Raw genomic sequence first — 144,179 nt, forward strand, 5'->3', positions numbered from 1 at the left:
CAAGCCCGACTTTGTGAATAACCTTCACATGTTGCAAGAATCCCCATTGAATTAGGCCTAAGCTACCCATAAACTCACAACATCATGGAAAACCATCGAGCCATGAAATGTGGGAGAAGGGAAAGATAGAAAATCTTATGGAGACTCTTTTCACCTAAGGGGAATTAAAACTAGACCCAGAGATACCTAGGATTAACTAAGACACAAAATTTTCCACTTTTGCAAAATGGTTATAGGGTGAAAAGTGGGGCAACAACTAGCTCTAACTGGGGACTTGGGTAGACTATACCCAAGCAAGGAACTCAAAATCTCTAGCTTTGCAAAAATAAAAGGTGGCAACATAACAAAACTAAAACAGGGAAAAACAAGAAAGCAAAGGCATGGAAGGAAAACTAACTTGGAAAACATGGAAAGGAACTAAATGTAACTATAATACAATATAGGGGTTACCTATTCTCAGCATGAAATTTGATAAAGCTTTAGATCCTGACCATTATAGGTCAGAGGTAGTACTTTACCATCTTGATAAGCCAATTTGAAAGAATTATTCTCGAACGCTTGATGAATAATGAATGGACCTTTCCACAAGGTGTCAAACTTTTTATGCATACCCTTTGGAGCACTTCGCTTATCCCAGAGCAACACACTATCTCCTACCATGAATTTTTGTGGTCTTGCCTTCTTATTGAATAAATTCTTTACTCGCATTTGGTATTGTGTGATGTGATCCACAATTTCTTCTCTTTCTTCTTCAAGCTTGCTCAAGTACAAAATCCTCTTTTCTAAACCATCTTTATAGATATCATCTTCAATCACTGTTCTAAGTTTGTTCGTAGCCAATTCCAAAGGTAATGGGAGATTAGCCTTAGTTCCATAGACTAATTCAAAAGGAGATATGCCAATTGCCCTCTTAGGTGTTACTCTATCTGCCTATTGTGCCTCATGAATTTTCTTGTGCCAAGTCTTTTGATTATCTGATACCAATTTCTTGACAATATTTATCAAATTCTTGTTAGTGGACTCGGCTTGGCCATTTCCTTGTGGGCAATAATCAGAAAAATGACTGACTGTGATTCCATGCTCAAAGCAAAAATTGTTAATCTCAAGTGAAGAGAAATAGGTTGTGTTGTCCATCACTAATTTGATGGGAACACCAAACCTAACCATTATGTTTTCCTTAATGAATTCGCATACTACTTTAGAATGAGTTATTTTAGCTTCCACCCACTTAGTGAAGTAATCAGTCGTAGTTATCACATACTAGTGACCAACACTGCATGTTGGGTTAATTAGACCAATGAAATCAAGACCCCATTGTTGAAAAGGTCCCTCGATGATGACAGGTCTTAATGGTAGAGTAGCTAATTAAGGACGTCCGATGAACATCTTACATTTTTTTGCATCTTGCCCCTTAGGAATAGGCATCCTTGAACATTTCAGGCCAGTAATAGTATTGTCTTAATATTTTGAAAGCCATGATTGAGGATGAAAATACCCTCCACAAGCTTCATCATGAAATGTTTTCAACAACTTTTCTTGTTGTTGTTTGTCCACACATCTGAGGAAAGTGCCATCTATGGCTTGTTTAAAAAATTTGTCATCCCAAATTACATACTTAGTTGCTTTTAATTTAAGATCCCTCCTTTGTCTTGTAGTTAGGCCCTTTGGACATTCTCCATATGTTAGCAAATAAGTAATATTCTCAAACCATGAATCATGAAGACCTACAACCAAAACTAGTTTTTTTTCTCCCAATTCTTCTGATTCTTCAATGATCTTGTTTTCCACAATCACCTTGCACAAGGCATTACCCCTTACTAGCTTCGTAGGTTTAATTTGTATATCATACTCTTGTATCTTTGCTATCCATGTTCCTCTGACATTACACCATACATCCTACTATGCTAACACACTTTTTACTACTGCATCTGGGACATAAACGACATAATGTGAATGCAAGATGTAAAATCAAAAAAAATTAAGTGCTTTGACCACTGCAAAAGCATGTTTCTTAATTTTTGAGTATTTCAATTCATGATTTTTCAAGGGTATGCTCATGAAAGCTATTGGGGCTTGTATCCCTTCATTATTTTCTTGCATAAGTATTGCTGATAAAGTGTGTTCAAAAGCATGACAGTAGATAATGAAATCTCACTCATAATTTGGGTGACATAATACTGGAGCATTAGCAATAGCAGTTTTTATATTCTGAAAGACCTATTTTCCTGCCTCATTCCATTTGAAATTTGAATTTCGCTTCATCATGTCCATAATACACTTTGTGGTTTTTGCAAAATCTAGTACAAACCTTCGGAGGAAATTCACCTGCCTGAAGAATGATTTAATTCCTGTTTTATTTGATGGCAAGCTCAATCTTTGAATGTCTTCAACTCATTCAAGATCAATTCTAATACCCTCTTGAGAAACTATATGGGCAAGGGGCTTCCCCTCTGTCACATAGAAAATGGATTTTTTGGGATTGAGATTCCATGTTCCCAACACGTTTACAATACTTTCCTCAAATACTCTATGTGATCTTTTCTCTTCTTTGAAAACACAGTGAGATCATCCAGGTATATAACTATAATTTGGTCCTTTAGATTAGCAAACATTTTACTCATACACCTTTGAAATTTGGTGCCAACATTGATGAGCCCAAAGGGCATTGTGTGATATGAAAATGTACCACAAGGAGTGGTGAATGTTGTCTTATGTTGGTCCTTGTCTTCCACTTCAACTTGATTGTAACCTAAGAACCCATCAAGCATGGACATCATTTCAGATCCAACCACTATTTGTAGTAAGTAATCCATATTGGGGAGAGTGAAATTATCCTTCAGAGATGCCTGGTTCAAATTATGAAAACAAATGCAAATCCTTATTTCTCTATTTTTCTTTCTGACTAGTACTATATTAGCTATCCAGGTGGAGTGATAGATGGGATAGATGATTTTTTCCTTCAACATCTTGTCAACTTCACAAAATATGGCATCTGCTACCTTAGGATTGTAATTCCTCTATTTTTGCCAAAAAGGGACTACATCAGATTTAAGGGGAATCTAATGTTTTATCTTCCCACCTCGATAGCTTTTCAAATCTTCGTAACTCCAGGAAAACACATCTTGATATTCTATGAAGAGTTGTTTTGTAGCTTCTTTCTCTTTAGGTGAACAACATTTCCCAATATTAATCATTTTGGGATCATGAGTATCTCCAATATTTACCCTTTGTACTCACCAGTGGTAGGTCCCTTTTTCACCCTCTTTTGCTTTACGTAGGCATCATGTCTATTAAACAATTTTTCCAAAGACACAAAGTATGGGGAAATGATGTTGCCTCACAGTTGAACTTCATCATTTTGATTCTGTTTCCTCTCAACATAAGATTTTTCATGATTATCATCATTGAATTCATGTTCAGAACTAGATTTGTCATTTTCTAAGAATAGTTGTAAGCTCTTGTCATCTTCAAAGACTTGCCAGGATTCTATATTATCTATAATAGAGGCTCGATACATAATTTCAATCTGGTATTTCTTATCCTTGAATTTTGGATGAGGTAACAGTAGAGAAGCAAAAACCACTAAGGAATCAGCTTTGGTGTTCATCTCCCTTGGCATTGCTTCAATAGAAAAAGCATCTAGACCTTCTATTTCATCCCAAACTTTGTTTCTATAATTCTTCAACTTTTGATTCTTCATGGAGTATTGCCCTTTAATCTGTCTTATAATGATCTCTGCATCACCTCGAGCTTTTAGGATCTTTATTCCTCATTCTTTCATAGCCACTATCCCTAGAAGTAGGGCTTCATACTCTACAGTGTTATTTGTGTTCCCAAACTCCATTTTGAAAGCCATGGATTCAAGTTCTCCTTCAAGGGGTATTAACACTACACCTGCACTAGATCCTAAAGAGGAACAACTTCCATCAAACTCTAATGTCCATATAGATGATGACTCATGTTCTTCACTTAAGGCTCTCATTTTTGAACCTTTAGTTTCTTGCTTATTTAGAATTTTTTCAGTAAATAACATGTAATTTCTGAACTCCAACTCTTGGTAAAGGATCTGAACATTAAGGTCATATGATTTTAAGATAGTAAATTTTTCTTTTTCTTCAGTTTCTTATTTAACTTTCTTATTCCCTATGGGTATGACTGCTTGAGACTAGTCTAGTTTTATTTCTCCTCCTAGGTCTCGACAAAAAATCCTACTTAAGAGAAGCCCATAGTTTGCTGGAATATCTGCCACTGAAATGGTTAATAAGAGTTTCTTTTTTGGATGAGAAGCTAAGGCTACTTGAGCATATTTAATTTGTCTGAGCAAAGGAACCTGTTTAGCATCCATAGAATAACATCTTCCATGTACCTTAGTGAGGTTGAGACCTAGGGCCTTAGCTATAGAATATGGCATAACATTGTCTGACGCACCTGAATCTATTATGAAATTGCTTAGTTTGCATCCATTGATATATAGTGAAATATAGAACGGGTCAAGATTTTTCCCAAGGGAGGTTGCTAAAATAGTAGAATCCTCTTGATTAAATAGGTTAGATGTCAAGGTTTCACCCCCTTCTTCAACAGTCACATTGTGATTTAAATCTGTAGCATTTCCTTTACAATGATCTACCAACCTTTTCAACTCAAACATATGAGACTTCAAATAATCTATGGGGGAAATTTGGATTTTTTATTCTTCACAGAATTGAATGAAATCAAAGGGCATTTTGTCCTTATTTTTCTGAGATGCGGATACTCCTTGATCAACATGAACATTACTTGCTAAAGGACTAGGATCATTCTTCTGAGCATGACTGGAGGATTGAATCTTTTGCCTTTAACCTTGAGTCAATATTATGTATGAAGTTCCATCAATAGTTGTGTAGCATTCACCCTTTGGTTCAGAATTTGACTCATATTCCAAAAATAAATTTCCAAAGTTTCCATTTGAGTACGAATCAAGTTTTGAACAAGGAGTTAGCTCATTGGTGAATAATAACTACATCATATGAGTAGTTTTCAGATAGATTTCACTATCATGATCTATTGTCAAATGAAAGACACACATATTTCCTTTCTTTGGTGTTGCTTCAATTAGCAACCTGGGTTGTGAGCCAGTGAGCTATGAAAATTTTCCATCATTGTTCCTTCCTGGAAAATTTTGATAATTTCATCGGTAGGAATTATTGAATCTAGATAAATGCCTTTTTAATGCTACCAACTCATTTGACAATTTCTAAATCATTTCATTAGATGATGTGGTGTTACTAGAACTTCCTTTAGTTTCAAGTTCTCGCTTACATTTTCCTACGAAAATCAAGTCATCTTCAAATGCAATTGCCTTCTTTTGTGCATCTGTTAAATCTGTGGGATGTGTCCTTCTCAAGTCATAATTGATATATGGGGGCATCACAATTATGAAGAAGGTTTTTAGATTACTGGTTGTGGGCCTATTAGCAGTTGGAATTCTATTAATAATCTTATTGAAATTAGCAATGAAATCCCTCATACTCATGGTAGGTTGCTTTTTAATAGATGTCAACTATGTTAACAAGATATGTTCATCTTTCACAGTCTTAAATCATGTCTCAAAGGTCATTCTCATAGTATCCCAAATAGTGATCAGGCCATCATCTAGATGATAGAACTAGTTTGCTACATTTTCTATCAAGGTTTCCACAAATAATCTTACAACAACATCCTCATGTCCAACTCCTAAGATGTGAGTAGCTGTAAAGAAGGCCTTAATGCGTTCATCTGTAGTAACCTCCCATCACCTAAAAATTTAGGGAAATTCTTCTTTGAACCAGCTGGGAGTGGATGGTAAGCTATTAGTGCTAATGGTCCTTTTGCTGCAACCCATGGAGCAAACATGATTGTTCTAGCAAGGTATGGTGGGAAATTGACTATTGGGGGAGTAGTGATTTCGTGTAGGGCCAATACATGGAACTTAGTATGTGAAGCACTTTGATTCCTAACAAGGGAAGGTGGTCTACTTCGGCTTTTCTTTTCACCTTTTCATTTCAAAATGTCTAGGATGGGAAAACCAAGCTCTATAAGTTTATCCAAAATAGGGTCTTGCCCACCCTATTCCTTGGTACTTCTGAGGAACCTTGTTTGTTCTAGCATGATAGGTTAGTTTTGTCTTTGAGCTTCATGTCTCAATTGTCTTTCTGCTCTTCGGATGTCCCTCCTATGAATGGCTCTTTCTAAAGCTTCGACTCTTCTTTCTTCCTCTTCCAATACTTGGCTAGCGGTCCTATAATGTTAAGCGTTCCTCCTATGTCTCCAAACAAATGTATTAAGGGATGAAACTATGTCTTCTTGGTCATCTTGAAAACCAAGGTTAGGTTGGATCACTGGAAAAATGTCCTCATGAGGTAGTACCATTTTTCCTCATGATATAGGCTTATTAGTCAAGTGACTATTTGTATCCCTAGCAGAGTCGCCAAAAATATGTTGGTAAATAGATTTGTTCTTTTTTTATTATGACTCTTGAATGCCCAAATTATGAACAATATCTGATTACAAACACTTGAAAAGCCACTTCTAGATGGATTGACCTTTCTTTGAATTAATAGGTACAACTCCTTATGGTGGATTTGCAATGAATTATGTTTTATTCCTAAAACTAATATGGGGGTGTGTTCTTGACCCGAGAATAGAAGAGGTAAAACCAAGCTACACCTAAACATGATCTAATTCAGGTAGAAAATGATTTTAGAAGAATTGATTAAGTTTATGAACCCACACATCTTATGAACTCACAAAGCTTAATAGCACAAAAACTAATACTAAACCGAATTAATTAGGATCTGAACTACATAGAAGAAGAATTTAACTAAAGGGAAAAACATTTAGGGGATTCCTCTCTAAATGTGTAATGACAATGCTTATCACTGCTTCAAAACAGGGGAATGAAACTCCGTTCTTTCCTTACTTCAATCCAGACAAAAGAGAAAACATATAACTAACAACTAACAAAAAATGGAACATAAAATAGTTGATACAAAATACCATTCAATTGACTCTGCAACATCAAGTACTTCACACCAAAAATTCACTGAACTTTTATTGATCTTTCAATTTCATACATATAAGATTTTGAGATGACCATTACAATAGAATTTTGATTGGTTCATCTCCTCAAAGAATGGAAAATGGTAAGAAACCAGTTTGTTGTATTGCAATAATTACATAAGAAAGTGAAAAGGGGGCAGAATGTGAACCACTTCGTCTTCTTCCCCTTTTCTTCTTTTGTTCTATAGTCCTTAGCAACAACTATGATTGGGATTAGCTCTTCATGCCTAGGCATGTGTATGTTGGTGTATCTTAAGAGCCACTTAGAATTCTCCTTGACCAACTACTTCACAACATTCAATTGATTTGGTAATTCATCTACGGCCACATATATGCATCCATAGAGTTTCTGGAGTTTTGAAACTCTATTTTGATTACTAGAAGACACATCAATCAGACTATCTAAGAATTTAGAGAAATTCTCCTTCATGACATTTATCCCAATGAGTGCTTTCCCTTGGCTACTAGTTTGCGAATCTATATGTAGCCCCTTCATGAGTTCAGATCCTCTTTCTTGGGTCTTCTTCACTTTATCCTCTATTTTCTTGAGTCCTTTTTTAGCTAATAGGACCATTTCTAACTTGAACTACATGCTCTAAAGCCATTCAAATAGAGGTTCATCTCCCTTTGGAAAGATTTTTGCTTCAATGACTTCCTTTGCCTTCATTTGAATGATCATCTTTAGAAGTCAGATACAATCATCACACTTTACTCTTTCTTCGGCCAAAATACTGCTATTTGCTAAGATGTTATCCTTCTCTATTTCTAATCTTAAAACAACATTTCCAATTTGTTCTATAATAGCGACTCCCTCTAATTTGAGCTTCTCGATCCAGTCTTTACCAATTTGGCCAAAGTGCTTATCTTCCTGAAGTTGAGAGATAAGGGCTTGAGCTTCACTAGTAGTAAGATTTCTTATCCTTGATACTCTAGAGATAGTTGCCAATGGAGTGACCAATTGTTTGATGAATTTGTTCAACTCTTCTATCTTAGCCTTCATCCTAGCTTTTGACAACTTTAGGTTTTCCAATTGTCCCTCAATTACTTCATTGGTTGACTTCCACAAGCCAACCTTGGTGCCATGTTTGGCCTCTCCAAGGCCCACCGAGTGCAAAGTAAAATCATTAGCAGTCATATCTTCAATTCTTCCTTCTTTGTTGGGCTTGGCTATCTCCATTGTTAGGTGCCCTATTTCTGGATCTTGCCCAAGTATAGACAAAGTTTTTTGCTTCTTTACCTTGGTTAATGTAGATCCAGAATGAACTACAAGTGATATGGTATCCTTGGTGGGGGCATTTTCATCTTTCCTTTTTCTCTTTCTCTCCAGAGTTTCCTTTAACCAAGAATCAGTGCCTATCACTTTGGAGGTTGTCTCAAGTGATTTTATATTAAACATCTTCTTCTTAACTGGAGTGATTGTCATCACAGCTGAAGAGAAGGGATTCTTTGGGTCCTAAGAAATGAGCTTGGAAGAGCTCTAGCCTTTCTCCACTTTTGAGGTTTTCTTTATTGCCTCATTAGATTTAGTAGATTCACTACTACTGCTCTTTCCATCTCCCAAATCTACTATCTGTATTGGGGAGCCACTTGGTTGAAGAATTATAGCACTTATTGGTAGAACTGCACTATGATGAGAAGAGGAGATTGGTGTAACATGAGAAGAGGGAACTGGCGTAACATGAGGAGAGGGAACTGAGGTAACAACACTATCCTTTGGCTCCTCTATCTTCTTCTCTTCAGCACCAGTTTGGGTTCCAATAACTAGGAGGGAGCCATCATGACAAGTCTTAGCTATGTGAATGCTCTTTTTTGGAGGTTGGTCACCTCCTCCTGAAGGTTGAGCTGGTCCTTAAGTGATAGCTAGTGTTACACCTAGTGTAGCACTCTAGAAAGGAAGAGGGAGTTGTAGCTGCTAGAGAAGCTTGAGTGGTTGTACCTTTACTTCGACTTCTTTTGGCTGTCCATTCGACCCACTTCCTAGTTCTTTTGATAATTTGGGCCATCATAGTGTCTAAATCTTCCTCAACATTCTCATAAGGCTTTGAACTAGTAGGAGTGTTCCTTAACTTAGTCAAATATGTATCACTATACATATTTTGCCCATCATCCTCCAATCCTTCAACATTAAGATTGATATTATATGTTTTTATTTGCTCCACTATGAGCCTGGTGAAAGCACAATCTCAACTTTCAAATTCATCTTTACAATTTGCCCAATAGTCTTCAATAGTGGTAATGTGTTTGATCACACTCCTAATCTGCAACACATCCCTAGCATATCCATTCAGATCAAACATAGGTATCAAGACCTCATACATCTCCAATTTGTATTTCATCTCAAACACTTTGAGCATATTCTTTACATCAAAGTGGGACTCACAGCTGTAAGCTCCTACTTTCATAGGGAACTTATATCCCTTCTTCTTTAAGCTTTCGCTTAGCACATTCACTTGGATTGCCTACCTCATAATTTCTATCAGCATGATCATGTTGCTCAAATACCTAGGTAGCTTCAAGAGGAATCCATCAAAAGCTGCAAGACATAAATATGTGAAAGATGAGAACTAGATAAAGTAGATTCTCAATTGACTAATAGTCACCATTGCCTCTAGAATAAATCTCCTCTTTGGGCATCCTTGGAGTTCCCTGCAAATTCTCATTGTAAATGCGCCATTAACTTTGACATACTTTGCATAAATATTTTGCAGTTGCAAACATGGATAAAACTCATAACACTTCACATCATCAGGAAACTTTTCTATTCTTGGAAGGCTCGACCATAACTATAGAGATGATAACATGTAAATCAGAAAGGAAAACATATAGAAAGTGTTGTAGAACTTTGTGGTGCTGAGAGCCTTGGAAAGATTTTCACTTACCTCATGAGCCTAATCAATATATTGTGTATCTAAACAAATAACTTGTACCCAAAAGAAATATTGTTCAACGAAATTTAGAGCCTCTACTTCACCTTTCAGTATGTGGAGGAGAACCAGAATGTCTACAATCTTAGGTTTGAGGTTAGTACCTAATAGAGTTTTGGGGACCTTACTCTTGGCGCTTCACAGCTTTTGAAACTAGGATTGCATAATTTCCTTCCTCCACACCATCTTCTTCACTAAAAACTCAGAGACTAATCCTCCTACTATCAAGGCCAAAAACTCCTCCCGTTCTAGAACTCGAAGCAATTCACCATAGTTTGCTTATCAATGGAGATTAATACTGTATGATCAGGTAACACAATCTGTCTGGTATCTAGATTGTAGTGATTTATGCATTCATAAATCAATGTTGGAACTTGGACTACCACTGGGAAACCAGCTACCTCTACTAGTCCACTTCCTTAGAGCTTCTCAATTATGGGATGAATCAGCTCTGACTTCAGCCTCCTTTGGAAATCTTGCATATCATAAAAATAGAGTAAAGTATCCATGAAATTCTGCAATGTGGACTTGATTCCATTTAGCCCATCAAACCCCACAAATCTAGTTGCCATTCTGTCTGAGAATGAAATAAATTTAAATTTTAAATCTTGATGAAGAACAAGATATTGAATTCATAAATATAGACTATTTGAAATTGTTGTGCAATTTAACAGAATAATAGTTCAAGAAAAAGCATTAGTTTGATTAACTATTATGTTTCCATCTATGTAGGAGTCTCAATTCATCCGTTGATCTTCAGGATTCGTGCCACGTGAATGAATTAAAGGATAAATCTGTTGAAATAGTAAATATGGGAGCTTCTAATGGATATTTTGGTGTCTTTTCACTACTTCTCTTGACCCAATGGTAACTTTCCTTTCTTTCATACTTACTTTTCTATTTTCCATTAAGTTTCAGAGAATTATGAACAGAGTACCCCGTGAGGAAATACCCACATAATTGAATTATGCTCAGTATACCTTCCCCACAATGGTTAGATTGTTTCCATTATCATCTTAAGATGTTTTGTGTGTAATTTGTGGGTCCAATTCACTTACAAAGTTAATTTTCTCTTGAATGCGCAAAATCATCTTCATGGGTTGAAAACCCACCGAGGAGAAAACAATTCCCATTTTTCTGCCCAGGTTTTCCTTTAAACTTTATCCTTTGAGTTAATATTTCTTTTGGGTTAAAAAAATCTTGAAAGGACTGCAAAAGTCAAAAAGGGGCCCACTTCCTTATTTCTTTCCTTTATAATTGGTTTTGGCAGAAAACAGACTTCATGGGTCAAAAGCCCACCGAGGAGAAATCAATTTTTAGTTTTCTGCTTAAGATGATTCTGAGCATTGTGATGAATCCTAAATGTTTCCCAAGGTAGAAAATCGTAATGAAGATAGGGCTTTTCCATAAAATAGCTCATTATCTTCTTATATAGGCCTACCAACATCATTTATTGCTCTTTGCAAAAAATTGCCATCATGGGTTGAAAACCCACTAAGGAGAAGATGATGCTCAATTTTCCACAAGCTTCCTTCTTTCATTGAAAACATGATAAGCCTCAAACAAGCCCAACTTTGTGAATAACCTTCACATGTTGCAAGAATCCCCATTGAATTAGGTACTAAACTGCCCATAAACTCACAACATCAAGGGAAACCACCTAGCCATGAAATGTGGGAGAAGGGAAAGATGGAAAATTTGATGGAGATTCTTTTTACCTAAGGGGAATTGAAACTAGACCCAAACATACCTAGGCTTAACTAAGACACAAAATTTTCCACTTTTGCAAAATGGCTATAGGGTGAAAAGTGGGGCAACACTAGCAAATGGTAAATCCTAGGATATTGATAGTTTGTAGGAAGAACTTTCAAAATAGGGAGTGGATCTCCCAACTTTGCATATTAAGAACATCTTAAACAAGGTCACCCAAGGTACCTTTTTTTATTGAATGGACTACCAATGTTGTTATACCTTTACACAAGAGTGGCGACATAAAAAATCCTTCTAACTATCATACTATTATGGTGAGTACCCTTCTTGGAGAACTCCTTGGAATTATGTTAGAGTGTCTAATTGATGATTGATGTAAAAATAAGAGAGAAGAGAAAAGGAACATGCAATATTTAGACCAAAATATTCAATTGTTAATCATCGCACAACTCTAAGACATTTCATTGAAAAATTGTAGGAAAAACAAGGAGGAGATAATTTTTGTTGTTTCATGGAATTTAAGAAATATTTTGACACCTTTCTTAGAGGTAACATATGACATATAATGGAAGAGTTTAAGGTCTCGAAAGAGTAAATGGTTGTCATTTAGATAAGATGTACGAATAAGTCAAAACCAAAACAAAGGGGGGCATATTTGAATACCTTGGGAGTGATATTGGCATCAAGGGTTCCCTTTATCCCCAATTCTATTTGGTCTTTACATCAATAAATTGGAAGAGTGGTTAAAAAAGGCTAATGAAAAAGGTGTACATTTGGCAAGTAATGTGGTTAGACTGCTTTTGTATGTTGATGACTTTATTCTTATTGCTAAATATTGTCAAGGTTTTAGAGAACATTTAAAGAATTTAGAGATTTTTTATTAGGAGGTAGGGATGCAAGTTAATACCTCCAATAAAATATTCATGATCATTTCTTTGAAAAAGAAAAAGAAGCAATGTACTTTCATATTTGAGGGAAGCTCATTAGATATTGTGGATGAGTATAAATATCTAAGAATTGATTTCAACTATAGACTAAGTTGGGATACATGAAAAAGAAAAAGAATACAGGGGGGTGGAAGGTCTCTTACCTTCTCCGAAATAGATGCAAGAAAGTTGAGTTGTGGGATAAAGAGACTAATAAGACTCTCTTCGATCTTTTTGTGGTTATGATTATTGTTTACGAATCTAAAATTTAGTGGAGTAATGTATCAAATAAAAAATGACATCTACTTAGTAGTACTTGACCATCAATTTAATGATCTCTTAGGAGTCTCTCTTAGTGGAGGTTGGTATGTTTTTCGTCAAAGTGATGTAGGAGCCCCCTAGTGTAAGAGAAATCTTGTATCACCCAAAAATATTTACTTTCTACTTCTTGAATAAGAGTTGTCTCAGTGTAGAGTTGTTGTTTGTGGAGGCTTGCTACTTAGTAAGTTGGGTATATGAGCTTGGAATGTCCTAATTTCAGAGGTGGATGTTCATCTTGGATATATCAACCTACTAGTTGAGGCCTAATGCCATATCATGACTATTTGTGAAATTATTGCATATTTTTGGTGTCTAATTTTGGTGGAAAAACTTTGGGATCAATTTTGAAGGCCTTTGAGGCTTCAAATGGGCTTCAAAATGAGGTCGGCTAGAACTTACATGAGTTAAGCCCTATAGATTAGAAGTTGAGAATTCCAGAATGGGGTTATATTAGCCAATTAGGTCAATGGTTCACAAGTTATGGTCTTCCAAAGTCGGACCAACCAAAATTTCCAAAATAAATGTCATAATTGTTTTGAGCCAACTCTATATGTAATTCTAGGGTTGGTCAACATTGATGGATCAAGGGTTAGGGTTTGATATCTAGAAACTTCCTAGGAAGTGTAAAATTTCCTATATATAAGGAAGGCCTGTAGATTGTTTAGGACATCTTTGGGTGATAGTTTGTAGTTTTTCCTTGAAAATTATTGTAAGGAAGGCACCCATGTGGGTTTACATTTTGTATTTCAAAATTATGTAATTTTGCATTTGCGACGATAATAAGAAGCTCATATTTTGTTCTCACAAATTGATGTTATTTCTTTGTTTCTATTATGTGTTTATGGTATTAAGGGGAGCACCCTTCATCATGAAGCCTCAATGATCATTCACTTGGTAAGCTACTTAAATAAAGTGGAAAATATGGACAAACATCACTGGCTTAAAATGGTAGTAGAAGATGAGTTAGAATGTAGGGAAAAATGTGAAAGAAATAAAATAGAAAGTGTTTGGACAAGTGAAGCATAAATTTCCATTAGCGCCCAAACATAATATAGAGAGAAAAAAGGCAGGTGTGTGAGAAATTCAAGATTGACATAAGGATAAAACAATCAAGTAGAAAAAAAAGATTACTATGTCAAAGGACTTAACTCCATGTGGGAGCATGGTGTTAAACTCAATTAAGGATCAACTCTTATCATTTGAGACTTGAAATTGGTAGATGAAAGGTTCCCAAAGAGATGTGGGAGGAAAGAAATTGTACATTTTGCAGCAAAGGGGTGGTGGAAGCAAAGTGACATTTTATCAAAGAAGTGTGTAACTTATGAAGATATTTATAGTCGATACAGAGATAACTTACTGGTGAATAGTCTAAAAGAACTTTTTCAAGATGCAATATTACGTAAATGTCAACTTTGTTAATGTGGACCCACAACAAAATGGTCAACTTGGAGAAATTTCAACACACAAATTAACTGATTTTCTCTTGGTCCCTTAGACCACTAGTCTCATGGACATCATTAAAATTCCTTATTTCATTCATTTATTCCTTTGCATTCAACTTTGACAAAGGCATTGATTATGAGGTTGATGCAAATAATTTATTTATTGAAATAAATAGGTCATGTAAGTCTTCCCAAGCTAGTGCAAGCTTACCTATGTGTACACAAGGAATATCAATGCGCTCTAATGCCAAACGAGCGAGAGTAGATTGAATGCAAAATATAGTAGCAAATGTTCAATTGATATTACGCCAATAAATACATAGTACCCATTATAATGTAATATATTATAACTTATGTCAATATCTATCTATCTTGCGAGAAATAATACTAAATAAGAAAATAAAAGAAAAGTTACCATTATGGGGTGAGGGCCAATTTTTTATGGCAAGTCCTCTCAAATGGTTAGGAGACCATCTAATTATGATCCACTCTCTCCTCCTAATACTATAGTTTAAATACCTTTTCATTTTCCCTTTTATAAAAGAAAGGCAAGACACTTGCGAACTCCAAATCAACATAGTCACAAATATTTGACCTCATCCCAACATAATATTCAAAAATCATACCCCAATATAATTTAGACCTTATTAATGGAAAGAACACCACATTTAAACCATCAAACTATTCAAAATCAACTTTCTTAACAATTTTTCTACTTTATTGTTTTTTTCTTTAAAACTTCACTTTACCTATGCACTTCAAAATATCTTTTATTCCACTATATCATTTATAAATTATTTTAAATACTAAACATAAAAAATATCTATACAATATATTTTTTACTATTACAAAACTTAAAAAATTCTTTCATTTTCAAACAAATATTTCTTAAATATTATATTCTTACCTTCTTTAATCAACTTATTCTCTCTTTTATGATTTCTAATTCTAGTATATAACTCATATTATATAATATTCTACTTTATTCTATTCTTCCTTGGAATCTCGTAGAAATAAAGATGAAATTTGTCGTAAGTTGTGATTCTTTGAATTGGCAAAAACAACTCAGTCACCTTTATTAATCTTATTAGAGAAGGTTTGCAGTGGGAACCATTTCTTTCCGAAGTAATCGATGTTAAATAGGAAACTTATTTGACCAATTTTTAAAAATATATATAAAAGATTAATTTGTAAAATTAAAGGAAAAAATTGTGAACTTCTCAATATCATTCAAAAATGGGACCAAGAATATGAAACCTTTATTCAAATTCCAAGGGCGGTACTTGGAGACTCATGCATAAATTGCTAACCGCTTCAGGGTTCTGTCTGTAGAAAGTCCGATTGGCGAGGAGGTTGGTGAAGATTTTTATTGTTGTTGTTCTTAGTAATATGGGTAATTGTATCAGTGACTCGGCAAATGACCAGCGTGATGACAATCCAGGGCGAGCAGACGGGTATCAAAGACGACTTGCATGTAAGCAACCGGCTACGCAAAGTCCAGAGATACGCAAATATGCCCTTATTGGGGATAACTTTCAAACTCTTGATCAGGTACATCTTTATTTTTTGCTGCAAGAGGAGTTATAGGAAATCTTAGATGTCATATGGCCTACTACCGTAGTTGAGCTATGCCTTTCTCTGATAATAACTAATTGATACCAATTCATTATTGAATTGCACGCGCGGCAATGGATGTGATCTGCAACGCAGCATAGCAATCCCTTAAATTAAATGAGATATGTGGCAATTTTAATTTTACAAAGAATAGTTCAATTCCCCAAATCTGTTAGAAACTCAGCAGGCCTGGGCAGATTTCATCATTCTAGCTTAATGAAAAAATATGTTTACATAATGGAAACCCTGGTTTGGTAGTGGTGCATCATAAAGTTATTAGACATGTATGGTGAACTGGCGTTTTTGAGGGCGTTGAGAGCCTTAGTCTTTCCACTCCAAGTGGAAGAAGTCCAATGATTTTTGTATGGGGTAAGCGGTTTACATACTTTCAACAAATTATAATAATTGTTGTTTACCGACTTCCAACAAATTGTAATAATAGTTATATTTTTTAATTTTAGTTGTGTTTACTAGCTTCTAACAACTTATAACAATTGCAGACATATAATTTTTACAATTTATAATATTGACATGAATTGTTTCTCGATTTGACTGTGTGAAACGTTTCATAATATTGAAACAAGGGTAAATTGCCATGAATGTGTGAATGAAAGCAGGGTGTTTACATCAGTCACCATTTGGATCATTTGTTATTTGCAATGAGGCCTTGAAGAAAATCCTTCCTGAAACACTACCACGAAGCAGGATTTGACACTTCATAGAATCTCACACCCTACCAAAGTATAACTTTTGCGTGAACTATGTTCACATAAAGTAATAGACTTAGATGGAGTGTTCTTCCCATTACAAGTGTCAAAATCCCAAAATGTAATCAACTTCCCCAAAAGGGCAAAAATAGATGCTGACAAGTGTCACTATCCTACCAACTCACTTGTTGAACTATGCCTTTGAATGCAAAAATCTTACCAAGGTCAGCATAGCAGTGAGATAGCACCATTTTCACAATTCTTTTCGCTAGAGAATGTAGAGACAAGGCCATTATTTCCAAGAGGAAGCAAGATTGTGACAAGTGGCACAATGTGCTCCCTCTTAGAGAGACAGACCAAACTAAAGATGCGAGAGGAAACCTGTAAACCTAACAAATGCAAGAAATGGACGTGAATATCCATAGATTTTGTTTGGATTTTTGTAACCCGGGAACATAATTGAAGTATAAGAATGGATAAAGAAAAACACCAAGCACACTTTTGACCACAGGTGTTGAAGACTTCTCAGATTGGTTTTCATGATGGGGATAGTTAGGCCAAAATTATTAGGTGGGCACCATACCTGCAAATTCGGAACTGGTGGGGCAATTACCAACATGGCTCTTCTTAGGAGGCATGCTTCTTGTGGGCAATAGTGAGGATTGAGCTATCTCCGAGAGAAAACCAAGAACAATCTGGGGAAGAGGAGGGATGGGAAATAGAACAAATGGAAGATTATATGTACAAGACAAAAGACAAACATACTTAATGGGGCAACAACAAAAAGGGTTATATGTACAAGATACAAAAAGGGTATATGTACAAGATGCAAACAACATTTGCAACCAAGGACATGAAAGAACAAAGGGGCATTTATATTTATGACTGCAATTAAAACTCTAGAATATCTGCAAATTAGGTCCTGCAAGGAGACTCTGTGCCATAAAGCATGGATAAACCATTGGAATGTATTTACCTCTGTCAAACACAAGTTGGATTGAGTAAATATACCTCATATTGAAAATACATCCACCACCAAGCTGTCGTTAAATTTTAAACCAGATATATAGAAAAATATCAGATCACAACAATCAATACAAAGACATCAAGATTACCTGAAAAAACTAGCAACAAAGATCTTACTTTTATTGAATAGTAATAATAATGTGAAACAGTAATGTGTCCTTCCCTGTAAAACTGTATTCAGAATACACTCGATGATAAATACTCAGAACATATGCAAAGATCACTACTCAACACGTATACAAAGACTACTGCTCAGCACATGTACGATAATCACTGCCCAGAATGCATGCAAAAATCACTGCTCAGAACAATCTTTCTAACTGTTGTCTACAGCAAAATATGACGCCTTCACAAAAAAGGGTTCACACATGTGTTGTCTCCTGTAAGACTTATTCTGCCTTGAAACATGAAGCAGCAGCCATTAGACAAGAAAGAAGCTTCATTTCTGATTGGCGACATACATGAAGAAGTCTTTGTGACACTTCAAAGATGGAAGTGACTCTTAAAATGCTGCCGTGACTCTACAAAGATGTAACTCTACATCTTTCTTGGATCATTCATCTTTAAGTGTCCATCTTTAGTAGAAGAATAATTACATGACATAGAAACAACCATTGCAGGTATATTAGATAGCTCCTGCAGCTAACTGTAACGCCCCGCCAAGGGATCCAAAAGAATTAACCTAAAGTTTCACTAAGTTTGCTAAACATTTTTTTTTTTTAAAGTAAGAATGTATAACATACACATCAACACATAGTAGCGGAAGCAACAACATGTAATCATCGACAACATACATTGCAAGTTACATTTCCTAAGGATCCCAAGAGGTTGAGTCACGTTTAAATTTAATTAAATCTAAGTCTAACAACTATCACATACATATGAAAGAATAATTAGAAAATCCCATGTCCATAATATACATTTGTTCTGAATGCCTTTTGGCAAATTAATTCGGAATGCTCAATCATCCTCTGTACAAGTCACAGGGTATGAAAGGCTTAAAAGAATATACATATGTAAAGATAAAGATACAACATCCTCAAATCCATGATACAAGGTACAGTAAAAAAAATATGAATCTATTCACCATACATGATACATCCATACATCCATAATGATAAAACATCTATCATAAAATCTAACTATCCATCATAATAATCCAAGAACATAGTGAAGATAAATGCCAATCACGAAAACTCCAGCCACGGTGACCACGGAACGGATCTCAATGGTAAGAGTAAAAGCACTACCACCCGACCGCGTGGAACCTAAATGGTCCACTCCCACCGCGCTGAGGAGATAGCCTCAAGTCCCAAATAGGATAACAAAACCTATAATCATAAATACTCTCTAAGTCCAGGAAATCCTATAAGTATGCTAACTCAAGGGTTCCTAAAAAGATCGACATCTAAATCCCAGAGGTATCACAAGACACGTAGGAAACCTAATATGCAAGCGGGAAAGTGTCATCGCAAAAGTCATGTAGAAGTTACCCGAGCAATCCCTTAGGAATCCCGGGTCCCTACTGATCCCTGCGGCCACTAGTATCCTCTCGTACTGACGAGGCATACTATGGAATGCAAGGTCGTAACCAAGCGTTCTCTCTACCCCATCCTAGTCTGTACTAGCACTCAAGGCATGGGAGAGAACATACAATTATCTTGTTAGGTTCATTTTCTCCCATTTAGTGTAAATGTTTTCACTTATTAAATCAACTTACAATGGGTTACTCCAGGCAGCCTCTTAGGGCCCCGATCCCCATTGCAAGCCACTTCCCGACACTACACATAGATAACCTACCCTAGGCTCATGAAATCATAAATCAAAGAATCATAATAAAACCACTTCAGTCCTATACAAGCGACTGAAAACATCATAAAAGATAAGCCACAAAATTACATCAGTTCTTCATGAGCAACAGATAAGCTTCCAATAATAATCATATGATCACGACAGTTCTCTATCAGCAACTGAAGGCATCAATGATAAATCACAAAATCCAATGGTTCTCCAATGAGCAACCAGAAAGTATCCCAATAGTAAATTACAACACTGATCGAAGACTCTAAAATGGTTATCAAATATAACTGATCGAGACTCAAAAATGGTTAAGTCAGGTATCTCAAATACATACACTTTAGCTTCACACCAGGAAACTAGAAAGCAATAACAACCAGTAATCACAAACATGTCATAGAGCATATCAACACATCGCCAGGGTTGGTTTAAAAGATCAAGATCAAAACAACATAACATCACATTCACATAATCCCCGAACCTCTGGTAACAACCTAGGACTGGTCAATGCTAAAACAAAACCCAAAACACCCCATAATACAGATAACACATAGAAATATAGAATAGTCTCACAATTTGATTTAATCTTAATTATATAATGTTAATTCAAATGTACGGGTTTCTATTCTCGTTTCCAGTGTATAATTTAGGTACTTATGATTTACAATATATCCCTTAACCTATTCTTATATTATCCACTCTAGAATTATCAATTATTAATAATTAATATAATTACTAATAATTTCATTAATTAAAAATAAACTTATTTTAAATATATTATTATTTAAATAAACAATAATTAAAAAAAACTTTGTTAATACTTTCATTTAAATAATAATTAAGAATTATTAATAATCTTATTAATAATTTTATTTATTTAATAATAATTAACAATATCATTAAAACATTTTTTTTAATAAATATTATTAATTAAAATAATAATTAATAACAATTAATATTATTAAAAATAATAATAAAATATCAAAAAAAATAATAAAAACTTTATAACTTTAATATAGGCCGTCGGCCTTTTAAAGAGCCGGCACGGTAGGCCTGCTGACGCAGGGCCTACGCCAGCAGACTGCAGGCGGCAGCCTTTACAGGTACGGGGGGGTGTGGGTACTCCCGCCCCCCTCCCTTATTAATATAAGCACAATTTTTTTTTTGTTAAAAAACTTTATGATATATTTTTTTTTCATCATTTTTAAACGATTTTTTTTTTCCCAATATATATATATATATATATATATATATATATTTAATTAAATGATTGAAATTTAAATGTGATAGAACGAACCACTCAGATTTCTAAATTAAAAATATTCTTTAAAAGAATATCGTATAAATTTTATATATATATATATCAAATTTCTTCTCTCTCATTTTAATAGAATTTTCCAATCAAGATTATTCTTTTCTTTCAAAAGCTCCCCCTAGTTTAATTTGTAAAAATCTATCATCTAGAACGAGGGTTTCAAATTGATTTATTCTTCCAAATTCATTATGTAGATGAAATATGATATAGTATCAACAGTGAAAATCAGACAATTCGGATTGATAATCCACAAGCACGAAGAAGACAAGATTATTGAATTGCATAATTCAACCCAATCTGATGCTATTAAGCAATCTCAAAAAATTGTAAGAGAATTCGCTCCTCTTTAATAACCTTTTTCTGATAATCTTCTTTAGAATTCGCCTTCTGAAATTTGCTTCCAAAAGTTGTCTCCCAAAATTCCTTGTCCTTTTTCGTGTCCCAATTCCTGTCTCTTCAAGAATGAACCCCCAACGTTGTGATAAACAAATTTTTTTCTCAAACTGGGGCACTAATTGTGCGTTCACCCGAGAAGACTCTTTGCACAACTCAGTTAACTCCAATTAACCTTCCTTATCTTTTATTTTAATTTGCATTCATCTTTTATGCACATTAAGTTGATTTATTAAATAACTTTATTTAATAATCCACTTGACTTCTATTTTAAATTAATTTATTACTTTAATCTCATGTGCACTTCATGAAATTAAAATAACATTATTAATTTCTATAATTTAATCCTTTAATTTATTACTCAAATTTAAACTCATGCTTAGATCATGCGATCTAAAATCCTTAATAATTTAATATCTTTCAACTTTTAATTTATTTTAGAAACTTAATTGATAACATATTTAATTAATTTAAATAACAATAATATTTAGCATTTATTTAAAAATGAACTCCAAATATATTATTATTAAATTAAATAAATATTATCCTGTTCTAAATTTATCTTTGAACTTTTATCTCCAAATTTAGTTCTTTTATTTAATTAATTTCTCAATTAATTAAATATTAAAGATATCATATTAATTCTCTATTAAATTAAATCACTAATTAATCTTTTTTTAATTAGACTTAATTAATAGAAAATACATCAAGGACTCATATAACAACATACGAAAACCCTACATAGAAAAATACATACCAAATCAAACAAAAAGGGTTATAATCACGAAATTACATCCTTTGATGCATTCGAAGGGTACTAAGCTCAGATACTTGTCCTAATTATCAATTAGGACAATTGGCTAAAGGGTTTAGGATTTGGACTTAAGAGTTTATCTCCCCTCTCTTACTATTGAGACAATGCAATAGGGTACGCTCATCCTGGCAATTCAGGGAAGTCGATACCCGGTACCTGCAACCTGCATAAAATCCACGCATGTACAAACACAATATTCTAAGCTAAACAGACAATGGCAGGAAGTGGTGCATCCTGTAGATCCCGACTAGCAGGTGACTACGACTCCCTTCCTTAACCACATCAGAAACACCATACATAAAGAAAACAAACACGCACACCATACACATGCAGTATGGGGTAAGTATCCATAAGAAAGCACATGTGATAATAAACCATCTAACTAATCATCATCGATAACTGAAAACATTGAATAATCATCATACATGCATGAAATATAGAGTACCAAGTAATCTCATCATATAATAAACTGAGTGTAAACCAACATCTCATAATCTCTAACATAATAATACTAATCATCAAACATAAAATTGGCCTAAAAGAGTTTGGCAAGGATGACAGAAATGCGACTTAGGGGCAAGCACTACACTAACAATCTCCAACACTTCCTCTTGGCAAAGGTGATATCTTTACAAATGCTCATATCATGGAATCTCTCAACATGACACTCACAATGGCTACACCTATTTGTGAGAAAAACTGAAAATATATCACGGATTCTCTCAACGTGATAGTGTCATGGAGTCACTCAACATGACATTCACCATGGCTACTGCCATGTATGGAAGGAAATATGTGCACAAGTGCTCATCACAAAGTCACTCAATGTGATGTTGTCGTGGACTTATTCAACATGACATCCACCATGGCTACTCCCATGACTGGAAAGGTGAATACCTCTGTCTCAGAGGCAACCAAGGATCTTCACCTCATATTTCTCCATCTGAGAAAAATATAGATTGCAAGGGATTTCATCTCATATTTCTTTGTGTCAGAAAAATATGAGTTACAAGGAATTTCACCTCATATTTCTCTATCTCAGAGAAATATGCATTACAAAGGCTTTCACCTCATATTTCTTCATCTTAGAGAAATATGCATTACAAGGTCTTTCACCTCATAATTTTTCTCTCCTATAGAAATATACATTTTAGCACATAATAAGAGCAATTGATGTTGAGACTCCCTCTCACAGAAACTCCTCAACAAAGACAACATTCTTACAACTTTGATTAATAAATTACAGTTTCCCCTAATGTTTGACCAAACAAGGAGCTTTTGAAGCCACACTGCTTCATGAGCTTGCTAATCCTCTACAAAGCACTTTTCACTCACCATCTGCATCTCAAACTCCTTGTGAATCCCTAAATTAATATGAAGGAAGAATCACTACAGAGTATTTGCACACTCAAACTAGGCAATATACTCAACATGCTTTACCCAATGCATAGAAAGAACCCACAGATTGCAATCACATCTGTCTACAAGCCGACTGTCTGTAAATTCTTGCCTAGTTGTCCATGTGCAAATTCACTAACTTCTTGCCACAAATATTAAGAAGATGCCGATCCTCAGAATAGAGCTGCAAGCATCAATATTATCTTAGAAATTTTAACTTTCAATGGCTCTTTCTGAATATCTGTCCTGTTTATCAACAACAATGATTCCGCTTCACCTTCACATAAACACCTTGCAAATATATTTTGCTTTCTTTATAACCATAGCTTAGAATAGTCATTCTCCCAACAAATTGCAGTTTTAGAAAGCTGCTGCCCAACAATGTGAGTCAACAAAGAGAAACTCCCACTATTGACGGTGAAGGAATAAAATGTCTGTCCACAGTCTCTCATCGCAATGTAGATAATAAGGAGATCCAAAATTGCGGTCAATGTAATTTCCTCTATTAGGCTTAGACTTAGTCATTTCTAGTTTCGCACAATTCTAATGTTTCTGTCCAAGCCAAATGGGTAAAGATACAATAGTTTAATCAAAGTATAAAGGATTGTTCATTCATTTAATCCAACTAAGTTATTTATGTATATTTTTGGACATCTATATTGATCTTATTACTATTCCAACTTGTCGAGGGAAGGATTAGGTGTATAACCAAGGCATCTAGAGACCAACTACAATGGGCTCTTTTATAATCTATGATTCCATGATGTTGTTGAGTGAACATGAACTCACTCTTATACCTCAAGACCCAACAGTTGGCATCTCTTGAGTTTGAAGGTTTATGTCCTTCCTTGAGTGATCCTTCTATAACAAATATTTATTGTTGATTAAACTTCATTAGCCTCTACATTGACCTCTTTGGATATTAAATGTACCATCATACGTAATGGTTAATTGCCCTTAAATAAAATAGATTGCCAACACTTAATTATTATTGGGCCTTCAAAGTTCAGCCATAGTGTTGATATTTATGATTTGTCTTTTCTAATTGTCAATGCTTATTAGTAGGCCATAGATATTAACTAATAATGTCAATGATATTGATGCCTCCGTTATCTTCTAACATATGGATTGCTATTTTCTCATATGAAGATATCCCTACTATTATGAGCGATAATAAGCTCATGATGCTCTTTAGGACGCTGATGATATTTGCTTGTAGTCTCCTAAAAATAATATTTTCTGTCTTTTTCTTTTGACATACTCTGTTAATCATCATAAGTTGCTGTTCTTAAGTATTCCTTACATATTGTTCACAATACATTATTTGTCATTACTGTTGGCTAATTCTAGTCCACTTTTTATTCTTTATTACATTTGCATCAATTGCCACTGTTAATACTCAATGTCGATATATAAGTCACTCATTATATTGAACGCTGATCATTATACAAGTTGATGTCATGGCGACAGTGTTGCTGCCTTTGTAATCAAAATCTTAGCTTCCCATGTGACTAATAAAGCTATTGTATTCTCCATTGACGATGTATTTATTTAGTTTGTATTTTATTATCTATTCTTTTATTAAATTTGACTTCATTATTATTTATTGAATAAATTTATTATTTTATTATTCATCTATTATTAAATCTTATTTAGATAAGGACATCATAGTCCTAACCTCCTCAAAATTTCTTGTCCTCAGACAATTACACATTTTTCTCCTTTTAATTTGATAGTAATGTTTGGTGACTAGATAAGTTTTCTCTCATTTTTCAGAGGGATGATCTTAGACCATATAATAGTGGTGCCAATTGAGTTTTTCGAAAGCCAAGTTCTCAAATTCATTTGTCTAGTCATTCTAGTTATGTAAGCCAAAGTTGAACCCCACATGGGATATGTACGTGAAAATATGAAATGAATGAAAACAAGAAGCATACATGTTAATGCATGCAGACACATAGCATACACAAAGCATACATATAATACACATTGGTAGAATTATTTTTATTGAATAAAATTATTCTTTCCTTTATCCCTTTACCCTGGAAGATGACATGATCAAAGCTTTTATACCATTGTAATGTCCCTATTAGGCTTAGATTTGGTCATTTTCAGTTTAACTCAATACTAGTATATATTTCCAAGACAAATGAGCAATGATTCAGTAATTTAATCAAAGTATGAAGGATTATCCATTCATTTAATCCAACTAAGTTATTAATGTATATTTATAGACATCTATACAAACCTTATTACTATTCGAACTTGGTGAGGGGAGGATTAGGTGTCTAAGCAAGGTACCTAGAGGCCCATTGCAATGGGCTTCTTCAAAATTTACAGATCCAAGCTCTTAGCCTATCTTGGGACCATACCCGCAAGGCGTTCAGGGTCGCTGATCCCTACCTTGTCTCGGGACTGTAGTCATTGCTTGGATTTAGACAAGCCCCTCCTTGGACACACCTCTGTCTTCCCTTCCGAGATTAAAATAGCAATAGGACTGATTGTAATTATTGTTGTTCTATTATTATGAATTTATGATTCTATGTTCAATATGATTAACATATATATAATATCTATTAGATAATTCTTATAGTTTAGATATATTAGGCATTTATTACAGAGTGTTCATAAAGTTTGATTTTTCAATTATTTAATTCAGTTATATACTTCTGATATGTAATTTATATATATTTATTGTATATATATTTGACTATATACTAGTTTATTATACTAAGAAAATTTAGAAATAATATTCTGTGATGAGTGGTACTTCATTGCTGCTTGCCATTGATGTTATATTTTTATATCTTTTATTGAATGTCCAGTACTAATTCCCATTTATTCTTCCATCTGATTGGTAATCAATGTAATGTCCCATTTGATACAGATACCCAATTTGTGCTTGTACCATGCTAGGGAGGGATTAGATGGGGGGTTGTGTTCGTGCGATGAGTTGTGAGTTGCTAGAGCGTACAGTTGCAATCTTGTCCAAGGTGTATGGTATGTGTATAGGGTGTACGGTGGCAGTTTGTTGAGTGCATACGATGTGTGAGGATGGTGTACATTAGTAGGCCTGTCAAGTGCATGTGGCACTCTATGACTGTACGGTGGATTTAGGGAGTGGATGTGCAGTGAATGGATCATATCTTACGGTGGATGGGAGATTTCGTTCGGTGGATAGGATGGTCGATGTACAGTGGGTTGGAAGAATAGGGTGTACAATGAGTTGCTGGAGCATACGGTGGCAGTTTGTTAAGTGCATACGATGTGTGAGGATGGTGTACAATAGTAGGCCTGCTAAGTGCGTACGGTGTGTCTATGACCATACAGTGGATTTGGGGAGTGGACATATAGTGAACTGATGATGTCTTATGGTGGATGGGGGATTTTGTACAGTGGGCAGGGTGGTCGATGTATAGTGGGGATGAAAGAATGTTGGAGGGTGTACGACTCTTCAGGTTTTAGCGCTACACTTAAGACGTGCATTATGATGATATTGACAATGGAATTCCATAGAATTGTCAATGATAGGACATAGAACTTCAATGATGCCACAAACTTTATAATGTAATAGATCTCTCATATGTATAGGAAGATAGTGCTTCAAATTTCCCAGATCCGAAACCAAGAAGAGTAGAATAGGGTGAGGGATCACTCCACCAAAATTGTATTAGCCAAATATTGAAGGTCTTTCACTTCCGAAATGACGAAACAGAGAACTCCAATTGGAATTCCAAAACTATAAAATATTTTAACTCACATACCCAAAACATTCTACATGCCGATTATAACTACCCCATTGGATGAAAACTCTGAAGGTGCACAACAAGTGCCGACACAACAACAAACACTTACAACCAAAAAAAAAGGAAAAAGATAGGCCTGAGATATACTAAAATGGATCAGGACCCCAAAATAAAAATATGATTTACTTATTTTTTTAATGATGGGGACATTACAGTCCTCCCATTTTGAAAATTGCTAATCCTCAAGCAATCACAAAGTGGGGTGTTCTTAAATCTATTCATCTTTTTGGGTGGCGTCTTCCATTGACAAATCTTTCCAACACACGAGAAACTTTGTGACAGTGTGTGTCCTCAACTTTTTTTCCCAGGTGTTGATGATCTGGCTGGCTCTAGAACTAACTTTGCTTCTTCGTCAATAGGCGATAGATCCTTTGACACAATGACGTGTTGTCCCACAATCTTCTTTGGGCAAGATACATGGAATACATTGTGGATTCAACTTCGTTTGGTAGCTTCAATTCATAGGCAACTTTGCCCACCCTCCAGACCACACGGTAGGGCCTATAGAAATGTGGCCTCAACTTTTCTTTGCCACATGCCTTTAGAGATAATTGCCTATAAGGCTGAAGTCAAAGGTACACCAAATCATAGTTGGAAAACTCGCCGAGTTTCCTAGCTCGGCGAGTTTTTCACAAGTTAACTCGTCGATTCAAAAACTCGGCAGACTGGTAAAAACTCGTCGAATACTCGGTGAGTAATCGCGAAAAACTCGGTGAGTTTTTCAAAAAAACTCGCGATTTACTGGTGAGATTTTCGCCCGCGGCCTGTGACGGATTAAAGCAGCAGTGAATGTGTTTTTTTCTCATTTTTTCTTGTATTTGGATTGTTTAGAGCCTTGAGGAGTGAAGAGAAGAAGGTTTGGAGGCATTCTTGGCTGATTGCAAGTGATTCAAGGCGGATTTGAGTGGATTGTAGAGGATTCTAACCGATTTTAGAAGACAAATTTCTTTCCAGGTATGTTCATCTTATCATAGTTTGAAAACTTTTTATAGTTTTATAACAAATGTTCTTTTGTTTTTGTTGTTGTTAACTTGTTTGTAAATGTTTTCAAATCATTTAAAATCATTTTGAATCATTTTGATTTGAAACCCTAGCTTCTAAGGATATGGTTGAAGTTTGTTGTTTGCTAAGGATATGGTTGAAGTTTGAAGTTTGAAACTTTGAATCATTTGAAACCCTAGCTTCTAAGTTCTAACTTTGTTTATTCATTTTTCTATATATTTATGTGTAGGGCAGCGGTCAACCATTAAAAAAATGACAAACCCGCAAGAAGAGTGGCCACAGACACATGCCCATCTGGATATATAGGCACCCGACCTAAAAATGCAAGAGATAAGGCATGGCGGTATGCCTATGAAGCTCCAAATCCAAATGATATTGGGAAGGTGATATGCATTCCTTGTGAGAGAATTATTTTTGGAGGCATAAACCGCCTCAAATACCACCTTGCAGGCATAAAGAAACATGACTCAAATCCTTGTCTCAAGGTAACTGATGAAGAAAAAAGATTCATCCATGCCCTACTTGTAGCTGCTGAAGAGAAAAAATTGAATAGGGAGAGGGCAAAATTAGCTATGAGGGCAGCCATAGCTGAATCAGAAGGAGCTCCTTTTGATATGCAAGAGGAAGAAGAAGCACTTGAGAACATACCAGGATCTCTTAGTGGCCCACGGATCCGCAAACAAAATTTCTCATTTACCGGTTCCACTTCTTCTACATCTCCTACTTCTTCATCATCACCATCCGGATCCCCATTAGGGATAGGTGGTTATTTTGTGCCCAGGAACACACCTGGAGCACAGCCATCATTAGAGGGCACTGCATGGTTTAAGGAGGTGCATGAGCAAACTGATATTGCAGCAGCTGATTTTTGGTTTTTCAACAATATCTCAATGAATGCCGCTGATAGTCCCTATTGGGTCAATATGGTGAATGCAATGACAATATCAGGCAAAGGGTACAAGCCGCCTAATCGCAAGGATATGAGTGGAAGGTTAGTATTTTACTATTTAGTAATTGTAAATAATTGTGATTCACTTTAGTTCATTGTTATATTTTAAATCTTAATTGTTATAACTTATTTCCTAATTTTTTACTAACACTTACACTTTATTTAATATTACACCTAAATTTTGTAGGTTGCTTGACAAAGCAGTTGGTAGGGCAACATTGTTGATAGAAGACCAAAAGAAAGAGTGGAAGAAGTATGGCTGCACCATTTTATTTGATGGGTGGACAGATGGAAGAAGTAGAACCATTATTAACTTCTTGATTGCTTGCAAAGATGATGTGGTGTTTTGGAAATTTGTCGATGCCTCCAACAAAGTGAAAAATGCAGCCACATTGGCTTTAATGTTGGAGAATGTTGTCATGGAGGTGGGAATAGAGAATGTGGTGCAAATAATCACAGATAATGCAGCAACATATGTGGCAGCAGGTAGATTTAATTTTTTATATTTGAATCAATATGAATCATGAATGTAATGCTATGGATAATGGTATTATTCAATTTAGATTTGATGTAATTTGTAAATACTAAATATGGAAAGTTTGTTACTGATTATTGATTTTTTGCTAATCTTTTAGGTAGAATCCTCCAAGAGAGGCATCCCACACTTTTATGGTCACCTTGTGCAGCACACGTCCTTGACCTTCTTTTGGAGGACATAGGAAAACTTGATTGGGTGAGTCCAATTGTGGAAGATGCTAGGCGAGTCACGAAATATATCTATAATCACCCATGGGTTCTCAATTTGATGAGAAAAGCCACTAAAGGCAAAGATTTGATGAGACCTGCTATGATAAGGTTTGCAACGGTCTTCTTGACGTTGCAAAGTATTCTTGACCACATATTGGCTTTGAAGCAAATGTTTGTGTGTGCTGATTGGGTTGCTTCACCTTACTCAAAGAAGCTCGAAGGAGAGGCTATGGCACGAATAGTGTTTGATGATAGCTTTTTTGCAAAGGCTAAGGAGATTGTGGAGGTAACTTCATTATATTTTTAGTGTATTCAAGTTTCATTATCAATTCATAACTTACTATGTTATTAACTAATTTGTATTTTTCAAATTTCAAATGTAGATGTCTCTGCCCCTAGTTCTAGTCTTGTGCACATGTGATGGGCAGCAATCCCCAATGGGAGGTCTTTAGGAGGCCATGGATAGGGCGAAAGAGGCTGTTAGAAGTTACTATCACGGGGATAGTCTCAAATTTGACCCCATTTGGGAAATAATTGATAGGAGGTGGAACAATATGCTCCACCAACCTATTCATGCAGCAGGCTACTTCCTCAATCCCAAATTCAGGTACTATGATAATTGATTGTCCTTGAAGTTGGGATTTTAATAAGTCTTTATTTTACTTTACTTTTTAAGGTTGTGTAGTAAGACTTGATATCATTTTCTATTTGTTTTAGGGCTGATGATTCCTACTCAAATCCTAATGGAGAGGTCATGGAAGGTCTCTCTAAATGCATTGAGAGAATGATATCAAGTGAAGAGGAGAGAGACCTTATTGTGACCGAACAACAAATCTATGTGGAATCAAGGGGTCCTTTGTTCTCTTCTATGCTAGCAAAGAGAGCAAGATCTACTCAAGCACCAGGTAAAGCGTCAAACTTTAAAATTTTTGCTAATTGATAAGTTGTGCTTCTGATTTTTTTTTTATTGCTTTATAACTTTTTTAATTTTGTTTTGCAGATGCTTGGTGGGCAAGTTGGGGTGGCAATACCCCCAATTTAAGGAAATTTGCTCTCGGAGTCCTATCCCAACCTTGTAGCTCATCCCATTGTGAGCGCAATTGGAGCTTATTTGAGTCCATCCATACAAAGAAAAGAAACAGATTGACTCAAAAACGGCTTAATGACCTTGTTTATGTGCACTATAATCTTAAGTTGCGCATAAAAAAGGCACAACTCTTAGAACTACCTGGTCCGCTTGATCTAGATGAGATAGATCCTTATTCTGATTGGACAGCACAGGAGCCAAGTCCATTGTTTACACCAGATGAGATCGCTGATTTGGAGAGGTAGGCCATGGAGGGGGAGGCTAACACTGATTTTCAGTTCACTATGGATGACATTGAGGATGAGGACAAGGATGATGATGATTCAGGCGAGGATCAGACATTACCATTAGGAGGAGATGCATCCTCTTCTAGGACGCCGAGCCAGTCAGTAGGGACATCGAGTGAGGGGGCACAGCCACAGAGTTCACAGTCACGTAGCTCACGCCCTATCCCAATGCGGGGCACTTCTTCTAGGACTAGACCCCTTCGCTTTCCTGCTAGTGCAAGTGGAAAGAGGAAAATGTGATTGACATTGTCAAATTGTATTGATGTATTTAGACTTTTAGTATTTACTTCTAGTTTGACAGATTGAAACTATTTAGTAATTTACTATTTTGCTTCCTACCATGAGCATTTTGCATGAGAATGCAATTTTGTACGCATTATACATTTATATATATCTAAACTTCATTTCTTTCTTTTGTATTGTCTTTAATTAACTTATTAGATGCATCTTCTCATTAAATTTTGCAAAATAAATGTATTTTTAATTAAATTTCAGCAGTTTTTTAGGTTCTTGAGTTTTTCCCGAGTTTTTTTTTTAAATCGCCGAGTTTTTCCTGATTAAACTTTTGGGAGGCTTGGCGAGTTTTTGCATTTGGCGAGTTTTCCAACTATGCACCAAATCACCAACTTCAAAACTTCTCTTGATTTTGTGCCTGCTAGCATATATCTTTTGTTGGTTTTGGGCCCTCTAAAGGTTTTCCTTTAGAGGTCTCAAGATATCTAAACCCTCCTATAGCCAATCCTCAGCCTTTGGCACACGATTGTCACCTCGTGCGATATCTATGAGGTTTGTAATTATACAATGCCTTGGATGGTGCCATTTTGATCAACATGTGGCAAGTTTTATTGTAGCAATTCTTACCCAAATCCGACCCCTTAACCCATGCTTTTTGTTGTGCCAAAACGTAGTTCTAGAGGTAACCTTCCAACTACTTATTCACAATCTCCATCTGCCCAACAGTCTGTGGGTGATAGGTGGTGCTTGGCAACAACTCTGTATCTGCAAGCCAAAACAATTTTTTTCTGAAAAGTGCTGATGAAGCAACTGTTCTAGTGGCTTACTATGTTTTGTGGGAGACCATGAAAGCGGAATACTTTATGCAAGAATATGGCTGCCACTTGCGTAGACTGATATCCAACTGAAGTATCGAAGAAATGTGCGTACTTCGTCAACTGGTCGATCACCATGAAGACAAAATCATTCCCTTGTACCTTGAGAAGTCCAGAAATAAAATCCATTGAGATACTATACCACTTCTGCTTAGGGATTGACAATGGTCGAAGCTGCCCAACTGGTAGGGTATGCTTAAATTTCTTCTGTTTGTAGGTAGCACACTCTTGAACATACTGTAAGATATCATTCTTGAGTCCCTTCCATGAAAACCTTTCCCTAATTTGTCTATAGGTCTTCAAGTACCTCAGATGCCCCACTAAGAGGGAGTCATGCATCTCCTTTAAAATCTTCTCCTTAATCTTGGACTCGGGTACAAAATAAATTCTATTGTTGTGGTAAATGATGTCGTCAACTGCTTTGTACTTGTCATCCTGCACTTCATCGTCCAATAGTTGACACGTGAAGGTATTCTTGGAGTATTCAACCAACATGTGTCTTCCAATCTGCTGTAAACTAAGGAGAAGATGGCAGGCCTCCTTGATAAGGCGTCCACCACAACATAACATTTTCCCTTACACGTATTCAAAATCAAAGTCAAATGCTTGGATTTTTCTTACCCACTTTTGTTTTCTTTAGTTTAGCTCCTTCTGGTACAAAACATACCTTAGGTTGTTGTCGTCTTTACAAACGATGAACTTGGCTCTAACAAGGTATTGCCAAAACTTTGTGAAGGCATGCATGATGGTCAACATTTCCTTCTTGTGGATGGAATACAATTGCTTAACTCTTGAGAGCTTCTGACTCCCAAACGAATGATCCTACATTAATACGGCCCCAATGCCTTCTCCAAATGCATCACACTTTAAAATGAAAGGTTGAATACAATTTGGCAGTGCTATGACCAGATAGGAACTCATAGCTTTCTTTAGTTAGTTGAACATTTGTCGTGCCTATTCATTCCATTAGAAGGATCCTTTCTTTGTCAAATCTGTCAATGGTGCACTAAGTTGTGAGAATCCCTTTACAAATCTTCTATAATAGCTGCACAATTCATAGAATCCACCCATATCTGAGAGTCTTGGGAGGTAGCCAGTCCAAGATGGCTTGAATATTTTCTTGAACCCCTTGAGCACTGATGATGTGTCCTAGATACAATATCTCCATCATTTCAATTTCATGTTTGGATCTTTAAGCAAACAATGATTGTGACTCCATTATCTGAACACTTCATACAAATACCTCAGATGTTCTTCCCAGGTCTTACTATAAATATGTCATCAGAAAGCAACAATAAGAACTTACATAGTTGCTTGTTGAAGATGTGGTTCATGTAGGACTGGAAAGTGGCCAGAGCATTGGTCAACCCAAATGACATGACCAAGAACTCAATAAGACCTTAGTGACAACGAAAGGAGGTATTTTCCACATCTTGCTCCTTCATACGAATCTAATGGTAACTTGAGTGGAGATCTATTTTGGAGAAATAGACTGCTATGTTAATTCGTCGATCTTGGGGATGGGAGTATCTGTTTTTGGTAGTTTTCTTGTTCAATGCTTGGTAGTCCACACACATCCAAAGGGTTCCATCATTCTTCTTAACCAACATTACTGATGATGCAAAGGCGCTCTAACTGGGCTTGATCCATCCTTTGTCGAGGAGTTCCTAGATTGTCTTTTCTATCTCATCCTTGAACTTTTTGGGATGGTGGTAGGGTGTATTGATGACAGACTTGGCTCCTTCGTCCAACTTGATGGTGTGCTCAAAGCCCTGGTGTTGAGGTATGCTAGGTGGGATGTTGGCGAAGACCATATCATGCTTATCCAAAACGGCTCGAAGCTCATCATATTGGTAGTAAGTTTGTTGCCCTTATATAGGTTCTATTGAGATCAAGCAATGTGCTGCCCAAACAATGTCATCAAGTTGGAAGATGGCCTCCATCCGTCGTGCCGAGATATCCTTCAGGCCATCATTTGACATTCCTTTCAGAGCAACCTTTTTGCCATCATCTTTAAATGAGAACTCCATTCTTTTGAAACTCTGTGTGTACTTGTCAAGAGTCTACATCCACTGGATGCCTAGTACAACCTCCATGTCATCTAGATCTACTACAAAGAAGTCGTATGTCATTGTGTGGTTTCCCATGGTAATGCTAAGTTGTGTGACCAAATGTGTACATGATAAGAGGGTTCCTCCTGCCGCCTTGACTTTGAATCTCGCATGTGCCTTCGTACGTAAACCTCTTCATTTACCAAGTGACGAGTTATGTAAGTGTGGCCCCACTGTCGAGCATGACTATGGTCCATTATCCTTGGAGAATCCCCTATGCCTGAAAGAAAGTACAACTCTGACTACCGGCAAGAGCAATGGTGCCTCCTTGCCATATCAGTGCGACAATCCTCTCCGTGCAGTTTATGTTAGCCTCCTGGGAAACTTGTTAACCATCTCCTTCAGGTATGGGTTCCTCATTCTCCTCCTTGGTTTCTAACATCATCTCAATGTAATGGTTTTTTCCCTTGCTTAAGCATCTATGCCCTGGTTCCTACGACTACTTATAGTTAAAACAAAGCTTTCTCCTAAGCTCTTGTTGGTGACCTCATCCAATAATGGCTTCTTCAGATGATGTTTGTTTTTTTTCTCCATCAGAGCCAAGGGTGGCATGGGGTGAGAATAACTCTTTGAGGAAGAAGAAGATGCTTCCATGTTATGTGCCCTCTTGATTGTCTTAGAGAGAGTGCTGGGGTTGAACACTTCCACCCATCCCTTCAATGGTTCCATCAAACTGTCCATGAACAACACAATCCACCGTTTCTTTGAGATGGCCGTCATCGACAGAAACAGTCTTTGGAACTCAACAATGTTACTATCAATCAACCCAATATGCCTTAACTATGCCAACTCCTTGAATGAAATTAAGTTCTGGATCCTTTGCCAACTCCTTGAATGGAATTAAATTTTGGATCCTTATTGTCAAAACAATCTATTAGTCTTTTCGTAAACTCGAGATAAGAAGTTACTTGATCATGGCCGAGAGTAACCAAACTGTGATGCCACCATTTTTGAGAAACTCCTAGGTGGAGTGTAGCAAGTTTAAATTGCTTTTTCTTTAGGCATAAGCTTGAGCTGGAAGTATGTGTCCGGCTTCATCACCCATGCTTGTGTAGAGATTGATCCAGATCCATCAAATAGAGACAGGTTCACCTTGCCTATATTTCTTTTGAGGTCATCATTAAAGTAGCTATGGTTACCACTGCTAGAGTACCTCATTCTCAATTTTGCATTATCTTTGTAAGATATACCCCCTTCCATATTTGCATTGCTCCAATCTTTCCGTGATTGTTCTTGCATTTTTAGGGAAGGTGGATTCTCATTCTTTGTGTAGTGTTTCAGTTCTTGGGGGGAAACTTGGCATTGCAGGTCGAGGGCACAAGGGATGAGGTTTTGTCCTTCCTGTAACCAAATTGTCTCTATGCCCATTTTGTTCTCTGGATATTTTTCCTTCAACCAATTTGCGTAACATTTCCTTCATGAGTTGCTGAGTGTCATTAATTTGAAATTGATTTTTGGTGAGCTCTCTTACCTGAGTCATGACTTCTACAGAAGGGTCTTGTGGCTTCCCATTCTACCAACGTAGTGATATTGCATTCTTTTCCTAGCATTATCTTGCATTCATTTCCCACAAGCTAGCAGGATCGCCAGCTCTGATACCATTGGTAATGTCCCTTTTGATACAAAGATCCAATTTGTGCTTGTACCATGCTAGGAAGTGACCGGACGGGGTTTAATTGTGTCTATATGGTGAGTTTTGTGTTGCTAGAGCGTACAATTACAATCTTGTCCAAGGTGTACGGTATGTGTATAGGGCTTATGGTGGTAGTATGTCAAGTGCATATAGTGTGCGAGGATGGCGTATGCTAGTAGGCTTGTCAAGTGTGTATGATAAGTCTATGACTGCACGGTGGATTTGGGGAGCGGATGTACAATGAGTGGATGCTGTTGTATAGTGGATGTGGGATGCTGTACGGTGGGTAGGGTGGTCGACATACGGTGGGGTTGGAAGAATTTTGGAATGTGTATGGTCCTTCAATTTCAACACTATACTTCAGATGCGTGTTATGATGATAATGACAATGGACCAATAGAATTGTTAGTGATAGCACACAAAACCCCAGTGATGCCACAAATTGTATACTGAAATAGATCTCTTAGATGTATTCAAAGATAGTGCTTCAAATTTGCTAGATCCAAAATGAAGGAGCAAAATAGGGCAAGGAATCAACCCACCGAAACAACATTAGCCAAATAGGGAAGATCTTTCACTTCCGAAATGGAAAAATAGAGAACTCCAACTAGACTTTGCGGAACAATAAAATAATTGAAGTTGTATACCAAAAACATCCTATACACCGATCATAAATAACACATCGGAGGAAAACTTTGGAGGTGCACAACAAGTGCCAACACTACAACAAACACTTAAGACGAAAGAAATAGATGGGTCAGATCCTGGAGCCATAGCCCATTTAAGAGCGATTCTGGGCAGCTGGTGCAGATTCAGTTGATATTGGTCCTAGATATACATAAATCAGTCAGGACCCCAAAATACAAATATTATTATTTATTTTATTTAATGATAGGGACACTACAATATATATATATATCTATGATTTGATGATGCTATCGAGTGAACGTGAACTCACTATAATACCTCAAGACCAAACAGTTGGCATCTCTTGAGTTTGAAGGGTTGTGTCCTTCCTTGATCGATCCTTCTATACAAATATTAATTGTTGGTTAAATTTCATTAGCCTCTAGGTTGACCTCTTTGGATATTAATCATACCATCATATGTAATGGTTAATTGCCCTTAAATAAAAATAGATTGCCAACACTTGATTATTTTCAGGCCTTCATAGTTCAGCCATAAAATTTAATTAATGCTTTGTCTTTTGCCAATGCATTGCAGACTGTAGATATTAACTAATAATGTCAACGATATTGATGTCTCCGTTATCTTCTAATATATGGATTGCTATCTTCTCATATGAAGATATCCCTAGTATTATTGGTGATAATAAACTCATGACACTCTTTAGGATGCTGATGATATTTGCTTGTAGTCCCCCAATAATAATATTTGTTGTCTTTTTCATTTTACATTCTTCTTTATCATTATAGGTTGCCGTTCTTAAGTATTACTTAGAAATTGTTCACAATACATTATATGGTATTACTGTTGGAAAATTCTAGTATACTTTTTATTCATTGATACATTTGCATCAATTACCACCTTTAATACTCCATGTCGATAACAATTCCTTTCTCTCGATATTACTCAGCAATAAATAAGTTGCTCAATACAAGTGCATATTTATATCGAATACAGATCATTATACAAGTCAATGTTGTGGAGTGGTGTTGCTGCCTTTGTGATCAAAATGGCAGCTTCTCATGTGATTGATAAAGCTATCATATTCTCTTTTGACGATGCATTTATTTAGTTGGTAGTTTATTATCTATTTTTTTATTAAATTTGACAGCATTATTATTTATTAAATAAACTTTATTATTTTATTATTTGTTTATTATTAAATCTTATGACAGGGACATTGCAATCAACAATCTTATTAAGATACATGCAGCAGTTATGGATAGCCAACACATAATACAAAAATGCTGTGACCATAGAACCAGCGTTTTATCTAGACAACTGGTTGTTTCCTTTCTATGGCAGCGGTTATCCTTTCATTCTCGGATGGTTCAAGTCATAATTTTTTTTTTTCTTTCCTTTTGGAACAACACTCGGTTTTATTGGCTTGGTAGACTTTTGATGGTATCTGTTGAACCCTACCTGTGCATTCATTAGAAACTAATATTACTGTCACAGTCTCCAACCTAGTAATAGATTCCCTTTGGCTCCATTAATACACAGAACGAGCTTTAAGTTCCCGTGGCACTTATTTACTCTTGTCACTCAATTTCCTTTCACATTCCAATTCCGTTTGCGCTTAGGTAGTAATCTGCTCATGAGACTTTCACTCCCAACTGTCAGAAACAATGACTATCCATGTGTGACAAACAAATGCTGAAAACATCTTTTCCAAAGCCTCTGTTTGCACAACAAATACTTCAAAAACTAAGAGCCCATCCGCATTCAGATATCTTTCGAGAGGCTTATATTGTCAAAAGAACCCTTCAACAAGGAAAACAAAAACCATTTTCACATCTAAGGAGAAAGACATCTTCAAAGCATGATCCCTTTTGTGAAGCAAGCTATAATCGTTATCTACAAAGAAACAAACTGAAAATAGTAGACCTGGCTCTGATACCATGTTAAATTTTAAACCAGAATTATAGAAAAATATCAGATCACAACAATGAATACAAAGACATCAAGGTTTCCCTGGGAAAACCCTCCTTGAGGGAGGAAAAACCAACAACAAAGATCTTACTTTTATTGAATGATAATAATAGCCTGAAACAACACTGTGTCCTCCTCTGAAAAACTTTATTCAGAATACACTCGATGATAAATACTCGGAACATATACAAAGATTACTACTCAGCACATATACAAAGTTTACTAAACTCATACAATATTCACTGTCCAGAATGCGTGCAAAAATCATTTCTCAGAGTAATTATTCTAATTGTATTGCCTACAACAAAATAAGATGCGATCACAAAAAAGGCTTCATGCATGTTTTGTCTCCTGTAAGACTTATTCTACCATGTGACATGAAGCAGCAACTTTTGTGCAAGAAAAGACTCTTCATTTTTTATTGCTAACATAAATGAAGAAGCTATCGTGACTCTTCAAAGACGACAGTGACTCTTCAAATGCTGCCGTGACTCTACAAAGATGTAACTCTAAATCGTTCTTGAATCATTAATCTTCTTTAAGTGTCTGTCTTCAGTAGAAGAATAATTGCATGACACAAAAACTGTTGAGAATGTTGGTATTATGGTAAATTGAAGGTAATATTTATTAACTTTCTCAAGCATATAATACATGTAAATGTTGATGAATATTCACACACACACACACACACACCTCTCCCTGGATACCTTATTTCAAACTCTCCTCTTCTCATATTCTTCCCTCTATATCAAATCTTAAGAAAGCATTTGAGGTATTCAAAACAATTAAGGATACATTTGAGATCAACAACTCAAGCATATTGCTTACATTAAAAAATCAACTTATGAATATAAAAATGAATAAAGGAGAGTCAATCTCATCCTACTTTGGAAAATTTTTTGAAATAAAGAATCAACTATCTTCTATTGGAAACTAAGTAGAAGATCAACAATTATCAAGAATAGCACTTAGAGGATTACCTATATCTTGGGAAGCATTCATCCAAGTCATCAGCAGACCATCAATACTAGCTTTTGATCAACTTAAAAATGATTGCACCTCATAAGAATCATGACTAATTTCTAGAGGGATCATTTCAAATCAAGAGGGAGAAAATCAAGCTCTCTTCTCAGTCTCTAATAACAGAGGGAAGAAGAGAAAATTCAAGGAAAGAAAAATGATAAACGAAAAGGAAACAATAATTACAAAAGAAATGATTTTTCCAAGGTTCAATGTTATAAGTGTGAGAAATTCGGACATACCTTCAGAAATTGTCTAGAAAGGGAAAAAATTCTAGCTTCCTTAGCCGAAACAAAAAACAAAGAAGATCTATTATTCTACTTAGCTCTATCAAGTGAGATGAAATCCAATGAAAATGTGTGGATAATAGACAGTGGTGCATTCCGTTCCATAATAGGATTCAGAGATAAGTTTGAAACTTTTGGAAGTTATACCATTGAGGAGTCACTATTGGAGATAATTTCTATCCAGTAAAAGGAATTGGGATTTGTTCTATACAACTAAAAATTGGGGTTACTCTAAACTTGAAAATGTTCTTTTTTTACCTTGCATAAAAAGGAATCTAGTATCCATCTTTGGACTTGCTGATGAAGGGTATCAAATCACCTTTAATGAAGACAAAGTTTTGTATTGGCCTTTTCACCATAGGGACTAGAGACGAAACCCTATATAAATTGTGTAACATTCAAAAGCAAGCCCTAAGTCATGAAGTGACAAATCCTAATGAAATATGGCATAGAAGACTCGAACATAGTGGATTTAATAATCTACCAAATGTAGAAAAAATCACCATTGGAACATCTAACCTAAATTCAAACCATATAGGCATTTGTAAAGGATGTGCTTTTAGAAAGAATGTAAATAGACCTTTTCCTCCTAGCGAACATAAGTCTAAATCAGTTCTAGAAGTAGTCCACATTGATTTATATGGACCTATGCCAACACTTTCTCTAGGAGGATTCATACTACATAATCTTTATTGATGATTTTTCTACGAAAACTTGGATCTATTTTCTAAAGATCAAAGAGTCAAATGAGGTTCTATTAAAATTTAAAGAGTTTAGAGCAAATGTGGAAAACCGAACATCAAAAAGAATAAAAACTCTAGGAGCAGAGTATGGGGGTGAATATACCTTTGAAAATTTCAAAGATTTTTGCACCTTTGTTGAGATTAAGAGGGAGTATACTGTAACTCATAATCCTCAACAAAATGCAGTGGCAGAATGAAAAAATAGAACCATTGTTGAAGTAACAAAAGCCATGCTACATGATCAAAATTTACACTTATCATTCTATATGAGGGCCACTAATACTGTTGTATATATTCAAAATAGATGCCAATACTCAATCCTAGAAAACATAACTCTTGAAGAAGTCTTTACAGGAATTAAACTTGACCTAAGTCATCTCAGAATATTTGGCTGCCCTGTTTACATTCACATACCTAAAGAAAAGAGAACCAAGTTAGAATCATTCGGAAAGAAAGGAATATTTGTTGTTGGGTACAATGAAAACTCCAACAGGTATAGTCTATATACCTGGGCAAAGATTAGTTGAAATTAGTAGAGATGTCGAATTTGAAGAAAACACTGCTTTAAAACTATCCAACAGCATAGAAGATGAGCCCATCACATAATTAGATGAAAATTTGCAAACTGAAAATCAGAGGGAGAACATATCAGAAGAGGATGGACTACTTCCAGACACTAAAAATAGAGACATCTCTAATATCAAGAAAAGGGCTTTATGGGCAAGGAAAATGATTGAAGAAAATAATGTTGAACCGGATGAAATCTCTAGAGGGAGCAATAAAACCAAAAATAAATCTTGTTACACTGCACTAGTAATTGAGCTTACAAAATCTGAACCATCCACTGTTGAAGAAGCCTTGTCTTGTCAAGCATGGAAAGATGCTATGATCGAAGAATATCAATCCATATTACAAAATGATGTTTGGGATATTGTACCTAGGCCAAAAGACAAATAAGTTGTTTCATCAAAGTTGTTATACAAAATCAAATATGCTTCAGATGACAGTATTGAAAAACATAAAGCAAGGTTTGTTGCTCGAGGTTTTTCCCAAAAGGCGGGTATTGATTATGAGGAAACTTTTGCTCTAGTTGCTCGATACACTTTACTAAAGACAATTATTACTATTGCAGCATCCAAAGGATGGAAGATACATCAAATAGATGTTAAGATTGCATTTTTTTGAATGGTGTCATTAATGAAGAAGTATATATGGAACAATGTGAAGGTTTTGTTATAAAAGATAAGAATCTATATGTATGTAAACTAAAGAAGGCTCTTTATGGCCTCAAACAAGCACCACGAGCTTGGTATGAAATGATAGATAGCGACCTCTCCAAACTAGGATACTCCAAAAATGAAGCTGATCCTAACATATATTTCAAAATATCTAATGGTGACATGTTAATACTTGTTTTATATGTTGATGACCTATTGATAATAGGTGAAGAGCACTTAATTGAAAGATGCAAACAATATCTTATAGCTGAATTTGAAATGAAGGATCTAGGCCTACTACACTATTTTTTGGGTCTAGAAGTATGTCAAAAGAAAGATCATATTCTTCTAGTGAAGTACACCCTTGACATCTTGACTAGATTTGGGATGATGGACAACAAACCTAGAGCAACTTTGATGGAAACAAATCTACACAAGCTAAAACAAGAAGCTGTAAATTCAGAGTCTATTGACCCCACTCTCTACAGACAGATCATTGGATCAGTTATGTATCTAGTAAATACTAGGCTTGATATCTGCTATGCCACCAATTTCTTAAGTCACTTCATGTATGAACCAAAGAAGACTCATTTGATGGCTGCTAAATATATCTTGAGATATCTACGTGGCATTATTGGTCTTGGTTTGAAGTATAAAAATGTTGAGATTAAACTTGAAGGTTATACTGATTTAGATTGGGCTAGTTGTTCCATAAACCACAAGAGTACTACAGGGTGTTGCTTTAGTTTTGGATCAACAATGATATCTTGGTTCAATAGAAAACAGCCAACAACTACCTTGAGTTCCACCAATGCCGAGTGGAGACTTTAGAAATCGCAATAATATTTGCAAATGAACTATTCAGAGTTTGTGGTGGCTAGTGTTTGAAGTAAAATGTCAATATTGTGAAATATATGAGTCATCTCCAACACCTTCATTTGGGCACAATTTCTTGAGTAACGGTTCTCATATTTGGGCTTGACTCTCAACCTATGTTGCATGGGCATGCATACCCACACCCTTGGGACGTGTACCTATGTACCCAAGTACTAGGTACATGTATCCAAGTACTAGGTACTCAATGTCGAGCATCATAGCTAAGGACCTTGATTAAGATATCCAATTTTTGTTTCAGTTTTTTGTTTGCATAACAACTTGTTTATTAAGTTTAATTCAATTTGTAATCAGTTTAAAATTTTGACACAATATTCATTAACAATAAAGTTTATCATTGTTCAAGTCAAAAGTTCATCATTTGCAATACATCATTGTTATATAGTATATGATCTTGTTCATGTGTAAAGTCTGCCTTCTCTGTTTTCATCTAAACATTTCACGTATATTATTATTACATATTGCAAATCTAGAACTAAAAACAATACATTACATCTGCAAACTTTACCATAGTTCTTGTCATGACTCATATTTTATGCTATTCAGTATTCCCTGATGTGGAGCTAGTGGAATACTAGCTATATGTTGGTGTCGACTTAGGTTTTGTGGTGTTTTCCTTTCAATCCTGTCAAATACATGGGTCAATGCCCGTCCTTGATTCAACACTGACCATAGTAGGAACATTAACCTTGGGTTTAAAATGAACATTAGTTAGGTGGATCCAAGGATGGATTAGTCTCCCCTTTGTTCAGTCGTGGGTTCTTGTTGGCTTAGCCTCTTGGGATTCATGGACGTTGTCCAAATACTTGTAGGGCGGTCTCGTGAATGATTGTTCTCTGTTCCTAGTATGTTATTGAGATTTGTCTTGGAACCTTTGGCCGTGTCTCTAGTCTTCCACTTGTGAACGATCATCGGAAGATAATTTTTATTATCTTTTCTTATGGATCTTGGTTATTATTGCACTGGTGATTGATGTTACATCTTAACGTTTCAATTTTTTTTTGTTAAGTGCATATTTGACCCTATGTTCCAAGGGTTCCTTCGAGGGGCATTACTCGAATTGAATACCACAACTAGTGGAATAAAGTGTCGCACAATCTGATTGATAGAGAAAAGGTTGAGTTCCATGGATAGAACATAGTAATAGTATACATGGAGGAAAATTTAATTCATCTCTTTAAATTGAATTTGCATATTGCCCTTTTTGACAACAATATACTCTTCTCCAAAAATAACTAAATCAGTAAATGATGTGTAGTTAGTGAACCGATCTTAACGATAAGTAAAGTCTTGAGTAGCAGCTGAGCCTATAACAACCTAAAAATTTAAAGGGCTAATAACCTTAAGATATTCTTTCTTTTTACCGAATAGAAGGAAAAATAGCTACCTGTCACATGAAAAGGAAATAATGGAATGAATTGATTAATTGCTAAATCATAACTGCATTCTCATGAAAATATCTGAACTACCAACTGAAAGATTTAACTACCTTTTTGATGAACTAGAAAGAATGATCATAATAGATTTTTTTAGAAATAGGAAATACTGGAGGGCGGGGGGGGGGGGGGGGGAAGTGAATCAGTATTCTACAAACTTTCACCCAAAACTAGATATTGTTAATTGCCTTATAGCTTGCATATGAAAGTAAACTAACAATGTTGAATACTAAAAATAACCATACACAAAAATAACTCATAACAACATATTTTGTTAACTAGGGAAACCTGGCCAAGGGAAAACCCCTGTGGGGATGATACCCACAAAATGATCCAATATATATATATATATATATAGTGTCTCAGTCCTTGTTAGAGGACTAGGCTTTGTTAAAAGCCTCGACCCTGTTAGGAGTTGCTATGTACAATTACAAAATGTATGCAAGATGAGCCCACTTCCCAAACATGCAATATACAATATAGTTCTCTGATACAGAAGAGATAGATACAAAAATCTCTTTACAATGCTGATATCTTCAATATCTGATCTTTCCTTTGTTGCTCTTTGCATACGTGTGATCATACATTAGAATTTGCATCACATATTGTTCGTATATCATACATACTGCTTTCACTTCAGTTTGCATGTCATTTACAACTTCTATGCACTTTCGCATATTGCATTTTTTCCTTTATACCTTTACACTTTACAAAAACTGTATAGTTGGCTTCAAGCTTTCACACAATTGGCAAAATGCAATACTAACTCTTGCTCTCTTAGGGTTAACATCTAGGATGTTGTCCTATTAGTCAAGTATTTAGTTCGTAAACAAAATAATTCCTTAACTCATAATTACCCATTTATTGTTATGCTCTAAACTGCCTGTATATTGCTGCAATTGGTAAATCTGTCATATCTTCTTTTGTACTAACTGTATTGACTTGCATACTTACATACGTCATTCTGATACTGTACTGTCTGTACCCAACTGTGCATGTGCCAATAATGTTTGTGTCATCAGTACACATCAAAACTATCTCTGTTCTGCTAGATAACTAACTTGTACTTAGACAATTTTCCATGTCTAATTGTAGAATCTTCATCTATACATGATGTCTTCTTTATACAAAGTATATGTTGCCATAAATGACAACTCTAACATTATTCCAACTTACTGTACTTAGCCAAATTGTCAACAAGATTAACTAACTATATTACACATGATATGTAAAATAATATCTAACTGCAAAATCTTAACTATTATTTCATGTAAATAAGAAAATAATTGCATAAAATATAAAGTTGAATCTGAGATAAAGATGCAATTGAAAGAAAATAATAGAATACTAACAAGGTTTAGATCACACCACATCAAGAGAAATAGTAACTGGTTTGTTTCGTGCAAGTCTAGGAATTTTGAGGAGAGGAAAAGCATTGGCAGAGGCTTAACCTCCCAACCACGAACTTAGTGTAATCCCCACTCATTCTCTACTGCGAATGGCCCTACCCTACATGGAATAATGCACATGTATACTATCTCGTCTTCCCACCTGGTGTTAAAGTTGTCAACTTCATAGCCAACTAGACTGTGGGTACCTCCCAAAAGACTATCCATCTAATTATGACTTATCCTAACCTCTAGTGATCATAGCAGAATTACTTCAGCACTAAACCTACCTTGGCTAGGGATTTCCAAAGGACACTATAAACTCGATCACCCACTGCTCGACTTGATAGACTTAATTAATACTCAGTTCCCACTATGAGTTGATTAGATTCCAATTATATTATTTTTCATAGTTTTGATTTTGTAGGTTTATCAATCTGTCCAATTGATATGGGCTACACCACTCATCTTAGCCACTCTTGGCTATCCTTGATGATCTTTAGTGTGATTTTCTAGCTTGCATTATAAAATATTCAATAATGTAAAGTAATTTCTTTCTACATGTAACATGCCAAAAATCTGAATTCTAATTAACCGATTAACTTAATGGAAAAAGGATCAATCTTTATCAAATGAAAAGAGATACAGTTAAATCAGTTATTCTACTCTTTCACATGAAGGGAAAATACAAGATAACTATAATTCAGATTTCCAAATAATTAGAAACTAACAACCATTCAACTGCTAGATTCACATGACATTCAATTAATAACTACCATTTCCCTTGCATTTCCTAAACTAATTTCTTGACTTTAGGAATAATTCAAAATGCACGATAGCAACATATTTATCAAATGAAATGCGAAAAACATGAAAAGGTTACAAGAGAATAAGCGAATGATGACCCTGTGTTGCGCAAGCTTTGGCATCTGGAAGAGAGGAGAAGCATTGCTATGGGCTTTGTTGGTTCTCAAAACCACAAATTGGAAATCCAAGAGCTTGCCACTTCTCCGATAGGATTTCTCAATTAGTTCTGGCCAACAAATGAGAATAATTCAAATTCCCGTGCACTTTAGGCTTTGCTACACCTAGGCAGGTAGACCTTCACCTCGAACTTGATCATCTGGTTCAAAGCTTTTCTATAGCGAATTTAAATCTTTGCGAGTTCTAAGTTGGCAAAAATCTTTAAAACTTGTTTAAAATGAAATTTGTATGATTGCTTTTAATATTGGTCTATGAAATGAAAGTTATTTGAATGGAAGGAATAATGTTTATGAATTATGGATACGAGGGAATATCGAACTTCAAGACTTTAGATGTTAACCCATTTTCTTAACATAAAATGCAGACCAATCCCTTATTCCACCTTGGGCAAATAGAGTCAAACTTCTTCAGATCCTTATGTACAACCCTGAGAAGACAGTATTATACCATCCGCTACTTTATAGGCTAAAACTTCAATTGGTAACACAAATTCTAGTCTAATTGAATTTGATCTCTTCATAAAACCAATAAGACAAAATTCCCATAGGTAACATTTCATATGCAAATCTTGAAAATCGAGGATATGTATTTAAAATCAAACTTCTTTACTGTTAGCAGCAATTGATTTAAAATCAATAATCACATAGGACAAATGTGAACAAAATATCTGAACTTCAATTTTCAAGACAAATAAGCAAAGCAGGGCTCTTGCATTAAATTTATAAAATGAGTACAAATGATCTTTACTTATTTACAATATTTTACATATCCAAATTGCAAATAACATTTTATTCCTTCTTATTTCTCCTTTTAGCTCTCATTAACTCCTCGCGTTCTAATATTTTCTCTTCTTACTTCTTATTGAATGTATTTTCTTTATTGCAAAAATAAGATTTATTTATATCTTGTTCATATTAAGATATGGCTTTTCAAATTTAATAACTCATATCCCTTCAGATAAATCACACCTTTTCAAAACATAAATTTATCCCTCTTTTGCGTCAAAAGACATAATCTATATGCTTGGTTGATATTTGGTTATATTGTTTATGCACAATTTAGAACACAATAATTATATAATGACCGCATTAGTTCAAAAGATGAGTCCACACTCCAGCGTTGATAATTAGTCTTCTATATCTCTGACGACATCTTTAAGATTAATGGCGTATGCAAATCCCTTTGTTCATTGTGAGCTACTGCGAATACTCCTTGCACATTTGAAATTCTTGTTCGTATGATGACTTGGTCTATCCTCTCCGTGACTTGGCATATCTTTCATTGATTGGACCTTTCAGCAGAATTCAAAAATCTCTTTCTCTCATCATGTGGCTGAGGATATACGTAAATTTTATTTCTGATGCAATCTGGAGGTGTTTAGTCACATATTCATGGGATGGCTTCCGATTGCTATTTGGCAGCATAAGTCTTCGGAAGATGGTTTATGATTACCATTCTGGACATCGAAGTTTATATCATCGATTGTATGGATTCTACCAACTGCAATCCTTTTCTGCCCTTTATACTCATCTGTGGGATGCTCACAATTCAAGAACTTTAATTACTAAGCCATGGCAAAATACAATCGGAGTGATAGGGATGCAGAGGTGGTAAGTGTGTATATTCCCTATGAATACTAACGCTTTGCATCATGCTTCCATTTACCATCATTCCATTACGTGCTTTGCCTTCCGAGTGGGACAATATATCAAATGGAGCATGATTAAATAGTATTTGCAGAAGTCATCGTTTCTTTCTGTATGCTGATGTGCTCTGTTCAGTCAATAACACATTCTTGACGGCATCCTTGTCTTGCCTTATCGGGCTTCCCCATAGAATCATATTCTTTATTGTTGTGTATGCTAAATCAATTTATACATACTGATCACAATACTGTGCTTCTTTGCTGACATGGAAATGGCACATCATTTGTAAATACCTTAGATTCAGTTTCGATTGCTGTAAACAATACACTTGCCTTAATTTTTTTGGCCTTTTTAATCTCTTGAGGATAACGATATTGTATTAGATTCTAATCTTCAAACAGAGGAACTACATCTCCAGAATCCTCTGTGCTATAAGTTTTATCCACTCTTAATGGTGCGACTTCAATCGGTCAGCCATAGCTTTAATATTTTATTTCAATTCTCTTAATATGGCACTTCTATAATACCTATCAAACAATATCCACTCTTTATTGCTTCTATTAAAGCCAAATGATTCAATATGAAGTGTATGTCATGATTGACAAATCTGGGCTGTTTTATACATTTCTATAACACTAGAAAGTATTAAAAAGCTTCCAACTTATACAACAACCATGCTGGGTGTTAAATCCCTGTGGGTTCGTTTTTGACGCTGAGCAGACATGAGTATTTGAGCAGTTTCTGAATATCATTGTTGTCTATTTAAAGATGTCCTCAGTAGTATATAGTTTAGTCATTATTTTCTTCTAACTATTGTATTGCCAAGAGCAGTAATAACTTTCTCTATTTTATAAACGATCACAGCATGCTACACATGACCTTTCTTTTCCAGCTGTTAATTTCACTGTACTCTCTGATATTGATTGTTTGTTGCTATTTGAGTATTATTGCTGTTTCATAGCTGCTTCATGTAAACTCCACATCTGTATAGTGCTCAAATAGAAATCTGTAAACGAGCTCTTTTTGAGGTGAGTAAACTATAAGCCCTGCTCTACAAAATAAGCATTCAATAGTCCCACTCAACATGCACTGGCATATTGGGCCGGCCCATGGGTAAATGAAAAGTAGGCTGAAGATGAAGAAAGGACAATTTTTTGACACTGGGCTGAACTAGAATCCATCAAATCATCGGTTACTGTTATAACTCCTTGTAGGAAGAGGGCAGACATCAAATTGGCTTCCTTTTTTCACATTCCTCTGATTATGTGTTTTAGTGTTTTGAAGCATATTGTTTGAATATAAGAAGTGGGTAAGATAGGAAGATTCTCCCTTTAGCACGGTATTGGGGACTCTAAATTTTGCCAAAATTTAGAGTTCCATCAAGCTTAACCTCTCAATTGCAGACCTTTAGTATCCCCACACAATCTCCATTGAGAAAGAACCTCCCTACCCTTGGAGTTGGCTTGGGACACCTTATCTAGCCACTGAGCATCCTAGTATTAGAGTGTCGACTAGCAAGTGACGAGACTGTGGACACTTTTCAATTAGTCTACCTCACAATTGTTAGCACTCTGACCTATGGTGATCACGGTGGCAATCATGCCATTAACTACCTTGGCCAAGGATTTCAGATGGGCAACTTAAATACCCAATCATCCACCACTCAACTTGACAACAAGAATTTATACAAAGGATTTCCATGAGCTAACTTAGTTACTGTATTTGAATGTTATTACTGATTTTATATTTTCCTTTCATTGCAGGATTATTCCCACTCTCTCTCCCTTCATCTCGACCATGCTGGTCCTTTTGGATGCTCACTAGGGAGGTTCACTATATGATATCTAGTTCAAAGAGTACTTTATACATTTGCCATCTTTCATGCCAATTCTAGCCTATGGCATCATAAGTGAATTAAGCCTTTATTCTGATTATTACTTTATCATATAGAGCAGCATCCCATCTCAGAGATATATTAACGATATCTCTGTATGGGTCAGCACTCATGACTGAAACATGTGTGCTTTTGAATTCAAATACTACCACAGGTAAAGCCTTTCAGCAATCAGATAATCCCCTCTAGTAACAAGTTTATAGTATAAAAAGAATACTTCATAATACACATCCCGATTTTGGACTTCCAATGGAAAAACAAATATAGATGCCGGTTCTAAGAAGCAACGACAAGTTCAGATTTTGCATGACTCGAGCATAATAAACTACATGTAAATGTAAAACATGGTCTAATTTAATCAGCACGGTTTGTGCAGTATGAAAGGAGCACCTACTTATGCTTCCAAGCTTTAATGGCGTCCAGAAAAGAGTACTGGATTAGTTCACAAGCTCGGCATAATCTGGAATAGTCGCCGATTATATTCACCCTCCTTACTTGAGATCGACAAAGAAGAATATAGTATGATCAAAGAAGAAATTCCTGTGGTAGCAAATGTATGAAAAAAAGCCACTCGAGAGGGTGATAGCTACGTGTATATAATGCATCCATGGAGAGCAGGCAAGCAATAGCCACCTGCGTGCATGCTCAGTTATGCAAAACACTGAGGTGGCAAAGACAACATTCACACAACCTTCCAGCATCATAATTTTAATAAAGGGAAATACTATAGCCTGATGTCATAAAGGCGAAAAAAATTAAAAGGGGGACCGCTCAAGGCAATTAAAGAAACAAGAAAAATCATAGCCAAGGTTCAAAATGAAAGAACAAGGGTGGCAACAACACTATCGTTCATGCCTTAGTATATTAATGTTGCCGCTTTATATTCGTGCTTGTTTGAGTAGCCTTAATATGTATGTATATATATTCGTACATATATATATGTGTACGCCAAATATTGAGATTCACATATACACACACAGATATATGTGTGTGTGTGTGTATGTACGTACACATTTTATACCCAAACAAGTCTGAGTATAGGCACGATATTATTATACTAAGAAGTGATAGCAAAACAAAATACACTGAGATTCATCCATACAATGAAGGTGTATTTCTTATTGAGTTTTGGTAATTTTTTTAATTTAACTGGTTAGCTCATGGTCATCCTTTGTACTTTCTTGCTTGTCTAGCCATTTCATCCTTGGTCCAAGTGGTTGGATTGCATGCTTGAGGGTTGATAGTTAACTCCCATTTTGGCAACACTTTCCCCCTCCATCGTGCTCTTGAAAATAGAAATGGTTCCAGGTAATAATACTTTTCCGTAATTTTGAAATAATAATAAAATATCACATAATCATTTCCAATTTCTAAGATAGTCATTTTCAATTCCCTTCATAACGGCTAACTAACATGTCACATGAAGCAATAACTAATAACCAAAATTCCATTTTACAAGAATCAAAATATCTCGACAACTTTTCTGATAGATCAATTTAAAAAATGAACAATTATTTCAACAATTTTACTGAACAACTAACTTCCCATGAATTCCAAACAGTTACAATTTTTATTTATTTTAAATGTAGTCAAATTTGGGATGTAACACTACACCCATAAATTAGAAAAGAAAGAAAGAAAGAATGATTATGCTTTCTGTGTGGCCAGATTCTTTCAGTCATGGACAATCTTCCATAAATCTCAAGGACATATACTTTTAATGTCACTGTCTTTTGGAAGTATAAATAACATGCTCAATTGACTCTTCTTGATACATTTAGTTAGGTTTTAGAAAACTTTATGTAACAGAGGCAATTGACAGCCTATGTGTGCTCTTCTCACGACTGGTAAGATAATTTCATTATGGCTCATACGAACTTTTCATATTACAAACAATGGTCCGGCTGGACCGTCTTTGTGCATGCTATGAATGATAATCTAATGTCCATTAATATGGCAATAAAATAAACAATCTCAAAGGAAATATGACCTGAATAAGGAGCTTTTGATTTGTAGTTTGTTTTCTCTTCTAGCTCGAGTTAGTCGATGGGCAATGAACTTCAATGAATTTTATAAGCTGGTACGACAGTTTCTACATTGCTAACTGAGTATGGCGGGTTAATTTGAGCGAAATCATACAATTGCAAATATGTCTATTGTAATGAGTGAGCTGCTGTCTGGACAATGAACATTTGCAACTTATAATGGCAGATTGCTTCAGGTTGATATACAATTGGTAAATAAAAAATATGCTTCTTGCGGAGAAGGGAAGCTTTGTGACTTGAGAGAAATGACTTCCTTTTCCTCCGGCCAATGCGGAAACGAAAAGAGCAAAGATGGAGTTACAATTTGCATGAAAGAGAAAGGTGATAGAGGCATGCAGCTATAAGTTACAATCTTGGCCGATGGAACAAGCAATATTGGAAGAAATATGGAAGGCCTTAATATTAAAAGATTTATAGGAGGCCGATGGACTTTTCTTGAGTTAAAAATAAATTTGATATGGGAATTAAATTTTCACCCATACTTTTATATAAATAATACCTATACTTTTTACGTATACTTGTATGTATTATTTTGTCCCTCTCTATATATATGTAATATCAAAAAATATATGCATATATATTATTATATACATAGTTTTAATACGTACAAATATTCATTAATACTATGGGTATTGCTTATATAATATAATACATCCGACATCAGATAGTGCAGAACATCTAGATTCCAATTTAAAATTAACAATTTCATGCAAATGTAAACCCTTGCATTGAGTTTAATGCAATCTTTCTCTAAAACCCTTGCAAATGCAATTAAAATTTAATTATATCAATTTTATGCAGAACGTAAATTCACAGTTGGCTCATATAATGATGATGGTTTCGTTTTGCAATGAGTATGATATAATCTTGAGACTAAGATGGATTTCCATTGTCTTATATCCATAAGAATCTAAGATTATGCAGGGTTAAGGTTGTATCAATAACAATGGAACTATCGTAGGTATATTTAATGCATATGGATGATATACTTTGAGTTATACTTGGTCTGAATGCTTTCTTGTTATGTTTGAGGATTATAGTAACTCAAAGTTGATGTTGCTTCTGAATTGTAACAATTGTACTTATGTGTCCAAGGCAAAGAGCCTTCTACTTCACTTCAGCAATCTATTTAGGAGATGAAGTAGAAACGAAATAAGGAAGGGTGTTCAATGATCATGGGAGAAACAAGTCCATTCCTAATATATCTTTGGATACTTAATGGCTGTGTCCTTTAATGGTGAGAGATGTGTCTCTCCCTTAATTTTTCCTCTCCATAACTAGTGTAAACTGGTCTTAACCAACCCTTCTAATAATTAAATGTTATTCCACTATAGTAATTGTTGCTTTTGTTACTGCTATGAATATTCGCATAATGGCCGATTTCTCCTTATTGTTTGTTGCCAACTTCAGTAACAATATTATATATTTCTGTTCTCTTTATGATCATTGCCCATAGTATTTCTGCGCATTATAATATTGTTTACTGCTCCTGATAAATCACTGCATATTATTTAACCTTTTGTTGAACTTGTAGATTAATGCCAATTGGGTCGCTGTTCCTTGGGAATATGGCCTTCTCATTCGTTCCATGACAACTGCTTTGTTGTCTTATTTGTAGACAACTTGTAGGAATGTAAACACAGCCATCAACGGTTTTATCAATCTCTTAGAAGTTAGATTTTTTTCCTAATAAAATTCAGTTTTCTATATTTAGGGCTGCGGTTCTAGAGACCTCTGCACCGTATTATTATTGTTGATCCTTACTAATGAATTGCTATGATATTTACATACATTTTAATTTTTGGGTCAGCATATTACCATGCTGGGTTTTATTAATGTTGCGGACTGTTTTATATAAGAAGGTTAGGAATATGATCAGTTAGGAGATATTAAATATTTCATTATTTTTTAAGTATTAAAATATAAAGTATAAAAATATTATTATAAGCTAAGAGCTTTATATATATATATTAACTATAATTTATGTTTGATCAATTTATATTTTAAGCAATTTATAATACTTATTAATATATTTTAAATCTTGTTACTATTTAGATTATAATTAAATTAAATTATTTATTTATTTATTATTAATAATTAGATTAGGAAGGGGATATTACAACCTTTCTATTGAGAGACGTGACTGTTCCCTTTGTCCCAGGTAGAGGATTTTGCTGTGAAGGCCTATTTTGTGGAGGACAAACTAGTGCTACCAAATCGATGTCTCCATCTATTCCACTATAGAAGTTTGGTGCAAAGATCCGGAAACTTCAAGTCAACATTAGCCGAGGTAATGTTGAGCGTCTCAATAAAGTACTCACAAGACTTAGGTAGAGTTTTCAGAGTGATTATTACCATGTCTTCTTCCCCCATCGTCCAACTAGTCGCCTCCAATTGATCATGAATGTCCTTGATTTTTATAAGATGCTCCTGTAGGGACATTCTCTCATCCGTCATCATTGAGAAAAACATGCTCTTTAGAAAGAACACATGGTTCTTGTTTGACGTTTAATGTAGGCCCTTCAAATATTCCAATATTTCAGCAGTTGTCTTTCCTAAAGTAACTTGAGGCAGCTGATCATCAGTAGTTGACAATTTAATGAGCATCACGACTTCTTGATTGTGCTCATCAAACTTATCTTGACCTTGACCTGCCATTATAGGATGGTAGGCTTGCCCAAAACAATCTAGTCAAGGCACTGATATTAAAAAATTGTGATTATTTTCTGCTTCTAGATCTTGTAGATGCAGTTTTTGAACTTGTGACTGCCTTTCAAGATTATGTTGGTCAAAGAAGCCATTTTTCATGCTTTTTGAGGCACAAAAATAAGGTAAACATAAGAGGCTTAATCCTTGATTGCATGAAACTCAATGCAAAATGTTTGAAAACTCTAGGCCTAGGTCATCAACAATTGTAGAAACTTCAAATTTTTGAATTGAGACAAAGACCTCAAAAGTTCAAACAAAACCCATATCGTGGTTGCAAAAAAAGCCCAAAAACCAACACGTTTACAGAAATGAAAATGCTAGGCGCGTATGGAGATCTGAGATCTGTAGAGGAAACAAAAAGCGATCCAAAAGACTCAAGCTGTTGTGAAAGCCTGGGTAGAGGCTTAAAAAAACAACTAACAAAGACCCTTGTTTGGAGAGCTCAATCTTGTCAGCCAGAAGTTTTAATCACACAGGAGCCGTTGAAGAAAGCCCATTACAAACTATAAAATTCAGGTTCAAAGAACACAGAGAAAATGTGGGCTGACAGGTTGAAGGAAAACAAAAGCCGTAAGTTGCAGAGAAGAAAAACGCACTGGCAGAAACCTTTTATTTGTGAGCAAAATGATCCACACATAGACTATAAGGGGCTTAAAAACACATAAAGAATACATGAAAGCACACAGATTCATAGGAGAAAATGTGTCAAAAAATGACACCAAAACCCTCAACAGAAAAAGAAAAGCCACAGTCATGAGTTTAATCTGCAAACATCCTACGATTTCTAATGACCTCACAGCCACAAACCCTCGCATACAAAGATACAGTTGTGGCAAGCTTGACCTTAGAAAAGCATAGACACAAGAAAAGAATTTGAAAGAAGAAATTTTTGGGATTATATATTTTTTTTACCAGACTAGTTTTAGCCCGCTCTAATGCAATGTTACAATGGTAATTGCTACATCTTATTGAAATGATGAAATGTACACATATAGGCAATTACATTGTTGATGTTTCCCAAAGAAACAATAGAACACTGAATTAGGAATATAGCTAATTTACCTAAAAAACAGTATTTAACTATCAAAAGTAATAATATATGCAAATAGCCAAGTCCAAACGCTTCAACCATGTGAAAAAGAATAGAAAAAATATAAAAATGTTTAAGGGTTTATATTGAATGAATCTTGCTCACCACTCTAAATGATTAATTTTAGAGAGAACTGACCCAATAGAGTCATGTGCAAAGGGGAATAGCAGCTAAAGCTTGCACATTTTTAAAATTGCTAATTTAAATATAAAATAAATTTAAATATGTCTAGAGGCCCATATTTAAATGGACCCTTCTATGTCATTAATATCGTAATTAGACTTTTCTAATGCATTTTTGGCCAACTTAAAGTGACAATATGATCCCCTAGGTCACTTGACATTGTGTGAAGATCTTTTGACGAATCCAAATTTCAGTTAGTGGGTTATCAACTGGGCAATAATTTTGATGAATGCCATATTTTTTGGGTTTCACCTGTTACAAAACCATGTATGAAACATAATTAATCTCATAAAATCATTTCTTTATACTCCTAAGCTCTCAAATTAAAAAAAAGTAGATCCCATTTTTGAATTAATCTTAGCTTGTCTTGATTGAAAGGGATATCCCTGCACGGGGATGATAAATTGGAACACCAAAATTTTATCATTTGGTTTACAAGTAATACTATTTTTAAAACTCAAGAAACATTGATTCAAACTTTCATACATGAATTTATTTTTATAAACTAACATTCAGGTTAGCTTTCTTTTATTTGTTTATTAATTACTATTTTTGTTCATATAGCTTTTTATTCAATCACTAGAATTTTGCAATATAAAATAAAGGACCAAAGTTTCTAAAATTATTTACAGGTGATTAGTGCTTTGAGAGAGAATGGGCTTGAGTCCTCTAACTTGATTGTTGGAATCGACTTCACTAAGAGCAATGAGTGGACAGGTAAAAACAATTAGTTGTAGTGTTTACGTATATCCTTGAGCAAGGAAAATGGGATGTCTATACATGTAAAAAAAAATTCTTTGATCACATTGTTAAGCCTTTAAATGTTAATTTTATAATCATCTTTTACTACAGGAAGACACTCTTTCAATGGACAAAGCTTACATGCAATTGGGGACATTCCAAATCCCTATGAACAAGCTATTTCTATTATTGGGCGTACTTTGTCCCCCTTTGATGAGGACAGTTTAATCCCTTGTTTTGGTTTTGGCGATGGTTGGCAACTATTAAGCTCTCGTCCATTTTGCTTATGGCATTCTCAGTTTGTTTACATGATCATATAACAGTTTTTATTACACAGCGGCAACTGAATTATACCAATGTTCATTTGTGCATCATTCAGCATCAACCCATGATTATAGTGTGTTCAGCTTTTATGAGGATCATCGACCCTGCCATGGGTTTGAAGAAGCACTATCACGTTACCGGCAGATTGTTCCACATTTGTCACTGTCAGGTTTGTAGATTACCATTTTTGCTTAAGATTCTTATGAATCTATGATAGTCACCATGGGTGTTCTTTTTCATAGAATGAGCTGCACGTGAACTGAGTTACCAAGGATCTTTAAATGATTCACTTATATCACTATTTCTGGTTTTATATTGAACGTAACTGTTCAATTGTGTGATGAATTTTGCAATCAGTTTCACTTAGAAATTATAATCCAGTCAATCATTAAAATAAGAATGGGATATAACTCTGTTATATATATTGTACAAAACAAGGAGATCAGTATGCTGGAAATGACAATTAGATACAATTAAATATGATAAAACACCAGCAAAGGTGCTGTTACCTTGGGATGTGTCCTGGGGATTTTGATCCATTCTCTCTTTCACACATATTTTAAGGGCTTTGAGATGAAGGCCAGACATCGTCTTCTTCTAAAAATGAACTTTTTGGGGGACACCATCCCTTCAAGTGTTTTGGAGATGGCATGTCCCTGATGTCCCTTGACCGTCCCAGAGATTCCAAGCTATCCTCCACATTTTCTTATCCTTTTTCTTTTAAGTATATGTGGAGACATATGTCTGTGAGTTGCCTCTGTCTGTTCATGCAACTACAGTGACTTTTACTTGCATGTAATGAAAACCTTGCTTTTAAATATATGTTGTTTAGCTTGAATGCGCAGCTAGAGGCCCCACTAAGATCCAGTTAGGGCTTAGGTCTCTTTCCTTCATATTCACAAGGTCTTGCATTAGTTGTGCTGTTTCCCTTTAAACAAATAAAGACAAAGTAGCTATTGCTCCTCAGCAGCATCGTTAACTTCCTATAAAGTAATACTTTCTTTTGGTTTTCACTGCTTTGAATTTCAATTGGAAGTGCTGTTTACAAGAACAAAATGTGTGAAATGTGATTATATCATTAGTGTAAAGCCACACTGTGAGAATCCACAATTAAAACCTCATATGCCATTTTAATGGTTTTCACATTTTATCCAATTGCTTAGTTTGAAAATGACATTAGCCATTTAAACATGTTAGTGGTTATTTTTAATATTAGTCTTGACTTGAGGGATATGTAATTGGTTTACAATTTGATACATTGCTTTCAGGTTTCCAAATCCAAATATTAAGGATGATAATTTTTTGCTTTGCACTAATTTATAAAAAATTAGCATCTTTTTAGAGCTAAACTATTATGTCTTTTTTTGTCCAAATTTTACTATTTTAATCCATTATCAAATTCAGAAGCCACCTTCAGCTTTTCTTAGCTTACTTAAAATCAATAATAATTTTATTTATTTGTAAATCCTAAATAATAATTTAAAAAAAAATTATTATAATTTCCATCTTCTCTCCATTCCCAACACCTGGATTTTTTGCTGTCCCTTGTCCTCATGTACCAGAAACCTGGATAAACATTTTCAAAGGACTAAGAAATATCAGAGCCAAGTCACAAGATACGCTGAATTATAATATAGAACATGTTATGGGAACTATGATCTGTCCCTATGCAGTTATCATACAAGATCAGAAATAAAAGAAAGAATCAGAGCTTATGAATTTCATCCATGAAGTTTGAATTTTAGTGAATTGCTACCCTTTCCAATCTAAATCCAAATTTTATGATATTTAATATAATATTGTTTTTTACGATAGTATTATTTTATTTTAAAATAATATCAATTTATTTAGTTTAATTATTTAGCAATGTCAAACTATTTTGACAAATTTTGTGGATATATTACTTATTTTTCAAAATAAATAAATTTAAATAAGTTAAATTTAATGTCGATTTTTTTTAATTTTTACCCTTGCTAAATTTCATCTGAATTTTATGATTGAAAAACTCAAATTCGAATTCGAACCTTGTGACTGAAGAGCCAAGATTGTGAAAGATGTATTCCAAAGTAGAAAAGTAGCATCAAGGAGAAATGTGTCAGTTAATCTCAGTATGCCATTGGGCCTCTGTTCTATGTCTAAAATTCTTTGAATACATTTTGGAGTCATAGAAGTGCTTCTGTCTAGTAGTGTGTTTGGTAAGTATTCTTCTTTGGTATAATGTTTCTATAGTCCCTTTTCTCTTTGATGGCCTTTTTCTCTGAATAGCAGAAATAGATGTGATTTTTCATCCAAATAAACACAATTAGAGTCCATGCTGCATGAAATCAATGTAAATCCTTTGCAGAACAAATGATTTTTGGGACACAGCATAAACTTTTCATAGATATTGTATTAATTCACGTGGCAATATTTTTCTTACAGGTCCCATTAGGATGCCTGAATGGTGAAAGACACAGAGGCAAGCCTTGGCGTTACGATCAAGTAGAGGATTGCACACATCTTCACTAAAGAATAACTCTTCAGCAGTTGCACCTCTATGATATAATTCCCATTCGAATCTAAATAAATCTGCTTGATTCCACCCTTCAGAAAATGTCTATGGGCACAAGACTTTTAATCTTATTGCCTTGTAGCTCCTATGCTGTCCCTATCAGCAATGCCTCTATCTTCATTCTGCATTATGTAGCCCATCATTGACACATTGGGAAAGCACAGATAATTTTTCTCAGAGATAGAATTAATGAAATTTCTGCTTTTCACTTTTCAGTGATTTGATTTGGAAATATCACTGAGGAGTTGTGGATGCCAAATTTTGATAGAAATGGATCAAACTGGGAGAAACAACCCTTATCACCAGACCAAGAACATTGTATCCAATTCCATCTAGTGGTAATTATGGTGAATCTGTGGTCCAAAACAAGTTTGTGATTCTGTTGCTTCTTCGCAAGCACTTTCAATTCATTGTTTGAGTAATTGTTGGAAGATAAACTACATCATCTTCCAACAATGCTCCATTCACTTCTATTTTAGAAACACTTGTATAATCAATTACTTGGTGTTGTAAATATTAGGGAGTATGTAAAGTCCCCTTCTATTTGACCTCCGAGAATAATGAAATGATTAGAATTAAGCTGTCAAAAAAGTGAATAAAGTACAAGATAACTAATTTTAATTATTTAGAAGTCATTAAAATAATAATTTAATTTAATTTTTAAATAGTATTATGCATCATAGAATTATTTATATTTAATTAAATAAATGCTTGACCTTGGCTATTTTAAAAAACAACTTTATATAATTTCCATGGAAATTTATAAAGTGGGTCACTTTATGAGTGGGAAAATGGAATAAAATAAAATAAAATAATTCTCTCAAAGGTGAATATAAAAAAAGTTAAGAGCCAAAAAGTATTTCATTATTATTCTTGGCTTGTTATTTTGTTGGAAAGCTTTGAGAGCTTCTGCTTTTGGTTCAGCGAACCCTAGGACAAAAACATTTGGGTCTTCTTGGTTGATTGAACGATAACCCATTTCAGCCAACCTAGGTGGATTTGCACAAGATTCGTAGGTTAGTTAATCTAACATACCGGTTTGGATCCGGGTATGGATGTGGGTACATGTGGATATGTGGAATTGTTTTGGGGGGTTTGGATGTGTTTGACATTAGAAATATTCTAAGTTACCGATTCATATGCGGATTTCGGAAGCGGATACGGGATGCGGGGATTTTTTTTTTTTGGATGCGGATGCGGGAGGAAACGTATATATATATATATATATATATATATATTATTATAATATTAACATATGCAAAGAAATGCAAGAAATATACAAAAACAAATCATTTGATAAAGCATAATATAACTATGAATCTATGATACTTAACAGTTAACTGAACCCTTAAACAAAATTCAAGATATTTCAAAATTCATATGATATTCATATATCAATATCAATATGTGCTTGTCCAACATTAGCGTTTAGTCTTGACTCTTAAACAATAAGTTCAAATAGGTCATGTTCAAGATTTCAACAAAATAAAATTTAAAAACATGGTAAATGATTGAAGTCTGAAGATTCAATCAATCAGAGTCTGTCTCTGAATCATAGGGATTTGCAAGAAAATCCACATTCTCATTGTCATCTCCAACTGCTGAAAGATCATTTGAACCAAGCATGGTTCCACTTATGCTAGATGTACCACGTGCCACACTAACATCATCACTGTCTCCAACTGTAACAAGATCATGAAGTGTTGCATCCAAATCTGCACACTCAGGGGCTACATCCCAAAGCTTTGTTGCCCCTTGTAATGATCATTCTTACGTGACAAAAGACGCAAGTTGGTGTGGACAAAGACCAAGTCCTCAGCTTTCTTGGAGCCTAACCGGTTGCGCTTCACCGAATGGATAAAGGAGTATGTACTCCAATTCCTTTCAGCAGCAGAAGAACTAGCAACCTATATAGTTGTCACAAAACATACAAATGAAAAGCAAATTAATTTTATAGAATGTGTGAAACACTAAATTCTACAATGCAAGTGTAAACATAAAATTTTAAAACAAATTTATAAAACAAAATAAAAAAACTTACTTGTGATAGGACTTTGATTGCAAGAGGTTGAAGATGCTTGAAAGGTTGACCATACATGTACCACCATGTGATAGCTCGCATTCTATTTTGGTCCTTTACTGCAAATGGAGAATGCTTTAACCCTGAAGCAAACAACCCAAATTCTTCCCTCACTTTTTCATGCATTTCTTCCAGTGGGAAGAGTCTTGAAAGGGCTTTGTGGCACCCCTTAGCAACCTCCTCATCCGCAAATGGTGCAACTCTACTTGGCATACCAGCTATCTCCTCACTATAGTACCTAGGAGATAAGGCATATGCAAGGAGGTGCAATGGGGTAGTCATCTTATTCCAGCGATGGTTGATAATTGCTTGCACTTGTTTGCATAAGGCTTCACATTGTGTGGGGTCACTCTCATGTGCTTGTATAGAATGTTTTACCTTCTCAACCATGGTGTCCATGCCATCATACACATCCCCTAAGCAAGGTGTATCTGTATCAGCAAAACGGAGCATAGTCATGATGGGCTTGGTGAAATCCAATACATATGCCACACGAGCCCACCAACTCTCATTCAAGATCAAATTCCTGATCCTTTGTGCTCTTTCTGAATTTGAGATCTTCCATACACCCCATTGATGACCGATGACCATTTGACTTAATGCATCTTTTACCTTGAGGAGTCGTCTCATAACGATTGTATGAGATGCAAAACGGGTCTCAGCAACCTAAGCAAGTTAACAATATGTCAATTGACAATATAATTATAAATTTTAATTTTTAACTAAATCACAAAACCATGAAACTTAGTAATTTAAAAAAATTAATTTACCTTCAGCAACTCCAATTTGGAGTATGTTCTAAAAATGGATTGTGACATGTGGTGGTTGGTCACAAACATCTGTATGTCCTCCCCCTCTTCATATATTTTCTTCACCCAATCTACTTCAGTGCCAATCCTTTGCATGATCAAGTTAAGGGAGTGAACAGTGCATGGAGTCCAAAAAATATGGTCATATGGACTCTCAACTAAAGCACCCGCACCCCTGTAATTTTTGGCATTGTCAGTGACCACTTGTACCACATTCTCACTACCCACCATCTCAATGGCCTCAATGAGAATTCTAGAAATGAATTCCGAATCCTTCACTTGCCCTTCACAATCAATGGCCTTCAAAAACATTGCCCCTTTGGGGGAAATTGCAATCACATTAATCAGTGGCCGGTTTCTTGTATCCTTCCAACCATCTGACACAATAGTTAGACCCGAAGTTTTCTTAGATTTTTTGATTGGTTGAAGGTCTCTCTCTATATGTGCCCTCTCTTGTTGCAATAAAGTTGTACGCACCTTTTCATAGCCCGGGCTTGTGTAGTCAGCTGGTGATTCTTTGATTGCTGCCACCATTTCCTTTGAATATGGTGATCTCACCAAGTTGAAAGAAAGCCCATTCGCATAGAGGCAACGTGCAATAGCTTCATCAGTGCGGTCTCTTGCCCCCATTTTAAATGCGGTGTCCAATGGGCCTCTTTTACGGGTTGAAATTTCCACTTCTTCCTCATCCTCTTCTAGCACAGGTACCTACAAGAATGGGTGTTGGGAGGATGCCATTGGTTCAGTGGGTGTCTTTGGCTTGCTCTTTGAGGAAGGACCTTGATAGTAGCTTTTTTTTGATCTATTGATCAATGCATCAGCAACTTCTTGTTCTCTTACAAATGAAAGTATTTCCGCGCTAGTCATCCCAGTACCATTTTTGCCTTTGCATATTCCAAATCCTTTGCCAGCAGGGCCCATAAAATGAAGCTTCACTCGAGAATATGAGCTATTGAAAGGTTTTCCTTTGTTACTTTGACAATAATTGCACTTCCAATAGTATGAGCCACCTCCTGAAACCTGTGATATCCGTGTTTTATGTCTCCACAAAGGAGAACCTACATCAATTTTGAAATTATCAGTCCCTTCCCCTCCTTGGCCCCCCACTGAACTTTGACTAGCACTACCACCGGTATCCATTCTTGCCTAGTTTTTTGCAACCTATTTTATAAGAAAATAAATAAATTTTAATTAGTTCCTCACAACGATGAACATCAATGATCATGCATACAAGTGGAAAGAAGTGAGAAAAACTACTAAAATAGATACCCAAAGTTGCTTCTACATATCTTTCAAAAAAAAAAAATTGAAAAAAAACTTTAAAAAAATCTTCAAGAACTTAAAAAAAAATCAAAAACTCAAAAAAAATTCATTTAAATACTCAAGAAAAGGATTGATCACTTACCTTGAATGGTTTAAACTTCTTTGAGAAAGCTATCTCTCCCTCTTCGATCGATCCTCTTCGAAAATGCTGAACTTAGCTTCACAATGAAGGAGTGGCTGTAGGTGCAAACAAAACTCTAAAATGACTCTTGTGAATGCTTCTATGTTGTCTTCTAGGGTCGTTTTAGGGTTTTATTGTGAAAAAATGCTTTTAGTCACATGTTGTTTCATAGTTTTAAGTTAAAATGTACATTATTTTATTGGTTTTCCGCCTAACTCCCGTGGATGTGTCCGGATGCTTTCGGATTCCTTGCGGATGCTGCCCGGAAGCCACCCGCAGGCATCCGGGAAGCACCTGCAACGCCTCCGGAGGCTTCCCACATCCGTTCGTATCGGATGCAGAAATAAAAGAAATATGCAGATTATCGTTCCATTGGCATCATTAATTGCAAAATAAATTTTCAAATTCTAATTGCCGTGAAGGAGCTACTCAGGTCTGGAGTCGCGCAGGTGATAGTGAAGGGTGTTTTAATCTTAAGGAGTACTACAAATGATTGATATATTTGGAGTGAATACTTCAAAAAACTATAGTTGCGCACTGGAAATCTTGTAACAACCACCATACAGGTGTAGATTCCAGTCATAGAAGGAAGACATCATGAGTTAATTGGAGGTCGCAGGATTGGTCTAGTTGCCCATGTAGGAGCTTATAACGTCAAAGCTGAATTGAAGAACCACCACCATTAGGTGCAGTGAAATGGTTATGCCTTTTTCGAACTGCCTTCAAGTCAAGAATCATTGGAAGGCGACAGTGGGAACAAGAGAGTCTCCACGTGGCATTACATACTCTTGACATTTGAAAATCTGGAGTCGTTATCTTGAAGGTTTTTGTGAGATGTTGGCTTACACTTCCATTGACGTGAACAAGTTTCTGAATAGGGAATTACGGTGAGTGTCAAATAATGTCTGGGTGATAAGTGGGTCACCACTGAGGATTAGAATTTACGTCCATCTTCACATCCTCAATCTTCACCAAAATAAGACGGTTAGGAAAATCTTGTGGTTAGGATAAGAGGGAACCGACCATTAGAAGAAAGTTAAATAACGCCCTTGCCATGAAATATTTTATATCAGAATCATAGAGAATAAGGGAGTAATTGGTGTCATTGAGTGAATGAGATTGAGTAGTTTACACATTCATGGCCGTTGGATTGTGGTATGAGGTTGGAATTCAGCGTGAATGATATTCTTGACAGTTGGCATTCAAAGGGACGATTGTCAGCGTAATAGGAATATAGTTATTAGTGTATCATTGGTTGTCTCTCCATTATTTTCCACGTCAGGTATTAGTAGAACTTGTTGGTATCCCTTGTAGACTAGTAATCGATGGAGAAGCAATCTACATCATAAAACTAGATGAAGGGGAGTTCATAGTAGATCTCATGGGGCCTCAGGCTCTGCGATTCTCGCTGAGACTTCCAATATAGCTCTGCCGCAATTTGCAAAGATGGATAGCTTTATCTTAGATCAGCAAGTTTCTGCACAATTGGCCCAAGATCTATGGCTTCTCCAAGATAAAAACAATTTACATGCTGCAGAAAATACAACACCTCAGATACATAATAATTCAGGGCAGTAGATCCAGGACATGTTTTTGGATAAAAACGCTGTAGCTGTTGCTTCACCTTTTTTAAGTAAGACTAACCCATATCAAGATGCTGGAGAGAAAAAGGTTATGCAATGAAATATGTTATCTGAGATTAGAAATACTGAATTTTACAGACACCGAGAGAATATCTCCTTTGGGCCTGGTCAATCACCACTACCTACCATGCAGAAGAATCCTTTCATGTGCAATAACATTTTGGGGAATAGTCCACGCATTGATCTTTTGGATGGCTTAATTGTGGGGAGAAAACCAAAGGTTAGGGGTTATAATTTATCATCTATGGCCGAGTCGTCTTCTTCACAATCTCCAAATGTTGCTTATCCTAGAATTGCAGATTTGACCAACAACCATAATTCAACCATCCAGTCTCCTTCAGGTGCTTTGTTTCATAGTTGAATGAATAAGGACCTCCTTGATACATCAGTAGCTGTTAGTGGAGGTATAGATGGTCATGTTGCTTCATCAACTTTAGCACCAACAACTAGATGCAACAAATCATTAGTTGATGATCCCATAACTGCCGCCACAAAGAATTTTTTTCCTCCATTTCATCAAAATGAAAAACGCATGGAACAAGTTAATTGCTTTGCACTAGATATAGGGGATAGGAAGGATAACTATGCCAAGGAAAAAGTAAAGAAAACCAATGAATATGAAAGGAAGGTTTATGATAAACAGGGACATTTAAAACATGCTAATGACAAGCTGGCCTATAGAAGTGGAAATGCTGATATAAGAGCAAAAATACTCGACATTTATAGAGAATATAACAAACTTCCTAACCGAGTTCAAAATAACTTACCATTCAATGATTACTTGGAGCTTCATCTAGAGCAGCAAAATAAGACGGATATGAAAAAAAGAAAGTACTTTGAATTGGTTCAGGATCTCCTTGAAAAAGACTAGTACAAAAATTTGTATGATGAAATTCCAGCAGACCTAAATCATCTAATAGGGGACCTTGAAGAAGAAGTGCAGTCAAACCCCATTGACTTGCAACCTTCTGGTGATCACTCAGAAGAGGTGACACAAGGTGCAAGTTTCTACGTTGGTGATTTGGAGATTAGCTTTGACAAATAGGTTGATGAGATCAGTTGTACACAAGGTAATAGTTGGTTGGGTTCTTTGTGTGATGAACCATATATTTCCTACGTCCATGACAGGAATTCATAGGAACAATCTAAGATGACACTGCAAAACGACGAATCGACTCAATAGAACAATAACGAAATACTTGCCTTTAAGAATCAGTTGAAGGTTAGTAATGATATGGTTGTGGCATCGTTGGTACGTTATGAAAACACTCACAAGTTGGTGGAAGAGCTCTACAGAAAGGTTCAAAGGGGAGTGGAAGCAGATTGGCTTGTTTCTAATTTGCAAGTGATCAAAACAACTTTTAAAACTATGAAATCAGATTATTTATATTTGCTTTTCGACAGGGATAACATTCGTAGGGTTGCTGAAATACATGTTGATCAGCTGAAAAAGGAAAGGAATGGGATTATGGAGCTCAATAGGGAGCTTAAGTCTGCTTAGGAGGCATTAGATGAAACTCGATTTTCTCTTCAGGAAGCAGAAAATCAGAGTAGGGTCACGAATCACTCTTGGGAACATGAGGGTAAGGTGAGGCAAGAATTTTTCAAAGAAGTCATTATTGAGCTTGATAGCATTCAACAAACTTTTGATTTGGATAGGTGCCCCAAGTGACCAAGTTCCAAAGTTTCAGATCACATTCAGCTTACCGATAACCCCGTGTTTGAAGTAGATGCTGATTGGGTTTCCGATAATCCCCTTTTTGAGATAAATGAGGACTTTACTTTTTATTATCATGATGAAGATGATTCTGATTTCAGGATATGGAATCCTGGTACGATTCTTAGCAATGAATATGGGTCACAGGATGGAAGTAGTGATTTGACTAGGGTTGTGCATAATTGGATCAGTCCACATAGGGTTCTTGATTTCACACCATATAGGAGTTGGTTGGATTATATACATTAGCTTTTGGATAGTTTTTAGTGTAGTTTTGAGGAGAGTTATGTGTTGATCATAAGGAATGCTCTTTCAGCTTCATTCTTATTCATAGTACCTATGTACTCAGAGGTTCTCCAGATTGAAGATGACAGTATGATATTTGTTGAGCCCAGGGTGTTACCTTCAAATTTTGAGCGGCTTGTTTATTACGTCATCTATTTAGGCCGGGTTGTCACCATCTACTGGGTTATGCATAGTTCATGGATACATTTCTACCTTATCATACTGGCTGGTTATGACAACAAGGTTTGGGATCTAGGTGTTGATCATATGTATTTATGGCTTGTTGAAGACCTTGTTGTAATTCTGCTCAGTTTGAGGTAGAATTTAGTGGTATCAGTCATAATTAGAGTTGTTCAGTTTACAGGTGCAAAGTTTCTTTAGAGAGTTAAATGGGATCCAGGGATTTGGTTGAGAGATAGATTGTAGAGTGACAACTTACTTTGCAGTGTGGCTGGAATTGTTTTCAGTTTGGGCTACAGGGCTACCTGCAGATTTGTATGGGATCCTGATACTGATTGCATGAGGACAAGCAATTTTAAGGAGGGGAGATTTGTAATTTCCCTTTTTGGAACATTAGAAATATTGAAGACTTATTTTATATAATGTTAAAATTGACTATGAGACAAAGACTCAAATTATTAAAAGGTCAATTTAATGTTATAAAGAGGGCCAATGGTCAAGGAGGAACAAGACAAAATGCCATAAGGAAGTTGAAGAGCCACAAGGGAATAGGATGAAAGCCAGAGTGGAGTCAAAGAGTCTTAGTTTGTGTATTAAAAGGAGAAAGAGGGTCATTGCTGGTTATGCTTGATTTATTATTTCAGATTTCAGTTTCTCTCTTGCGAGAGTGTTTGAAAAGCTTCAGCTTTTAGCTAGTATGAGGATGTAGCCCCTCATGCCAGTAGACTGTGGATGCAAACTCATTGTCCGGGGAGACATCAATTCAGGTGTTTCACATGTGCTTACTAGGTTCTTTTTTTAAAGTTTTTCCAATCTGACTGTTAAGCTGTATTTAGGATTGGATGTTGGAAGTCGGTTATTGTATTGCTGTTGTATAATGCAATAACGTGTTCTAAGGCGTTGTATAAGAGTTTACTGGTCTTTTATATTACTAGTTTGTAATGCATTTTATATGCTTGATTGTTGAATACTATTATGAGAAGAACGGGTTAATATCTCATGGTAAATCTTCTGATTTTCTATTGTGTTTTGTAATACATCTGCCTGTATTAAAGTGCTGAATATCAGTTTGTGGAAACAACCAGATAACTATCAGTTGGGTTATTTCCTATGGTTTACATTGCTGGTTTTATTTATGAGACAGTTTTATGCTTTTTTATGATCTAGATGTTATTTTGAGGGAAAATGAGTAAATATTCGGTTAGAGATATTTCAGCTCATCATTGATGAATGCCAAATGCCAAAGGTAAAAATCAAATGGCTATCAATTGTTAAAAAATATTCCAATAAGCCATGTCATGTATATCTATGTTCACTATTTCAGTGAAAATCCTTACAATTACAAAATGTAGTTCATGATTCATCAATCATCAAAAGGATAATAAAAATTTCATCTTTTGGATTTTCATTTTCAATTGCTATAAGTTCAATATCATGTGAACCCAAAGTGTTTCCACTTGCACTACATGCACCATGTGCAGGGATGTCATCATTATCATCAACCATAGAAAATCTAGTAAGATCCTCATAAAGGGTAGGGTTTTATGAAAAAAATATAAGTTGTCAGTTTGGATTTGAAGAACCGGTTCATTGGTACGATAAGATAAGATAAATTTATCAATGTCCAACAAGGGATCACAAGGGTCTAGGGGATTGAGACATGTACAACCAAGGCAACAACTAGGAAAGAGAGCACCAAATAGTGTCCGTGGAAAGAACAAATAGGAAAGAAAATGAACAGAACAAGAAAAGACTAAATACTTCTCACATGCAAGAAGTAGTCTAGAATCGAAGGATAAGGTCTGGGATGAAGGTGTATCCCGAGTCATCTGAGAGAACCGCTGGAGATAGGATGATGCTACTAAATGTACCCCCTGTGAGGCCTCACAGATCTAGTGTGGCCCAAAGAATGGTCGAGTGACCGCTTCATCCTTTGGGCAAGAGACCACTAGTCCAAACATTTGGCATAGTTGTTTCTTTTTGTGATATTAGTGTTGAGGTCTCAAGGTTGACTACTGTAGAATGTGGTAGGCTTGTAATTCCCTTGTATGAAACATCCAACAATGCCAAACCTTGAGGGACAATACTTTTTGTGTTGGTGGGTGTGTACATGAACCAGATGGTGAGGTAGCCATATTTCACAAGGAGTCATCTCTAGGAACTTTAGTGGGACAAACACCTAACCCTTAACATCAGTAAGTGTCATTTACTAACAATGTGAGCTTTTGGTGTAGTCATTTTTTGCTTATAATGCCGTCGTTGGATGAAAACCTAGCAATGTTAAGACGTCAACAATTTTTTCTATCAAGGACGAGATTTCCACAATCCATAACAATAAGATGTAATGGCTTCTAGTTTAAATTTTTTAAAGATATTTTTTGCATCAACATTTCTATGTTGTATTAACAGATGGTTACCTAAACTAGATGGTGGGACAACCATGTGTCTATGGGAGGTCCTACCTCTAGGCACTCTAGAAGGCCGAAAACCTCACTTGTAATGTCATTGAGCTATGCACTAGGAATCAGGTCATTTGGTATAGTGGTTGCTTTGCTTGGTATAAGAGTCAAGGTATCAAGGTCAAGCCTAACATGGTGGGCATGCAATGTTCTTGTTGGTTGAAAACCCTATATGTTGGCTAAACCCAAATGAAGGTTCCTCTATTATGCTAGTTGTTGTTTGCCTAAACCAGATGGTGGGGTCAACAATCACGTGTCCATGAAGGGGCTAGCCTAGGGTGTAGTGTGGTGGGTGTTACTTGACAAAATCCTCTACAAGTTATTAATGAAGATTTTGAATATGGTTGTCATTGTTGGCAAATCATAAAGGAGAAAAAGATCACTATTGAGAAGTTGAGTCAATAAATGAACTGGTTAGGCAAACAGGTAAATAGATAAGTTATATCGAAGAACAAAAGACAATATCAGAAAAGGCAAGAAGGATAACGTTATTAGATAACTATATGATTATCGGTACACAAGAAATGAATAGAGCTAATCAGTACAAAGGAACAATATTGGAGCAAAGGAGCAATATTGTTAAACAACAAACAGGACAAATAGGTTAACGAAGGAACAATTTGGAAAATTAGAGGCACAATCATCAAAGGAAGAAATTCATTGAATTAGGACAAAAGAAGAAATGAAGGACATAAGTCAAGGAACTATGGAAAATAATTTATAGAAGAAGATGAAGCAATTCGAGTGTTGAATTTGAGGAAGGTTTAGCAAATAAAAAAAAAGTTTTATCGGGGATGAGAACACAAGATTTGAGGATGACATGCAAAGGTCAAAATGGTTTATGAAAGCTTTGAGAGGAAGTATCATGGAACTCTAGTTAGGCTAGGAAAAGGAATCATATAAAGCAATCAAATAGAAGCTAAAAGAGATGAGTGATATGAGAAAGAACACCGAGAAACGAAGTGAAGAACAAAGTTACAGAATTATGGAGTGATTGAGAATAGAGCAATTGTAGAGTAGAGAAGGAGTTGAACGGATTTGAAAGCTTTAGGAGAAAGCAATCATAGGTCAAACTCTTGTTGATTTATTCTTAATAGTTTAGCAACAAGATTGTGAAAACCTTTAACCAGGCTTTCTTTAATCTGACTTAGAAGTTCTATTTGTGAACTCACTGTAAATCCTTTAACAGGGTGAACATTGTATAAGTGGGATAAAATCTCTTAACACAGTAGTCTCCAATAGGATTTTAGATAGTTCTAACATGGTAGTAGTCACTCCTAATGTGGTGAAGTCATTCAGAAGATGACATTATTGTAAGCTCTTAACTGGACACCTTATTACTTCTGTGATGAGTTGTGGGTACCATCCACACCACAGTTTTTCTCTCTAATAGAGGGTTTTCTGCGAGACCAAAATACTGAGTTATGTGTTATTTGTGTGATGTTCATGTTACAAGTTCATTGCTCTACATTTCAGTAATAGGTAACATGTTATTTCATTTTGGTAAACTAGTTGATGATACAACAAATATATGTGTATCAGGTATGAGAAGCAACTTGAAGAAGTTCTGGAAGATGCTAATCAATAGATACAAGCTTGGAGAAACAAATTGAAGATGCCATTTGCAAAGAGGAAGAAATTGTTAGAATGATTGCAAATAAGCCTTGATGATCTTGAAAGACTATTTGAGGGAAGTGTCAAGTCAGAGGAAGATGATAGGTCTGCTATTGCAGACCTATTGAGAAGAACAATTAACTACTTTGAGATATGGCCAAATGAAGAAAGAACTCCAATAACAAGCCCTAAGAATGACTAAAGTATTGGAAAGGATGAGAGTTGGTGAAAGTGCCAAAGAAATCGTGGAATCTATGAAGAAAAATGCTGAAGAAACAATCAGAAACAAAGTAGACATGAGATCCAAGCACGAATTGAATAGTTAGAAGGGATAGGTGATAGGAACTTGCAATTGCAAGATGAAAATCAGAAACTAAAGCAAGGGAAAGAAGAATTGAAGTGTTAATCTGAAAGTTGAAAAGGAAATTAATGAAAGATTCACAAAGTTTGAACAAAGCATGGAGGAGATTGATGAGCAACTGAAAAGTCGAAGGAAACCTGGTGATACTGCTGGACTAGGATATACCGACAAGATCAAGCTTGAAACTGAAGAATATTCAAAATATGGAACTAAACAACTAGCACAAATGCTTAAGGAATCCAACCACATGCAAAGTAAGAAGCCTTATAAGCCCACCTGTTACAATTGTGGAAAATTTGGTCATACTGCAAATGTTTGTAGAAGCGGACAAGTGAATTTTCCAAGAACTACACCTTTGATAGTTATTGTTACAATTGCAATAAGTATGGTCACAAAGCCTATGGGTGTAGATCTAGAATAGTCAATAGGACATTTGAGAAAGATTTGATGAATATTGCTATGAATGCAATCATTATGGACATAAAGATGGGGAATGCAAAAACCAAGATACCACCAATAAGGAAGTTTAACAAATAGGTGAACTACATGAGAAAAGGAGGTAACAACCCTATTATGTTTTTAAAATGTGGAAAAGCAAGACATCTGACATCAAGATGCAGATTCGGATATACTGGAAGGAACTTTGAACCTTGGGGAGTAATGTGATTGCCATGTTACATTTGTCAGTAATTTGGTCATGCATCATACAATTGCAGATATTGGTTTTCTACCAACAAGGATAATAAAGGAAAATAAATTGTAAATCAAGAACAAGTCAGAGAAGAAATGAAGAAGATACGGTAAAGAAGGATGAAAATGTTACTTCAGTGGAATACCCTTTGTCATCAGACATGGGGAATTCTTCAACCAAGTCACTAAATGCTTAGGGACTTAAAATTTCATTGGATTATCATTCAGTCCCTTAGATCATTGGAGTTATGAAACCTATTAGCATAATCAGATGTATTGGTGATAAGATTATATAGCACAAGAAGCAATACTAATTTGACTACTTGAGAGTCATAAGAATTGAAAGGAGTATACTTCTATGCTATTGAATAAAGAGGTGAAATGTTGGAATGAAGGATATTACTGGTAACCTAAGTTAATGTCGGTAAGGGAAATCTTGTCGGGTAACAACATTTAAATGGATATTGTTATAAGTGCAATCACTATGGACACAAAGCTAAGGAATGCAGAACCAAGATGCCACGAATAAGGAAGTTTAACAAATCAGTGAACTACATGAGAAAAAGAGATAACAATCCTGTTACGTGTTTTAAATGTGGAAAAGCAAGACATCTGACATCAAAATGCAAATTGGGAGATAGTGGAAGGAACTTTGAACCTTGGAGAGCAATGGGATTGCTGTGTTATATTTGTTAGTAATTTGGTCATGCAACATACAATTGCAGATATTGGTTCTCTATCGACAAGGATAATATAGGAAAAGAAATTGTAAATCAAGATCAAGTCAGAGAAGAAATGAAGAAAATAAAGGTAAAGAAGGATAAAAATGTTTCTTCAGTGGAAGACTCTTTGTCATCAGACATGGGGAATTCTTTTACCAAGTAACTAAATGCTTAGGGACATAGAATTTCATTGAATTATCATTTAGTCCCTTAGATCATTGGAGTTATGAAACCTATCAGCATAATCAGATGTATTGGTGATAAGATTATATAGTACAAGAAGCAATACAAATTTGACTATTGTAGAGTCATAAGAATTGAAAGGAGTATACTTTTATGCTATTGGATAAAGAGGAGAACTGTTGGATTGAAGGATACTATTGGTAAGGGAAATCTTGTCGTCTGACAACATTTATTGGTTGGTACAAATAGCCATTGAACACCTTTGGTTACCATAGATAGGAGTGTCTATTTCATCATTGTCACATTATTTCAAAGAGCTATTGTGTGAACAAAGATCAAGTGTGCATCACAATATAGCGAGCAATTCATCATACAAAAAGAATTTGAAGGTATCAGATTTTGATTACAAACCCTAGGCATACGAAAGAAAGAACTTTTCAGGAAATTGAAGAAGTGAACCTAGTTTGAAAACAAACCTCAGAAATTATTATGGCTGCAAGCATGAATGTCGCAGTATTGATTGAAAAGTCACAGGTTTGCGAACCTAAATACCAATTCCATTCACTGAAAGCTACAAAGGCAAACAAAATTGGAGCCTTATCTTCAATACCACAAGAGTCATATTGACAGAGGATATTGGAACCTTTACCCGTTGCAAATTGATTGAACTTGGAGACGAGGACATCAATGAAGCCTACAAGGAAATGTGTGACGAGGATAGAAAATTGAAGAAAGAGTTTTGACATCTGGAAACAAAGGGACTGAAACATGGACATCTACTGAAGACATTTGATGAAGAATAAATCAGATACGTATCAACATAACCCACGGAGAATACATTACAAAAGAGACAAGCCAATTGAAATTACAAAAGAGATCATTCACGTGACAACATGTTTATTGACTGTTGGAAGAGAATGCGTTATGAAACTGGACTCCAAAATAGAATTTAAGGATTAGCTATATTCAAGCAAGATTAGAAAGGAATCACTGTGAGCAGTATTTTGGATCAGGAAGTAAGATTCCCCTCAATGATTACTGGTTATAAAGTCTATCAATTGAGTAGCTTAAACAACATAGCGAGAGGAGCAGTACAAGTTGCATATGTAATCGCTACTCAAGGAAACATATACAATCTAACAAATATGACAAGGAATAAACTGATGCTGAATCTGAGAAGGATCAAACCAGCCAAGAAGCAAGAGATGAAATTTGGAATGTTATTGGTATGTATATTTTTTATGTACATAATTATTTTCTAGGTATTGGTAAAGTAACTTGGAACTTAGATAGACCAATCATTTATCAAAATAATGAATAGAAAGTCAATTGGGAGGAAACTTCAATACAATTATGTGGACATATTTCAAAGAATTTCAGGAGAAAATGCATAGGAGATATAGGATTCCACCTCATATTGTGGAAAAGTATAAGAATGATTTATGTTTTCTAGTAAACACACATTCATGTGAAATCAAAACAGTAGAGTCGAGAACATCATGGATACCCCCCCCCAAGCTATGAAGTGAATGAGAATGAATTAATTAAAAGCATTGATCAATTACTAAGTCTACCTAAGGACGTGGAAGCAATTAGATTTGGAACTTATGAAGAAGTGTGCAGAAAGATAACATCAAAACAAAACAAATCGAAAGATGAGAAAGGTGAAGGAAGCAGCAAAACAAGAAGACAAAAATCCCCAACAATAATACCTGTCACATATTAAGATAAAGAAGAAAATAGCTAAGAGGCATGCTACTGATAAGAAAGATGAAGAGGATACACCTACAAGAAGAACAAGATCTGAAACTGCAAGAGCTACTACATCTCAACCTAGGAGAAGAACAAGAAGCCAAGTATCAACCAGTACCAGTACAAGGAAGAAGAAGAATGAACTTGTAAAAGAGCAACTATTAAAATTTCTAAGTCAACTATTGATTTAGCTGAAGCAATAAAGCAACATGACACTATCAAAGTTATACATGAAATAGAGTATAGACTATGGTTTGATGAAGATAAAATGATCATAGAAGATGCAATACTGTCTCATTTTTACAAATTCAAAAGATTTCCAAGTGAACTTGGGCAAAATATTCCTAAGGAAGTAGTTGGCAAAATCAAAGTAAGATGGGAAGAAGCTGTTGTACAAGAGAAGGAAAGAAGAGAAAGGACATTGCTCATAACAAAACCAGAAGTAAGTGTTGAAGAAATTGATGGAACAATGGGAAAGTATAAAAACAGATTTGCTACAAAGAATAGAACTGCAAAATATTGGTAGGATTAAATCAAGATATCGAAGATGAAGCATTACAACTTTGGAAGACAATCCTTGATGCAGGTATGCCCAAAGAATTATAATCTGAAGAATCACTACAGATTGGAGAAATGTATGAGATGAGTAATATAATTGGACAAAATATCAGATATGAAGTACATAAAGATTTAACAAAGATGAACAAGAAGATCAACCTATTGAGATCCAAGAATAAATTGATGAGGATAAGGAAGATCAAAATGAGGGACTACAGGAACAAGCAGATAAGGACATAACAGAACCAGATACAGGAGCAAATGCCAAAATCGAGGAAGTACAACCTAGAAAAGGAACAAGATCTAAGAACCACCGATAAGCAGAAAGAAGATAAAGAGGAAAGCAAGGAACAAATAGTTGCAGTACAAGAAAATGAAGTAGAAGTTGCTAGGACACTACAAGAAATGGTTGTGATTATAGATTGCTAATGTTTTGTAGCTTTAGTTAGATAAACCTATGAAGAATTATATATGAGATATAATTTATTCATTATATAGAAGGTTATATATATATATATATATATATATATATATATATATATATATTTGTTTTTAATATTAATTATGTAATTAATGAATAGACATGTCCCTTGAAGGGACATGTCTCTTCATAACCTTATTCCCAATATAAATGCGAGAGAGATTGTTGCATTTGAAAAATACAAAAATTACAGATAGTTTCATTTGCAACAATCCTCTGATTTTAACATGGTATCAGAGCCAGGGTCCTTTGAAGAAAGCTTTACCGCTTAAAGGAGGATCCTAAAGACAAATTGTTTCCCCTATCTGTGTTGCGATATTGGCATAGGACAGAATAAAAGTATAGAAGAAGAGGGCATCATAGTCAATGCAGGACCAGAGAGAGAATAAAGGATCAACAATCTTAAACAGAGAGGGTTTGTGAACCTCAACTAATATACGGTAGTTTATGTGGCATCTATGTAACTCTCGAGCATGAGTAACACATCATCAATGAAGAACCAAGGTAGTGAAACATTGAACAGAAAATGCAGGGAATAAAATGGACTCCAAGATCCAACAAAGGTGGTGACTCGAGCGGTGGTGCTCGTAGAAGGGACTAACAATAGGTATAGTTAGAGGAATTCCATAAACAGGACGTGAAAAGAAAAAGCAATGCTAAGTTTTATGACTTTTTCCAGCCTCTCCGACCGCATCAAACAGGTTATCGATATTTATCAAAGTCAAAGCATTTGTGTGGAGATGTTTTTGTTTGCAATTACAGATGGACAATTAAGCTCACTGAAAAATATGGGAAAAGGCTATGTAAAAACACTAACTCCTTATTGGCCAGACCCTGATATTTAGTGACCATACTCATCGAACTAACAAGTCAGGAATGATACCGCTGTCCGCATTGGACCCACCACTAATTTGACATGTATAATGTGGAGCTGACTTTTTATGAATGTAACCCCCAAAATTATGATTGAGCAAATCTGAAAAAGGGACCTGGAAGAAAGAATAAAAGGGGATTAAATTGTTGATTTGATAGTTGGAACTAACGTGGAGTATGAGGTGATATGCAGGTTAAAATGCATCAATGAACAAAGGGTGAATATGTGAATCCACCCCCTCATACATCAATGGGCAAAGGAATGGAAATAAATAACCTATTCGCTCCACTATGATGTGGCACAAATTACCATTTTTTAAAGGTTGTGACATTTCATTCTTATGTGGCCAAAATACTAATAAACATATTATGTACCTCCCTTTTTGCCATGGAGATTACCTCCATGCAGATATCTCCAAGTGAACACCGATGACATGTTTGTAAATTGGCAACCTAGTACCATATGCTATTATGGTATATTAACTTTAGAAAATTGATAGCACATTTTGGATAATGGAAAATGGAGCAAGGTTCGCATTCAAGATTCTGTTGATGTGATCGTTGAAATGTGGAATCCTGTAAAATCAAGCATCCTAATTCATGAGAATCCTGATGATTTTCCATAAAGAAGAAAAGAGGCGAATGAATTTATTGGGATGTTGTGATAGTCTGAGCAAGGGAATTGTGAGTGTATAATATACACTCTAATGTGCTAGAAATATCATTCATAGCTTACCGTGGTAGTGTGAAAACTAAGTTCTGAATTTTTCAGTGGGCCCAATCCTTTCAATAGACACATATCCTTAAGTTGGGAATCATGCAACTTATTTGTCAATCTGGAGTCCACTTCATTCATGGTCTAAGCATTGGTGATTATAACATAGTAAGAACATTAACAAGATCAATCTCATTTGCATACTAATGTTTTGAGAGACATCCCTTTTAAATGTGATCACTTGTAGCGTTTCATATTTTCACTATATAATCAAGTGTTGGTTCTATCTTTAGCAAACAGACATAACTTTAGACAAACATGATACTAAGCATTGCCATCAGCTAAACATGGGATAGAGTAAATAATCCAAATGGAATTCTATTTAAATGTCCTAAGTTATTGTAGATAAGAAATGAGGTCAATTGACAAGAAAGTCAAATAGAAGTCAGTTATCAAGTGTATTATTAGCCATCGGAGAAAGACAATGCTTATAACAATGAGCAGTTGATATAATAAAACAATGATTTACAAAGATGACCATACGTGGATACCAACCAGCTTCATGCCACAATTTTGAAGCTATATTGTGTTGAGATTAAGTACTCCATTGTGCAGAAATGGTATAGATGAGCATGGGAATGATTTACAACTTTAAGTGGTGTTCATGTGATGGAAAGGAGTCCAAACCATCTTGGATCCAAACAAACACAAGGTTTGAAATTACTTGGAACTATCCCAATGTGATTCAAAATAGTGAGATAAGTATTCTTATGAGTACTATTTTTATATTTGTAATTTTTTATTCTGATGAGCAAAGATAAGACAAATATGAAATTTTGAGTATGGAAGAATCTATAACTTTGCAAAAGGAGTGAAATCTACTTAATTGTGTTAAGATTAGAGCCCATAAATCCATGAAGATAATCAGCAATAAAAGACACAAAAATTGAAACAAAGAACACCAGAAATATCCTGGGAAAACCCTTCTAGAATGAAGGTAAAAACCTAGCCACACAACAGAAAATATCATTTAATTGATAATAGAATTCAAGTGTACAATATCCTTTGGTAGTTATGAATATATAACAATAGGAGAGACTCTTCACATTATAATTAAAGGTCTCTTGAGATTCCCATAACTCCTATAATTAATTATAACTCTTCGAATATTTATGCTCCAATGCATGTGAATGACACATGTCATTGACATTTAATATTACAAATTAAACTTAAGTGTCCTTTTCAGCTGAACGTAATAATAATAGTAATAACGTTCATATTTCTAGAGATAAAGATCTCTATCGCAGCTACCATCTTCAACACTCCCTCTTAGCCAAAGAGAAATCTTTAGTTGAACAATCACACAAGATTGCAACCAAAATGTTAATGATGAAATCTCATCCCATATATCCTATAAGATTCATGAAAACTTGTAACAATCAATCATATTCATGGAATCACTCAACATGAAACATTGTAACATGAAATCGCTCAACATGAAACAATGTAACAATTAATCACATTCATGGAATCACTCAACATGAAACACCGTAACAATTAATCACATTCATGGAATCACTCAACATGAAAAGATTTGCAAGACTCACAGCTAAGCCTTTATTCACAGATTCTCTCAACGTGAACTATCATGGAATCTCTCAACATGACATCCAACTCCCATCACGGAATCTCTCAACGTGATGACATCGTGGACTCTCTCAACATGATGTTCACTATTGCATAGTGAAAGAGTTATCATAGCTGATCTTACAATCTCATTTACACAAGAATAGAAATAGGTATAACAAAAGCAAGACTTAGCTCCATTTAAGTCTCAAATTTTACAAATACCACAAGCATCACAATCATATATGAGAATGAAGAGGATTTCTTAAGCACTCCCTCTTAATTATGAAGCCTCCCTCTGAAGCTAAAATCTCCCTCTAAAGCCTAACGTCCTTATCTTATTGCTTCTAGTTGCATCTTGCAACCAACAATGGTTATTAATAACTTCATAAGATTTAACCCCCATCTCAAATATATAACTCAGAGTACTTATCTGTTTGAAGTATAATCTTCTTGATATGAATCATTAACCAGTGTTAGAAGTAATGTATGCAGATATTACACATAGGCTCTAGCTGGTTAGTACTGAGAAAGATTTAAACAAATATTCTACCCAAAAATAATTCTAAGTAATACATGCAGAGATAGTGTTAAGGAGATTCACGCATGGAGATATTGTTCAAGTGATTCACGCATATAGTCAAATTTTCCCAAGTATCTTTCATTGCCACACGAAACATACAAAGGAGTAATTGAAGTACTTGATCGTCTCCCGCAAAGACCAAAGCAAGGATAACACTAACAGAAAATGCAGGCTTCACAAATTTGCAAATAAATGACAATCCAACAAAAATAAGTACTCAAAAAATCTCACACTTGCATAAAAGTGCTCATGTAAAACATAAATGTTGAGTTGGTAGAAAGAAGTCAAAACTGAAATCTTTGGTGAAACGCACAAACGGAGGTGACACGATGTCGTGAGATGTCAAGATAAGAACCGTTGGCACCATGAACAATATTAACGATGATGACATTTGTTACACTGGAGTCTGGCAATATGATGACCATGGAAGTAGTACCAGTTTGTTGACAGTCTTCACATACTAGGATTCCATTGTGTCCATTGAATGTATGTAGAACCAAATGACTCTCGATACCTTAGTCTTCCCACTGCTTGTGACTCTCTCCTGACTCCCACTGTCACATCTTGTTTGCGACCTTCAACACAAGCTTGTCTAGTGAGATATTATACAAACTGCATGTACATAGTATCCTGAAGCTTCATGTGCTTAGGTTGACTTTTGTGATTGACGAGCCACTTACTCACCTATTCACTCGACAAAAAAGCAATACACAAGGATTCCACAAAGCAAAGAGAAGAGTAAGATACAATGAATTTTCTCACTACAAAATTTTCGTAAGCTTCAAAGGCATCCTAAAACATCCATCAAAATACAACTGATGACAATAGACTATATAGGAAAGAGAAATGAAAGTGAAAACACTTACCTTGACAATGAATTGATGCATGCAAAGATGCAAAAGAATATAAAAGATAAAGAAAGAATGACGAGTTGCTTCTTTCTCTTAATATAAAATCTAATCACAACCGTTCATGTATATGACCTTTCAGCTAACCACAACCTCATGGGCTTTCCTTTCATCCGTACAAAGGAAAATCACAAAGTGTGATGAAAGAATAAAAGTAGATGACAATATGAGAAAAACAAAACAGTAGGAAGATCCGTCAGAAGCTTGAAATCACCATCTAGAGTCAACAAACTTAGAAGGAAAAAAAGAAGATATCCTTCCAAAATTTGGAATCCATATGAAAAATGCAACAACAATTGTTCTACACAAATATATAAGAAAGCATCTACAGATAAAGGAAAGATTTGACTCACAATCCCAAGAACACATACAAAGCCGAAGAAAAACATAAAAGAAAGAACCTGAAACAATATGGACATGCAAGAATTTCTCTCACAACCATCATAATAAACACACATATCCTCTCTCCTTACTGTTAAAAAACTGTTATTATTGTTATCTAATTGAGCTCTGATACCATGTTAAAACTAGAGCCCATAAATCCATGAAGATAATCAGCAATAAAAGAGACAAAAACTGAAACAAAGAACATCAGGAAAGGGAAAAATCCAGCCACACAGCAGAAAATATCATTTTATTGATAATAGAATTCAAGTGTACAACATCCTTTGGTAGCTACGAATATATAACAATAGGAGAGTCTCTTCACATTATAACCGAAGGTCTTTTGAGATTCCCATAACTCCTATAATTAATTATAACTCTTCGAATATTCATGCCTCAATGCATGTGAGTGGCACATGTCATTGACATTTAATATTACAAATTAAACTTAAGTGTCATTTTCAGCTGAACGTAATAATAATGGTAATAACGTTCATATTTCCAGAGATAAAGATCTCTATTGCAGCTACCATCTTCAACAAATTGCAAGAGATAAAGAGATAGTTTGTCAAAGTGCTATTTGCTAGAAGATACGGAAGATGTAGAAGTTGATGACCAACAAAGTCAGAGGCTGATATCATTCAGCATAGTAAGGAAGAGAATATAGAGATTCACTTGTGAGGTGAGAAAGATTCAAATTGGAGGACCCACCACGTGTCTTGCGTATCGTGAGGGACAAGGGGACCCAAAGTGGTAAAATTCGCTTAACTCATAAAGCTAATGTATTTACTAATTAAGGAGGCATTTTTTGATTTGATGCATATGGACTTTCATTGGAGCAACTTGTATGAAGGATGTGTAGATAACTACTCATTATGTTTTAGTATTACATTTACTAATCTCTATATATCTCTCTCTCTTAATTGTATTTCTACATGTACTATAAGAGTTACTTGCCTCAACCTTTTTTCCATGTCTCTGAGGATGTTCTTGTAGGAAAAAGAATAATACATTAGACATGCTACCTAATGAGTACCCTTCTATAACAAGAGGGAGTTTGCCACATCTGTCAGAGAGGAAGAAAATTGATGATATGTTTTAGTTTGCTTCCAAGAATCTTGATCATAGTGGTTCAAAAGTAGTAGACTATGTTAAGATGGCTTCTCTACTAATAAGAAAATTATAGTAGTTAAAGGGACTATGATTCATGGGATGAAGTTTCATGTGAACCATGAATGTCTAGACATAACTTTCCTAGATAGATGGATACTTGTTGAATTAGGGAGCATGATAGTTTATTAGAGGCAACTTTGGACAAAGAGAGAGAGAGGGTAGAGGATATGTTTTAGATTTAGAGGAAGTTTTGACACCTTATTGGGAATAACCTTGACGAGGAGGTCAAAAGGTTAGCATTTCTTCATGAAGAAGTTCTAAGTGAAATCCATTGTATTACATTCTTTTCTATGAGTGATAAGTTTGAGGTGAAAACCTTATTCTTTGATATGATCCATGGTGGATGTCATGACAACACCGCATGATAGTATCTGTGGTGACTTCACGTGTGCATGGACCTACCTCCTATGTACATCATGAGGAAGTGGCGACTTCAAAATGATTATCACTTGTTCTTGCAGAAGTTATTGAAAGGTGACGATCTTACAATAACTTAAATCATGATATACATTTTATGTAAATTTTGAAATAGATCATGAAAGGCTTTATCTTGTAAATCAACTAAGTGTTAGATGTCATTAAATTGATGATCAATAATTTATTTTTATAGATATATGATAGGTACTTGGTGAATATCTTGCTTTGATATTCTGATAGGCCATTACCGTATTGAGTACTTGGTGGATATCATTAATTTGATGTTCTGATAGGCCATTACTCAATCATTGGTCGATATCATTAAATTGATGTTCTAATAGGCCAGTGCTCATGCTATCTGACATGATATCAAATTAGTACTTGGTGAATATCCTATGTTGATATTCTGATAGGCCAATACTTAAATTTATCATATATTGGAAGTCTTCTGATCAAAGACTTCCTTTGTTGTATTATTTCTAAATATTATCAATGGTGTTCTATTTATCTTGTGTTTATCCTCCCTAGCTAAGAGGGAGTGTTATTATTTTTTAGCTTTAGTCAGATAAACCTATAAATAATAATATATGAGATTAATTTATGCATTATATATAAAGGTTATATATATATATTTGTTATTATATTAATTATGTAATTAATGTGTAGACTCGTCATAACCTTATTCCAATATAAATGCGACAGAGATTGCTGCATCTGAAATAAACAAAAAATACAGGCAGTATTATTTCATTTGCAATAATCCTCTGATTTTAACACAGATGAACAAGAAAAGAGAAAAAGAAAAATAGAATCAGATGAAGACTTTGACAATTACCTCAAATATGCCATTTTGAAGAGAAATCCTAATGAATTGAGCTATGAAGAGAAATACATTTTTGTACAAAAGTTTGAAGAAAAGACTGAAAAGTAAAGAATGAAAAGAAAGAGATTGAAGAAAATAATTCTGAGAAGAAATGTTGAGATATTTTTAGAGTTACTACCGAAAGTGTATATTGATATGAATGAACCATTCATTGATCAGCTAAAAGTATTCATAGATACAATTCAAACATATCAGAACACAAAAGCAAAATTCAGAGGGAAAGTTGAGAAGAAATTACGGAATGGAAAAGATAGCAAGCAAGTACAAAAGATTTCAGAATTTATTACAACATTATCGGAGAACATAAAGGAACTGGAAAACAATTTGACTGAAGCTACTAAGATATACAGAAAGACATGCACTGGTAGAGATGTTAATACAAAGATTGAAATACAGTATATTATAATACCTATTATGGATATGATGCAGAGACTGTTAGGAAAAACTACCGAGCTACTTGATACATTAGGACAGAGCATTACCGAGAACGTGACATAATAGATAATAGAAATCAGAAGCAATATCACTGCATTGCACCAATTCAAACAGGTGTGGAGCAAAATTTTCATCGACATAAAGGACAAGTATAGAGCTATTTTTGACAAGTTATAAACAGGAGAGTACCCCAGCCTGCAGAGTCACTGCTACAATTTTTGGCATTGCTGCCAAAAAGGGAGAGAAGAAGGGCAAAATTTGAATTTGAAACTTAATCTGAATCAACCAAAAAGGGGGTGAATAGAGTAGTGAATAGGTAAAGAGAGTAAATTTGGAACAGGTAAACCAAAAGAGGTAAAGTAGTGATAGAGTAGTACAACAAAAGGTACAGTACAAATGACAAATTTTAATGAACATTAAATTTTTGCCATCAATGCCAAAGGGGGAGATTGTTACTTGACAAAACTCTATACAAGTTATAAATGAAGATTTTGAATATGGTTGTCATTGTTGGTGAATCATAAAGGAGCAAAAGATCACTATTGAGAAGTTGAGTCAATGGATGAATTGGTTAGGTAAACATATAAGTTATATTGGAGAACAAAGGACACTATCGAAAAAAGGAAAAAAGGAGCATGTTATCGGTACACAGGAAATGAATAGAGCTAATCGATATAAAGGAATAGTATCGGAGCAAAGGAGTAGCATCGGTAAACAACAAATTGGACAAATTGGTTAATGAAGGAATAGTTTGGAAAATTAGAGGCACAACCATCAAAGTGATTCATTGAATTAGGAAAAAAGAAGAAATGAAGGACACAAGTCAAGGAATTATGGAAAATAATTTATAGAAGAAGGTTAAGTGATTCAAGTGTTGAATTGAATTGGAGGAAGGTTTAGCATATAAAAATTAAGTTTTATCGAGGACTACAAGGCAAGATTTCCAGACTAGATCTAAAGGTCAAAACGATTTATTTAAGATTTGAGAGGAAGTATGTAATGTCCCCATTTGTTGCCAGTATCAAAATTTCAGGGATTAGCTTAATATTGGATCCTTGTAGGTTAATAAGGTTGGTTAGAGGGTCTTTGAGGATTGATTCGTCTCCAACATTCATGGATTTATGGATTTGGCCTTCATTCGATATCTTTTGGACTCCATTTGCCGTACTTACTATGTATAGTAAGCCAGGAGTAATAGAGATGGACCTTTTCTATTTTTAGAAAGCGTATTTGGTCACATGGGGAATTATGAGGAGAGATTCCTATTTCTAACAGCATGGCAATCAGACAAGTATTTCAAGAGATATTAAAGTTCAAGTGATTTATTTTAACTGTTATTATAAAGTTATAAAGTCACTTTATGACAAAATAACTTAAGTGACTAAAAGACGAAATAGTCGTTTATCCATCATTACTCTTGCATACATTTGAGATTTAAGTGTAGTTAATGGTTGATGAAATCTCTCAATAAATGTGTCAACATTAGGCATGATATTTAAAACATTGTATGAGTTTGCTGTGGTTTGGAATTTAATAAAATGCAGTAGTATCATTCTCTGAGATTATCTTATTACATACTAGTTTCGTAGTCATATTGTTATGCAAATTGGATTCAAATTATTTACAGCAACATCAGAACATATTATCAGGATTACGTACCAAGTATTTGACATAAATACTTCTAGCGAATAAAAAGGGCACTGCATCTCAATGTAAAACCAGACTGAATGTTATATTTCTGAATGTTCGGATGGTCCTATGATACTCCATACGTGTAGTCAGCCAATTGTCTTTCAGTCATTATAAGTTGTTATTTCATTACCTCAAATGCAACTTATCCTGTGATTTAATGTATCTAACATATCAATATTACGACCCTTGTAACCATTAAATCAAAGTTGCTGAACAGTGAGGATTTACGGTTGTTAAACTCAATTACATGGAGCCATTTAAAACCAACAATAGTATTAAGCATGCCAATCGTTTGTTAGAATTCCTTGGTTAGAAGTTTAACTCTTTTCTTCAGTTTTCAAGGAGGAATATTACAAAGTATCATGGAACCCTAATTAGGTTTACACAAAGGAATGATATAAAGCAATCAAATAGAATCTAAAAGCGACATGAGTGATATGAGATAGAAAGTTGAGAAAATAAGTGAAGGACAAAGTTACACAATTCTGGACCGATCAAGAACAGATTAATTGCAAAGCAAAGGAGCTCAACGGATCTGAAAAGCTTTAGGAGAAAGCAATCATAGCTCAAACTCTTGTTGATTTATTCTTGATAGTTTAGCAACAAGATTATGAAATCCTTTAACCCCATAGTCTTTAATTAAGTTATTGGTTCGAGTTTGGGTTCATGTTCAGGTTCCAAGAATTGGTTCGTTGCTATGTCAAAATCTTGAAATGGGGTTTGGGTTCATTAGTACAAAAACATGTAACAAACACACACACACACACAAACACACACACACACACACACACACACACGTATGCAACTTAGAAAAATAAATTAAGATTAGAATGCCACATAGTATCATACAAACAACAAAAACACTATAAACTTGTATTATTAGCATCATATCTATTAACAACACCAAAATATAAAATAATCTTGAATTCAATAATCATTGTTTAGACTTTCAACAATTAGAACTTTATGCAAAGTGTCAATCATCTAATGGATTATCTAAATCTTCATCTTCTTCATCAAAGGCATTAGTTGGTTCACAAACATTGTCAATGTTATTAGGATCAATTGCACCAATAATATGTTATAGCGTGACTGCTGATGGTATTCCTTTGGGGGAGCATCCTAAGCATTTCGAGAACACTTACGGAGATTGTTAGCATGATTGACATATTGCATTCATGACTGTGTTTGTCATTGATGTCAACATAGCATCATTTCTGTAAAGATTGGTAGAGTAGCAGACAAAGAACGAGGTCGTATGGATTGTGTATTGATGGTCAGGTCAAGCAGAGTTAAGGATGTGTTCTACACTATATCTTGATGACGTGGCTAAGTGTGCATGCATAAGGTTGAAGTCATACAAAAGTTATTCAAGATTGACAGAAGACAGTAAGAAGACAGAGTATCTTATAAGTGGTTTCTGATGATTGATTTGGATCTCTTTTTTGAGATAGAATCGTGATGAGCGTAGTTAGACAGTAATAGTAGACAACCTAATGATGACATCAGCAAGTGCGTAAGGTCTAAGGTCACATTTGTGAGAAGTTGTAAAGACTGTGAGCTGACAGTAATTTTAATAACAAAAAGATGTAAATTTTTGTAATATCTTAATGAGGTCCTATTATAATTAATTGAGAAAGCCTCAAGGCCGACTCAAGAAATTGTTTTGAGGACATGGTATAAAGGAAGGTAATGTTCCTTGTGAATATGTATGTGATTTGTGTATTCATAAGTGATATGTGAAGTATTTTGTAAATGCAAGTAAGCAATCCAAGGGATTATTGGATGCGAAGTTGGTGATTGGTATTGAAATTTGAAGAGGAGAAGCTCGGTTAGAGGATAGAGGAGCTATACATTTCTATTATTCTACAAGGAATAATACAAAGACTAGTTGGACAGTGAGTTTGGTGGTCTTGCCCTAAAGCTGTTTGGACAATGTGTCCATCTGCCTTCAACAACTCCTAACAAGGTTGGCACAACTCCTAACAATGTTGAAATTTCCTAACATGGATTGATATGTACTGAATGTATTTCATTAGCTCCTAACAGAGTCCATCCTCTAACAAGGAACTTTAATATTAATACATCATTTTGTGGGTACCATCCCCACTGGGGTTTTTCCTCTGATCAAGGGTTTCCTTAGTTAACATATTTGGTACTATTGTGTACGAGTTTCTTCTTATGGTTGTTGATTATATTGTTCACATGCTTAAGGATTAATAAGGTTGGTAAATGTTTTAATAGTTGGATAACTGATTCACCGCCCCCCCCGCCGGCCCCCCCCCCCCCTCGTAGTTATCTTGGTGGACTTTACTTTCTAACAATTGGTATCAGAGCATCATGTCCTTGAAAAAAAAAATTAGCAGCTTTGGGAGATCAATGGCGGGTCACTTCAGAAAAGAAAGTCCTAAATTTGATGGAGTTGACTATGACAGCTGGAAGGAAATGATGAAGACTCATTTGCTATGTATGGGTCCAAGGTATGGGCTGTTGACAAAGACTAAAAATTAAGACTGTGGAAGAAAGCAAACTTGAGGAATGCAGTGAAGCTGAAAGAGATTTGTTTATGTGTGATATGCTTGCCAGAGAAGCATTATTGTCAGCTCTTCCTAAGAACGAATACAGTTAGGTAAAATCCTTAGAAACATCTCATGAAATTTGGATAGCCTTAGAGTCTACTTTTGAAGGTGATAAGCATGCTAAAAGAATTAGATTACAGAATTGGATATGTTTATTTCAAGATGCTAAAATTATGGAAGATGAATCTATGAGAAGATATATTGGTAGAATATCAAAGATTGTTGCAGGAATCAAATATTTTTAGGGATCTAAAGATGAAGATTAGATTATATGGAAGATTTTGAAGACATTGACACCACCATTAAGACAGACAATGCAGATGATTGAGCAAGTGATAACTTGCATTGAGAAGTTTACCAGAGACACTTGGAATATTGGAAGCAACAGAAGTGAGCTTGAAGCAATTTGGAGAATTGTCCACAGTGGAAACAACCTTTACTGCATTGAGTGTTTGTCCTTTATCAACAAGTGCAAGCACCAGTGGAGATTATGCTAGCAGCAGCAGATCTAGATCTGAGGACGATAGAAGAATTGAAGAAAGAATTGCCCTACTTGTGAGAAGAGAACTAGATGTTAAGAGAATTTTAAAATGTTGGACTTGCAATGAATCTGGTCATTATGCATCTAAGTGTCATAAAAGAGAGAAAAAGTATAAGAATTTCAAGCCTGGAAGACCTAGAGATTGTTTGTGTGCAAATGAAGATGATGAGTCAGTTCAAAGTGAAATTAATGATGAATTAGAATTTGTGGCTATAAAAGAAGAAAACCATGAAAAAGAAATTAGAGAAGTAAAAGCTCTAGTTTCACAAGTTGAAAAGAAATCTGATTGGATTATAGATAGTGGGTGTTCACACCATATAACTGGAGACATGAATAAGTTTGTAAAGTTTAGAAATTATGGTGGAGGAATTGTTAGAGTTGGTAACAATACAACTTGTCATATCACGAGCATATGATCTATTACTCTTGATGGAATGACTAACACTGATGATGTTTATTTTGTTGATGGATTAAAGCATAACTTTTTGAGTGTTGAACAATTGGTTGATAAAGGTTATCAGTTGCAATTCACAGAGAAGACATGCATTATCAAAGATAAAGATGGTAAGTTAATTCGAACAAGTACAAGATCTAGAGGTAATGTGTTTCAATTGAACCCTACAAAAATGACTTGTTTGGTTGCAAATGTGGATAACAGTTGGCTATGGCATAGAAGATTTTTGTCATGTAAACTGTGATAATATTGTGAAAGCTAGCAATACATTTGCAGTTACAGATCTACTTAGAATCATGAAACCTACTAATGTTGTTTGCAAAGAATGTGTTATGGCTAAATAGAAGAAAGTTTCTTTTCCTAGCAAGAAGTTCACTACCACAACAAAATTGGAGATTGTTCATACAGACTTGAGCAGTCCTACCAAAACAAGAGGATTCTATGGAGAAATGTACTTTATGATTTTTGTTGATGATTTCACTAGAATGATGTGGGTAGCATTTCTTAAAGAAAAGTCTGAAGCATTTGAAAAGTTTAAGATGTTCAAGAATAGAGTTCAGAATGAATCTGGTGTAAAGATACAATGTTTGAGATCAGATAGAGGTGGAGAGTTTACTTCTAGAGAATTTAACATCTTTTGTGAAGAAAATGGTATTAAGAGATAACTATCATCACCTAAGACACCTGAGCAAAATGGGATTGCTGAAAGAAGAAATAGGTCTATAACTGAAACAACAAGAGCAATGTTGTTTGAGAATGATGTATCCAAGACATTTTGGAGAGAAACAGTCAACGCAACAGTATATAGCATGAACATAGTATAGTTCAGAAAAGGTACAAAGAAGACTTCTTATGAATTATGGTTTAGACATGCACCCTCAATAAAATATTTCAGAATGTTTGCAAGTAAGTATTACATAAAGAGAGATGATGATATTGGTAAGTTTGATGTAAGAAGCGATGAAGGTATGTTCTTTAATTATTCATTGAAAAGAAAAGCTTATATATGTTTTAATCATAGAACTAAGACAATTGTTGAATGTGCAAATGTGAAAGTGGATGAAAAATTTGGAGTTTAAGAGAGAATGCTAGATTATATTTCTGATGAAGAAGAAGATAATCCTAAACTTGTTAGAGAGAATATCAAAATTTTCTTTGAGACTAACAATGACTTGCAGAATGATGTTCAAATTGTTGAACAAAGAGAAGAACAAAGATCAGAACCAAGAGAAGAAGTGAGAGTTGAAATAGCAACTCCTACACCAAGCAGGAATTTGACAAAGAACCACCTTACAGATCAGGTTATTGGAAGCAAAGATAAAGGAGTTATGACAAGAAATAGAGTACATGAGGAATTATGTTTGATTTCTCAAGTTGAACAAAAGAGTGCAAATGAGGCATGCAAGGATGATCATTGGATTCAAGCAATGAAGGAAGAATTAGATCAGATTGTGAAGAATGAGACACGGGAATTGGTTCCTAGACCTAAAGACAAAAATGTTATAGGAACTAAATGGGTATTCAAAAATAAGATGAATGAATAAGGTGAAGTTGTGAGGTATAAAGCAAGATTGATATGCAAAGGATATTCACAGCAAGAAGGTACAGATTATGAAGAGACATTTTCCCTTGTTGCCAGAATGGAAGCAATAAGAATGTTCCTGGCTTATGCAGCAAGTAAGAAGTTTAAAGTGTATCAGATGGATGTATAGTCAGCATTTTTGAATGGAGAACTTAAAGAAGTTTACATTGAAGTGGGATAAAATCTCTTAATAGAGTAGTCTCTTGCAGGACTGTAGATACTTCTAATAGTGTATCAGTCACTCCTAACAGGGTGAATTCATTCAAAATATGACATTATTGTAAGCTCTTAACCGGGCACCTTGTTACTGCAGTGATGAGTTGTGAGTACTATCTCCACCATAGTTTTTCCCTCTAATCAAGGGTTTTCTGCAAGACCAAAATATTGAATTATGTATTATGTGTGTGATGTTCATGTTAGAAGTTCAAAACTTAACATTTCAGTAATAGGTAACACTTTATTTCATTTCAGTAAACTAGTTGATGATACAACAGATTTCGGTGAAAGAGTATTGAAGTATATCAATTTATGATTAAAAGGTTAAATAGAAAGAAAAGTGTATGGTATTGATTCCCTCCCCCCTCATTACCTCACCAAAATGTTTCCAATGGTGGGATGGAAACTTCACTCTTAATAGTGGTGGGTGCCATTGACTTCCATTCCTTGCTTTTAAGCACTATGCCGAAATCCTAGATTGGTGGTGAATGCTATTCACCAATGTTAAGAGAAATTTTAATCCTAACAAGGCACCAGTGCAAGCTAGCCTCCTTATTGAATATGGTTGTTGGCCCCACTATCTGTTTTAGGTACACAGATGCTAGAAAGATGGAGGAACCTATGAAAAAGCAACAGAGAGTTGTTCATTCTTTGTATGGGAATAAGATGTTATCAAAGTGTTGTTGCATGGACTGATATGAAGAGTTGGTTGAGATGTTTGCTGATTTGAAAGGGGTCTTGAAATGGTACAACTATTTTCTATTGTGATAATTGAAGCCTGCTTAAGATTGGTAAATTTCATATACACCGATGTATTTTTTTAATTTCATATGCCCTCTAGTTGAAAGAGGAATCTTAAGATGCAATATTAAGCTGGAGTAAACAACTCACATTTTGACCACGCCCCTTGCAACTGATAGTTTAAGTTAAAGATAAGCTTTGTGTAGCCTCTTATATGGTGAGTAGGGGAAGGTAGTAGAATAAATTTTAACATGTCAAATGTGTGAGTTGGTTATGATAGTGCTGAGATTTTTTGTAGTTACAAGTGATTTGATAAAGGCAGCTGACAACGACAAGATTCCTTTGCTGAAGAATGCTTTAAATGTAATACAGGCCTGGGCATGATTTGTACAATTATTCCTTTCTCCTATTTATATTCTCTGGTGTTATGTTTAATCTCACTTCATGTTACATTATAGATGTTTAAAGGTAAGATACATGCTAGATTTATCTTAGCTTTATGATACGCATTGACATTTTGTGGGCAATTTGGTCACTGTGGAGGGAGATCAAGGCACATAATGACGAAGGAACACTATAGTTTTGTGTACTTAACCTTTTGGAACTTATAAGTTGGGCTAATGGCTATTGAATAGGTGCATGCCTGCAAATTCGGTTTCGTGTTTTTGTTGATTGCAAAGTCAATGGAATCATTATTGCTAAGTAGATTTTTATCTGATGACATGGTTTATATTACAAATTTTATTGCAGGTCCAACTTCTTTTGCTCCAATTATTGAGATTGCAATGGATATTGTAGAGAAGAATGGAGGCCAATATCACGTTCTTGTTATTGTTGCTGATGGACAGGTAATTAGTTTGCTGTTTTTTTCTCGTAGCCTGCCCAAATCTATCTATATTATACAATTCTTCTGAATTTATTCCTGAGATTTGACTTTCTTACTTATGTATGACTATGTATATGTGTGTGTGTATATATATGAAGTCTCATATCTGCTTCTACGACGCTTTACTTTTTATAGGTAAGCAAGAGTAGTAATGCAAAGCCTGGGCAGTTAAGTCCACAAGAACAGAAGACAATAGATGCTGTAGTTGCTGCAAGGTATGATGGTATTAGTGCATATATCATATAAACGATATTTATTTTATTTTTTGTGATGACTAAATCTTATATCTCTCAATGCACAGTCAATATCCACTATCAATAGTTGTGGTTGGAGTTGGTGATGGGCCCTGGGAAGCAATGCAACAATTTGATGACAACATCCCTCGACGGTTATTTGACAATTTCCAGGTTACAATGTGTTTCAAATAACCTTAATTTATTCTACTTATTATATTTATCCTTCAATATTCACGTGGACAATATGTACTCTTGTTGTAAGTGGCTGGTGGCTGCATTTTTATTGAGATGTAGTGTATTGTTTATGTCAATCTATATTCCTTTATAGAGACTTGGTAATATAGTAGATAGCTTATAAGTTACAGAGATTGCATAGATGACAACCACATGCTACGAGAATTTCAAGCAAGAGTTTTGCAGGATAGCCACTTTATAATGCTAATAACCATCTTCTGCATGCTAGAATTTTTGAAAAGTTTGATTTTTATTTATATTTGATATTTTTGGAATATAATGCTAGTCTTTATGTAAGCTTCTGATTTGAAGTTCTGTTCATCTTCCAGTTTGTGAACTTCACAAAGCTTATGTCAAGAAACCTAGTGCAATCTCAGAAGGAAGCCGAGTTTGCACTTGCTGCACTTATGGAGATACCATTTCAATATAAAGCAACGATAGAACTCAACATTCTGGGGTATATGTATATGCTGTGCTAGTCAGGACAAGTCCTTTGAACGATGACTTTAGCTTGTTTTCTAACTTCAGAAGTTCATTTAATGTTGTATCCTTATAGGCAAAAAGTTGGAAAGGTTTCAAATGTAGAACCACTCTGTCCTCCATTATCAGTGATTTCACATGATGCTTCTTTGTCGAGTTCTTCTCAGTCATCAATTTTCCAGCCTATGACTTCTGAGAGCCCCATTCTAGTAGGGATTTCTCAAGCAGAAACAAACTTGGACAGTGAGAGACAGGTAGAGATATCTTCTCCTTCGATAGTTTATCCTTTGTCAAGTTCAAGTCAGCCATCAATTTCCCAGCCTTCAGCTTCTGAGAGCACCAGTCTGGCAGGGATTTCTCAACCAGAAACAAACCTGGACCGTGAAAGACAGGTAGAGATTTCTTCTCCTTGGACAATCTACTATTTATGTATGAGATCTAATTGTTCTCTCTTTGAATCTTTGGTTTAGATTTCTTTCAGTATGGAATTCCTTCACATGTCCTTAAAATTGAATGGCTTATTTCTTAATCAGGTTTGTCCCATTTGCTTGACCAATGCTAAAGATATGGCATTTGGTTGTGGACATTTGGTGAGTATTTTCCAGATTCAGCTTTTTATTTGTTTTTTAGTTTTTCAAGAATTATTCAATTATTGAATTAAGCTTTTTCTCAATGATTTCGATGCCATGTAACAGACCTGCAGGGATTGCAGCCAACATTTGTCAAACTGCCCTATATGCCGTGCATGTATCACAACACGCTTGAGGTTGTATGGTACCTGAAGAGCCATTCATTGTTCTGGCAATGCTCTGTTTGTACCAGAAGATCCAATTTACAGTTGGATCTAGTAAAAGCTTTTGTTTGTCTCTTTAATAACCAGCCATTTGTCTTCATTACAGCAGGTGGCAAGTTTACTTGATGATTGTGATGTGTGCAGATCTTTCTTTGACACTTTTCATGGTAGTGTCTGTTAATTGTATATCCAAAGGTTTTGTTCTTGGATTTTGAAGGTTTAGGGATGTGGCATTTGCATTTGTAACAGCCTTGACAACTCCAACAAAAGTTTTATGCCATGTAGGCCTTTCAATAAAATAATATGAAAAATCAATTCATTATGCGGTATTGAATCTTTATTTATTCATATTTGTCTTTTTTCACAATTGACATGTGCATGCCTTGTACCCTGCAATGTTTGTTCAGTAGCAAATTTCTATGGTAGACCAAATAGTAAATACTAACACGTACAGCTCTGTCAATATCATTTTTCAAATCCAATATATGAACCACCAAGATTTCCATAAATACTTCCTCTTTGGGAAACAGCATTCTCTTGAACATAAACATTCGCAACGTTGTCTACTAAAAAATGAGACTTCCCATATTAAGTCCCAAAAGAAGACCATATTTTACCCCCATAGAGTAACCTAACAACTAGAAATGAGTATCTTAACTACACTATTGTTGTTAGGCACCCATAGAATTTAAGGTAGTGATCCACTATTTGCCATCCCTAATAAATATTGTAGAAAATGTCCCTTCTCCAAATCCTTTATAGGGTCTCATTATGCTCTTACTTTTCTTTTCAACTTATAATTTAATTGTCATATTATCTTCAAAATAAAATGAAGTTATTTTTAGTTTCAAGATACTTGAAAATATGGTTATAAGTCTGTCAAGTCTCCTGAATTTTCTCTTTGCTACATTAATGACGAACATTTTCTTCAAAATTGAAAATGATTAGATCATTATAATTGTATTATATGTGGCTCATTTACTCATTACAAGTAATTTTAGTTTTTTAATCCACATATAAATAAACACCCTATTGTAAGCATTTGACATTACTAATTTAAGCTTCTCGCATCATTTCTTCTGAATAACTTATCTACTAGGATCATCACTTACTATGATATTACAAGCAAGATTATAGACAAGATTTGGAACACCCAAAACTGAAGTTTGAGATAGAGCTTGCAGAGAACTATTGTAGAAAACACCTCTTCCACAACCCCTTTATAGGGTCTCTTTATGACTTACTTTTTATTATCAACTAGTAGGATGATTTTGTCATATTATCTTCAAAATAAAATGTAGTTCTTTTGAGTTTCAAGGCACTTAAATAAAAATATGGTTATAAGTCAGTCAAATGCCTTGAATTTTCCATTTGCTATATTAATAGTGGATATTTCTTTATAATTGAAGATATAATTATACTCATTTTCTCATTACAAACAATTTCAAATTTTAAATCCAAATATACATAATTGCCCCATTTCAAGCATTTGAAATAGCTAATTTAAGCGTCTTGCATTATCTCTTTTGAATAATGTATCAATTAAGATGATTGCTCATTGTGTTATCACGAGTGAAATATACACAAGATTTATTTCAAAATCCAATGTGATTGAATACAAATCTAATTTTAGTCCTATTTATGGTTATAGAATTTAAGTCTAAAGCTCCGTATGTAAATACTAATGATATTTTGTATAGGAACTTAATAGGAATTCCAAGGCATGCTATTATATCTAGAATAGATATTGCCTTATGAAATACATATGAATAATTGGGAAATGATATAATATTAAGTTATATTTATGTAACTTTTAGTTATGACATTTTTATTTGGATCTAAAATGCAACTATAGATAGCTGTTGTGAGGATGATCATGTTGGTGATTTTCTTGATAGAAGATCAACCTTTGTTTGTTTAGAAAAATTATTGCAAGTGCTATTAACACATTAGCGAAATTAGCATATTGTATTATAAAAAGTACAACAAGAACATCAAGAGAATTAGAGTGGTTTAAAATGTCTTTGATTAAGGTTAAAATAGGTTGTGAAGGGGCCTTGAAACCTTGTACAATGAGAAGAGTGGAGAAGAGATCCCCACAAAAGTCAAATGCCACCACATAACAACAATAAATTTCTATCAGCCCAAAACAAACCAAAGAAATGATGCCAACGACATCACCATCCAAGAACTCCTAGGAACAATAGTCAAGAAGAATAAACACTAATCCCAATTTGCCCAAGTGGGTTTTAAAACTAGGATCCCACAACTTGCAAAGCAAGAGGAAAAAAACGAAGATTTTTCTTTGCCCCTTTTTTTGGGAGCGTAGATTCATATCAAAATGAGGTGGGGATTTCTTAGAATGTTTGCCCACAATTGGGATCTAGCTTGCTTCACCTTGACAACCTCATCTTACCGAATTCGTGAATCCAAAAGAGAGGACTAGAACACATGGGAGGTCCAGCGTAATGTTGAGACCCATGGACAACATAACATGAACTAACAATAACATAACGAGAAAGTGAGGTTGGGAAAGAAACAAACTTTTGGATAGAGTAAACAAATTCATCCAGGACATGATTAGTTACCTCATGATTTCATTGAATAGAGCCAACATAAGCAATCCCAACAACATTTCACTAGATAGAGCTAGCAAAACCATAATCAATAATAAAACCAACATCAGTTACCGGTGTCTTAAGAACAATAGTCAGTCCAGTAAGATGGGCTTCACCCCCTCCCAAAGTGTTTTGCATAGGATCCGAGTTAGGAACAAGTGAATTTGAGCTAATAGTCAACACAAGCTCCAAAGAGGCCTTGTCTCACAAATTCTCCACCTCTTGAGAAGAAATTTTAAATACTATATAGTGTTGCAAAGAAGCTCCCTCCCACCAAGAGGAGGGCTTCTTAGGCTTAACTCTTTTAAAATCACACTTTGCCGTCAAAAGATCTATCTTGAAACACTTTCTACATCTGAAAGGGAATCCTTCATAATTTAATATTTGAATCCAATAATTCTTTGGAAAATGTAGTTTAATCTCCACAAGAAGACCTTTTGATGCATGCATATTAACAAGAGTTTGAGCATAGGTGGAATGAATAAGATCCAAGGACTTTGAATCCACCATCAAAAAATATCCTAAACCCCAACCCACTTTTTCAACTATAAAACTCACCCATAGATGAAGTGGAAGGTTAGGAAGCTGAACCTAAATAGGCATCTTACAAAAAGATTCATTAGTGGGATCAAAGTCCCGATGCCAAGGTTTAACCATCAATAGAAAATATTTTTTCCATGTGATAAAATTTTCACAGAAAATGACACTCATATCCACCAGATTAAATTTGGCAATGAAGAAACTCTTCACCAAATGGAAATATTTAAAATGAATCCAAGACAATAGATTCCAAATGCTTTGAAATCCAAGCATGGAGACCTAGAAGAGTAGGCCAAAAACCCGTGAACAACAAATGACAACATCAATAGAGAGAGCCTCAACTCATTGCTCAATATCCAAAATAGTTTCTTCATCAAGATTCAATGCAATAGAACGACAAACTGGGAGGGGTTTAGTTTCCATCTGACTAGTAGCAGTCACCAAGCCCCCACAAGTTATGAATCTTTGGGCATTAGAAAACCCATCCTTAGCCACCAACTTATTAGACCTTGCAAACCTCAAAGACTTGCCCAAGGGACCCAAACCATCACCATTCTTAACAAAGACTCTTATTGCTGCGATGCGAAGGAGGTTTGGTCCCAACAACGCCACCAACAATCATATCCCTGGTCAATTCAAGAACCATGGCCTTAATAAAACATATGATAGAAGGTACTCCATCTCATCGAGCAATGACAATAACCCAATGCCCTCAGTTGTAGTAGAAATAGGACAGATGAGGACAACTCTGGCTTGCAAAGGTGTAATGACCCTTGCTATAAAGGCCACTGAAACCCTCAAACTGGACTTAGGCATTTTGTCAAACAGTTGGCATGTAACCGAATAAGGCTGCAATATTACTAATTGTTGTACAACGAAACCTCAATATATGATGCCAATAATGTATGAACAACAATTCCAGATTATAACACTACCAATCTAAGAGATAGATGACAATATGAAACTCAAATATGAAGTCCAATGCAATTCTGATTTTATGACAGCAAATAGAACTGATTACAATGAGAGACTGTCACAACTATGCACTTCTAATACATCAAGCTCTTGACAATGCAATGTTATGACATGAACAATAACCCAGTTCAGATTTGGAATGCAAATGACGAAACTTTTACAACAGTTATTAATGACTGGAAATAACTATTTATGCAATGACAGTGCTGACTGTTCTAATCCACAACATGCAATATTTTGGCAATCAAAACTTCAGTTTGTGCACCTGGAATAGCTCCAATTTTGCCGGATATGAATGCTGAATTAATGCCACACGAAGACCTCACAATCTGCCCCAAACCAACTCACAAAATTGTTGCTGCTGCCTAACTGATAGGGCCGTACAGGTACGGCCTGGTACGGCTGCTAGATAAAAATATTGCAGCATTTTTTGTCACTCCAAAAGCAATAAATCTGGGCGCCTAAGGTTGCTGAATAACCCCTTAAAATATGAAATTCATCCGTCAAGCCAATTAGGAGTTATGAGCAAAAACGTGGGTCCAAAACCTGGACTGGCAGTCTGAAAATAATGCACAACAGTGTCTACAAACCCTGTTAATCAATCCACAAATGTAAGGGCACAACTGAAACCCTTATTCCAACCAAAGTAAACCCTTATAACTGAATCTCAATGAAGTCCAAATGAGATGGCTGAATTACCAACTCCTCAAATGCAACAATTCAGGTGATATTTCACACCCTCAAAGTCGCCAATCCAAGGGAGTGATTCGTTCCCAAAGATCAAATAATTTGCAGACCCAAGAGACTACAAATTTGCTCCTCAATGGAAGAAGTAGAAGAAATCTCAAATCCAAGCATGTCCAAAATGAGAGGCCCAACCCTCTATTTATTCACTTTTCTAAGAAGTTGCTAGAACTTCTAGAAACATCCTTTATAAAATCTCATTATAATGTACTTTTTCTAGAACTTCTAGAAACATCCTTTATAAAATCTCATTATAATGCACTTTTTATAATAAAGTAATTTTATAAAATAAAAAGTGCAACTCAACTTAAAATTATAACATGTAGGCCCCAATAACACATAATAATAAAATATAACTTCTTAACACTTCTTCAAGAGCAAGATATGACCATCTGATCCGCAGAATTGACTCTCTCTCCACACCATTTGCCTACGAGAGTCTGGAATAGGAAAAATCCATGATCAATGTCATGTCGAACTAAAGAGGGGACATTGCAAAAGGGCCTCCAAACAACTGAACTCTACAAAATTACATAGAAATATAGCTGTTAGCACTATACTTCCAAGCCAAACTAAACTCTAAGATACTTGTGGTGTTACAACTTATTAATAATAATATATTAATTTTGAAGCATATTTAAAGGTATTTTTTGTTAATTAAAAAATATGTAAATTACTTTTAGTAAATATATATGAAATCAATGAAAAATAATCACTCTTAAGCAATTCACATCAAATATGAAGAGAAATGAATATTAGTTGTGAAAGCTTGTGAAAAACTTGAAGAAAATAAAACTAAGACTAATTGATTTCTCTTGTAATGTATAACTAAAATTTAAAAAAAAAAAAAAAATTGTTTACAATTATATTCAATATTTAAAATTAGAGCATCTTTGTAGATGATTTTTTATTTTAACGCACAATTTATACAATATCATTCAAAAAGTCTTTCTTACTTTGATAATGCTTTATATAACGACTATCATAAATTCACAAAATCACAAATCTCTAAAATCTTAATGAAAATTTACACTAGCTCTTTTTTCTCCATTTGAAATAAAAAACCATTACTCACTTTCTACAATTCTTTCCCTTATTTTCCATCAATCTTCTTTATTATTGTTCATAAAGATGAAAAAGAAAGAAAGAAGAAAAGACAAACTTTATACTTCCTTTCTTGACCAAGTTGATAATCATTTTAACTCTCTAAGTGCCAAGAACTTTCCTAGAGAGTGCTATAGATTGAATAAACTGTTTTCCTTTTGGGTCTTGATTGGAAACTTGCCTTTGTTAGGATTTCTTGACCAACTTCAATGTAGTGATTAGGGACCTACCCTTTTTAATAGTTTCTCAATTCATCTATATTAAGATATGTTAGGGCCATGACTACAATTGGGCTTGTTTTGATTGTCGATTGTCTGATGTTTTGGCATCAGGAGTCAATTGCTAGCTATTCAAGATGGGCCCTCATTTTCCTTTTTTCATCCTTATTATTTTTTAGCTAGAGTCTGAATTGCATGTCAAATATTCAAGATATGGAAATGTTTCTCAAAGAAATATGATGTACGATGATTGGGTCTTTTCCCTCTCTCCAAAGCTTGCCATGTTCATTCCTTCTCATAATTTTCACTTGTGTACTTTCAACCACACCGGTTTCTCTCTTTTACTCTTATATCTTCAATTATAGCTCCTTGAAGTTTGGCTAATAATGGGAGGAGGCTAAAGAATCCACAGTTTCAGATGCAGTTCTAATAAAACCATTGACAAATTGTTCTGTAAGCTTCCATATTTGTGTGTGTGCAATTTTTTTTATACGTAGGTATTTTGATTGATTTTTGTGTAAAGTCCAGATTTTTAATAGCTTCTAGTGTTGTGTCTTTATTTCATATCTTGTTTATTCAATTGTAATAATTTCATAGTGAAGTTTTAAAGTTTGTAAATTGCTCTTTTTTCTTTCCATAAATGTGTATTTATTATTACACTTGTAGACATTTGAATTGACTTTGAAATTAAAGGCTAATTAGAATTATTTCTAGTTTAGTACTTTATTTTTCAGTCATTTATTCAATTGTAATTACTTAATAGCAAGGTCTAAAGTATTTGAAATTCTCAAAATTTAGTTACAATTAGCCATTTAGATTTATGTCTTTTGATCTTTGCATTTTATTTTCTTTTATTTAAATTTAAATCAAAATCTAACTAGTAATGCTCCTAGAAGTGTTCCCATGTATGTGCAAAAAATAGACTACGTACACTTCAACATAGTCCTTACATGGTGGATTCAACCGGGAATGAACATGAAATTGTTCATGCCAAGAGATTCGAACAAATTGGCCTGTAGCCTTCTATCTAGTAGGGGTTTGAGTACGTGCTCTCATAATCAAGAGCTTCAATGACCGTATCCTAGCTAGAACGAAGGATTTGAAAGCACAAGATGAATGTAACACTAGAACTATTTATATTTGTATTTTCTATGCAATAGGTGAAGTAAATCTATATGAAAATGCATATTCAAGCTAGAAATAAGTAAAGAGATCTAACTAGAAAACATGCAAGATTAAACTATGTTTTTGAGATTTTCAAATGCAATAAGAATGAGATCTCTGCTATGAAAACAAAGAACACGCTAAGCTATAATGTGTTCAAATATGCAAATAAAAATGAGAACACTATGCAACAAGCTTGGATGCAAAGAGTGAATCTTCAATTTGAGAGAGTTTCAATACTCAAAAGTGGGATAATTTGTAAGAGATAAGAGTTCTCTATTTATAAGAAAATCTAGTCAAAAGTCCAAATAAAGACACGTAAGGAATATGACCAAAATAGGATATTTTGTAAGAGTGGGGGGTATGACATGTCACATTCTTGTGCCATTTGTCTCATCTTGGGAGATTCTTTTCGAAAAGTGTCAGTTGATTGAATATTTCAAAAGGTTTCTCATTTTTGAATATTTAAATTAAAATAAATGAATATGTAGAGACAACTTTTTTGAAATGATTTAATAAATTTCATTATCATGTGATATTGATTAAAGTATATTAATTTAATAGAAAGTGTTTTGATTAAGTAAAAATAGGTTTTGAAAGAACCCAAAACCTTGTACAAAGGGACAATAAAGATATAACATTGAGGATCTTAAAACAACTGTGGAACATGACCCGAAAAACTAGAGGGACACACCAAAGTTCCCACTAAGAGGGCAAATAACCCAAGAAAACACAAACCATCAAGATTTACATTTAATTTTGGTCCAGTCTTTTAAGAACGTAAAAATATATCAAATGAAGGTTTGGATGATGTGACTATTTTCCCTCTAACTAATGTCCAACCATCGTCCACTTTCCCAACAACCTTTTGCCAATTCCCACTAACCCTCAAAACCCTCACAATAGGAGAAACACCCGCACCAGTGTTCTAGATAGAGTTAGCAACAGAATAAGGTCAACAACAACATTTTGAATCAAAGCCACCAAAGGGACAACAATTGAATCATTAGAATCAACAACAAAAGAAGGGTCAACAACAACATTCTAAGTCAAAACCATTGTAGGGATAACATTCAAATCATTAGAGACAACAACATAATCCTCAACCAAAGAAAGATCAATATGAGAGAGCTATCCAACCCATCCACATCCGTGGATACTTTCTAAACCATATAGTGATCATCCGAAACCCCCAACCACCAAGAAGGTGATTTCTTTGATCTAACCTTATCAGAGGAGCATCACGCATCAAGATGGCTGGTCTTATGACATTTCCTACATCTGAAGGGAATACTCTCATAATCAAGAAGCTAAATCTAAGAACCATTTGGAGAAGCATGTCATCTTATAAATATTGGAGGAATCTGAATCAACCAACAAGAAATCCCCAAGGGCATCCCCCACAACCTCCAAGACTAAATCTAGCCAAAAGTGAAGGGGAAGATTCAATAGCTTTACCCAAAGAGGAATCTTATTAGAGGATTTAGTAGTCGGATCAAAATCCTAATACCAAGGTTTGGCCATTAAGGGGAACCTTTCCACCCAAGAGAAACCATGGAATAGGATGGAATTTCTATCTTCAACATTTGTAAGTTTCACAATAAAAACCCCTTGCCACAGGGTAAATCTAAACTAAATCCAAAATGATTGGTTCCCAATATTTGGAAATCCAAGCATACAAATTTGAAAGAGAGGGCCAAAAAAACCTAAAACAAAAAATAGTAATAGTAGAAGAGTAATCTCCACATATGTGGAAATCTCATCAACAATTTCTAAATCTAGATGAAGCACAAGTGGGTTACTTATAAATACTTACAAAAATAGGCACAATCAAATGACTAACAAAAGTCATAGCCGAATGGATCCCCTTCTTCAGAACATGAGCACCAATACCTGGCTCAAAAGTAGCCGCATCCGTATAAGAAATCATAGATCTCCCCATAGAAACTTGAGACCCAAGGTAAGCATCAGGAGAATGGAGAGCATCCACAATATGAGCAGTGGAAGTAGGACCTATAGCAGCAACCCAAGCCATAATAGGAGGGCAGAAAGCCTCCACAACCACAACCAGAGGATGATGGGAATCCTCGACAGTAGCCAAAGGACGATGGGTGGGAAAGATGACATGTTGAACCCAAGCATGAGCAGCATGGGCGGTAGCAGACAGAGGAGACAGAGCAGGAGCCTTCATGGGAGCGGGAGCCTTCATGTTCGACCTCAAGTCAATGGGTTCTTAAATTTAATAGGAAGTGTTAGAACTTTATATTAAATTAATTTTTATTGAAGAGGTTTAACTAGCTAAATTTGATTGAATATTTAGTAATTTATTAAAGTTAAGTGAATGTTGCAAAGTATGGATTTTATGCAGTCGATATTCAAATCAAGTAGTAATAGTTGGTAGTCAAATTGCTTAGTGATATAGGACTTTGCCAATTGATTTAGGGCTTTGGGGGAAGGTTAGTTAAGGAGACCAATTTCAAGGTATTACATTTTCCTCTCTTGGAATTGATGTACGGTTAGTGCATTAATTCAAAGAATAATATGATTTTGAAGTGCAGAACAAGAGCTAAGAATGAGAACTGAGATTGAGACTTGAGAAGGAGAATTGAGAATACGAACTAAGAACAAAAATTAAGATTGGTTTTAGGCTTGGTTGAATAGGAGTGAATTCAAAGGAGTTCAACTGACATAGGTGATGAGAAGCTGAATACCTTTCCATTAGAACGAGTTTTATGATTATCTCCAAGACAAAGGTTAATCCTCTAGAGTCTAGGTAGAACACCCAGATATTGCTCCTTTGAGAAAAGAACAAGAACTATCATGATTCATAGGATTATCGCCAAAATGAGGCTTAGTCCTTTGGAGTCTAGAAAAAATGCCTAGATACGGGTCCATTGAGGAGGTGACAAGACCTGTCATGAGTCATAGGATGATTGCTAGAATGAGGCTTGATCCTCAAGAGTCTAGGTAAAATGCTTAGATACCTATCCATTGAGTCATGGAGAGGACTATCATGAGATGACCAAGATAATTAATAGAAAGCGAGTTACTTGATCGATAGATATGACAATACTAGATTGATATGGGTTACAAGAATCTAATATGTCCCTATAAATCTGAGATAGAAAATAATGTATTGTGGGAGATCTAGTTGAAATGGGATATGAATAACTAGATATGCTTCTAGTGATAAGATGCCTGTATCGATGAGGACTTTGAGTTTTGATTAGATGTTTTTGAAGCTAAGTTTGATTGTTGAAAGAGATGCATCTATCCTACCCCCTTGGGAGTGAAATTTAAAAATGAAACATTAGAATAGTTATGCTAACAATTGAGGGGAATTGAAGATTGAGATGAGATTTCAGAGTGATGTAGAATAGAGCATAATAGATTGATGTAGATTTGGAGCAAATTTGAAGCCCTTGTATCTATCTTTTAGGTCCTAGTTGACCAAGTTTGACTAGAGTTGACCAAGGTTGACTTTTGTTGGAAATGTTGAAGATGTCAAGAAATTTTTGATACAATGAGATTCTAGTATAAACATTATGTTAGAAAGGTGGACTGTAGAAGTGATCGATCACATCGGTCCCAAAATTTTAAATCACGTTTTTAGATGCTTGAGGGTGTCAGATATTGATTTTGATCCCAAAAATGGGCGATTTTCATGCCAATCAGACTACTTTTGAAAATTAGGTCAAAGCCTATATAAGGGTCCAAAAGGTCATTTTCAAATCATTTTCTTGTTTGACTTCTAGTGCTTGTGCTTTGAGACCATGGATGTAGTGCCTACCCCTAGTTCACATTTCTGTTATCTTTGACGAATTCTTTTTGGTTGGTTTTATGCTTATGAATAGTGGCATTGTTTTAAGATTATCAGATATTGTTTACATTCAGTTAAATATATGATGAGATTGCTTGATACTTTATATTTTAGATCTGCATGATGATTATTACAATGCTTTCAATTATTGACGATGATTAGTTAGATGGTTTATTATTATGTGTTTTCTTATGGATACTTACCCCATACTGCATGTGTGTGGTGTGCATGTGTATGGCATTTATGATGTGGTTAAGGAAGGGAGTCGTAGTCACCTGCTAGTTGTGATCTACACAATGCACCACTTCCTTACATTGCTTGTTTAGATTAGTATCTATTGTGTATGTACATGTGTGGGTTTTATATAGGTTGTAGGTACTGAGTATCGACTTCCCTGAATTGCTAGGATGAGCGTACCCTATCACATCATCTCAATGGTAAGAGAGGGGAGATAAATTCTTAAGTCCAAATCCTAAAACTTTAAGCCATTTGTCCTAATTGAAAATTAAGACAAGTATCCGAGTTGAGTACCCTCTGAATGCATCGAATGACGTTAATTCATGATTGTAACCATTTAGTTTGATTTTGTATGTGTTGTTCTATGATGGGTTTTCGTATGTTGTTTTATGAGCCTTCGGTGTATTTCCTATTAATTAAGTCAAATTAAAATATTAAATTAATGATTTAATTTAATGGAAAATTTCTATGATATTTTAATATTTAATTATATTTAATTAATTGAGAAATTAATTAAATTAAAAAAATTAAATTTGAAAATAAAGTTACAAGGATGAATTTAGAACGTGATAATATTTATTTAGTTTAATAATAATATATTTAAAGTTCATTTTTAAATAAATGCTAAATATTATTGTTATTTAAGTTAATAAATATTTATCAAATTTAACATTCAAAAATAAAATTTAAAAGTGGAAAAAGGTATTAATTATTAAAAAGTTTAAGATCGCATGATTTATGCATAAGTTTAAAATATGAGAATTTAATTAAAAAGATAAAACATGTGAACTTAATAAAGATATTTTATTGCATAAAGTGTGTGCATGGGATTAAACTTAATTAATTAATTAAAAGAGGAGTCGAGTGAAAATTAAAATAAAGTTATTTAATTAATTAATTTAACGTGCATGGGAAAAGATAAAGAAATATTAATAAAAGTTAATTATGAGTTAAAGGTTGTGAGCAAGGAGTTCTCCCAAGTGAACGCACAATTAGTGCCCCGATTTAAAGAGAGGGCTCTTTATCACAATTAAAGGGTTCATTTTTGAGGGGAGATGATTTGGGATGCGAATTTTGGAAGCAAATTATTGAAGGGAAATTTTGAAAAATTGTTGGAGAGAAGTCCTTGGGTAGAAGCGAGTTCTCTCAAGAATCTTCTGGGTGTTGCGATTTTAGCATCAGAACTAGGTAGGTTCTTGAATTTTGTTCACCTAGTTAGAATTATGATTATTAGATAATTCTGTCTTCTTTATGATTGTTGGAAACGACTCTCTGAATCTTGTTGTGTGAATCTTTCGTTCTCTTTTCTGAATCTACGAATATCATCTATATGATATGATTGAAAGAAAAATAAATCAATTTGGAACCTTGTCCATAGGTAAAAGAAAATTAGAATTATATTCAAGAAAGGTTTGATTAATATGAGAATTTAATATTGAAATGTTTGATTTGTTCGCTATATTCATCTAGGGTTTTATGTCAAATAAAAATAAAAATAAAAAAATAAAGTATTTATACATGTATATTGGAGAGTTGGATTGTTTAATTATTAAATAAAAATCTTTTCAAAAAATAAAATAAATGCATATTATTACATTGGAGGAGGGAACCAATTTAGAAAGTTTCTATAAAAAAAATGAAATAAAAAATAATTGGGGAGGGGGTCTATCGCAATATGTCTGCAATAGTAGTCGTAGTCATATACATCTACGAATTTTTAATAAATCGCCTTTTTGCAATTTCAGTATACTTTGAATGTTATAAAGTTTTTAATATTAATTAATATTAATTTTAATAAAAGTTTTGTTAGTTATTAATTTAATTATTATAAATTTTATTAATAATTATTAAAAAATTTAATAATAAGATGTAATATTATTGATAATTGTAATTTTATTAATAATATTTATTAATAATAAGATTTTAATATTATATTATTAATATTTGATAATATTTTATTAATCAATTTTATAATGTAAACTTCATTATTATTTACTAATATTGATAAGGTTATTATTATTTACATAATAATGCATTTAAATATAATTTATTTTTAATTAATAAAATTATTGATAATTTTTATTAATTATTAATAACTGATAATTGCTTAGATATTAGTATAGGTACTTAAATTGATAATCATTCATTAATTTAACTAAAAAATTAGTTTAATTAAGTTTAAATAATGATGGACATAGTTAAAAGAAAATTGTAGATTTATTTTAATATATATATTTTAATAATATTGTTTAGATCGAAATCACTCATTGATTTTAATAAGTTAAATATATAACTTGTCTTTAGATCATTTTAGAAAATTGATTTAAATCAAGTTGGGTATTTGGATTAAATATAGGAAATGGGTTGAACTTTTTGGATTGAAATGTACCCCCTTTAAATTCGAAACTCACACTAGAATGAAAATTGGAACCTTACTATGAACTGTGACACTATGATATTTTCCATGTATTGTCTATGCTTTGGGGTGTTGGGGATTGATTTAGCGTTGACCAATCCTAGGTTGTTACCAAACACTTGGCGGTTTTATGATTGTGATATTATGATGATTTTTTCTCGATCTTTTAAAACCCAACCATGGTGATGTGTTGATATGCTCTATGATGGATGCATTTACTAGTTGTTATTACTTTCTAGTTTCCTTGTGTGAAGGTGAGGTGTATGTTTATGAGATACCCGACTTAACCATTTTTGAGTCATCGATTAGTTATATTTGATTTGCTTTCTAGTTTTTTTGAGAGGACTGAGGTGTTTTGAGTGATTTTTTCTTGATGATGTCATGTTGTGACGACCATTTTGGAGTCTCCGATCAGTATTGTGATTTATTTTGGGATATTTTCTAGTTGCTCATTGAGAACCATTGGATATTGTGATTTATCATTGATGCCTTTAGTTGCTGATAGAGAACTGTTGTGATCATTATGATTATCATTTGATACTTTTTAGTTGCACGTGGAGAACTAATGTGATTATTGTGGCTTATCTTTTGATACTTCCTAGTCACTTTTATAGGGCTGAGGTGATTTTGTGATTTGTGATTTCATGAGCCTAGGGTAGGCTATCTATGTGTAGTGTCAGGAAGTGGCTTGCAATGGGGGACGAGGGCCCTAAGAGGCTTTGGGGATAACTCATTGTAAGTTGTTTTTAATAAGTGATAACTTTACACTAAATATTGACTTAAATGAACCTAATAAGATTAATTATATGTTCTCACCCATGCCCCGAGTGCTAGTACAGACTAGGGTGGGAGTTGGGAGAATGCTTGGTTATGACCTTACATTTCGTAGTATGCCTCATCAGTACGAGAGGATACTAGTGGCCACAAGATCACTGGGGACCTGAGATTCCTAAGGGATTTCTCAAGTAACTTCCAACATGACTTTTGCGATGACACTTTTTCACTTACATAGTAGGTTTCCTATGTGTCTCGTGTGCCTTTGGGTCTAGATGTCGATATGTCTTAGAAGCTTTGAGTTAGATTGCTTTTAGGATTTCCTAGACTTAGAGAGTATTTGTGTTATGTGATTTGATATCCTATTTGGGACATGAGACTATCTCCTCAGCGTGGTGGGAGTGGGCCATTTAGGTTCCATGCGGTCGAGTGGTAGTGCTTGTATGCGTGAAATGTGGCCTCTATTAACACACACACTTCAACACAGTCCTTATTTGCAAATTCATCCTCGAATGAACATGAGATTGTTCACCTAAGAATAGTCCAAGAAGGCAACTTGTTGCCTTCTATCTAAAGGGATTTTTCTTATTAGATATCCTTAGATTTGAGGTGTCAACAACCAGACCCTCTAAGAACGAAGGATTTAAAGAAATGCAATTGATCTATGTGATATGCAATTACTCTACATGAAAGATGCAATTAATCTAAGAACATGTAAATCAAACTAGATTAACCATATGCATTTTTAAGAACTAGATGAGATTAAGCTAAAAATATGAATGTCACGAAAATGTGTGAGCAAAAGTGAGTGTGAAATTCAACATCAATTCGATAACAACAAGATTCAACCTCCTTTAATGAGGAATTAGGAGCTCCTTAAATAGAATTCTTGGAATCTATCAATGAGTGAGATCAACTCAGATCGACGGTCAGGATTGAAGCAAAGATTCAGTTAAGATGGAAACTTCCTTGTGCAGGTGAAGTAGACTATTTCTAATCTGAGTGTGATTGAGTAGTTAACTAAACTTGCCATGAGTGAGAGAGTAAGTTAACTAGATTGATTCTAGTTTTGAGAAGTAGTTCACTCAAAGTTTCCATTTTGAACTGAAGAGGAGATTTAGGAAGAATATTTAATTTAATAAAATGAGATATGCTCTCATAAATACCTTTTCTATTTAATTAAATAATTTCATTTAATTAATTAGGAATGACTTTCTATTTAATTAAATAATTTCATTTAATTAATTAAAATAAGTATATTTATTAAATTAAATAAATTTAACCCCATAGTACATTAGCCTTAGGAGATAATTTAATTTAATAAAGTATGAATACTTTTGATTAAATTAAATTTAAATCAAATAGGTTTAATGTGGCCAATATGAGTGAGTACTATAGGAATTAAATAGGAAATATGATGAATGCAGATTAGAGTTTTCTGCATCTGACAATTAAGTCAATTAGCGACAATCAGAATGAGAATTGCCTATTAGAATAGGTGTTAGAATTGATCAGAATAGACCAAAATTGGTAATCATGGCAATGAGCCAATTTTGGGGTATTACAGTGCTTTTACACTCTTACCATTGAGATCCATCTATAATCATCGTGTTTGGAGCTTCTTGGGATGTTATGCGTGGGGGATGGCTAGGGCTCATGATAGTCTTATGATGCTATTGACAGTTGGGATGAACCACGCACTTAGTTAGATGTGTTTTATGATGTTATATCTTTATGATGGATGGATGTATCATTTATGCTATTAGTTTCATGTATTGTATTGCATTTTCATCATGGATCTATAGAGGATGATGTATTTCTATTCTTACATATGTATATTCTTTTAAGCCTTTCATACCTTGTGACATGTATAGTGGATGATTGAGCATTCCGAATTAATTTTCCAAGAGGCATTTGGAACAAATGTCTATTAAATGGACTTTGGACTTTGTAATTATTCTTTCATGTGGATATGGTAGTTGTTAGACTTAGTATTAATTAAATTTAAATGTGACTCAATGTCTTGGGATCCTTAAGGAATGTAACCTGTTATGTATGTTTGTTGATGATTACATGTTATTGCTTCTGCTACTATGTGATTGATGTGAGTGATTTATCTTTCTTGTTTAAAAAAAAAATGTTTAGAAAACTTAGTAACACTTTAGGTTAATTCTTTTGGATCCCTTGGCAGGGTGTTACAATGGAGAGGATTTCCATTCGAGACCACCAACTTAAGCTTCATAGACTTCATGCATGACCAACCGACTACCCACCACCTGTAAGTTGATGAAATACTCTTATTTGATGCAAATTTGGTTAGTTTTTAGCTACTTTATGGTCAAGCTATACAAAACCTTGTATAGAGCTTATTTAGGCTCGTACGAGCCTTCGTGATAGGGGTATTCTTATGTGGTCACTCGTATGAGTCTGTGGGAATACTCGTATGTAGGTACCCACCTCTTGTATGGACTTTCCTTAGTTGAGTCTTATGTCGTCTATTTAATAAGGGAACCTTGTAAGAGCCTCAAAGCTCCTATAGAGGCTAATATTGGCTTGTACAAGCTTGTATGGTAGAATATGCAATGTTTGTTTCCTTGTACAAAAACAACCAATGGTATTAGTCATGTCTAGAGATATTTTTCATAGTTTTGACTCCTTAAATGGATTCATCACTTTGTTTAGCTTTTAAAGATAGCTCCATGTTGCATGTTTGTGATTCGTTTGGCATGTCTTGGTGATTGACGACTAATATTTTCTTGTTGTTTGTTAGTGAGGTAGGTTGATTTTTTGATAGTCAAGTTTAGATCTACATACCCAGCCAGATTGGGCTTAATTAGACATCTATCACAAGGTGAGGTAGCAGAGCTTGGTGTTTTGGGCCTATCACATCTCTGTGAGTTCCTCGATATTTGGGTGAAAAAAAAACTTCTCATAGGGTTGGTCGAGTGTTTTCATAGTGAAACAAACATGTTTCACTTTTCAACTAGGGAGATGATGGTCACCCGAGAGGATATTTATAGGATTCTTCAGATTCTTGTGCATGGGGTCATAATTTCATATGATTCACAAGGGGTGATTAGGGATCGAGGTAGTTTTGTTGGGTCTTCAAAGACAGAGATATTCTAGAGAGGTTCATCCCATGGGATGAGCTAGTGTAGATGTATGATGCTACAAATTGATTAGCTTGCATCTTGGCTAGGTTTATTGGATGTTGTTTCCTTATGCTAGATAGAGGTCAACATGGGTTTCAATGTGGTTGGGGCAAGTAGCCAGAGGAGATTCTTGAGAGACCCATCATATTTGGGAGGGATCAATGCATGTTGGCTCACATGTTACATGATATGGTTTTCATCATTGAGTGCTATTTTAGTAAGGCCACAACCTGTGATACAACTCTCGTTGGTATTTCTACCATGAGGGTTTGAATATGACATTTGTCAGAGTTTTGTCAGAAGTAGATGCAAGAATTAAGGCACAAGAATAAAGAGTGACTAAAAGACTCTTTCCTATTTATTTTGCAAGTGAACACAAGAATCAAGGAATAGAAGCTAGGATAACCAGGATGTTTCTTGTATACAAGCACACCAGACATGTGAGAGTTCCTTCTCATGCTAAGTAACAATAAGTATTTCATCTGCAACAATCCTTTATCTTTCTTGACCTAGGTCAAGAGTTTTCTAGATGTACCCACAGAGACCCTTATGTTCACTTAATATGATAGGTACTTGTATATACCATAGTATAGAGAATTCACTCAAACAAACAAGGACGAGAACCAACTTCATTGAGGTGTCATTAGAACTAAACCAAAAAGAAGAAAGAAAATAAATGATCATGCCTCCAGTCCTTACTCCTCTAGTTGTGATAGACATCCTAGAGTTTCTCAAAGGGGAATGACAAAGAAAAAGAGAAGCACATAAAGAATAGCTCACATAGCTCAAATAGTTTTAGTTTTCAATTGTCATTTCAGTAGATTGATTTCAAGGTTGAAGTTCAAAGTGTGTGTGAGAAATCTCTTCTAGTATAAAGGGTGATAGTAGGAAGAATCATTTAAGACAACTGGTGATTGATGCACGAGAGACTCAAAGACAGAATAAGATATTTCTCCCTAGAAAAATGGGTCACCCCTAGACCTATGACCAATTTCAATCCATGAAGGTACAAGTAGTATCTCAATGTGATTTGGAGCCTAGCACAAGAGAGAGCTGAAAATGAAAACCAAGAGACTAGAAAAATAAAGACACTCAAAGCAAGAAAGAAGAAGCAAAGAGAAACTATACAAAATCTAGGAGGTGCACTGATAGATGGAGCATTTGAACAAGATATGCCTATTTACTAGGCTTTCACCATCTTGGCAGAGATTTTTTCTTTTCTACCATGATGTATATTTGCCAGGTTTTCATCATGGTACTTTTCTTCTTTTCCAATTTTCTTTTTGCATTTTTCACTTTTTTCTTTTTCCTTTTGTATTTTTTTGGTATTATCAAGGTTCCTATTGCTAGGTTTTCACTAAGTAGATTTTTTTGGACTTTTAAAAAATATTTAGTATTTTTTACAAGACATATAGCTATGTACAAAGAGATTTTGAGAATGCATCAGTTGTAGAATCTTTTTAGGTAAATGGTGATAATCGGCTCCTTGAATGGTTCTCTCTTAGTGGAAGAGAGTTGATAGATGCCTAATCCAAATTTTATAGTAATGATGAATGGACTAATCTAGTTAGGCTCAAACTTACCCTTTTGTTCTCTATGTTGTTGAATCTTTGGGTTCTCCCTCAAAACGAGGTCACCCACTTTGAAGTTACATAGCCTTTCTTTCTTGTTGTAACTCTTAGATATTTTATTTTGGTAGGCCCTTAGGTGATCAAACACCATTCACTAAAGCCCATCCAGCGGTTCTAGCTCTTGTAGCTGAGATACTCTGTAATCATCATAAAAAAATGAGGCCTCTCATACAAACCCATAGAGTAGGAATCTCAATCTCAATAAGAAGCACATCATCCACTCCATAGACCAAGGTAAAGAAGGTAGCCCCTATAGGTGTTCTAATACTAGTATAGTAGGCCAACATAGATGAATTAATTTGGAGGTGCTAGTCCAATCCAAATTTATATATTAAGTAATGTAGGATTTTATAGCCTTATTGGATGCTTCTGCTTGTCTGTTACTTTGAGGGTGTAATGCTTCGCCTGAAGATCCTTGGAACAAGGATTCAATACAAGCCAAGATTTTTTTTTTTTACAAGTATGAATGCACATGACAACATCATAAAGGGATCACAAAGATCACAATGGAAGACTTCGCCACAATCCCAACAACCAACAAATCTCTGAATGTTACTACTAAATAAACATATACAAAGAGAGGCGAATGACAACCACATACATGATGAGGGCTCAAAGAAATTACCAATCATCAAAAAAACACTACGTTGGGGTAAAATGAAGAATTCTAAAATTTGGCTAAGTTTGAAGTCCTGAAGCCCTAAAATTTCCTAGAATCTTTATCTTATCTTAGAGAGGTCTGAAACCTATCTCAAAAGATTTATCCCATTTATTAGAATATATCTTAAGTATAAGGAATTAAATTTTTACTTAAACGATATATTTTAAACCCCTTAGAAAGACTGTTTTGAACTGGAAAGGTGTGAAATCCAATAAGGTATCCAAAACCAACTTTCAAAACTTCCTCGACCAAGCCTAACTACTCCCTATTTCTCATGTGAGGAAGTGCATTGGTCTTGAGTCTTGTGCAAGAATTTGCATCACTACATGTGAGAAAGCACATTTCTCCATGTGAGGATATCCATCACTCTGCATGAGGATTCACAACAAGCTGGGTGTAACTTTGTTTTCCTGCATGAAGAAGTACATTCTTGTGTGAGGAAGTACCAAGAACTACATGAACCTTTACATTCTCATTTCAATAAGTACAATTTTGCATGAGGAAAAACATCAACAAGCCAAAAAACTTAATGAAAACAACTTAAAAAATGAATTTCCTCCACACTAAGGAGTACTGGATCCATGTAAATCAAGGAACAAACACTTGAGAGCATAAACAACAAGAAAGAGGAACATCTATCCATCTAAACCATAGTAGTAAAGAAAGTACTTAAAGCAACATCACAATGAATAGAAGTAAAATCACAATGTACAGAAATAACATTGCAATAACTAAACAACCAAATTAAGTACATAGTTCCTCCCAACTGCAATAACATCATAAGACCATCATGGATCCTAGTCATCCCCCATGTGTAACATCCCAAGCCACCAATTAGATTGTTGGTACTATCGTAATAGGGACATCACTACTAAAACATGCTACAATATAAGCATAAGGAAATCTAACATGCTAGTAGTAAAGCATAAGATAATATTACAAGTAGATAACATCACCTAGGAAATGCATTAATAAATAACATCATCTAGACATGATATACAAGAATTCTAATGAAAGCATAAATCACAAGGAAGCATACTTCGAAACCCGAAGTACCAAGTGAAAACATCCAACAACGATCACACTAGAATAAATGACCATCTCTATACACTAATCCATAGTAGTGGTATGGGTAGCTATGCCTTCCAACCATGTAGCACCCATAGGTCCACACCCACCATGCTGATGGAGATAATGATCCAACAAAAATACACATAAAGCAAACATCCATGGCTAACACTCACACCAAGTAGTGTGATGGCTGTAACCAAGAACCTTGGACAATGCAAGTAGTATAGGTCCTGGTCAGACACTCATAAGGCTACCAAGTAGGGGCTAACATCCTAGAGAGTCACTTGCCATCAACAAGCTCAAGCTCAGATCGTGCAGATTTAGCTCCCTCAATGAAAAGTCTCTAGTATAGAATGTTTTTCATTATCTTAAGTTTTATTAACACTCACACATTTTATTTAGTTATCACTTATATAAAGCTTCCTCTTACAACCTATGGCACCATGATCACTAAGCTACGAGATAGAAGCCCCTTCTAGATGCTAGCCTACCCTACCGATGCTCATCCTATGAGATGTGCCCATGGGCATGCATATTCCCAACCCAACCCCAATGATCATAACTTTTGGAAGTACCAAGGGAGGTTGAGACCCGCATGTCCTCTAAAATATGTACATGCACATACTCATGCATGGCACACAACTATCACAAAGTTCATAACATAAGGATTGGATGAGAAGACAATGCAAAATATCACCCAACTAAAAATAACTCGGGAGGAAGAATTCTACATGAATCCCAAAGCCAATAAAACCATACATCATGAAATCACTCAACTGGCCTCAATCTAGGAGTATGGATTCTACACAAATCCAATGATGCAACAAGACCAAACATCATGAACTCACTCAACTGGCCTCAATCTAGGAGCATGGATTCTACATGAATCCTAGTGTCCATGAAACATTAACAAAGGTCTAAAAGAAACAATAACACCAGGTATAAAATCACTAAGTTGAACACAACGTCAAGAGTATAGATGCAACATGCATCCCAATAAAAACACAAAAGTACAACAAAGGTCTGAGTGATATCCAAATGGATAATCTAGGTCCATGACCCAACTCGTACCAAGAAAATAAGAGAAAATAGGACTGCACACAAAACAAGGTAAAAACCCCAAATTTTGGAAAATTTCTAAAATTAAAACCCATTTGGTCTTTGGGTACAAAAACTCCAAAAATCCAAATAATAATTAAGTTTAGACACCGTATGCTAAAATGACCAGCATAACAACACAAAACCCCAAACCCTCACCCTAAAAATAGGGAAAATGTTCATAGCCAACCAACTGGGCAAAACTAGCAAATAGAAATGGAGGGGAACACTAGTTCTCAACCTCCAGCCAAATAGATAGCAAAACTAGAAGTAGAAATAGAGTAGAAACAATAAAATGAGAGAGCCCTACCTTGCAACCAAAAGGGAAAAATGAAAATATGATCCATAAAATAAAAAGCCTGCATAAGCAGCTGAAAATCATGACAATCCAAGGTCTCCCTGAGTTGGATCCAATGAGCTCAACCTCGCAATGATCCCATGCTTGTAGTTCCCACAATGAAAACAATAGTAAATCCTCATGAAGAAAATTTTGAGTTTTACTCTCCAACTTTCTAATTCAAAAGTGAGAAGTGAGGAATTAAATTCCCTTTTGCATATTTATTCACTTTTCGAGTGAATAATTAATAAGGGCAATTAACCAGCCAACCTACTTAAACCTCAAATTGACCCAAATGAAAACATGATATTCATAGAAATAGGAATTCATCCATGGAAAAGCTACTAGAAATTAAAATAAATCAATTAAAAAGCCCAAAAACCCAAAACATAGAAATTTCCTTAACAACTTTCGCAATAATGTGAAACTCTAAATGCATAGACATGCTCATTGGTGTAATAATCACATAATGCAAATGAATTTGGATTTAATAATCATAAAAAGGATTAATTAATCAATTAAAATAAGGATACATTGACCATACAGGGATGACATTGGTAAAATATGAATGGTTGAATCACTAACTCCATGTGTCACTACTAGGGATATAAATCCTGCACACCTAACAACATGATCAAGTGCAGTTGCATATAATAACATAGCCAAAGAAATAATTGCATTAAATCACCTTATTTAACCATTTATTTAATTATATTGAAAGAATACATTTACATTACTCATGTTCACATAAAGCATAATAACGTAGGAATGAAGTAAATAACCATAGCATTAAATCCATCACATAACATAATCAGTGATATGTCCAAATACCAAATAACCGGATATCATCATAAAATACACTGTCATCTCAAAATGGCATCATCATGCAATATGATCAACTAAACAAAATAGTAGTCTAACATCTATGATACTAAAATCAAAGTATAACACTTGACCCTCAAGTCATCTCAAATATGAAACATAACATAAGTAGATATCCGCAACACATAACTAATGAACCCAACAAGGACAATCCATTTCTAATTATTTAAGCATTTAATAATGGTTGTTTAAACAACAACAAGGAGGAACTTAAAACACATAAGAAAACATAGTAAAAAACATGAGTAACATTGCTATAGGAACCTAGTCCAAGATAACAGGTAATAGCACACATTGCAATCTCTGCACACATCTTAGGGTAATCACAGAACAACCTCATGATACCACATCGATCTTGGTAATCACTGGCACAAACCTCAATGAATCATAAATCACATCATAATCTCATAAATTAGTCATAAGCATAATCAAATCAACTAATACAAAAACATAAATCAAATCACCTCAATGGTGTAGACCACTCATGGTCACAATCATGATCCATCATAAAAAAATATCAACAAGGTTGCATCCATCAGGATGACTTATAGAAATCAAATCGGAGAGGCACTACATCATCCCCCCCAAAGACTAGGCTTACTACTGGAAGCCTGCAATCCAAGAATAGAAACCAAAACACACCAAGAACAAGAAAATAAAACTAAGCAATAGGAATGACTCAAAAAACTCTCCACAAGTCAAACCAAATCACTCTAACATTCTTAAACCATCACATCAACTGCAAAATAGGTCAACCACAAGAGAAAAGGTGTCACACTGACACAAGATCCTCCAACAAGGAACCTTCTATGTGCTAGGATAAACCCATCTAGCCATAAAGTCAACAATATAAGGTAAGGAAAAAACCACTCTACCTCATCAACAAGTGCCCAACTATGACATGCACCTACCACATGACCACAAAACAAGGTCAAAACATGACACACTTCCAACAAGAGTTAGAATCATGGGGAATAACCATCCCAAAATTCCCAATAATACTATCATTTCACACATGAGCATCCTTTAATCCACATAAACTCACCCTTTGAACAAAGCAGATGACAATTTATTGACAAAATTAAATGCTCCAAAAGCATACTCACCACCAACCATAGGAGTACTTAGTCTCTATGATACAAAAGCTCAACTATCACTAGGAACTAGGGTTACATAACCCAACCAAACAAAATATCACCTTCCCACAAGGTTGCAAAGACTTTTTTCAGTGGACACAATCATGTAATATCTACATATAAACTCATAAGATGGTAACTTGTGTCCAACATTACCATGTCCCTATAGCACCATGCTAGGAATACCACACCCAACCTATTGCTAAACTCAATCTCTAGCCTCAAGTCAACAATCAATGAGAAAACTTGACTAAAAGAATCCTCTTGAAGAAACAAGCTTAGGGAGAAACAAACTATAGAGTATTAGGACTGAGAGGGAGTTTCTCTCAACCTCTGCACTAAATCAGCTCAAGATGAGTTAGGGAAAACTCAAAATTCTACCAACCACCCACATAATCATCTGAAAACACTAACTAGGCTAGTGGCATAACCATGCTAGCCTACTCTCTCTCAAGAGAGACAAGGATAAAAAGATGTGCCAAAGTTAACATCCAAAAAGTGGATCTAGACTCATCAAAAGACCGAGTCACTCTCAAACAACAAGGCAACATCCACCACAATAATGAATGCTCACAAACCACACTTCACCTCACAAGGGTGGGTAGGTGCTATGGGAAACACACAATCCAAAGCATGGATCCCAACAAGTACCTAGTAGATTATGAAGGTTTTTTTAAACACCTCCATAAGAGTAACATGAAGGGTTAAGCTTTTCCAATGTCCATAAATGTGATGTGTCATGATTGAATTGGCCTCTACTCAATAAAGGGTACTTAGAACATCAATCAACAACTCTTGAAGTGCAAACGAGATGATTTTTGTCCCCCAGGAAAAATTTTGCATTAGGAAAGTCTTGCATGAAGTTCTCAACAAACCAAGTGAGAAAGTGCAATGAACCAGGCAAGAAAGTGCTTGATCACCAATTTCTTGCATGAAATTTAAAATCAACACAAAAATTGCCTTCAGTCTGGAGGCCATAACTTTCACGTCTGGACTGGATTGAATCTATTCAAAAAGTGTGAAAAAGATATCAATGAGGCCTACAACATGATGGAGGTTAGAGAGTCCTAAAACATAAGAGTTTGAGTCACCACTCAAGACAAAACAACATAGGTAAAAACAACAATCTCAGTTACTAAGACAAGCAATGGGAAAAATGTCCAAAACCACTTAAGAAAACACATGCCCAGAACAACATAAGACATGGAATGAAAGGTAGTTCACACACTAAAAATCATCATTACTTATCTTTCATAATTTCATTTTTTAACCTAACACAAGCACTAATGAAAAAAGAAACTGAAAGGCTTTCAAAGCAAGGGTTCAAGAGTGACTTACCATAAAACAAGTACATATCTTTTAATTTGTTTCAAGAATAACATTAGGTTTACTCATCTTTTAAACCATCCAATTACATTAAAAACTTTAAAACTATCAAAGACACACTAGCATGTTCTCCATGATATTATCCCTTACACGTACTACTAGAGGTTCAAGATGAACATGGTAGAATCACAACACATAACTGGGCAACAACTAAAACACATTCATAATAGTCATCAAGAACCAAAACAAAAAGTCCAAATGGGGAATTGTCAATTCCAACAATAATAATCAAAAAATGCACATTTCAACAATAAGTCAAACATGACAATTGTCACAAGGAGACTGATGGATAAAATTTGATGACTATTCCAAGAAAGGAAAATAATGAAAACCAATGCTAGCCCAAAAAAATGAGGAAAGTACCTCCATCCAAATAAAATAAGGCATCAATCAAATCAAATTACATTTGATGACTAAGGACAGTCACACAAGAGGGATAAATCACCACACACTGCTAAGAAATATATCATCCTAGCAACATTAGAGAACACACTCACACATATCAAGTAGTATACCATCAGAACCTCATGCATATGTAGACAACAATAATTTCCTTAATTATTTTTCCATGAAATGCAGTAATTAGATATCCATCAATTTAATGCAAATTTCCATGAGCTTAAAAAGTAATCAAATTGGGGACTTAAGTCATTAACCCAAAAGATCTAATGCAAGACCTCCTATTTTGCAATGATTCACAATTAACACTCATGTCTCAATGAAAGGAACCATTTCATTACTATAAAAATATAACATAGAATCAAAAATAAGATTCATTTGTTTACTTACAATAAGGAGAAAATAGGGAAACAATGCACCTTACTCCACAAGGAGAACAAAAGAGGCACTCAAAGCCAAGACATGGACATCAGTCAGTGGTTCCATCCAAAAAGGGTCACACAAGTAACCAACCAATCAAGGCAAATTGATTCCATCTACAAAATAAGAAAGACTCACTTCCTTCTCCTCACACTGATCTAGTTACATCCACTAGATAAGCAAGTCCATCCCAAGTAGATACCAAAGCAACAAAAGTCACGAGCTCTTCACCAAGAAACTCAAACTCAACCAACACAACAACAACCATATGGGCAACATATACACAGAGATCCCAATGTTTAAACATAGGCTTTAATACTAGATGTAATGCCCTACCTAGAGATCCTTGGAACAATGATTCAATACAAGGCAAGATTTTTTTTTACAAGTATGAATGTACATGACAACATCATACAGGGATCACAAGGATTGCAATGGAAGACTTTGCCACAATCCTGACAACCAACGAATCTCCAAATGCCACTACCAAATAGAGACACACAAAAAAAGGCCAACAACGACCATGCACATGATGAGGGCTCAAAGAAATGACCACTCATCAACAAAACACCATGGTGGAGTAAACTGTAGAATCCTAAAATTTTGCTAAGTTTGAAATCTTGAAGCCCTAAAATTTCCTAGAATCTTTATCTTATCTCAGAGAGGTTTGAAACCTATCTTAAAAGATTCATTGCATGTATTAAAATATATCATAAGTATAAGGAATAAAATTTATACTTAAATGATATATTTTAAACCCCTTAGAAAGAATATTTTGAATTGGAAAGGTGTGAAATCCAATAAGGTGTCCAAAACAAACTTTTAAAAGTTCCTTCGCCAAGCCTAACTGCTCCCTATTTCTCATGCAATGAAGTGCACCTGTCTCGAGTCTCACATGAGACTTTGCATCACTTTGTGTGAGAAAGTGTATTTCTTCACATGAGGATTTAGATTAACCTGTGCAATGATTTATAGCAAGCTGTGTAAGACTTGATTTTCCTATGCAAGAAAGTACATTCTCATGCAAGGAAGTACCAAGAACCGCGTGAAACTTCACATTCTTGTGTGAAACTTCACATTCTTGTGTGAAAAAGTACAATTTCATGCGAGGAAACACATCAGCAAGCCAAAACACTTAAGGATAAGAACTTAGGAAATGAATTTGCTCTACATCAAGGAGTATCAGATCTACATAAATTGAGGAATTAACACTCGAGAGCATAAAAAACAAGAAAGTAGAAAATCTATCCATCCAAACCATAACAGTAAAGAACATACTAAAAGCAACATTTTAGTGAACAAAAGTAATGTCACAATGTATAGAAATAACATTCCAATAACTAAACAACCAAACTAAGTATGTGGTTCCTCCCAACCATTAATAACATCATAAGACCATCATGGATCCTAGCCACCCCCCTTGTGTAACATCCCAATCCACTAATAAGATCATTGGTACTATCATAATAGGGACGTCAATACTAAAACATGCTACAATATAAGCATACGGAAATATAACATGCTAGTAGTAAAGAATAAGATAGTTCTACAAGTAGATAACACCACCTATCACATGGTAATCATCATAATAAATAAATGTGTTAATAAATAACATCATCTAAACATGATATATAAGCATTCCAATGAAAGCATAAATCACAAGGAAGCATACTCTAAAATTTGAAGTACCAAGTGAAAACATCTAGCAACAATCACATTAGGAGAAAAGGTCATCTCTGTACTTGGTCCCTAGTAGTGGTATGGGTAGCTATGCCTCTCAACCATGTGGCACCTATAGGTCCACACCTATCATGCTGATGGAGATAATGATCCAATCACAATCACACACAAAGCAAAGATCCATGTCTAACACTCATGCTAAGTAGTATGATGGCTGTAACCAAGAACCTAAGACAACACAATTAGTATAGGTCTTGGTCAGACACTCATAAGGTTACCAAGTAGGGGTTGACATCTTGGAGAGTTTCTTGGCATTGAAAAGCCCAAGCTTAGATTGTGCAGATTCAGCTCCCTCAATGAAAAGGCTCTAGCACATAACATTTTGCATTATCTTAAGTTTTATTAACACTCACACATTTTATTTAGTTATCACTTATTTAAAACTTCCTCTGCCAACCTATGGCACCATGATTGCTAAGCTACAAGATAGAAGCCTCCTCTAGATGCTACCCTACCCTACCCATGCTCATCCTATGACAAGTGCCCATGGACATGCATATTCCCAACCTAACCCCAATGATCATAACTTCTAGAAGTACCACAGAAGGTCAAGACCTGTAAGTCCTCCAACAAATGTACGTACATGTACTTGTGTGTGGTGCACCACCATCAAAAAGATCATAACACAAGGATTGGTGAGAGAAGACAATGAAAAATACTACCCATCCAAAAAAAATTTAGGAGGACAAATTCTACATGAATCCCAAAGCCAATAAAATCATAGATCATGAAATCATTCAATTGGCCTCAATCTGGGAGTATGGATTCTACATGAATCCCAATGATGCAACAAGACCAAACATCATGAACTCACTCAACTAGCCTCAATCTAGGAGCATGGATTCTACACAAATCCTAGTGTCCACGAAACAATAACAAAGGTCTAAAAGAAACAATAACACCAGGTATAAAATCAGCCAAACAAACACAATGTCGGGAGTATATATGCGACATCCATCGCAATGTAAACAAAAAAGTGCAACAAAGGTCCGAGTGATATCCAAATGGATAATCCAAGTCCATGACCCAACTTGTGCCAGGAAAAATTGAGAAAATAGGACATCATGCAAAACAATGTAAAAACTCAAAATTTTTGAAATTTTTTGAAATTAAAACCCATTTGGTCTTTGGGTACAAAAATTTCAAAAATCCAAAAGTAATTAAGTTTGGACATTGTATGAAAAAATGACTAGCATAACATCACAAAACCCCAAACCATCATCCTAAAAATAGGGGAAATGTTCATACTTGACCAACTAAGCAAAACTAGCAAACAGAAATGGAGGGGAACACTAGTTCTCAATCTCCAGCCAGATAACTACCAAAACCAAAAGTAGAAGCAAAGCAAAAACAATAAAATGGGAGAGCCCTACCTTGCAACCAAAAGGACAAAACAAAAACTTGATCCATAAAATAAAAAGCTCGTAGAAGTAGCAAAAAATATGGCAATCCAAGGTCTCCTTGAGCTAGATCCAACAAGCTCAACCTCAGAACAATCCCACCCCCGTAGCTCCCACAACGAACAAAACAATAAATCCTCATGAAGAGGATTTTGGATTTTACTCTTCAACTTTCTAATTTAAAAGTGAGAAGTGAGGAATTAAATTCTTTTTTGGATATTTATTCACTTTTTGAGTGAATAATTGATTAGGGCAATTAACTAGCCAACCTAGTTAAACCCTGAATCAACCCAAATGAAAACATGCTATTCCTAGAAATAGGGATTCATCTATGGAAAAGATGCTAGAAATTAAAATAAATCAATTAAAAAACTTGAAAACCCAAAACACAGAAATTTCCTTAATAACTTTTGTGACAATGTGAAACTCTAAATGCAAAGACATGTTCACTAGTCTAATTACATAACACAAATGAATTTGGATTTAATAATCATCAAAATGATTAATTAATCAATTAAAATAAGGATACATTGACCATACAGGGACGATATTGGTAAAATATGAATGGCTGAATCACTAACTCCATGTGCCACTGCTAGGGATATAAATCTTGCACACTAAAGAACATGATCAAGTGTAATTGCATATAATAACATAGCCAAAGAAATAATTGCATTAAACCACCTCATTTAACCATTTATTTAATTATATTGAAATACTCCATTTACATCAGTCACGTTCACATAAAGAATAACAACATAGGAATGAAGTAAATACCCATAGCATTAAATTCATCACATAACATAATCAATGATATGTCCAAATACTGAATATCTAAATATCATCATAAAACACACTGTCATCTCAAAATGACATCATCTTGCAATATGATCACTTGAACAACATAGTAGTCTAACATCTATGATACTAAAATAAAAGTATAACACCTGATCCTTAGGTCATCTCAAATATGAATCATAACATAAGAAGATATTTGCATCACATAACCAATGAAACCAACAAGGATAATCCATTTCTAATTATTTAGGCATTTAATAATGGTTATTTAAACAATAACAAGAAGGAACTTTAAACACATAAGAAAACATAGTAAAAAACATGACTAACCATTGCTATAGGAACCTAGTCCAAGGTAGCAGGTAATAATACATAGTGAAATCTCTGCACACATCTTAGGGTAATTATGGAACAACCTCATGATACCACATTGATCTTGGTTACCACTAGCACAAACTTTAGTGAACCATAAATCACATCATAATATCATAAATCAGTCATAAGCACAATCAAAGCAACCGATATAGAAACATAAATCAAATCACCTCAATGGTGTATACCACTCATGGTCACAAGAATGATCCATCATAACAAAAGATCAACAAGGTTGCACCTATCATGATGACTTATAGAATTCAAATGGGAGAGGCACTACAAAGTGTAGTCAATGGAAGACCAATGTTGTGTGATTTTGAATTTAGTACAAAGTTCTTTGAGATGCTTATTTTTGAATCCCCCCCGCCCCCCCCACCAATAGTTAGTTATTATTGATGAGGGTACACCATACCTACAAATGATGTAATTAAAAATAAAAATAGCTATAGTCTTTCTAGTTGCTTTGGTAAGGGCTATTGCTTCTACCCATTTTGCAACATAGTCTGTAGAGGTGATTATGAACTTAAGTCCATTTGAAGAAGATAGGTGGATCTATCCCACAAGATAAGCCCATTTTTGGAATACCCATAATATGATGAAAGGAATCAACTCCCTAGGTAGAGTGTGAATCAAATCACCCATGAAGCTAACATTGGTTGCAAGACTTAGCATATTGAATAACTTCCTTTTCCATATTTGGCTAGTAGTAACGAACTCTAATAAGTTTACAAGCTAGTGTTAGGCCATTTGAGTGATATCCACAACTACCATTATGCACCTAATCTAATGCATGATTGCACTCATCAAGTTATAGACACCTAAGGAGAGTACCATCCAAACTGATTCTATACAAGTCATTAGCTATGATAACATACGGTGAAGCATTGTAGATAAGGTGAAATTTTTCATTCTAGGTTTGATTGGCTAAAATAGTCTAGTCATGTAGATAGGAATAGATGTGGTGGTAGTGAGATGAATCATATCCTATGATAGAAAAAATCATTTGGGAATCAAGAGATTCATAGGTGTATGCGTGGAATGTGTCCTCTATTTAACACACATACTTCAATGTGGTCATTACTTCCAAAGTCATCCTAGAATGAACATTGAATTGTGCATCTAGAACATTCGACAACACGACCCATTGCCTCCTATCTAAAAGGATTTTTCCTATTTAATATATTCAAAGATGAGGCTTAGGCAAGCAGACCCTCTAAAAATGAAGGATTTGATATGCAAATGATCTATGTGAGAATCCAAAGTAATAAAAAATGAGATATGTGCTTAATCTAAAAACATGTAAAGGAAACTAGATTAAACATATGCATATTTAAACTAAATAAGATTAAGCTAGGAATGTAAATGTGTGCAAATATATGAGCTAAGTGATATGAATTTCAACAGCAATTCGATATCAATTTAAATCGAACCTCCTCAATGAGAAATTATGAGCCCCTTAAATAAAATTCTTGGAATCCATCAACAGTTGAAACCAACTCAGATTGATGGTTGGCATTGAAGCATAGTTTCAGTCATAGTGGAAGATTAAAAATTTAGAAAAAGTTAACTACTTTAGATCTTGAGTGCAAGAAATAGTTAACTCAGATAGATTCTAGTGTGAGAGCAAGTGATTTGAATCACTTCCAATTTGAGCAATAGTTAACTAGGAATTTCCATTTTTGAATTGAAGAGTAGAATTAGGAAAGATATTTAATTTAATAAAATGAGATATGACCTCATAAATGACTTTTTCACTCAATTAAATAATTTCATTCACTTGATTAGAATAAGTATATTTATTAAATTAAATAAATTTAATTCCTTAGTATATTAGCCTTAGGTGATAATTTAATTTAATAAAGTATAAATACTTTAGATTAAATTAAATTTAAATCAAATAGGTTTCAATGTGAGTAATATGAGTAAATACTCTAGGAACTAAATAACAAGCATGATGAATGCAGATTAGGGTTTTTTTGCATTTGACAATTAAGTCAAGTAGCGACAAACAGAATGAGAATTGCCTAATTAAATAGGACTTTAGAATTGATCAAATAGACTAGAATTTGTATAATGGCAATGAGCCAATTTTGGGGTATTACATTTTCCTCCTCTTTGAATGAATGTGCAAGTAGCACGTTCAATTCAAAGAAAATTAGAAATCATGATGTGAAGATGAGATTGGTTTCGAAGTTGATGATACAAAGACCAATTGATAAGCTTTTAAGGACTATCTCCAGAACAAAGATTAATCCCAAGGAATCCAAGCAGAGCACCTAAATACCAAAAATGATAAGCATTCTAAAGGTTTCCATCACAACAAAGTTCAACCTTTAAGGATCCAGACAGAATGTCTAGATACCCGAGATCGATAGCATTTAAAAGATTGTCTCTAGAATGACACTCACTCTTTAAGGATCTAGACAAAACGTCTAGATACCTGAGATTGATAGCATTTAAAAGATTATCTCTAGAATGGAGCATAATCTTTAAGGATCCAGATAGAACACCTAGATACTTGAGATGGACAACATTTAAAAGATTGTCTCTAGAATGGAACTCAACCTTTAAGGATCTAGATAGAACACCTAGATACCTAAAATTGATACAATCAACTAATAGAAAAATGAGATATATGACAAAGATTCTAGATAGAGGGGAAGGAGATGCCCCGAGGACATAAGATATAGACAAGTTTCCCTGAGTAATGAAGATTCAGATTGATTTGGATTTCAAGTTTAATGATGTAATCATCCTGCCCCCTCCAGAGCAAAATTGAAAGATGACACTCTAGAAATATGATGTAAGGACTATGTTGAAAGATGCAGAAGAAATCCATGATTTAGCAGAATGTAGAAGAGATCAAAATGATCAGTAGAAAATTTAGAGTTGATTTGCAATGATGTCAAGGTCTAGAAGACCAAGTTTGACCATAGTTGACTTGAGTTGACTATTTCTAAAATGAATTTTGAAAATATGCAGAATTTGGAGTTGAAAGAATTCCAAGAATCCCAAAATATCAAAAAAAATTGAGCTGCACAAGCGTTCAATTGCATTGATCCCCCAAATTTTAAAACACATTTTTTAGGCACTTAGGTGTGTCAAATTTTGAATTCGATCTCAAAAATGGATTTTGAACGATCAAATTAGCCAAGGGGTAATTTTTGCGCAATTTAGAGAACTTTTAAAAATTAGGTCAACTCCTATATAAGGGCCCAAGGGGTCATTTTCAATTCATTTGCACCTTTTGTCTTTAGTGAATAGGAGCTATGAGAGGAATATGGTAGTGAACATGAGATATCATTGTTTTGAGTGCTCCTAATGACACAGCTAGCTAGCAGACTACGAACCTCTGGTGAGTCATTGATATCCTAGATTTTTAATTTCATTTTGACATAGTTCAAGGTCATTTATTACACATTTAACATGTTTTTAGGTAGTCAACATTGGTCTTTGAGTGAGACTGTCCTTTCTCACATGAAGACAATCTCTTCTCGTGTGAAGATTCTCCAACTTGGTGTATCTTTGCGCACATCGATGGGGATTCTTGCATGGGAGATACCCACTTATTGTGTGAAGAATGCTAGAATTTCGTGCAAGTGGTTCTCGCCTTTCATGTGAGACTATCTCTCTTCATGTGAAAACTTGTTTCTTGGGGTGAGAGAGTCTTTCTTCACACATGGTTTTGATCACATGTAGGAACTTAGATTTTTTAATGTAAGGACGTATTTTCTCACATGAAGATGCACATTCTCATGTGAAGAAATGCATTCTTGCGTGAGGAAATACATCTTTGCACGAAAATCTACAATAATAGTGTGTAAAAAATTTGCTTTTTTTTACATTTTGAACATGATTTTCACATTCATTTCTTCATCATTCTGATTTTGTTGATCGAGTATTGACTGTTTGCTTATCATTGTTATTTGTTCATGTGTGTAGGAGGTCTTTGATGACGTCTCATTCAAATATCACTATCTACCATATGGGGTGTTGTTGTGGAGCTTGGATGCAATAGACATGACCCATATAGATAGATTGGGACTCAGTTATCTATGTTAGATCCCAACATTACTGGTGAATCACGACCTACTAATTGCCTTGGTGGAGCATTTCCATTCAGAAATGAACACATTTCACTTGCCATAGGGAGAGATGACGATCACTCCCAAGGAAATATATAGGATACAACAGATCCCCTTCCATGGGCCAAGAGTGACCTATAACATGGTGCCCCAGGCAGGGATAGAGTCATTGTGCACAATTTTTGGGAGATAGTTAGCAATTGGACGGGCCATCACCTGGGATGAGCTTATCCATACATATGGGTAGACACACAGATTGGCCACAATCTTGGCCATATTCCTCAATTGCTTCTTGGTACCTGATAGAGGGCAGCATAGATTGGATTATGGATGGGGCATTATGCTACAGAGGATATTGGATGCACCAGAGAGATTCAGGTGGGGCCAGTGCATGCTCGCCCATATGTTTTATGAGATACACAAGGTAATGTACCAGGAGAGGAAGAGTATGGCCATTGGTGTGTACATCCTATAGGTCTAGGAATGGGAGCACTTGCCAGTCACTAAATTAATTTTTGAGGATGCCTGGGAGCCTATAGAGCTATACATTTGTAGGTAAAGAGGACAGATCACCTAGGTAGGCCTTGGTAAGATAGAGCAGTGGAGGGCCCATCTTGATGACCTAGTCTCTATTGTATGGTGACCCTGGTGAGAGACTGAGTGGGATGACACTCCCGAGGAGCTTAGTTAGATGTTTATCTCATGGCCGCTGGTGGGTAGGACCTCACAGATCATCGATCAATTTTCCATCAGTCGAGTATGGAGGCAGCATGGGAGACAACATGACATGTCCCAAGCATTTTGTGCCTATGTATGAGTCGCTAAGGATCTTACACGAGGATGGTTGGCAAGGCTAGATGTAGGGTGGTTGATGATCAATGTGTGCAACCTAGTTGCGACATAGTGGGACTACCATCTAGAGGTAGCAGATGTAGGGGTGATAGTGGCATACCAGGCATATCTTATTAGTCACCCCTTCCCAAAATTTATAGATCTGTTGGGGGTAGCAACACCAGGCCCACAGTAGGCACCAACACAATAGGAGGCACCTTACTAGCAAGAGCAGCCATATCTACAACCATAGTTTTGACATAGGACTTGATAGGTGAAGATTCCCCCATGATAGATGGGATCTAACACAGGTGCTAGAGGTAGTGGGGCAGAGCAGGGTCAATGACGGAGGCCAAGGATCAAGGAGTAGGTCCCATAGCAATAGGCACCATAGCAACAACATGCACTACAATAGTAGTAGTCACCTAAGATATTAGATGAGGATATGCTTGATCAGCCTGCTACTGGGACATAGGACATAGTGCGATGCTACTAAGAGCAAATTTGTTAGGCCTCTCGGTAGTTGGGCGATTTGCAAATTTAGGTAGCTATCAAAGATGCATAGCTTGCAAAGTGAGATAGAAAGATTGATAGATGGAGAGAGTGTACACAAGCTTCAAAGAAGAGGGAAGAGATGCTACAAGATGAGGTCCATTTATAGGTAGCTTGAGTAGCATATTATTTTGCAGCGTATTCGACAGTGGTACCTGATGAGGCTCTACAGGTTCTACGTTTCTCTCAGTATGCTCATGAGTCTAGAGATGTGCAACCTCCTACCAGACTTGACATGCCACCACCTCCTCCTCCACATGCTGCTTCAGCTCCTCTTGGAGATGAGGGTACACGATAGAGTTAGATGCTGTGTTCCTTGCTCTTGATTTTGTTATCTGGCTATGTATCGATTGTTGTGCCAACACCATTTTGTATCATTTTTGACTAATAGCACTTGAGTAGCAATAATTTTTTTGTATTGATCCATTTTTTGATATATATACAATATTTTGAGCTGAGTATCATTGTGTATATGTCATTGTCTGTATCTACTTCACTTTGATGTACATAAGATATCAACATGATGATTATGAGATGCATGTGTTATGTGATGGATGCATGCTCAATTTGATGTGATGTAATTATGATTATGATTATGTAGAGTAGATGATATTAGTATATGAATGCAATGCATATGAAAATAAACTAACATCTCATGTAGTGTTGTGTGTTTTTTCTTGACAATGACAGGTCTTCCATCGAGGAGAGTGAATTGATGAACCAAACACTTGTGTAGCCATGGAGAATCCTGATATGTTTGAAGATACCCCCAATCCCCCATCACAAAGGATAGAAATAGAATCACAACTAAATTGCATGCTTATGCAAGTGAAATATATAATGCAAGATTATATTAAATGCAACCCTAGGTTTGGTTACCAAGCCTCAATAATTTATCATCACTGGACTTAAATAAAGCTTATATGTCCCATAATTACCACTGACTTTGCAATCATGGAAATATGAATAGGACATATGTTATAGGTTTGTCAGGATTAAATGTAAGCATTTGAGGCACAAGAAGTCATAATGACTAGAACATTTGTCCCTTTTAATATAGCAAGTTAACATAAGCATCAAAGCATAAATACTAGGATGTCTAGAATGTTTCTTGCATGAAGCCATGCCAAACACACGAAAAATCCTTCTTATGCTAAGTAATCGGTAAGTAGTATGTCCACAATGACTTTGCATTTATAACCTAGGACAAAATGCATCATATATACTTGTAGTGACCCGTACGTTCACTTAGTAGGACGAGTATTAGATATTACTATAGCATAAATAATTCACTTCAATAGATAAGAAAAAGTACCAAACTTACTGATTGTCCAATTAAGAGGAGTTGAGGTAGACATGGCCATCCACCGTGAGATGGAGGCTCTTATAGTGGAAACCCATCTTTCATGAATGTTTTAGATGTTTTGGAACTAAACCACAAATAGAAAACAAAGAAAAGATCATGCCCCTAGTCATTACTTCTCTAGTTAGAAATGACATCATCAAGTTACTCAAGGAGACATAATAAAGTGAGAACAAAGAAAACAAAGAAAATGCTTAGCACATCCAAACAAGTATGTCATTTTGAGTTCATTTCTATGTTGTAGGATTGATGTCAAGTATCAGTGTCTAGAATATGTTTGAAATAAATCTCTTTAGTAGGGTGACAACAGTAGGTAGATGTAGTTAGAATGATTGGTGACTAAGGTCAGAGAGGAATCTTCAAGGTGAAGAACCTAAAAATGACTGAGAGATAGTATATAGACATAGCCAAAGTGACTAGTGACTGACACAAGAGAGATCTTCCATAAAGCAATCCGGAGACATTACCTAAGCAACAATAGGCAGACAAAGTTGAAACAACTGGTGACTATTGCAAAAGAGATTCTATGAGGAGAACCTTGAAAAGAGTGACACTTAGCGACAGTAGGCAGACATAGCTAGAATGACTGGTGACTATTGTGAAAGAGATTCTATGAGGAGAATATCAAAAAGGGTGACACTAAAGGGGAAGGCCCCCGAGTTGTGAGAAGACTCAATCCATGGATACATGAGTAGAAAGTAGGAAAAGCAGGAAAGCAACTATACAGAAAGCCAAGAGATGTGTTGTGAGATGGAGCATTGGGAACAAGAGGTGATTGTTTGCTAGGCTTTCACCTTCTTGGTAGGGCTTTCATTTTTTTGCTACCAGGATGCCTATTTTTAGGTTTTCACCAATGGCAATTTTCTATTTTTTTCAATTTTTCAAATTATATTTTTCCTTTTTTTTGATTTTTTTGTATGTTTTTTGAATTTTTGAATTTTTTTGGTGTTACCAAGGCACCTATTGCTAGGTTTTTACCAAGATAACAATTTTTTTAGTACTTTTTCTAATTTTTATGGTTTTTTCCAAGACATATAAATATGTACAAAGAGCTACTGATATTAAATCAACTGTAAAACTACTTCAGGTGGAGAGTGTTGATAGGTTCCTTGAGCACTTCTCCTTCGATTGTGGAAAGTTGGTAGGCATCGAATCCATATACTACAGTAATGATGTAAGGATCAAGCTAGTTTTGTTCAAATGTCCCTTTTTGAACTCATTGTTGTTGATTCTTAGGGTTCTCCCTCAGGACAAGATCACCCAGCTGGAAGTCACATGGCCTAACCTCCAATTGTAGCATCTTGACATTCGTTATTGATATGCTCGTAGATGATCACATGCCACTTGTTAACGTTCATCCAATAACACTAATTCTTGAAGCTAAGCAATCCTATAGTCATCATCAGTAATAATGCCTTTCATAGAGATTCTCAAGGTAGGAATCTCGACCTCTATTGGGAGCACAATATCTGCTCCGTAAACCAAAGCGAAGGGAGTTGTACCTGTTGGAGTCTTGATGCTTGTCCTATATGCACACAAAGCTGGATTAATCTTGAGATGCCAGTCTCTCCTAGGTTTACTAACTGTGTGGTTTAGAATTTTGAGAATCATCTTATTGGATGCCTCAGCTTGGCCATTACCCTGGGGGTAATAGATGGAAGACCAATGTTGTGTGATTTTGAATTTCTTGCATAATTCCTTAAGGTCTTTGTTCTTAAATTGTCCTCCATTGCCAGTAATGATTGAAGATGGTACACCATATCTGTAGATAATGTAGTTTGTGATAAAAAGAGCTATAGTTTTTCTATCGACAACTGTGAGAGGTACTACCTCTACCCACTTCATGAAGTAATCTATAGCTATGATGATGAACTTATGTCCATTAGAAGTGGTTGAGTGAATCTGACCCACCAAGTTGAAGGCCCACTATTGAAATGGCCATGTTGTAGTAGATGGAATCAACTCTCTAGCTAGAGCGTGGATCAGATTCCCATGTAGTTGACACTGCTTGTCAGATCTAGCATACTCAATAGCTTCTTGCTCCATTTTAGGCCAATAGTAATCAGCTCTAAGGAGTTTGTGAGCTAGTGTCAGGCCATTTGAGTGAGATCTGCAAATGCCCTTATGAATGTCAATTAGTGCATCTTTGGACTCTTCGAGTTCTAAACACCCAAAGAGTGTTCTATCAAGACATATCTTATACAAATCATCAACAATAATGACATAATGCAAAGCATTACAGATTAGGTAGCATTTCTCATTCCAAATCAGACCTTTCAGAATGGTGTGATTGTGGAGATAGGAATAAATGTGATGGTAGCGGGATGATTCTTGTCCTACAATAGAACAAATCATCCTAGAATCAAGGGTGTCATAGCCTGGGTAGTGTAATGCTTCCACCAAGAACTCATGTCGAAGGTCATTTTTAGGCCTCTATTTTAGGGAGGCCAAAGTAACCATGGCATCAATTACTTTATTATCTACTCATGGAACTTGTTGGAAGGTAATGTGTGTAAAACATTTCTTCAAATCATCAACCATGCACTTGTAAGGAATTAGTTTGTCATCCTTTGTTTGGTACACATCATTAGCCTAATTGATGACAAGTTGAGAGTCAACAAAGATGTTGTGCTGATCCACTCTCCATTCGGCTACAATTTTCATGCCATTGATCAAAGCCTCATATTCAACAATGTTGTTTGTACAAGGAAACAAAATCTTGTATGCTTTGGGCAATGCATATCTCTGTGGTGTAATGAAGTGTAATCCAACACCTAATCCCTATTGTGTGAAGGACCCAATGAAGAACATAACCCACATTTGGTGTGTGAGTGTCTAAATTGACTCATCAGGGAAATCAATGTTCATTGGTAGGAGACTCTACATGGGTGTATTGGCTGGCTGATCTATAATTGCTTGTCCCTTGATAGCTTTGCATTTGAATGTAAAACTCACTAAGCATCATAACCCATTTAGCCTATTGTCTCATGAGGTCTGCCTTACTAAGAAAGTACTTGAGTGGATCTATTTTAGCCATGAGCTGCATAGTGTGGGCAAGCATGTAGTGTCTCAATTTTTGGGAAGCAAAGACAACTGCCAAGAAAGATTTCTCAATGATGCTATAGTTCTTCTCATAAGAGATCAATGTGTGACTCAAGTAGTAGATAGCTCTCTCTTTGTTGTCACTATCTTCCTGAGCTAATAGAATTCCCAGAGATGTATCAATTACTGGAATGTATAAAATCAAAGGCTTCCCATGGATAGGAGGCATCAGAATTGGTAGATTGACAAGATATTTTTTGATCTATGTTAAGTTTTTCTCACAATCCTAGCTCTAATTAAATTTCACATCCTTATGTAAGGTCTTTGTGAAGGGTTGTGATCTATCTGCCAATTGTGAGACAAACCTGCGAATAGACTAGAGCCATCCCTATAGACCTCTCATCTGACTAATGTTCTGGGGTGGTGGCATGTCCATTATTGCTTGTACTTTCTCCAGATCTACCTCAACTCCTTTTGCAGAGATGATGTATCCTAGGAACTTTCCTGATGTGACACCACTTCTTAGGATTGAGCTAAAGACTGAATTTTTCCATACGATCTAGGTTGGGTCCCAAATCTTGCAGATGACTATTGCATTAGCACTTTTGGCCAAGGTATCATCCATGTAGTCCTCCATGGTCTTATGCATCATGTCATGGAAAATTTTAGTAACAACCCTCTAATATGTAGCACCTCTGTTCTTCAAGCCAAATGGCATTACATTCTAGCAAAAGGTTCCCCATGCACATGTGACAGCTATCTTCTCTTGGTCTTCTAGTGCAATTTTTATCTAGAAAACCCATTCATAAGTGAGTACATGTCATAGTTAGCCATCATGTCCCCTATCATATCAATATTAGGAAGTGAGAAATCATCTTTAGGACATGCCAAGTTGAGATCATGAAAGTTAGTACAAACCCTGATAGATTTATTGTGCTTGGAGACTGGAACAATATTGGATATCCATTCAGCATAATCAATTGCATGGATGAAACTAGCTTTTAGAAGTTTCTCCAGTTCCACTTTGATGAGAAATGCAACATGAGGATGCATTTTTTGAAGCTACTATTTAACTAGTTTGATGCCTGGTGCTATGGAAAAGTGATGCATGATAAGATCAGGATCCAGTCCTGGCATGTTAGAGTATGTCCAAGGAAAAATTATCTTCTTTTGTTTGAAAAATTTAATGAATTCTTCCTTTTCTTCAAGTGACAACAACTGTGCCAGATGTATCATATGAGGATGTTCTTTTGTGCCTAGATTAATTGGCTATGTTGGCTCTATCAACACTAATGATCTCTCCTGAAAGTGACTTTGAAGCACATCAAATATCAAATCTACGGGCACCTTAGAGAGGTTTTCACCCTTGGATATGTCTTTTATTTTTACTTTTTTGGGTTATGACACTACCACAATGTGGTTTTTGCGATCATACCTTTTGCATTTTTTATTTTTAATTGTATGACTAAGATATTTGATGTCAGCCTCAGTCGTGTTGATGCTCTACTTATTGGTGGAAGAACTTTACAGGTTCAATAACATTTAGGTAACAGGTGAGAGCATAGTCATTCTAGAATGTGGAGATTTCACTAGATGCATTAGGGTTCCAGTCTATAAGCTAAGGATGTGTGAGTGAAAGAGTAGTGGGTAGTTCAATTGCATTCATAGTATAGTCATTAAGTGCTTGGACCAACAATTCCAAACCTATGGTGACTTTGTCCACATATGTGTTTGAACACTTCTGAGTACTAACATCAACAATTGATGACTCTAGGACACTAGTTGGGTCAGACCCATCCAATCTAACCCTAGACATTTCACACATTTCAATTTGATTCTCATAGACATGAACTTGGTCAATGTCTTTATCAGTAGTTGATTCTGAAAGAGAGTCAAACTCATATTCCTTAGAATTAGTGCTACATGGTGAGAGACTATAGAACTCCCCAATAGTGATAGAGATATATTCACCATCATCATTTGGGTTCTTAAATAGATAATCGATACCTAATGACTGACTGGACTCTCTCTTTTCTAAATGATCTTTGGGTTGCTCAGTATGGTCCTCAGAAGAATCACTAGTATCATCCATAGTACTAACACATGGCACAAAGTTATCTGGCTTAGCAAAGAATTTAGCAAGATCATGAGGAATAGGATAAGGATAGGGATCCTGATCATTAGATTATTCCTCTTGAGTGTCTGACTCAGCTTGTGACTCATTTCCAGATGAACCCTTGAGTTTTGGTATGAATTTATTAGGTCCCAAATGGAAAGGAACCTTCTTGAATACTAGGCTAGTTGTATCACTATTACTTCAAGCTGTTGCTTTGATAGGATCAATTAGGCCATTGTTATTGCACCTAATAGGGCCACTTCCCTTGTAACCAAAACACTTCATAAGCCTAAGACTAGGTCCATATTTCTCAGGAGTGATTTCTTGAGCTTGCTCTGTTAAGTCTATTGGAGCCTCTTCTCTATAAAGCCATGCAACAATGGCTCTATTTTCACTTTCATCCTCTAAGGGAACTATAGCCTTGACAAAAATTCCATTATAATTGGTCTGAGGTGTTAGCAAAAATGACTTCTTTACCTCTGAGGGTCTCCCATAATGCCGAGGAGACTCTGGGAGAGATGTTAATGACAACACTAGTTCAATATGATACTCTCCTATGCCAATTTATTTCATTTTGAATGACTACTCAATTTGTTTCAGCTTATTGTAATGATAATCAGTGGATTCCTAGTTAGTAGGGATGAAAGTTTTAGCAGCTTTGAGCATATTTCAGGTATAGCTAGTAGTGGTAGGAATAGTAACTTAAGAGCCATAAAATGGGAACTTGATGCATTAGTGATATGTGGATGGCACATCATGCATCTCATGTATCCATGGCCATCCTAACAAGGGAATGTCAAGCACCTGATAGGTGACATCCCTTTCTAAAGGATCGATGCGAATGGGTAAGACCACAAGATCTAGAGACTTTCATTCCACTTTTTCATACACTTTGATGGTGATCTTGCATCAAGGATAAATAGAGTCCTTAGAATAATTCAATTGTCTAAGTAGAGTAGTAGAGATAATGTTTAGGCTGACACTTTTATTGATGAGTACCCAACGAACATGTGTCTAATGTATTATGGCCTCAATTTGTAGAGGTTGATTGTGTGGGTGACTCAATGAGTTATCCTCCTCCTTAGAGAAAGTCATAAGATAAGGTGAGGTTAGGTGACCTACCATGGATTGAAATTTTTCAAGATCAAGATCTTGAGGAACATTTGCCTCACTAAGGGCTTTGTCCAGAATCTGCGTATGAGCAGGAAAGATTTTAAGTAGCTCAAAGATAGATATCTAAGCATTAGTTCATTTTAGCTGATCGAGAACACTGTAACTGGTTGCTATTGGGTTCATTATGTGTTTTTCACCTTTACCAGATGGACCAACAAGGGCCTTGTCTTTTTTTGTTCAAGATAAAAAATAGAAGGCGCAGGGCCTTTGAGCACCAACTTGGTGTGAGAGTGAGTAACAACATTAGCACAGTGTTGTGAAGGGGTGTTATCCAATGTGTTGGAAGTAGGGCCCCTCAAGACAAATGGAGTCTTGGGTTTTTCATTATCTTGTTTGCCCTTAATGGTAATGATGTCATAGTATTCAGAATCTACAAGTTCAACCATGTTAATCACATTGTCATCATTGGAATATGCATAGTTGACCTTGTTGTTGGGTTTTGGTTTCAAAGTCTCTCCTATTTCATAGGCTAGAAAAGGCTCTTTGAATGCCTTGTGATTCGAGTTTTTTTTATGTCCATATACCACAAGTTCACCAACATCAATCATATCTTGGACTTTATGGTGCAAGTTTATGCAGTTGCTAGTTTTGTGTCCCTTATTTTGGTGATACTCACAGAATGAGGTTTCATTCCACCATGGTGGATGTGGTTGTGGATCATAGGGACAAGGATTGTCCATTGGTGAAATAAGCTTGTGTTGTAGCAATGTTTTGTAAATGACATCCAAAGGTTCACCCAAGGGTGTATATTCTCGCTTAGGGCATGTGGCCCATGAGTTTCTCAATTTGTTCCCAGATGTCTTGTTGTCAAGAGGAGGCTTCTCAACATTTTTGACTACATTAAGGCCATTTATGAGATTAAATGCCACCTTAGCAGGTTTGGGAGTGACATTGTCAACAACTTCATCATGTACAATTTCTTAGTTCTTGTTAACATATTTGGTTTTATCCCTATGGAACCTTGTTTTGTGTCTTTCTGAAGAGTGAGTTCACCTTTTTTGACCATAAATTCCTCGATGCAGATAGCCTGTGTGATCATGTCTTCAAAGTTATGAGGACCTTGAAGTTGGACTCTATATCCAAAATTAGGTAGGAGATTATCAGTGAAGATGTCAAGCTTTTTCGTTTCAGAGTTTTGCATGAATACTTAGTGTAAAGTTGTCTCCACCATTGGAGAAACGTGAGAAAAGGTTCTCCAACTTTTTGTTTAAGGTTGCATAGATCTCGAATGTTGATAGGGTGTTGAATTTTATGAGAATACTACTAGATAAATAAATTGGTAATTTCATCGAATGTCTTGATAGTGGGAGCTAAGTGGGAGAACCATTCCAAAGCCTGACCACCTAGGCTCCTAGGGAATAAACACATGAGGTATGTTTGATCGTGTATAAACTCCATAGATAAGGTGCCAAACTCCCACAAGATATCTTGGGGATTAGTAGTGCCAAAGTACTTGTTGTACTTAGGTAGCTCTACACCTCATGGGAATGGAGGCATGTTTATGATTTTGTCAAAAGGAAATGGACAAAGAGCATCTAATGTGTACATTTTTGCAGGTTTCTCTTTCTCATGCATCATCTAAGCTAGTTGATCTTGCATAATTTTAAGTTGTTTTTAGATTTTGGAAGTCTTGGTTTCCTCTTTAGGCATGATAATTGTTTCCACATTGAAATGGGAGGGTAGCTTAGCTCCCTATTGGGCAAGTTTGAGAAAGTACTTTTCTTTCTCTCGTTGAGTAGGATTCCCATGACCTTTTGAAAGTTTTTATCTCTTTGACATTTTTCCATGTGTTTAGGGAGTATTTCCACTTCTTCCTATTCCTCATCAGTTCCATGGTCTTTCTCTTTCTCTTTGTCATTCCCAGGTGGTTCTTGATGTCTACTGTTACCACCATGTTCAGTTTCATGATTAGTCATTGTAGGAATGTGCTTAGTTTTAGTATGTTGTGTTTTGAAAGGTCCTTTGAAAAGGAACTCAGAAATTGTGTTTGGAGATATAGGACCTCTACCAATCTTAGGATCCTCTTGATACAAAGGATTCCTAGTTTGTTGCAGGTTTATGGAAAATGTTTGCTAGACTTGAGGTGACCTGATGGGTGAGGGAGATCGTGAAGATGCCTCACTAGATGAATTGGATGTAGATTGTGTAACAAAAGGTAAGTGATCTCTACCATAATTATGACCCCTAGTACAACCTTGCCTAAGTCTAAGAGGATAAAACACATTTCCACTCCTTGTTGTGATAGTCATAAACAAGGACAAAAAGCAAGCGCCTGGACAAGGACCGCACTAAAACTAAGCCTCAATAGGACAAGACAAGAATGCTATATACTAAGGCATGAGTAGTCTAATTTGAAGGCTAGAATAGCCAAAGGTTATGACTAACATAATGCAAAGTATTACAAGCACTAAAGAACAAGAATCTAGAGAACTAAAGGACAAGACTAGTCCAAGTACAAATCCCATTTCTTCAGTTTAAGCTAAATGCCACTATTCCAGACTGTGTACAGACAGAGAAGCGACAAATCAATGTAGGAATTAGACTAAATGTAGATCACAAATTGGTCAAATAAGCTGATTTTATAGTTTTAGAGTAAGGTCTCACTCGAAGATTCTCTGTGAGCCATGTGAGAAAGTTTTTTGGGTTGTGCAAAGACTTAGAACAATAATTCAAATTCATGTGAAGACTTTCTTTGGCACGCACAAAGAAGTGATAGGATAGAAAATAAAGTTGGTAATATCTCACATAGGTATACACAATATCTCGTGCAAAGACCTAAACTAGCTTGCATTAAAAGATGAATTCTTGCATGAGAAAATACAAATTTATGCGCAAAAATCAAAACTAGATTGACAACAGCGTTTGATTTCGAAGAGATTTCTTGACTTTTTGGATAAATTAGATAGACTACTTGGACTGATTTGTTGGATAGATAGCAAGGTTAAATCTAAAAGTTGTTTGGATAGGTGTTTAAGTTTCAACCAAGGAAAAGTTTTTGAACAAGAAAGTGGGAAACAAGTTGAGGGCAAAGCAACTCAAAGGGACAAGGGAGTCTTGACTCTTAGTTTGTTTGATAAAGTTTGGACATGTTTTGGACTCAATAAAAAACATAGTTTATCCCTAGAAATAGAATATGGTAGAGAAGGAAAAACCTTTGTCCCACATCTTATGCACATGCGTGTACCTCACATAACCATGTTACCCCCTAGAGGGTACCCATGTTTTTGGTATATACAAAGGACTCAATAGTATACGCTGAATGAGCACCCTTGTGGTAGGGGATGAGTGCATATACCACCTTCAAATGTCTAGTAGCATGCCTATGGTGAGTTTTATAGGAGAGATTCTTCCCCCTCCTTGCACAAAGATTATGCCTCCTTTTGGACGCGAACTGGGTAGCTTCTAACTAATAGGTTTTTTTACTTGGGTTTCGTTCATATTAATTCCTAGTTGCTCCACAAGTAGAGTTGAGACTAGCAACCCACACTAGTATCTGAGAGTGCACACACTTTCTTAGCAAGATTGGGGCTGGTGCCAGCTAGTGAAATAGATGAAGCTTCCCCTTGATATGCGATATCAAGAATCAAGGGAAAGAAATTAATCTAGCTTTGTCTTTCGCTCTACAAAGCATCTTGATTATAGTGAGTTAGAATCTTTGGCAAAAGGAGTGTGCTGACTTGGGTTGTTCCTAGAGGTTGGATCACTCCAGAAGGCCTTCTAAAGGATTGACACAGGCTGATGGTCTGGATTTAAGGGTCTAAGTTTTTGATTTCCCTCAAGGGGAAAGAGCATAATCCTCTAGCTTATTTCCTTGCTCAAACATGTAGAACAAATTAATTACCCACTTAGCTTAATCAATCTAGACTCATTCTTCCTAAAGATTTTGATTCCCTTAAAAAGGAAACCATCATCTCATCATAGAAAAGAACAAGCACTAGAGAACTAGTAAGATGCTTGCCTCCCTCAAAATGCCATCTTTTAGAAGCGTCTAGGTTTCTGATTCACCCTTGGTCATGACCTCCAAGTGGTGAAGAGCATAATCCCCTATTCTTTCATCTTGCACCCTAAGAAGTTCACAAGCCTTAATTAATCTATGTTTTGAAAGCAATAAAGAAGACATGCTATTTTGTGAGTTTTAAAAATGGTCTTCATCAAACGTATCTTTGACAATCGTCCTGCAAACAAGGGTCAGTTTCTATTTGAGTGAGTTTTATAAGGAATCTTTGTCAAAACATCCTGTAGACAATAGTTAAGCTGCAAAAAATTAGAGAAACATAACAACACAGATTCCAAGAAAAACACGTTAGCAAAATTGAACGAGTAGAATGCTAAAAAATGCTAAAATTGAACTTGCTATTGTAGAATTTCATGCAAAAATCTTACGCAGGGTCACGTGAAATATTGCACAAGATCACGTGAAATATTTCACTAAGTCGCATGAGAAAATGATGTGCCAAGAAAAGACTTGTGCAATGGAGCACTTTTCACGTGATACGGTTTAAAACTTTGCACAAGAAGTTGAAATCCTTGCACAAAAATGGAATGT

General features: G+C 35.2%; 2 protein-coding genes and 1 pseudogene across 2 annotated transcripts; all 3 read left to right on the plus strand.

The window, feature by feature from the left end:
• Positions 1 to 15,541: 15,541 nt before the first annotated feature.
• On the plus strand, positions 15,542 to 95,704 carry LOC149561924 (E3 ubiquitin-protein ligase RGLG3-like). The gene is made up of 11 exons (XM_089825441.1): positions 15,542 to 15,951; positions 56,983 to 57,067; positions 57,203 to 57,343; positions 57,471 to 57,584; positions 93,497 to 93,594; positions 93,768 to 93,847; positions 93,934 to 94,039; positions 94,432 to 94,559; positions 94,659 to 94,974; positions 95,116 to 95,172; positions 95,278 to 95,704. Exons 1-11 carry the CDS (start codon positions 15,790 to 15,792, stop codon positions 95,362 to 95,364), a joined length of 1,374 nt encoding a protein of 457 aa, XP_089681567.1. The 5' UTR covers positions 15,542 to 15,789; the 3' UTR covers positions 95,365 to 95,704.
• LOC149561925 (uncharacterized) lies at positions 27,988 to 30,658 on the plus strand. Its single transcript, XM_089825442.1, has 5 exons — positions 27,988 to 28,224; positions 28,502 to 29,263; positions 29,409 to 29,707; positions 29,857 to 30,254; positions 30,352 to 30,658. The coding sequence occupies exons 2-5, from the start codon at positions 28,845 to 28,847 to the stop codon at positions 30,418 to 30,420; spliced, it is 1,185 nt and encodes a 394-aa protein (XP_089681568.1). The 5' UTR covers positions 27,988 to 28,224; positions 28,502 to 28,844; the 3' UTR covers positions 30,421 to 30,658.
• On the plus strand, positions 64,524 to 66,813 carry LOC149561926 (uncharacterized; annotated as a pseudogene).
• Positions 95,705 to 144,179: the final 48,475 nt, after the last annotated feature.

This window comes from Cupressus sempervirens, chromosome 4 (genome assembly GCF_028749045.1).
Source record: "Cupressus sempervirens isolate cs-2001-9-10 chromosome 4, ASM2874904v1, whole genome shotgun sequence".
NCBI lineage: Eukaryota > Viridiplantae > Streptophyta > Pinopsida > Cupressales > Cupressaceae > Cupressus > Cupressus sempervirens.

Coding starts and splice junctions, on each gene's coding strand:
- LOC149561925 (XM_089825442.1), top strand. CDS start 28,845: ATGAGGGCAGCCATAGCTGAATCAGAAGGAGCTCCTTTTGATATGCAA. Junction 29,264..29,408: donor CGCAAGGATATGAGTGGAAG/GTTAGTATTTTA, acceptor TAAATTTTGTAG/GTTGCTTGACAAAGCAGTTG. Junction 29,708..29,856: donor AGCAACATATGTGGCAGCAG/GTAGATTTAATT, acceptor CTAATCTTTTAG/GTAGAATCCTCCAAGAGAGG.
- LOC149561924 (XM_089825441.1), top strand. CDS start 15,790: ATGGGTAATTGTATCAGTGACTCGGCAAATGACCAGCGTGATGACAAT. Junction 15,952..56,982: donor ACTTTCAAACTCTTGATCAG/GTACATCTTTAT, acceptor AATTATTTACAG/GTGATTAGTGCTTTGAGAGA. Junction 94,560..94,658: donor ATAGAACTCAACATTCTGGG/GTATATGTATAT, acceptor GTATCCTTATAG/GCAAAAAGTTGGAAAGGTTT.